This window comes from Ranitomeya imitator, chromosome 4, assembly GCF_032444005.1.
Source record: "Ranitomeya imitator isolate aRanImi1 chromosome 4, aRanImi1.pri, whole genome shotgun sequence".
In the NCBI taxonomy this organism is placed as follows: Eukaryota; Metazoa; Chordata; class Amphibia; order Anura; family Dendrobatidae; genus Ranitomeya; species Ranitomeya imitator.
Window position 1 is genome coordinate 454887144 of NC_091285.1, and position 121896 is coordinate 455009039.

The 121896-nt window shown below is 43.8% G+C and overlaps 1 protein-coding gene across 1 annotated transcript; it reads right to left on the minus strand.

Annotated features, from left to right (window-relative positions):
- Positions 1 to 74191: 74191 nt before the first annotated feature.
- Positions 74192 to 115468, minus strand: MRPL18 (mitochondrial ribosomal protein L18). The gene is made up of 4 exons (XM_069765788.1): positions 115298 to 115468; positions 101073 to 101259; positions 93274 to 93505; positions 74192 to 74622 (listed from the first exon to the last, which is right to left on the minus strand). Exons 1-4 carry the CDS (start codon positions 115332 to 115334, stop codon positions 74551 to 74553), a joined length of 528 nt encoding a protein of 175 aa, XP_069621889.1. The 5' UTR covers positions 115335 to 115468; the 3' UTR covers positions 74192 to 74550.
- Positions 115469 to 121896: the final 6428 nt, after the last annotated feature.

Consider the following 121896-nt stretch of genomic DNA (forward strand, 5'->3'; position numbering starts at 1 on the left):
GATCATTTTTATAAATTATCTATATAAGGGAAATGAAGGTAAACTGATCAAATTTGCAGATAATGCAAATCTAGGAGGGATAGCTAACACTAGAAAAGACAAATAAAATATTCAGAAGGAAGTAGATACGCTTGAACAATGGGCAGTGACTAATAAATTGTTATTTAACAGGGAAAAATGCAAGATTCTACATCTGGGCAAGAAAAAAATGAAAATTACATCTACAGATTGGGAGGAATAGAACTAAGCAACAGCACGTGTGAAAAAGACTTGGGTATACCAATAGATCACAGACAGCACATGAGTCAACAATGTAATTAAGCAGCAAAATAGGCAAACACAGTTCTAGGATATATTAAGAGAAGCATAGAGTCTACATCACGTGAAATAATTATCCCCCTCTACGCATGTTGGTCAGGCCACATATGCAATACTATGTCCAGTTCTGGGCACCACATTTTAAAAAAGACATTGAAAATATGGACTACATACAGAGAAGAGCTACCAGGATGGTGAGCGGACTGCAAAGTATGTCCTACGAGGAAAGGTTAAAAGATCTGGGAATGTTTAGCTTGCAAAAAAGAAGGTTAAGAGACTTAAAAGCTGTCTAAAAATATCTGAAGTGATGTCAAAGTGTAGATGGATCATTCTTATTCTTATTTGCACATGGACATACAAGAAGCAATGGAATGAAACTGAAAAGGAGAAGATGCAGATTAGATATTAGAAATCCCTTTTTGACAGTAAAGGGTGATCAACGAGCGGAACAGGCTGCCACAAGAAGTGGTGAGTTCTCCTTCAATGGAAGTCTTCAAACAGAGGCTGGACAGACATCTGTCTGAGATGGTTTAGAGAATCCTGCATTGAGCAGGGGGTTGGACATGATGACCCAGGAGGACCCTTCCACCATTCTATGATTCTATGATTAATCGGCAAGCATTAACGATCCAATCATTGAACAAACAAGCATTTTGATAATTCATCAGCTGATCAGCAGCCTGCTTAGACCAATGATCAGTAGTGAGGTCACCAATTATTGGCCTTTGTCAAAAAGTTTTTATCCTTCATCCTTAAGAACAACTACAGATTAAATGGAACCCCCTGAACCATCTAAATGAGCATATAGGTCATTTGAAATTGAATAAAATGATAACTTGATATCTGCAGTCTGATGTCTTATTCCAGAGAAATCCACGTTTTTCCTATATGTAAATGACCTCTTGCAAGCTATGGGGAAGACACTGTCTGGAGAATGACATCATAGGCATATGTGCAATTGTTGAGTTCAAGTCAGGAAAGCTTGTCCAGAAATCACAGCCTGTATACTGATGTATGAAACCAACTTTAAAACGAATTAACTGTAGTATCAACAACATACAGCACCAATACTGCAGAGCTAACTCACTTAAGGTACCGTCACACTAAGCGACGCTGCAGCGATACCGACAACGATGTCGATCGCTGCAGCGTCGCTGTTTGGTCGCTGGAGAGCTGTCACACAGACAGCTCTCCAGCGACCAACGATCCCGAGGTCCCCGGTAACCAGGGTAAACATCGGGTTACTAAGCGCAGGGCCGCGCTTAGTAACACGATGTTTATCCTGGTTACCAGCGTAAATGTTAAAAAAACAAACATTACATACTTACCTTCAGCTGTCTGTCCTCCGGCGCTCTACTTTCCTCTGCACTGTCAGCGCCGGTCAGCCGGAAAGCAGAGCGGTGACGTCATCGCTCTGCTTTCCGGCTGGCCGGCGCTGACACAGGATGCAGGAGGAGTGCAGAGAAGCACAGCGCCGGGGACAGACAGCTGAAGGTAAGTATGTAGTGTTTGTTTTTTTAACGTTTACGCTGGTAACCAGGGTAAACATCGGGTTACTAAGCGCGGCCCTGCGCTTAGTAACCCGATGTTTACCCTGGTTACCAGTGAAGACATCGCTGGATCGGCGTCACACACGCCGATCCAGCGATGTCAGCAGGAAGTCCAGCGACGAAATAAAGTGCTGGACTTTCCTCAGTGACCAACGATCTCCCAGCAGGGGCCTGATTGTTAATCGCTGTCACACATAACTTAATGATATCGTTGCTACGTCACAAAAAGCAACGATATCGTTATGTGTGAAGGTACCTTTAGAAGGGGAATGAAAGATAACAAGCGTCAAAGGCTTATCAATTACAAGGCTTTATCACCTTAGTGTACCGAGAGATGACAGCTGAGCCTGGTGCTGAAGCGATATTTACCATCTTGACACACAAATGCACCTCTTCTTGTGTTAAGCCCGTCATATTGATTTAGGAGCATTGGTCATAAGTCTCTTAAGTCGCCTAGCACTGCTAACTCTGTTATTTGTACAGATGAAAAATATCTGTCTATGCGTCTCTTCTTTTTCTTTAATTTCTAGAATAATTTCTCTATTATTTAGTGGGCTTAAATGATCAGTACTTATATTTGAGCAAAAAGTATGTAATCCAATATTAACACCTTCCTAATGGCAAATTTCAGTTTTTTTCCCTTTCCTTTCTTGTAACTTTTTTTTTGTTTTTCAGCTCATTATATAGTAAGATTGTTGGCATTAAAATTCAAACTTGTCCCTCATACACCGTGTTACAACTTAGTATGCAAATCTCTGATTTTCCTAAAAGGTTGATGCAAATGATTCTGTGTAATATTCAAATAAACACAGTCAAAATGCGCTGTTCCAAATTATCATGCACAACAGTCTCCAAATATTTTATAGGTTGTAAAGAACTGAAAATGGTAATTTGCTGAATTTGCAGAATTAAGAGCTCACATTTGCTGAAATCAAAATCGTTTTCAATCATAAACATTTTCACAGGCCCAAGTTATATGTTAACATAGAATTCCTTCCTTGATATCACATTTACTATTCTTGCATCCATTAACCTTGTGAGTTTTTGGATAGTTTTAGCTTGAATTTCTTTGCAGGATGTCAGATTAGCCTCCCAGAGCTGCTGTTTTGACGTGAACGACCTCCCACTTTGATTTGAGGATACTCCAAAATTTCTCAATAAGGTTGAGGGAAGGGGAAGATGGTGGCCACCTGATGAGTTTCTATCCTTTTATGCCCACAGCAGCCAATAACTCAGACGTATTATTTGCAGCATGAGATGGTGCGATTGTCATATATAGAGGTCATTTTGCTGCAGATGGCATGTTTTTTTTTTTGTGCTGAGGAAGAAAGTGGTCAGTCCGAAATTATATACTTTGTCAAGGTCATTTTCACACCTTCAGGTACCCTAAAGGGGCCTACGTGCTCAAAACCCATGATTTCAGCCCAAAACAAGATGACTTCACCATCTCCTTGCTGATGTACAGCCTTGCTGGGTCATGGTGGCCATCTACCAATCATCCATTACTTAATCCGTCTGGACCATTAAGGGTTGCACTCATCAGTAAGCAAGACTGTTTTAAAATTAGTCTTCATTTATGTCTGGGCCCACTGCAACCGTTTCTGCTTGTGAGCATTGTTTAGGTGTGGCCGAATAGTAGGTTTATTCACAAATGCAACCCTCCAGAGAATTCTATACTTTGAGGTACGTGGGACTCTAGATGCACCAGCAGCTTCAAATACCTGTTTTCTAATTTGTAATTGTATTTTAGCAGCTGCTCTATTAATCAAATGAATTTGTCTGGCAGAAACCTTCCTTATAATGCCTTTATCTGCATGAATCCATCTGTGATCTGTATCAGCTGCAAATTTCTTCACAGTAGAATTATCATGCTTAAGTTTTTTCTTGAACTGTTTTCACACTTTGTCCAAGGCATTGCACTATTTGGAACTTTTCAGCAGCAGAAAGATCCATTTTCTTCCCTTATTACTTGAAACCTGTGGGTTGTTTAATAATGCGGGACTGTTAGGATTTGAACCTGCGACTCTTTGTTTGCTAGTCTGTTCCTTTGCTTGGTTAGCTATGTGGAACTTGCTTGACTTCTGCCTGAAACCATATGAACTTCGTCTGGGATAGAGATCATCACCTGCCCTGCTGATTTGTCCCCACCCTGATTGAGCTTGATTGGACCTGCTATATATACCTGGCCCTGTGCAGCTTCCTGTTGCTGAGTATTTTGTGTGCTCAGTCTAACTGAGTGAAGCAATCTCTGAACTCCTGCTGCTCATACGGACTTTGTGCACGTGTATGATCCAGGCCGGCCCTGGCTCGGGCTGGTCCTTGCATCTGCGGATATATTGCATCTCCCGAGGTCTTTCCACTGTCCGGTCACTTGTATACATGTGCTTCGGCCACTGACCTTCAGTCCTGTATCGCCAGTAACGTGACAGGATACTCAGCCCAAAAATGGAGGCCGCTGGGGCAGAAACTATGGAGACACGTGTCAGAAAACTGCAGGGTGCAATGTCCAATCTGCACGCTGAACAGATGAATGGAAAAGCACGGATGGACGCATTTATTATACAAAACGACCATAATGTCCAGAATCTCCAACAAACTATCCAAGATTTGCAGAATACGGTACAGGTGTTGACTGTCCGAATTACACAGCTAGAAGGACAAGCTTCCGTCTCAGGGTCTGACAGGCCCACTAAATTGCCACCGTTTCGTTTTGGAGGTGATTGAGATAAATTTCGTGGATTTTTGAACCAATGCTATCTGTTCTTCGATACACATCCTAATCAGTTCCCGACCGATAGGTCAAAGGTTTTATGCATCATTATGCTGTTAACCCACAAAGCGATCGCTTGGGCGAATCCTCTGATTGAGACTCGGGACGCACATTTAGACAATTTGAATGAGTTTATTCGAGCGATGCAGCAGATGTTTGATGACCCAAATCGTGCAGCTACAGCTGAATCAACATTGCTGGCATTACGACAAGGCAAACGTCCCGTCGCAGAATATGCTATGGAGTATAGGAGGTGGGCTGTCGACACTGAATGGAATAATGCAGCAAAAGTAACCTTCTTTAACCCCTTCGCACCACGCGCCGTACTAGTACTGCGCTGCCGGCACTGCATTTGTGCCAGCAGCAGTACTAGTACGGCGCACCGATCACCACGGTCTCGCGCTGAGCGCCGCGGTGATCGGGTGCGGGTGTCAGCTGTATATCACAGCTGACACCACGCAGCAATGCCCACGATCGGCGCTATCGCCGATCGCGGGCATTTAACCCCTCTGATGCCGTAGTGACAGCGGCATAGAGGGGGATCGCGCAGGGACGGGGGCTCCCTGCGCTCTCCCACCGGAGCAACGCAATGAGATCGCATTGCTCCGGTGACCCAGAAGGAGTCCCCGGATCCAAGATGGCCGCCGGACTCCTTCCGGGTCATGAAATGACCTGGCTAGCCGGCGCCTGCTGAGAGCAGGCGCTGGAAAGCCAGCTAAACTGCCTGTCAGATCGTTGATCTGACAGAGTGCTATGCACACTGTCAGATCAACGATCTGATCTAATACAGTGATGTCCCACCCTGGGACAATGGTAGAAAGTAAAAAAAAAAAATAGAATGTGTAAAAAAAAAAATCCCAAATAAAAAAAAAAAACATTTCCCAATAAATCCATTTATTTATGTAAATTAAAAAAAAACAATAAATGTACACATATTTGGTATCGCCGCGTCCGTAACGACCCGCTCTATAAAATTATTCCACTAGTTAACCCCTTCAATGAACACCGCAAAAAAAATAAATTAAAAAACAAGGCAAAAAACATTGCTTTATTATCATACAGGCGAACAAAAAGTGGAATAACACGCGATCAAAACGACGGATATAAATAACCATGGTACCGCTGAAAACGTCATCTTGTCCCGCAAAAAAAAAGCCACCATACAGCATCATCAGCAGAAAAATAAAAAAGTTATAGCTCTCAGAATAATGCGATGCAAAAACAATTATTTTTTTATATAAAAGAGTTTTTATTGTGTAAAAGGGCCAAAACATAAAAAAAATTACATAAATGAGGTATCGCTGTAATCGTACTGACCTGAAGAATAAAACTGCTCTATCCATTTTACCACACGTGGAACGGTATAAACGCCCCCCCTAAAAGAAATTCAGGAATTGCTGGTTTTTGTTCATTCCGCCTCCCAAAAATCGGAATAAAAAGCAAACAAAAAATGTCATCTGCCCGAAAATGTTACCAATAAAAACGACAACTCGTCCCGCAAAAAACAAGATCTCACATGACTCTGTGGGCCAAAATATGGATAAATTATAGCTCTCAAAATGTGGTGATGCAAAAACTATTTTTTGCAATAAAAAGCGTCTTTTAGTGTGTGACAGCTGCCAACCCTAAAAATCCGCCAAAAAAACGCTATAAAAGTAAATCAAACCCCCCTTCATCACCCCCTTAGTTAGGGAAAAATAATAAAATGTAAAAAAATGTATTTATTTCCATTTTCCCATTAGGGTTAGGGTTAGGGCTAGGGTTAGGGCTAGGGTTAGGGCTAGGGTTAGGGCTAGGGTTAGGGTTTCAGTTATAATTGGGGGCTTCCACTGTTTAGGCACATCAGGGGCTCTCCAAACGCGACATGGCGTCCGATCTCAATTCCAGCCAATTCTGCTTTGAAAAAGTAAAACAGTGCTCCTTCCCTTCCGAGTTCTCCTGTGTGCCCAAACAGTGGTTCCCCCCAACATATGGGGTATCAGCGTTCTCAGGACAAGTTGGACAACAACTTTTGGGGTCCAATTTGTCCTGTTACCCTTGAGAAAATAAAAACATAGGGGATAAAATATCATTTTCGTGGAAAAAAAAATATTTTTTATTTTCACGGCTCTGCGTTATAAACTGTAGAGAAACACTTGTTGGTTCAAAGCTCTCACAACACATCTAGATGAGTTCCCTGGGGGGTCTAGTTTCCAATATGGGGTCACTTGTGGGGGGTTTCTACTGTTTAGGTACATCAGGGGCTCTGCAAATGCAACATGACGCCTGCAGACCAATCCTCAAATGGCGCTCCTTCCCTTCCGAGCTCTGCCGTGCACCCAAACAGTGGTTCCCCCCAACATATGGGGTATCAGCGTTCTCAGGACAAGTTGGACAACAACTTTTGGGGTCTAATTTGTCCTGTTACCCTTGGGAAAATAAAAACGTGGGGGCTAAAATATCATTTTCGTGGAAAAAAATATTTTTTATTTTCACGGCTCTGCGTTATAAACTGTAGTGAAACACTTGTTGGTTCAAAGCTCTCACAACACATCTAGATAAGTTCCTTGGGGGGTTTAGTTTCCAATATGGGGTCACTTGTGGTGGGTTTCTACTGTTTAGGTACATCAGGGGCTCTGCAAATGCAACATGACACCTGCAGTCCATTCCATCTAAGTCTGCATTTCAAACGGTGCTCCTTCCCTTCCGAGCTCTGTCATGCACTCAAACGGTGGTTCCCCCCCACATGTGGGGTATCAGCGTACTCAGGACAAATTGGACAATAACATTTGTGGTCCAATTTCTCCTGTTACCCTTGGGAAAAAAAAAATTGCGGGCTAAAACATCATTTTGTGGAAAGAAAAAATGATTTTTTAATTTTCACAATGCTACATTCTAAACTTTAGTGAAACAATTGGGGGTTAAAAGTGCTCACCACACATCTAGATAAGTTCCTGAGGGGGTCTTCTTTCCAAAATGGGGTCACTTGTGGGGGGTGTCCACTGTTAAGGCACGTCAGGGGCTCTCCAAATGCGACATGGCGTCCGATCTCAATTCCAGCCAATTTTGCATTGAAAAGTCAAATGGCACTCCTTCCCTTCCGAGCTCTGCCATGCGCTCAAACAGTGGTTTATCCCCATATATGAAGTATCAGCGTACTCAGGACAAATTGCACAACAACTTTTGGGGTCCAATTTATCCTGTTACCCTTGGGAAAAAAAAAATTGGGGCAAAAAGATCATTTTTTGTGAAAATTAATATAAATTTTTTTTTACGGCTCTACATTATAAACTTCTGTGAAGCACTTGGAGGTTCAAAGTGCTCACCACACATCTAGATTAGTTCCTTAGGGGGTCTACTTTCCAAAATGGTGTCACTTGTGGGGGTTTCCACTGTTTAGGCACATCAGGGGCTCTCCAATCGTGACATGGGCTCCGATCTCAATTCCAGCAAATCTTGCATTGAAAAGTCAAACGGCACTCCTTCCCTTCCGAGCTCTGCCATGTGCCCAAACAGTGGTGTACCCCCACATATGGGGTATCGGCGTACTCAGGACAAATTGTACAACGACTTTTGTGGTCCAATTTCTCCTGTTACCCTTGGTAAAAGGAAACAAATTGGACCTGAAGTAAACATTTTGTGAAAAAAAGTTAAATGTTCAATTTTTTTAAACATTCAAAAAATTCCTGTGAAGCACCTGAAGGGTTAATAAACTTTTTGAATGTGGTTTTGAGTACCTTGAGGGGTGCAGTTTTTAGAATGGTGTCACTTTTGGGCATTTTCTGTCATATAGACCCCTCAAAGTCACTTCAAGTGTGAGGTGGTCCGTAAAAAAATGGTTTTGCAAATTTTGTTGCAAAAATGAGAAATCGCTGGTCAACTTTTAACCCTTATAACGTCCTAACAAAAAAACATTATGTTTCCAAAATTGTGCTGATGTAAAGCAGACATGTGGGAAATGTTGTTTATTAACTATATTATGTGATATAACTCTAATTTAAGGGCATAAAAACTAAGAGTTTGAAAATTGCTAAATTTTCATAATTTCCGACAAATTTTTGTTTTTTTCACAAATAAATGCAAGTCATATTGAAGAAATTTTACCACTATCATGAAGTACAATATGTCCCGAGAAAACAATGTCAGAATCACCAGGATCCGTTGAAGCGTTTCAGAGTTATGACCTCATAAAGTGACAGTGGTCAGAATTGTAAAAATTGACCCTGTCACTTAGGTGAAAACAGGCTTTGGGGTGAAGGGGTTAAAAGAGGACTTTCTAGTGCAGTAAAGGATGAACTTGGCCGTGGAGAGACCCCTTCAGATTTGGATGATTTCATCAAACATTGCGTCCGGATTGATACCCGTCTGTTTGAACGACAACAAGAGAAGTGGAATTTCAACAAACTCATATAACCCTTCCCTGCCATCAGTCATCAAAGAAGTGCCTAGCCGGAATCCCCGGGATACAGAATCAGAGCCGATGCAAGTAGACGTGATCCAGAGACGAGCACGTGCAGAACGAAGAGAACAAAGATTTAAAGAGAATCTATGTCTGTACTGCGGGGAAGCAGGACATTTTCTGATTAACTGTCCAAGTCGTCCCAGAAGCCGTTCACGAAAAATGGTGGCGGCCATAATGGACCCTGACTCCTCCGACGAGGAGTCTTACATTTCAGAGACTGATTATGCTAAGGATGAGATCCAGTCTATATCATCCATAGCTCCACACGTTAGGAAAGAGAACTGAGAATCCCATTATTTTGTAACTATTAAACTGAAGGTCAACTCCATGTGGATCACCGCATCAGCCATGATCGATTCTGGGGCCAGCGGGACTTTAATGGATTCTGCGTTTGCTCAAAAACATGGCATAGAGGTGCAGAAAAGACGTTCACCTATTGTGATGGAGACAGTAGATGGATCTCCACTGAATTCGGGGCCAGTGGACCATGAGACAGGACTTTTGGAGATCTATATTGATCCACAGCACTGTGAGATGTTGACATTCCTAATTATTTCTTCCCCACATTTTCCCATTATTTTAGGTCTGCCCTGGTTACAGAAGCAAAATCCTTGCATCGACTGGGAGATGAAAAAGATCAGTTTCCCCGTAATGGACGTTCGGGCGGAAGTTCCAAATGAGTCAACATTAGAAACAGCCCAGAATTCAGAATTACCTCAGCTACCAGTGGTGTATGAAGATTTTCTAGATGTCTGTGACAAGAGGGGGGCGGATACACTTCCCCCGCATCGACCATACGACTGCCCAATAGAGCTACTCCCGGGGGCGGCTATACCGTTTGGAACTATCTACCCTCTAGCAGGTCCTGAACTAAAGGCTCTCAAAGAATTTATTGAAGAAAATCTAAACAAAAAATTCATTCGTCCATCATCCTCGCCCGCTGGAGCTCCAATATTCTTCGTTAAAAAGAAGGATGGAACACTTCGGCCAGTAGTGGACTACAGGGAGCTTAATAAAGTGACGATTAAAAATCGTTATCCCTTACCGTTGATCCCGGAACTCCTAGAAAAGGTGCGATGTGCGAAGATCTTCACTAAGTTAGATTTACGTGGGGCATATAACTTAGTACGTATAAGACCTGGGGATGAGTGGAAGACAGCTTTCCGTACCCGATATGGACACTTTGAGAGTCTAGTGATGCCCTTCGGACTTTGCAATGCTCCAGCTACTTTCCAGCACTTGGTGAATGATATTTTCCGAGACCTGTTGGACCAGTTCATGGTCGTTTATCTAGACGACATCCTGATTTTTTCTAACTCTGTGGAAGAACATCAGACGCACGTAAGACGAGTGCTAGAACGTTTAAGAGAGAAATCATTGTATATTAAATTAGAAAAATGTGAATTCCATCGAGAAGAGATCCGGTTCCTCGGATACATCATTTCACCTCAAGGATTATGGATGGATGCTAAGAAAACGCAAGCTATCACCGAGTGGCCTATCCCTAAAAATGTGATAGAGGTCCAGCGTTTTGTGGGGTTCGCCAACTTTTACAGACGTTTTATTAAACATTTTTCAGAAATTGTGGCACCCATCACGCAACTGACAAAAAAAGGAGCAAATTTCATCTGGACTCCCCAGGCGCAAGAAGCATTCTCTCGTTTAAAAATGAAATTCACGACAGCTCCCATATTACGCCATCCTGACCCAGAATTGGCATTCATCATCGAGGTGGATGCCTCAGATTGTGCGGTCGGTGCTATCCTCTCTCAGAGGACAGGGGAAAAGAAGTTGCTGCATCCATGTGCATTTTTCTCACAACGTATGTCCTTAGCCGAAAAGAACTATGACGTGGGTAATAAAGAATTGCTCGCCATTATATCAGCATTCAAAGAGTGGAGACATCATCTTCAAGGGGCTGCACAGCAAATTTTGGTGTTGACCGATCATCGCAATCTAGAGTTTATCAGGTCTGCAAAATGCCTCTCTCCTCGGCAGACCCGTTGGAGTCTGGTTCTGAATCAGTTTAATTTTGTAATTTCATATCGACCAGGCTCCCGCAACAAGAAGGCAGACGCATTATCCCGAATGTTTTCAAGTGATGTTAACCTCGAAACAAAACCCAAGCCTATTGTGGCCGATACTAAAATCGTGGGAGTAATACATGATGGAGATGTGCTGGAAGATCTGAAAGCAGCATACGAAACAGACTCTTTTCTATCACGTCCATCAGGGGACGTACACCTATTTTTCAAAAATCAAGTATGGACTGATGGTCGACGACTATATGTGCCAGAAGCAGCTCGGTTAAAAGTTCTACAACTAGTGCACGACTCTAAAGTTGCAGGCCATAAAGGGGTACAGAAAACGCAGGAGTTTTTGTCACGTTTCTTTTGGTGGCCGAACTTTCAAGAAGACTTGAAGAAGTACGTTAAGTCTTGTGACATCTGTGCCAGACATAAGACCCCACGTGTATCTCCTATGGGACTACTGCAGCCTCTTGCCATTCCAACACGGCCATGCGGATCGATTTCAATGGACTTCATAGTGGATCTACCTGATTCCAAGGGAAAGACATCCATTCTGGTAGTAGTGGATCGACTTACGAAAGCAGCGCATTTTATCCCGTGTACAGGTCTGCCTTCAGCAAAAGATACAGCTGATCTGATAATTTGCAATGTTTTTCATCTCCACGGAGTGCCGGATGAAGTCGTCTCAGATCGAGGTGTGCAATTTACATCTAAATTTTGGCGCAGTCTGTGCTCAGCACTAGACATCAAGGTACGATTGTCAACCGCTTATCATCCACAATCTAACGGTCAAACAGAACGTACAAACCAAACGCTGGAGCAGTATCTTCGTTGCTATATTTGCCATCTGCAAGATGACTGGGTAGATTTGTTGCCATTTGCGGAGTTTTCATACAACAATTCACAGAATGCCTCTACGAAACAGACGCCATTTTTTGCAAATCTTGGATATCATCCAAACATCCTTCCCAAGAATCCTGTGGCGCCATTAATACCAGCAGTCGCAGAAAGAATCTCTCTCCTACAGAAAAATCTGAACGTCCCAAAAGACACATTAAGGGAAGCTCAGGAGAAATATACAAAAGCTGCTGACAGGTATCATAGACCCACTCCCACGTTTAGGATTGGAGATCGAGTGTGGTTATCCACTAAGAATTTGAAATTGAAGATTCCTTCTCCTAAATTAGGACAGAAGTTTGTGGGACCATACAAAATCAATAAGATTGTGAGTCCATTGGCTGTACGTTTACAGCTACCAAAATCAATGAAGATTCATCCCGTATTCCACGTGTCTTTGTTGAAAGCTGCCACAGCCAATCCATTCCCAGAGCGATCCCCTCCGCCTCCCGATTCAATTGAAGTGGACGGACAGGAGCAGTTTGTGGTGGAGAAGATCTTGGATTCTCGAATTCATAGAAATGGTTTACAATATTTGATCAAATGGCAGAGCTATGACACGGAAGAAAATTCATGGGAACCGGTAGGCAATGTCAATGCTCCCCGTTTGATTAGACAATTTCATCAGCGGTATCCTGCAAAGCCTGGGCAAGTTGCGTCCAGAGGTCGCCGTTAAGAGGGGAGTATTGTTAGGATTTGAACCTGCGACTCTTTGTTTGCTAGTCTGTTCCTTTGCTTGGTGAGCTATGTGGAACTTGCTTGACTTCTGCCTGAAACCATATGAACTTCGTCTGGGATAGAGATCATCACCTGCCCTGCTGATTTGTCCCCACCCTGATTGAGCTTGATTGGACCTGCTATATATACCTGGCCCTGTGCAGCTTCCTGTTGCTGAGTATTTTGTGTGCTCAGTCTAACTGAGTGAAGCAATCTCTGAACTCCTGCTGCTCATACGGACTTTGTGCACGTGTGTGATCCAGGCCGGCCCTGGCTCGGGCTGGTCCTTGCATCTGCGGATATATTGCATCTCCCGAGGTCTTTCCACAGTCCGGTCACTTGTACACATCTGCTTCGGCCACTGACTTTCAGTCCTGTATCGCCAGTAACGTGACAGGGACATACAGTACAGACCAAAAGTTTGGACACACCTTCTCATTTAAAGATTTTTCTGTATTTTCATGACTATGAAAATTCATGACTATGAAAATTGTACATTCACACTGAAGGCATCAAAACTATGAATTAACGCATGTGGAATTATATACTTAACAAAAAAGTGTGAAACAACTGAAAATATGTCTTATGTTCTAGGTTCTTCAAAGTAGCCACCTTTTGCTTTGATGACTGCTTTGCACACTCTTGGCATTCTCTTGATGAGCTTCAAGAGGTAGTCACCGGGAATGGTTTTAACTTCACAGGTGTGCCCTGTCAGGTTTAATAATTGGGATTTCTTGCCTTATAAATGGGGTTGGGACCATCAGTTGTGTTGTGCAGAAGTCTGGTAGATACACAGCTGACAGTCCTACTGAATAGACTATTAGAATTTGAATTAGGGCAAGAAGAAAGCAGCTAAGTAAAGAAAAACGAGTGGCCATCATTACTTTAAGAAATAAAGGTTAGTTAGTCTGAAAAATTGGGAAAACTTTGAAAGTGTCCCCAAGTGCAGTGGCAAAAACCATCAAGCGCTACAAAGAAACTGGCTCACATGAGGACCGCCCCAAGAAAGGAAGACCAAGAGTCACCTCTGCTTCTGAGGATAAGTTTATCCGAGTCCAGCCTCAGAAATCGCAGGTTAAAAGCAGCTCAGATTAGAGAATAGGTCAATGCCACACAGAGTTCTAGCAGCAAACACATCTCTACAACAACTGTTAATAGGAGACTTTGTGCAGCAGGCCTTCATGGCAAAATAGCTGCTAGGAAACCACTGCTAAGGACAGGCAACAAGCAGAAGAGATTTGTTTGGGCTAAAGAACACAAGGAATGGACATTAGACCAGTGGAAATCTGTGCTTTGGTATGATGAGTCCAAATTTGAGATCTTTGGTTCCAACCACCGTGTCTTTGTGCGACGCAGAAAACGTGAACGGATGGACTCTACATGCCTGGTTCCCACCGTGAAGCCTGGAGGAGGAGGTGTGATGGTGTGGGGGTGCTTTGCTGGTGACACTGTTGGGGATTTAATCAAAATTGAAGGCATACTGAACCAGCATGGCTACCATAGCATCTTGCAGTGGCATGCTATTCCATCCGGTTTGCTTTTAGTTGGACCATCGTTTATTTTTCAAAAGGACAATGACCCCAAATACAGCTGCAGGCTGTGTAAGGGCTATTTGACCAAGAAGGAGAGTGATGGGGTTCTACGCCAGATGACCTGGCCTCTACACTCACCAGACCTTAACCTAAACGAGATGGTTTGGGGTGAGCTGGACCGCAGAGTGAAGGCAAAAGGGCCAACAATTGCTAAGCATCTCTGGAAACTCCTTCAAGATTGTTGGAAGACCATTCCCGGTGACTACCTCATCAAAGCAAAAGGTGGTTACTTTGAATAACCTAGAATATAAGACATATTTTCAGTTGTTTCACACTTTTTTGTTAAGTATATAATTCCACATGGGTTAATTCATAGTTTTGATGCCTTCAGTGTGAATGTACAATTTTCATAGTCATAAAAATACAGAAAAATCTTTAAATGAGAAGGTGTGTCCAAACTTTTGGTCTGTACTGTACATCTTAACCCGTTAATGACCACTGACATGCCTTTTAATGGTGACACTTAAGGGTACATAAGCCACAGTGCCGCTGTGGTTATAGCGTCCCCTAGCATCGGAGAACATGATTCGGGTAAGTTTTTACCAACCCCGGCGTTGCGATCGCCATTATTATTATTATTATTATTTATTATTATAGCGCCATTTATTCCATGGCGCTTTACATGTGAGGAGGGGTATACATAATAAAACAAGTACAATAATCTTGAACAATACAAGTCACAACTGGTACAGGAGGAGAGAGGACCCTGCCCGCGAGGGCTCACAATCTACAAGGGATGGGTGAGGATACAGTAGGTGAGGGTAGAGCTGGCCGTGCAGCGGTTTTATTAACGGTATAACGGCAACTGCAAAAGAAAAGTCGGATTTTCCATTTAATTTCTCTCTGGTCTGATGTGATCACACATCAGAGGAGAGAGAAATAGGGTCCCCCGGTCACCCGATCAACCCCTGTACCTCTGTAGACCCTGCAGCCCCCTCGTGATGTCCTTCAGGCCACCGGAGTCTTCTTCTGGTAGAAAATGGAGGGCGCATGCACAGTGTGCCTGCCAAGATCTGCCGGCCAGCACCCGGCAATAATAGGACATTTTTCCTATTGGTTCATTTTGATCACTGTGATAGACCTTATCACAGTGATAAAAATAAAAAAATAGTAAATAAAACCTCCATTTATCAACCTCTTAGTTAGGGAAAATAATAAAATAAAAAATATATATTTATTTCTATTTTTCCATTAGGGTTAGAGTTGGGCTAAAGTTAGTTGGGCTAAAGTTAGGGTTAGCATTAAGGTTAGCATTAGGGTGTAGGGTTAGCGTTAAGGTTAGCTTTAGGGTTATCATTAAGGTCAGCACTAGGATTAGCGTTAAGGCTAGGGATAGGGTTGGAGCTAGGGTTACCAATAGAGTTAGGGCTAGGGTTAGAATTAAGATTAGGGTTAGGGGTGTGTTAGGGTTAGGTTTGTGGTTATGGTTAGGATTGGGATTAGGGGTGTGTTGGGGTTAGGGATTTGGTTAGGGTTATAGTTAGGTTTGGGATTAGGGTTAGGGGTGTGTTGGGTTTAGGGTTGTGGCTATGGTTGGGATTAGGGTTAGGGGTGTGTTGGGCTAAGGGTTGTGGTTAGGATTATGGTTAGGTTTGGGATTATGGTTAGTGGTGTGTTGGGGTAAAGGGTTGTGGTTAGGATTATGGTTAGGTTTGAGAATAGGGTTAGGGGTGTGTTGGGATTAGCATTGTGTTAGGGTTATGGTTAGGATTAGTGTTAGGGGCCTTTTGCGGTTAGGGTTGGAGTTAGAATTGGGGTGTTTGCAGTGTTTAGGTACATCAGGGCATCTCCAAACGTGACATAAAGGCACGGATGATTGACCTCGTGGAGACCAAAACATCCAACACCGCGGAGACACCATCACGTGTTTCTCAACGCAGTGATCCAGAACACTGCCCCCAAATATGCAAATGCGAGTAGAGGAGCTGCGGAGACACAATCACGTGTTTCTCAACGCAGGCAGTGAATAGCCAGGCCTTTCACCGGGAAGGAACAACCAAGGGAAGGGCAGCATCCAATAAAGGAAAACCACCTATGCCAAGCATGATATCCATCCACAGACAGCTGTTTCGGGGTTTTTGCCCCTCATCAGTGTGGAGTAGGAAACTGGCTATCAGGAGCAGTGCCTAGTAGAAAGTCTATAAAGGCACGGATGATTGACCTCGTGGAGACCAAAACATCCAACACCGCGGAGACACCATCACGTGTTTCTCAACGCAGTGATCCAGAACACTGCCCCCAAATATGCAAATGCAAGTAGAGGAGCTGCGGAGACACCATCACGTGTTTCTCAACGCAGGCAGTGAATAGCCAGGCCTTTCACCGGGAAGGAACAACCAAGGGAAGGGCAGCATCCAATAAAGGAAAACATCCAATAAAGGAAAACCACCTATGCCAAGCATGGTATCCATCCACAGACAGCTGTTTCGGGGTTTTTGCCCCTCATCAGTGTGGAGTAGGAAACTGGCTATCAGGAGCAGTGCCTAGTAGAAAGTCTATAAAGGCACGGATGATTGACCTCGTGGAGACCAAAACATCCAACACCGCGGAGACACCATCACGTGTTTCTCAACGCAGTGATCCAGAACACTGCCCCCAAATATGCAAATGCAAGTAGAGGAGCTGCGGAGACACCATCACGTGTTTCTCAACGCAGGCAGTGAATAGCCAGGCCTTTCACCGGGAAGGAACAACCAAGGGAAGGGCAGCATCCAATAAAGGAAAACATCCAATAAAGGAAAACCACCTATGCCAAGCATGGTATCCATCCACAGACAGCTGTTTCGGGGTTTTTGCCCCTCATCAGTGTGGAGTAGGAAACTGGCTATCAGGAGCAGTGCCTAGTAGAAAGTCTATAAAGGCACGGATGATTGACCTCGTGGAGACCAAAACATCCAACACCGCGGAGACACCATCACGTGTTTCTCAACGCAGTGATCCAGAACACTGCCCCCAAATATGCAAATGCATTTCTACTAGGCACTGCTCCTGTTAGCCAGTTTCCTACTCCACACTGATGAGGGGCAAAAACCCCGAAACAGCTGTCTGTGGATGGATACCATGCTTGGCATAGGTGGTTTTCCTTTATTGGATGTTTTCCTTTATTGGATGCTGCCCTTCCCTTGGTTGTTCCTTCCCGGTGAAAGGCCTGGCTATTCACTGCCTGCGTTGAGAAACACGTGATGGTGTCTCCGCAGCTCCTCTACTTGCATTTGCATATTTGGGGGCAGTGTTCTGGATCACTGCGTTGAGAAACACGTGATGGTGTCTCCGCGGTGTTGGATGTTTTGGTCTCCACGAGGTCAATCATCCGTGCCTTTATAGACTTTCTACTAGGCACTGCTCCTGATAGCCAGTTTCCTACTCCACACTGATGAGGGGCAAAAACCCCGAAACAGCTGTCTGTGGATGGATACCATGCTTGGCATAGGTGGTTTTCCTTTATTGGATGTTTTCCTTTATTGGATGCTGCCCTTCCCTTGGTTGTTCCTTCCCGGTGAAAGGCCTGGCTATTCACTGCCTGCGTTGAGAAACACGTGATGGTGTCTCCGCAGCTCCTCTACTTGCATTTGCATATTTGGGGGCAGTGTTCTGGATCACTGCGTTGAGAAACACGTGATGGTGTCTCCGCGGTGTTGGATGTTTTGGTCTCCACGAGGTCAATCATCCGTGCCTTTATAGACTTTCTACTAGGCACTGCTCCTGATAGCCAGTTTCCTACTCCACACTGATGAGGGGCAAAAACCCCGAAACAGCTGTCTGTGGATGGATACCATGCTTGGCATAGGTGGTTTTCCTTTATTGGATGTTTTCCTTTATTGGATGCTGCCCTTCCCTTGGTTGTTCCTTCCCGGTGAAAGGCCTGGCTATTCACGGCCTGCGTTGAGAAACACGTGATGGTGTCTCCGCAGCTCCTCTACTTGCATTTGCATATTTGGGGGCAGTGTTCTGGATCACTGCGTTGAGAAACACGTGATGGTGTCTCCGCGGTGTTGGATGTTTTGGTCTCCACGAGGTCAATCATCCGTGCCTTTATAGACTTTCTACTAGGCACTGCTCCTGATAGCCAGTTTCCTACTCCACACTGATGAGGGGCAAAAACCCCGAAACAGCTGTCTGTGGATGGATACCATGCTTGGCATAGGTGGTTTTCCTTTATTGGATGTTTTCCTTTATTGGATGCTGCCCTTCCCTTGGTTGTTCCTTCCCGGTGAAAGGCCTGGCTATTCACGGCCTGCGTTGAGAAACACGTGATGGTGTCTCCGCAGCTCCTCTACTTGCATTTGCATATTTGGGGGCAGTGTTCTGGATCACTGCGTTGAGAAACACGTGATGGTGTCTCCGCGGTGTTGAATGTTTTGGTCTCCACGAGGTCAATCATCCGTGCCTTTATAGACTTTCTACTAGGCACTGCTCCTGATAGCCAGTTTCCTACTCCACACTGATGAGGGGCAAAAACCCCGAAACAGCTGTCTGTGGATGGATACCATGCTTGGCATAGGTGGTTTTCCTTTATTGGATGTTTTCCTTTATTGGATGCTGCCCTTCCCTTGGTTGTTCCTTCCCGGTGAAAGGCCTGGCTATTCACTGCCTGCGTTGAGAAACACGTGATGGTGTCTCCGCAGCTCCTCTACTTGCATTTGCATATTTGGGGGCAGTGTTCTGGATCACTGCGTTGAGAAACACGTGATGGTGTCTCCGCGGTGTTGGATGTTTTGGTCTCCACGAGGTCAATCATCCGTGCCTTTATAGACTTTCTACTAGGCACTGCTCCTGATAGCCAGTTTCCTACTCCACACTGATGAGGGGCAAAAACCCCGAAACAGCTGTCTGTGGATGGATACCATGCTTGGCATAGGTGGTTTTCCTTTATTGGATGTTTTCCTTTATTGGATGCTGCCCTTCCCTTGGTTGTTCCTTCCCGGTGAAAGGCCTGGCTATTCACTGCCTGCGTTGAGAAACACGTGATGGTGTCTCCGCAGCTCCTCTACTTGCATTTGCATATTTGGGGGCAGTGTTCTGGATCACTGCGTTGAGAAACACGTGATGGTGTCTCCGCGGTGTTGGATGTTTTGGTCTCCACGAGGTCAATCATCCGTGCCTTTATAGACTTTCTACTAGGCACTGCTCCTGATAGCCAGTTTCCTACTCCACACTGATGAGGGGCAAAAACCCCGAAACAGCTGTCTGTGGATGGATACCATGCTTGGCATAGGTGGTTTTCCTTTATTGGATGTTTTCCTTTATTGGATGCTGCCCTTCCCTTGGTTGTTCCTTCCCGGTGAAAGGCCTGGCTATTCACTGCCTGCGTTGAGAAACACGTGATGGTGTCTCCGCAGCTCCTCTACTTGCATTTGCATATTTGGGGGCAGTGTTCTGGATCACTGCGTTGAGAAACACGTGATGGTGTCTCCGCGGTGTTGGATGTTTTGGTCTCCATGAGGTCAATCATCCGTGCCTTTATAGACTTTCTACTAGGCACTGCTCCTGATAGCCAGTTTCCTACTCCACACTGATGAGGGGCAAAAACCCCGAAACAGCTGTCTGTGGATGGATACCATGCTTGGCATAGGTGGTTTTCCTTTATTGGATGTTTTCCTTTATTGGATGCTGCCCTTCCCTTGGTTGTTCCTTCCCGGTGAAAGGCCTGGCTATTCACTGCCTGCGTTGAGAAACACGTGATGGTGTCTCCGCAGCTCCTCTACTTGCATTTGCATATTTGGGGGCAGTGTTCTGGATCACTGCGTTGAGAAACACGTGATGGTGTCTCCGCGGTGTTGGATGTTTTGGTCTCCATGAGGTCAATCATCCGTGCCTTTATAGACTTTCTACTAGGCACTGCTCCTGATAGCCAGTTTCCTACTCCACACTGATGAGGGGCAAAAACCCCGAAACAGCTGTCTGTGGATGGATACCATGCTTGGCATAGGTGGTTTTCCTTTATTGGATGTTTTCCTTTATTGGATGCTGCCCTTCCCTTGGTTGTTCCTTCCCGGTGAAAGGCCTGGCTATTCACTGCCTGCGTTGAGAAACACGTGATGGTGTCTCCGCAGCTCCTCTACTTGCATTTGCATATTTGGGGGCAGTGTTCTGGATCACTGCGTTGAGAAACACGTGATGGTGTCTCCGCGGTGTTGGATGTTTTGGTCTCCACGAGGTCAATCATCCGTGCCTTTATAGACTTTCTACTAGGCACTGCTCCTGATAGCCAGTTTCCTACTCCACACTGATGAGGGGCAAAAACCCCGAAACAGCTGTCTGTGGATGGATACCATGCTTGGCATAGGTGGTTTTCCTTTATTGGATGTTTTCCTTTATTGGATGCTGCCCTTCCCTTGGTTTTTCCTTCCCGGTGAAAGGCCTGGCTATTCACTGCCTGCGTTGAGAAACACGTGATGGTGTCTCCGCAGCTCCTCTACTTGCATTTGCATATTTGGGGCAGTGTTCTGGATCACTGCGTTGAGAAACACGTGATGGTGTCTCCGCGGTGTTGGATGTTTTGGTCTCCACGAGGTCAATCATCCGTGCCTTTATAGACTTTCTACTAGGCACTGCTCCTGATAGCCAGTTTCCTACTCCACACTGATGAGGGGCAAAAACCCCGAAACAGCTGTCTGGAGTGAGGTTTTCTGGAGCAATCCAGACCCTTTTGCAGAGAATTCTGTTTTTTTCTGTGGTCGTTTGTACCGACAGCTTTGAAGATGAGTTATGTGAAGAACACCATCTGAGTGACGTTGGAGCCATCTATCCGGGCAAGGAACAGCGTGGTCTTTATTGTACGTGACCTTATTGAGGAAAAGGCTGGAGGAAAGCGGGAGAACATCTATAGCATCAATGAGTTCCCTAATCAAGGTAACTACGATGTTACTTTTATGTCGGAGCATTATTGCCTGAATGTCTATGAGTGGTTTCGGAATCATGCCGGAGATCCCTGTTTGAAGGGAGTCAAATGTGAACCACTCTTTGGTCTTCAGGAAAGGCAGGTGACTATCACTGTCTATAACCCCTTTACTGAACCTGCATTGTTGGAGAGCTTCCTCTCACAGTATTGTGACTTTGTTTCAAAGGGAGAGAAGCAAGTGAACTGTTTAGGAATCTTCAATTGTCGATACAAATATCGTGTAACGTTCAGAAGAGATCCTGGCAGTGTGGGTGGGTTCAGACACCCTCCGGCGAACTTCTCTGTGGCAGGGCATAGGGGTTTCCTCACGTACCCTGGGCAGCCTCTGTTTTGCAGGAGATGTTTCTCTTTTGGACATGTCCAGGCAGACTGCCAGAAGGGGCAGTGTTGCCGAAACTGCAAGAAGGAGGGGCATATGGCTGGTGATTGCCCGATGGCTAAGACCTGTGACGTGTGTGGTAGTAGTGACCACATGTATAAGGATTGTCCGTGGAGGGCGCCTAGATGCTCAGAGAGTGAATGGAGAGAGGAGGAGGAGAGAAGGAGGAGGTTGGCGACTATCAGGAAGGAAACTGAAAGAATGGAGAGAGAGGAAAGGAGGGAGAGGGAGAGGGAAAGACGCTCTGTGACTCCAGATGACATTGTGCTAGCACCCCGTGGTACTATGAGTGATGCACAGAAGGAAGATAAGGAGTTTTGGTTGGCGGCAAAAAAAGTAGAGAAGGGGTTTAAGAAGAAGGAAGAAGATCAGGAAGAAGATGAGGAAGAAGATGATGACTCTACTGTGCCTGAAATGTTTTCTCTTGAGGAAGCAATGGATGCAACGGAGGAAGACGTGCGTATTTCTGAAGCTGAGAGCCCTGTGCACCCCTCAGATCCTCAGAATATTAGAGGGCTTTCTTCAGATCAGGACAGGGGTGCGAATAAGTGTCAGAGGGAGGAGGATGGGGAAAGTGATGAGGCATGCAGTAGTATGCCTAAGAGGAAAATTGGGCCAGCTAAAAAAAAATGGAGTGAGCACGAAGGGGCTAGTGGTTCAGAGACTTGCTGTTCAGTCCGAATGGCAGAGGAGGACAATGGTGATACTGGGTAAAATGAAAGCTCAGTGGATCTGTTGTTTTTTTTTTCTCTCCTTTCTGTGAGTCTTGACCTTTGTCAAGGGCTTTTTGTGTAATGTGTGTAGTTTTGTGGTAATTTTTGCATTGTTTTTTGTTTTTATAGTATGGGTTTTTCTATAGTTTCTCAAAATGTGAGAGTTTTTAAGAAAGCGAGGAGGAGAGCAGCAATTTTGGATTTTTTAGCTATGCAGAGTGCATCTATTTTTTGTTTGCAAGAATGTGGGATTGTGGATGGTGTGAAAGGGGATGAGTGGTCTTATGGTGCGTCTGTGTGGTCTGGTAGTGCAAATAATAGAAATGATGGTGTGGGTATTTTAGTTAAGGGGCAGGAGGTGGTTTTGAATAATTATTTGGTGGTGGAGGTGGGGAGGTGTATCTTAGCAAATTTTGAATATAAAAATGCTAAGTTTTGTGTTATCAATATTTATGCGCCAGTAGAAAAAAATGAGTGTAAGTTATTATTTGAAAAAGTGAAGCTTTTTGTTCCAGGAAGAGTGCCTGTGGTGATTGTGGGTGATACGAATTGTGATGTGGGGGGAGTGAATGTGGATGTGTCTGGAAAAGTTTTGCTGGAGTTAGTTACTGACTTTGATTTGAGTGATATGCAGCGTGTGTGTAAGGTTAACCCTTTGTTAGATACCTTTTTTTCTGATAGTGGAAGAGCACAGTCCAGGTTGGATTATTGTTTTATTTCTAAAAATATTATTCCTGTTGGATATAAGCAGGATAGGGTCGTTTTTTCGGACCATGTTTGTGTGTTGTGCGAGTTAGATATTAATGTTAGTGGTGTGTTTGGAAAGGGTTTGTGGAAATTAAATGTGAAATTGTTGGAAAATGAAGCTGTGAGGAAGGAGTATGTGAGAAAGTATGAACAGTGGTGTAAAAGTAAGGAAAGTTTTGGGAATGTTTGTGAGTGGTGGGATTGGGTTAAGAGGCAGACAAAAAAGTTTTTTAAAAGTGTGGGGTATGAATTTGCGGCAATTAAGAGGGAAAAGTTTGTTAAGTTGAATGCCCGTTTATGTTTATTGTATAAATTGAGGGAAGGAGGAGTGGAGGTGGAGGAGTGGATAAAAAAGGTTAAAAAAGAAATTAAAGAGTTTTTGGAAGAGAAAGGGAAGAGTATTATTTTTAGGGCAAAAATTGATAGAATGGAGCAAGATGAAAGGTGTTCGAGGTTTTTCTTTAAAAAGGTTTTTGGAAAAAAGCAGAGTATGGGTGTTTTGAATGCAGAGGATGGAAGAGAGGTAAGTGGGGAGGATATGTGTGAACATGTGGCTAAGTTTTATGAGGAGCTGTATGCAGTGAAGTGGAGGGATGAGGCTTTGGAGGAGGATGTACTAAGTGTATTAGAAAATAAATTGAGCGAATAGGATGCGTGATGTGATAGAGAGTGTGATTGGGGATGAACAGTGTTGTGCGGTGCCTGGGAGACGTATACATGAGTGTGTGTGTATGTTGAGAGATTGTTTGTGGGACTGTATGAGTCGGAAGAAGAGTGTATTTGTTTTGAGTTTGGACTTTGAAAAGGCGTATGATCGGTTATCACATAGTTTTTTGTTATGGGTATTATTGAGAATGGGGTTTCCGCCTGATTTTGTTTGGAGGGTGAGGAGCTTATATAAAGACATTTATAGTTGTGTTTTGATGAATGGTTCTGTGGGTAGAAGAGTGAATGTTTTTTCAGGTGTGCGACAAGGTTGTCCTTTGTCTCCTGTGGTTTTTATTTGTGCGATTGAACCGTTGCTTTGTATGTTGAGGAAAGATAAAGTGATTAGAGGAGTACAAGTGCCAGGAGGTGGAGGGAGGGAATGGAAGGTTAGTGCTTATATGGATGACGTGTGTGTGTTGTGTGATTCAGAGTATTCTGTGAGGCGGGTGAAGTTATTAGCATCTATTTTTTGTGGTGCGTCAGCATTTAAGGTGAATTGGGAGAAGAGTGAGTGTAAGGTTTTTGGGGGAGGGGTTTTAAGTAAGGATGTAGGAGTGAATGAGGTGACTGGGTCTATTAAGGTTTTGGGGGTGAAATTTTCAGAGAGTTTGGATGGGAAAGAAAGTTGGGATGATGCAAAAGGAAAGGTTGAGCGGAAGTTATGTTTTTGGAAGATGAGAAGTCTTTCATTTTTTGGAAAAATCTTAGTTATTAAAAGTGTGATTTTGCCTATTTTCTTATATATTGCAGTGGTCTTTCCGCCGGGGTATATGTGTATGAGAGGGTTAAATAGGATTCTGTTTGTGTTTTTGTGGAATTCTAGAATGGAGAGGGCTAGGAGGGAGGTTTTGGTGAAACGTTTAGAAAAAGGTGGGTTGGGTTTTCCAAACCTTGAGGTGTTTCTTGGTGTAAATATTGTGGTTTTTGTGTTGAGGGTGATTAGGATGGATGGCAAGTTTTCTTGTCTGTGTAGGTTTTTGTTTGGGGCGTATTTATTTTGTTTGAAGTGGCGAGAGAGGGATCTGAGGTATCCGGTTGCTTTTGACGTGCCTAGATGGTATGTGTGGGTTTATAAATTTTTGGTGAAGTATGAGTTATGTGATGTGGATGTTAGGTTGTTGAGTAATAAGAAGGCTGTATATAGGATGATTGAATGTAGAGAGACAGAGTGTGGAATAAACATGGTAAGAGGGAATGATATAGAAAAAGTATGGAAGAAAGTGCGGTTAGACGGTATGACGAATAGGCAGAGTGAGATTGTGTGGCAGTCTTTGCATGGAGTGTTACCAGTTAGAGAATTTCAGAAGAATCGTGGGTTGGGGAGAAATGATATGTGTCCGAGAGGTGGGTGTGGTGGAAGGGAAAGTGTAATACATGTGTTTTGGAATTGTCATTATGCTAGGGAGGTGATTGGAAGAATGGGACCGTTGTGTAAAGAATTGTGTGGTGTGAGCTTGTTATCATTCGAGTTGTTCATGTTTGGCTTGGGAATGTGTGATGGAGTGAAGGAGAGAGTGTTGTGGTTAATAGTTGCATGTATAAAAGAAGTATTATGGGATGTGAGGAATGTGTATGTTTTTAAGAGAAAGGAAATTGTAGTAAAGAATAGTCTAAAAGTGATTTTGGGGAAGATGTATGTGTGTTTTCTATGGGATAAAAGAATAAGGGGGGAGGTGGATGCCGAAGGGATTTGGAAGGTGAAGAAGTGGAGATACCTTATAAATATGTCTTGACTTGCTTTTTCTGATGTTGTATTAAACTGAAATTTTCCGATGATGATGGGAACAGCTTTTGTGTTTTGGATTTGACGCAGCTGTTTGGGATTTTTCTTTGGTCTTGGATTTCTGGACCGTGGATTTTCCCATCTGAGGGAAAAAAAGAAAAAAAAAAAAAAGAAACAGCTGTCTGTGGATGGATACCATGCTTGGCATAGGTGGTTTTCCTTTATTGGATGTTTTCCTTTATTGGATGCTGCCCTTCCCTTGGTTGTTCCTTCCCGGTGAAAGGCCTGGCTATTCACTGCCTGCGTTGAGAAACACGTGATGGTGTCTCCGCAGCTCCTCTACTTGCATTTGCATATTTGGGGGCAGTGTTCTGGATCACTGCGTTGAGAAACACGTGATGGTGTCTCCGCAGTGTTGGATGTTTTGGTCTCCACGAGGTCAATCATCCGTGCCTTTATAGACTTTCTACTAGGCACTGCTCCTGATAGCCAGTTTCCTACTCCACACTGATGAGGGGCAAAAACCCCGAAACAGTTGTCTGTGGATGGATACCATGCTTGGCATAGGTGGTTTTCCTTTATTGGATGTTTTCCTTTATTGGATGCTGCCCTTCCCTTGGTTGTTCCTTCCCGGTGAAAGGCCTGGCTATTCACTGCCTGCGTTGAGAAACACGTGATGGTGTCTCCGCAGCTCCTCTACTTGCATTTGCATATTTGGGGGCAGTGTTCTGGATCACTGCGTTGAGAAACACGTGATGGTGTCTCCGCGGTGTTGGATGTTTTGGTCTCCACGAGGTCAATCATCCGTGCCTTTATAGACTTTCTACTAGGCACTGCTCCTGATAGCCAGTTTCCTACTCCACACTGATGAGGGGCAAACACCCCGAAACAGCTGTCTGGAGTGAGGTTTTCTGGAGCAATCCAGACCCTTTTGCAGAGAAGTCTGTTTTTTTCTGTGGTCGTTTGTACCGACAGCTTTGAAGATGAGTTATGTGAGGAACACCATCCGAGTGACGTTGGAGCCATCTATCCGGGCAAGGAACAGCGTGGTCTTTATTGTTCGTGACCTTATTGAGGAAAAGGCTGGAGGAAAGAGAGAAAACATCTTTAGTATCAATGAGTTCCCTAATCAAGGTAACTACGACATTACTTTTATGTCAGAGCATTATTGCCTGAACATCTATGAGTGGTTCCGGAATCATGCCAGAGATCCCTGTTTGAAGGGAGTGAAATGTGAACCACTGTTTGGTCTTCAGGAAAGGCAGGTGACTATCACTGTCTATAACCCCTTTACTGAACCTGCATTGTTGGAGAGCTTCCTCTCACAGTATTGTGACTTTGTTTCAAGGGGAGAGAAGCAAGTGAACTGCTTAGGAATCTTTAATTGTCGATACAAGTATCGTGTAAGGTTCAGAAGAGATCCTGGCAGTGTGGGTGGGTTCAGACACCCTCCGGCGAACTTCTCTGTGGCAGGGCATAGGGGTTTCCTGACGTACCCTGGGCAGCCTCTGTTTTGCAGGAGATGTTTCTCTTTTGGACATGTCCAGGCAGACTGCCAGAAGGGGCAGTGTTGCCGAAACTGCAAGAAGGAGGGGCATATGGCTGGTGATTGCCCGATGGCTAAGACCTGTGATGTGTGTAGTAGTAGTGACCACATATATAAGGATTGTCCGCAGAGAGCGCCTAGACGCTCAGAGAGTGAATGGAGAGAGGAGGAGGAGAGAAGGAGGAGGTTGGCGATTATCAGAAAGGAATCTGAAAGAATGGAGAGAGAGGAAAGGAGGGAGAGGGAGAGGGAGAGGGAAAGACGCTCTGTGACTCCAGATGACATTGTGCTAGCACCCCGTGGTGCTATGAGTGATGTACAGAAGGAAGATAAGGAGTTTTGGTTGGCGGCAAAAAAAGTAGAGAAGGGGTTTAAGAAGAAGGAAGAAGATCAGGAAGAAGATGAGGAAGAAGATGATGACTCTACTGTGCCTGAAATGTTTTCTCTTGAGGAAGCAATGGATGCAACGGAGGAAGACGTGCGCATTTCTGAAGCTGAGAGCCCTGTGCACCCCTCAGATCCTCAGAATATTGGAGGGCTTTCTTCAGATGAGGACAGGGGTGGGAATAAGTGTCAGAGGGAGGAGGATGGGGAAAGTGATGAGGCATGCACTAGTATGCCTAAGAGAAAAATTGGGCCGGCTATAAAAAAATGGAGTGAGCACGAAGGGGCTAGTGGTTCAGAGACTTGCTGTTCAGTCCGAATGGCAGAGGAGGACAATGGTGATACTGGGTAAAATGAAAGCTCAGTGGATCTGTTGTTTTTTTTTCTCTCCTTTCTGTGAGTCTTGACCTTTGTCAAGGGCTTTTTGTGTAATGTGTGTAGTTTTGTGGTAATTTTTGCATAGTTTTTTGTTTTTATAGTATGGGTTTTTCTATAGTTTCTCAAAATGTGAGAGTTTTTAAGAAAGCAAGGAGGAGAGCAGCAATTTTTGATTTTTTAGCTATGCAGAGTGCATCTATTTTTTGTTTGCAAGAATGTGGGATTGTGGATGGTGTGAAAGGGGATGAGTGGTCTTATGGTGCGTCTGTATGGTCTGGTAGTGCAAATAATAGAAATGATGGTGTGGGTATTTTAGTTAAGGGGCAGGAGGTGGTTTTGAATAATTATTTGGTGGTGGAGGTGGGGAGGTGTATCTTAGCAAATTTTGAATATAAAAATGCTAAGTTTTGTGTTATCAATATTTATGCGCCAGTAGAAAAAAATGAGCGTAAGTTATTATTTGAAAAAGTGAAGCTTTTTGTTCCAGGAAGAGTGCCTGTGGTGATTGTGGGTGATATGAATTGTGATGTGGGGGGAGTGAATGTGGATGTGTCTGGAAAAGTTTTGCTGGAGTTAGTTACTGACTTTGATTTGAGTGATATGCAGCGTGTGTGTAAGGTTAACCCTTTGTTAGATACCTTTTTTTCTGATAGTGGAAGAGCACAGTCCAGGTTGGATTATTGTTTTATTTCTAAAAATATTATTCCTGTCGGATATAAGCAGGATAGGGTCGTTTTTTCGGACCATGTTTGTGTGTTGTGCGAGTTAGATATTAATGTTAGTGGTGTGTTTGGAAAGGGTTTGTGGAAATTAAATGTGAAATTGTTGGAAAATGAAGCTGTGAGGAAGGAGTATGTGAGAAAGTATGAACAGTGGTGTAAAAGTAAGGAAAGTTTTGGGAATGTTTGTGAGTGGTAGGATTGGGTTAAGAGGCAGACAAAAAAGTTTTTTAAAAGTGTGGGGTATGAATTTGCGGCAATTAAGAGGGAAAAGTTTGTTAAGTTGAATGCCCGCTTATGTTTATTGTATAAATTGAGGGAAGGAGGAATGGAGGTGGAGGAGGGGATAAAAAAGGTCAAAAAAGAAATTAATGAGTTTTTGGAGGAGAAAGGGAAGAGTATTATTTTTAGGGCAAAAATTGATAGAATGGAGCAAGATGAAAGGTGTTCAAGGTTTTTCTTCAAAAAGGTTTTTTTGAAAAAGCAGAGTATGAGTGTTTTGAATGCAGAGGATGGAAGAGAGGTAAGTGGGGAGGATATGTGTGAACATGTGGCTAAGTTTTATGAGGAGCTGTATGCAGTGAAGTGGAGGGATGAGGCTTTGGAGGAGGATGTACTAAGTGTATTAGAAAATAAATTGAGTGAGATGGAGAGAGAGAGAGTGATGGGTGAGGTGACAGGTGATGAGGTATGGAAGGTAATGAATAGCATGGCGTTAAATAAGACTCCAGGAGAGGATGGTCTTCCTATAGAGTTTTATAGGGTGATGTGGCATGTGATTGGTAAGGATTTTGTGGATGTGTGTAAGTATATGTGGTCTAGTATGGAGGTGGCTGAGAGTATGCGTGCAGGGATGGTTGTGTTAATACCTAAAAAAGGAGATTTGAAGAGTTTAAAAAATTGGAGACCGATAACGTTGTTGAATTGAGATTATAAGATCTATGCGAAAGTAATGGCGAATAGGATGCGTGACGTGATAGAGAGTGTGATTGGGGATGAACAGTGTTGTGCAGTGCCTGGGAGACGTATACATGAGTGTGTGTGTATGTTGAGAGATTGTTTGTGGGACTGTATGAGTCGGAAGAAGAGTGTATTTGTTTTGAGTTTGGACTTTGAAAAGGCGTATGATCGGTTATCACATAGTTTTTTGTTCCGGGTATTATTGAGAATGGGGTTTCCACCTGATTTTGTTTGGAGGGTGAGGAGCTTATATAAAGACATTTATAGTTGTGTTTTGATGAATGGTTCTGTGGGTAGAAGAGTGAATGTTTTTTCAGGTGTGAGACAAGGTTGTCCTTTGTCTCCTGTGGTTTTTATTTGTGCGATTGAACCGTTGCTTTGTATGTTGAGGAAAGATAAAGTGATTAGAGGAGTACAAGTGCCAGGAGGTGGAGGGAGGGAATGGAAGGTTAGTGCTTATATGGATGACGTGTGTGTGTTGTGTGATTCAGAGTATTCTGTGAGGCGAGTGAAGTTATTAGCGTCTATTTTTTGTGGTGCGTCAGCATTTAAGGTGAATTGGGAGAAGAGTGAGTGTAAGGTTTTTGGGGGAGGGGTTTTAAGTAAGGATGTAGGAATGAATGAGGTGACTGGGTCTATTAAGGTTTTGGGGGTGAAATTTTCAGAGAGTTTGGATGGGAAAGAAAGTTGGGATGATGCGAAAGGAAAGGTTGAGCGGAAGCTATGTTTTTGGAAGATGAGAAGTCTTTCGTTTTTTGGAAAAATCTTAGTTATTAAAAGTGTGATTTTGCCTATTTTCTTATATATTGCAGTGGTCTTTCCGCCGGGGTATATGTGTATGAGGGGGTTAAATAGGATTCTGTTTGTGTTTTTGTGGAATTCTAGAATGGAGAGGGCTAGGAGGGAGGTTTTGGTGAAACGTTTAGAAAAAGGTGGGTTGGGTTTTCCAAACCTTGAGGTGTTTTTTGGTGTAAATATTGTGGTTTTTGTGTTGAGGATGATTAGGATGGATGGCAAGTTTTCTTGTCTGTGTAGGTTTTTGTTTGGGGCGTATTTATTTCGTTTGAAGTGGCGAGAGAGGGATCTGAGGTATCCGGTTGCTTTTGACGTGCCTAGATGGTATGTGTGGGTTTATAAATTTTTGGTGAAGTATGAGTTGTGTGATGTGGATGTTAGGTTGTTGAGTAATAAGAAGGCTGTGTATAGGATGATTGAATGTAGAGAGACAGAGTGTGGAATAAACATGGTTAGAGGGAATGATATAGAAAAAGTATGGAAGAAAGTGCGGTTGGACGGTATGACGAATAGGCAGAGTGAGATTGTGTGGCAGTCTTTGCATGGAGTGTTACCAGTTAGAGAATTTCAGAAGAATCGTGGGTTGGGGAGAAGTGATATGTGTCCGAGAGGTGGGTGTGGTGGAAGGGAAAGTGTAATACATGTGTTTTGGAATTGTCATTATGCTAGGGAGGTGATTGGAAGAATGGGACCGTTGTGTAAAGAATTGTGTGGTGTGAGCTTGTTATCATTCGAGTTGTTCATGTTTGGCTTGGGAATGTGTGATGGAGTGAAGGAGAGAGTGTTGTGGTTAATAGTTGCATGTATAAAGGAAGTATTATGGGATGTGAGGAATGTGTATGTTTTTAAGAGAAAGGAAATTGTAGTAAAGAATAGTCTAAAAGTGATTTTGGGGAAGATGTATGTGTGTTTTCTATGGGATAAAAGAAGAAGGGGGGAGGTGGATGCCGAAGGGATTTGGAAGGTGAAGAAGTGGAGATACCTTGTAAATATGTCTTGATTTGTTTTTTCTGATGTTGTATTAAACTGAAATTTTCCGATGATGATGGGAACAGCTTTTGTGTTTTGGATTTGACGCAGCTGTTTGGGATTTTTCTTTGGTCTTGGATTTCTGGACCGTGGATTTTCCCATCTGAGGGAAAAAAGAAAAAAAGAAAAAAAAAAAAAAAAAAAAGAAACAGCTGTCTGTGGATGGATACCATGCTTGGCATAGGTGGTTTTCCTTTATTGGATGTTTTCCTTTATTGGATGCTGCCCTTCCCTTGGTTGTTCCTTCCCGGTGAAAGGCCTGGCTATTCACTGCCTGCGTTGAGAAACACGTGATGGTGTCTCCGCAGCTCCTCTACTTGCATTTCCAAACGTGACATGGCGTCACCATTGATACCATTGACACCATTAGTACTTGTTCTCACCCACAAAGCTCTACACAGTGCGGCACCCCTTACATCTCCTCCCTCATTTCTGTCTATCAGCCTAACAGACCACTGCGCTCTGCAAATGACTTTCGATTAACCTCTGCACTAATCCGTACCTCCCACTCCCGACTCCAAGACTTCTCCCGTGCTGCGCCAATCCTCTGGAATGCTCTACCCCAAGATATTAGGACCATCCATAATTTGCATAGTTTTAGGCGCTCGCTCAAAACACATTTGTTCAGAGCGGCCTATCACGTTCACTAATCAAAGTCATTTTATGTTTGTGTGTGTGTGTAGCCCATTCACTATCCCCATCTATTCCCCAACCCCTGAAGATGGCTGGACCATGATTGTAAATACATCATTGTAAATACGCACCTGTACTTTGCATCTCCCCCACTTCATTGTAGATAGTAAGCTCTCACGAGCAGGGTCGTCTTATTTTGCTTTAATTATTGTATTGTTAACGTTGTTACTTATGACTTTTGTGTTTGAAACTGTTAAACTGTAAAGCGCTGCGGAATATGTTGGCGCTATATAAATAAAGATTATTATTATTATTATTATTATACCAGCCAATTTTGCATTCAAAAAGTCAAACGATGCTCCCTCCCTTCTAAGCCGTGCCGTGCACCAAAACAGTGGTTTACCCCCACATATGGGGTATTAACATACTCAGGACAAATTGCACAACAACATTGGTGGTCTAATTTCTCCTGTTACCTTTGGTAAAATAACAATTTGGGGCCAAAGATATAATTTTTGTGAAAAAATATAATTTTTTTATTTTCACAGCACTATGTTATAAACTTCTGTGAAGCACTTGGGTGTTCAAAGTGCTCACCACCCACCTAGATAAGTTCCATTGGGGGTCTAGTTTCCAAAATGGTGTCTCTTGTGGGGGGTTTCCACTATTTAGGCACATCAGGGGCTCTCCAAACACAACATGGCATCCAATCTCAATTCCACCCAAATCTGCATTGAAAAAGTCAAAAGGCGCTCCTTCCCTTCCGAGCTCTGTGCACCCAAACAGTGGTTTACCCCCACATATTGGGTCTCAGCATATTCAGGAGAAATTGCACAACAACTTTTGTGGTTCATTTTCTCTTTTTACACTTGTGAAAGTAAAAGAAATGGTTCTGAAGTAAAATGTTTGTAGAAAAAAGTTAAATGTTATTTTTTTCCTTCCACGTTGCTTCAGTTCCTTTGAAGAGCATAATGGATAAATAAACCTTGAGCACAATGAGGGGTGCAATTTTTAGAATGGTGTCACATTTGGTTATTTTCTAAATGTCTAAATGTGACGTGGTCCCTAAAAAAATGGTGTTGTAAAAATGAGATATCGATAATCAAATTTTAACCCTTATAACTTCCTAACAAAAAAAAGTTTGCTTCCAAAATTGTGCTGTTGTAAAGTAGACATGTGGGAAATGTTATTTAATAAGTATTTTGTGTGACATATCTTTCTGATTTAAGGGCATAAAAATTAAAAGTTTGAAAATTGCAAAATGTTAAAAATTTTCACTATATTTCTATTTTTTTCATAAACGCAAGTCATATAGAAGAAATTTTACCACTAACATGAAGTACAATATGTCACAAAAAATATCAGAATCAGTAGGATACGTTGAAATGTTCCAGAGTTATAACCACATAAAGTGACAGTGGTCAAAATTGTAAAAATTGGCCGGGTCATTAATTACTAAATTGGCTCTGTCACTAAGGGGTTAAGTATTTTTTCCCTAATTGGACTCATCTGGAAAAGTAATTATCATATGTGTTTAAGATTGATTTCAGTGACCCAAAGATCCCTGATACAGAATATCATCCATGAGTTGATAAAAATAAAAAAAATACATCTTTAAGGCACTTTAACACAATTTATTATTATTATTATTATTTTTATACATTTTTATGGCGCCATTTATTCCATGGCGCTTTACATGTGAATACGGGCAAATATAGACAAATACATTAAACATGAGCAAATAACAAGGCACACGGGTACATAAGGAGGGAGGACCCTGCCCGCGAGGGCTCACAGTCTGCAGGGGATGGGTGATGAAACAATAGAAGAGGGTAGGGCAGGTTGTGCGGCGGTTCAGTAAGTTCAGGATCACTGCAAGCTGTAGGATTGTCGGAAGAGGTGAGTCTTCAGGTTCGTTTTGAAGGTTTCTATGGTAGGCGAGAGTCTGATGTGTTGGGGTAGAGAGTTCCAGAGTATGGGGGAAGCACGGGAGAAGTCTTGGATGCGGTTGTGGGAAGAAGAGATGAGAGGGGAGTAGAGAAGGAGGTCTTGAGAGGATCGGAGGTTGCGTGTAGGTAGGTACCGGCAGACCATGTCACAGATGTATCGAGGAGACAGGTTGTGGATGGCTTTGTATGTCATTGTGAGGGTTTTGAACTGGAGTCTCTGGGCGATAGGAAGCCAGTGAAGGGCTTGACATAGGGGAGAGGCTGGGGAATAGCGGGGAGACAGGTAGATTAGTCAGGCAGCAGAGTGTAGGAAGGATTGGAGTGGTATCAGAGTGCTAGAGGGGAGTCCAGAGAGTAGGAGGTTGCAGTAGTCGAGGCGGGAGATGATAAGGGCATGCACTAGCGTTTTTGTGGTGTCACGGTCAAGGAAAGTACGGATCCGAGAAATATTTTTGAGTTTGAGACAGCAGGAGGAGGCAAGGGCTTGGATATGTGGCTTGAAAGAGAGGGCAGAGTCGAGGATCACCCCGAGGCACCGGGCGTGTTGGACTGGGGAAAGTGAGCAGCCATTGACATTGATGGATAGGTCTGTTGGAGGGGTAGAGTGAGATGGGGAAAGATGATGAATTTTGTTTTGTCCATGTTCAGTTGTAGAAAGCGAGCAGAAAAGAAGGCCGAGATAGCAGACATACAGTGTGGGATTTTGGTAAGTAAGGAGGTGAGGTCAGGTCCGGATAGGTAGATCTGCGTGTCATGCGCGTAGAGGTGGTACTGCATACCTTGGGATTCTATGAGCTGTCCCAGGCCGAAAGTGTAGATGGAGAAGAGTAGGGGTCCTAGAACAGAGCCTTGAGGAACACCGACTGACAAGGGGCGAGGTGAGGAGGTGGTGTGGGGAAGGGAGACACTGGATGTTCGGTCTGTCAGAAATGACGAGATCCAGGAAAGGGCCAAGTCTGTGATGCCAAGAGATGAGAGGATTTGTAGCAGAAGTGAGTGGTCCACAGTGTCGAAGGCAGAAGACAGGTCCAGGAGAAGGAGGACTGAGTAGTGCTGCTTGCTCATGGCAGTTAGTAGGTCATTGGTGACTTTAGTTAGGGCAGTTTCAGTTGAGTGATGGGAACGGAAGCCAGATTGTAACCGATCAAAGAGGGAGCAGGAAGAGAGGTGGGAGGACAGTTCAAGATGGACGTGTTGCTCCAGCAAGTTGGAGGCATAAGGGAGAAGAGATATCGGGCGATAGCTAGACACAGAGGATGGGTTGAGGGAGGGCTTTTTGAGGATGGGTGTGATCTTGGCATGCTTGAAGGATGAGGGGAAGACACCTGTTGTGAGTGAGAGGTTGAAGAGGTGCGTTAGGGTTGGGATGAAGACCATGGAAAGGTTAGGGATGAGGTGGGACGGGAGCGGGTCGAGTGTGCAGGTGGTGAGGTATGATCTTGACAGGAGGGTGGAGAGCTGATCTTCTGTCATGGTGGAGAAGCTGGTTTTGGAGGAGCAGGGTTGAGCAGCTAAGAGGGGCAGTGGGCGCTGTGGGCCAAAGCTTTCTCTGATGGTATCGATCTTCTGTTTAAAGAAAGAGGCGAAGTCTTCAGCAGAAATGAGGGGGGAGGGAGGAGGTGCTGGGGGACGGAGTTTGCATAATAGTTTGCGAATTTGCATAATAATTTGGAACACGTGTAAAACAAGCCATCATATTACTATGCTGACAAAAAAATTAAAAGATTATGGCTCCTGAAAGATGGAAATAAAAAAATAGGAAGGCAAAAATGAAAAATCACTGTGACTCTGAGGCAATATTCACAGGCAAGCCGTGAGACAGGGTTGTCAGGAATTCTGAGGTCAGATACCAGGAGGGCTCGTACTACAGAGGGGTAAGTCAAAGGCATGGTCAGGAAACAGTCTGGGGACAAATGCCGGAAGGCTAGGTCAAAACTAGGGAGTGCAACAAATGTCAGAGGTCAAGATATCTGAAGTGAGAGAGAGTCAAAGGCAGAAGGGATAATCCATGATAATTGTCACCAGATACAAGGTCAAAAATAAGATCAGAAGTCAGACACAGGGCTAAGTACACACAATTATTAAAGCAAAGATACAACTGACAATGCTACTCACAGCAAGCCAGCTAAATACCTAGAAAATTATCTGAAGACGAATGGCACCTGGGGAAATGCCCGCAGACTAGACTATACTAGTTCCAAATGCAAAGAAAGGCAAGAAAAGGATGGCACTAGAGCAATGTGTACTCCTTTAGGACTAGAACTCACTGAGGGCGATCGTCACAAATAGCTTATGGGCAGACGGTGCTCTAGCAGCAAAAGCGTGAAGCTGAATACATATCCAAGAACAAAGAAAACTGCGGCACTCACCCCGTTGTTGCTGTGTGAACGTGTTCTTTATTGAAACATGGCTTTATGGAAGATCATACATCCAGTTAGGCAGCAGGTTTTACAGGAGGGTGCGGTGATGGAGCGTGGACAACGGCCATTTCGCACTGAATGTGCTTCAACGGGTCCAGGTGTCCACGTTCACACAGCAACAACGGGGTGAGTGCCGCACTAGACTACACTAGATTGAACAGTGGAGCTAATCAAAAATAATAAGTTAAACTGCACCTCATGTAGCCAGAGTCCTACAGGACACTATTTAAGACGCACGTCACAACCAGGGAGTTCATCCCTTTTTTTTCACCGTTTGAGGTGCTGTCTACTACTTGGTATTAGCAGAAGAGCTGTCAATCAAAATGCTGACATAAAAACAAGCCCCAGGTTCAGATTGGACAACTGGAATGTCACTCACAAAACCGACAGTCCAGCACATTCCATGTGACATGCGACATGGGAGGCTGTGTATATGGAGACTGTAATATGGCGTGCGTCGCCCAGGGAAACTGAACAAGGGAAGTCTGGCCTGTTTAGGGACCGCAATTTAAAGCCATATGATTTGTATTGCTATGAACTGGTGTAAACTGAATACTGATAATATACACTGAAGTTATATGCATTTATGTGAATTGGACTTTAATGCTGTGAAGAAAGACATTAAAAGAGACTTTTGTGTTTGAACTTTGTGGGTCACTGTCTCTTCACTGCGTATGATGCTACAACAATCTTACAAGATATACATTGTAATTGATACATACATGCAAAGAAATACAACTTATTTCTGCCCAAAAACTCAAATCTTAAAGAATATTTGGCATTTTAATTTTTATTTAATAAATCAATAGTGCACTTGAAAATAAGCAACTTTGCAATATATCTTATCAGAGATCTGATTCTTTCTCCACCAGGACAGATCATTCATTCTCAAAATTCTCAATTCACAGGTAAAATCTGCATTCAGTGAGATTTTTTTTTTTATTAGTGAAATAGAAAATGATAATTACAACTAGTAAGATTCTATGTAGATGAGGAGAAGAGATGAACTACAGGCAGAGCTCCTCCTTGCTCCTACACCTATGTCTACATACACCATAGCCATCCCAACCGCCCCTCATATTGCGGGACTGTCCCGATTTTGAAGCTGTGCCCTGAAATAATGCACAGGACTCTATTTCTTCCACACAGCCAGCAGGAGAGGCAGCTGACATGCCCCCTTGTATTAGACCCCCTCTATATCTTCTTATTCTAGTGGTTCAGAGATGGAGAGAGGACTTTCTGAGGTACGTGTGTGTGTGTGTGTACTGGACACATACATGCAGCTGGCCCTGCTCTGCTTACAGTGCAAGGCATTTTAACCAGGAGTATTGGCTGCAGCTAGAGCAATCCAGTGCAGCCTGTTAGTCATAGGCACAGTATATATATATATATATACATATCCTTTATTTACTACAGCAGTTATGGAGCGGAGCCAGTAGATAGTGGTGTTGTCTAAGTGCATAGAGAGATCGCAGAGCTGGGCTACATTGCAATGTGCAGGATCTGTGAGGCAGCAGTGTGGACAGCATCAGGTGGTGAAATATTTGCCTGCATGGTAAGCAGAGCTGCTGAGACACAGCCCTGACTATACACTGGCACCGTCATGTGTGGCCATTTTACAGTACGCAGGACCATGTGTAGCTATTATACAGTATGGAGCACTGTGTGGCCATTATACAGTATTGAGCATAATGTGTGGCCATTATACAGTATGGAGCACTGTGTGGCCATTGTACAGTATTGAGCACCATGTGGGGCCATTATACAGTATGGAGCACTGTGTGGCATTATACAGTATGGAGCATCATGTGGAGCCATTATACAGTATGGAGCATCATGTGTGGCCATTATACTGTATGCAGCATCATGTTGGGCCATTTTACAGTATGGAGCACTGTGTAGCCATTATACAGTATTGAGCATCATGTGTGGCCATTATACAGTATGGAGCACTGTGTGGCCATATTTTTTTCTGTTTATAATTATTGTTTATGAAACAGTTTGATCAGCAGTGCTAAATGGGTGTGGTTGGGGCGTTGATATGGGTGTGTCTAGTTGTGAAATGGGTATGGTCAGGGGTGTGGCCTAAAATTTGCTGCAATGCACTGAGCTACTTTTGTCCCTCTTTGCCTTCTTGGCAAACGTTGGGAGGTATGCATACATACATGGTCAAAATTGTTGGTACTCCTCGTTTAATGACAGAAAAATCCACAATGGTCACAGAAATAGCTTGTGTCTGACAAAAGTAATAATAAATAAAAGAGCTATGAAAATGAACAAATGAAAGTCAGACATTGCTGTTCAATCATGCTTTCAAAGAATTAAAAAAAATAAAACTCATGAAATAGGCTTGTACCCCTGAAAATAATGTGACAAAAGGGACATGTTAAATCAAGGTGTGTCCACTAACTAGCAGCACAGGTGTCTGCAATCTTGGAAGCAGTGAGTGGCCTGTATATAGGGCTACACATACTAACTGTGCTGTTTGGTGACATGGTGTGTATCACACTCAACATGGACCAGAGGAAGCAAAGGAAAGAGTTGTCTTGGGAGATTAGAAAGAAAATTATAGACAAATATGTTAAAGGTAAAAGTTATAAGACCATCTCCAAGCAGCTTGATGTTCCTGTGACTACAGTTGCACCTGTTATTCAGAAATTTAAGATCCATGGGACAGTAGCCAACCTCCCTGGATGTGGCCGCAGGAGAAAAATTGATGACAAATCAAAGAGACGGATAATATGAATGGTAACAGAAGAGTCTCGAAAAACTTTGAAACATATGAAAGGTGAACTTCAAGCTCAAGGAGCATCAGTGTCAGATCATACCATCCGTCATTGTATGAGCCAAAGTGGACTTCATGGAAGACGACCAAGGAGGACAGCATTGTTGAAAAAAATCAAAAAAGAGCCAGACTGGAATTTGCCAGACTACATGTTGACAAGCCACAAAGCTTCTGGGAGAGTATCGTATGGACAGATGAAACAGAAATGGAACTTTTTGGCAAGGCACATCAGCTCTATGTTCACAGACAGAACAATGAAGCATATCAAGAAAAGAACACAGTCCCTACTGTGGAGCATGGAGGAGGCTCTGATATGTTCTGGGGCTGCTTTGCTGCATCTGGCACAGGGTGTCTAGAATCTGTACAGGGTACAATGAAATCAGAAGACTATGAAGGGATTCTAAAGAGAAATGTGCTGCCCAGTGTCAGAAAGCTTGGTCTCAGTCGCAGGTCATGGGTCTTGCAACAGGATAATCCAAAACACACAGCTAAAAACACCCAAGAATGGCTAAGAGGAAAACACTGGACTATTCTGAAGTGGCCATCTATTAGCCCTGACCTAAATTCTATTGAGTATCTTTGGAAAGAGCTGAAACATGCCATATGGAAAAGGCAACCTTCAAACACGAGACAACTGGAGCAGTTTGCTCTTGAGGAGTGGACCAAAATACCTGTCAAGAGGTGCAGAAGTCTCTTTGATAGTTATTGGAATCGTTTGATTGCAGTGATTGCCTCAAAAGGTCGTGCAACAAAATATTAAGTTAAGGGTACCATCATTTCTGTCCAGGCCTATTTCTTGAGTTTTATTAAAAAAAAAATCTGTGGAAGCATGGTTGAAAAGCAATGTCTGTCATTTCATCGATATTTTATTTACTGTTACTTTTGTCAGAATCATGTTATTTCTGTGACCATTGTGTTTTTTTCTGTCATTAAATGAGGGGTACCAACAATGTTGACCACGTGTGTATAATCTTATCAGTAGCAGCCACCATCTCTGACCTCAGTATTAAAAAATTTCTCTTCACTGACTATAGATTTTACCATGAATTGATAAATTTGTAAATGAATAATCAATCCTGGCAGAGATAGATGCAGATTTATCTGGCAAGATATATTAAAAAGTTGCTTATTTTCGCATGTACTATTGATTTATGAAATAAAAATTGGAACAAATTTTACTCTTTAAAGCGAACCTGTCAACAGGATTGTGTACTGTAAGCTACAGACACTGTCAGGTTGGCGCTGTTATACTGATTAAAATGATACCTTGGTTGATGGAATCCGTCCTATGGTTATTTAATCTTAATTTGCAGTTTTCAGTTAATAATAATAATAATAATAATAATTTTTATTTATATAGCGCCAACATATTCCTCAGCACTTTACACTTAAGTGGGGACATGTACTGACAATAAATTCAATGCAAGTTAAGACAATTTAAACAGTGACATTAGGGGTGAGGTCCCTGCTCGCAAGTTACAATCTACAAGGAAATGGGGGGGACACAATAGGTGAAAAGTGCTTGTTATTTCAGGTCTGGCAATTATAGTAAACTAGATGGTGGCCCGATTCTAACACATCGGGTATTCTAGAATATGCATGTCCACGTAGTATATTGCCTAACCATGTAGTATATTGCCCAGCCACGTAGTATATTGCCTAGCCACGTAGTGTATTGCCCAGCCACGTAGTATATTGCCCAGCCACGTAAGATATTGCCCAGCCATGTAGTATATTGCCCAGCCACGTAGTATATAGCGCAGACACGTAGTATATTGCCCAGCCACGTAGTATATTGCCCAGCCACATAGTATATTGCCCAGCCACGTAGTATATTGCCTAGCCACATAATATATTGCCTAGTGATGTAGTATACAGCACAGAGCCACATAGTGTATTGCCCAGTCACATAGTATAGTGCCCAGCCACGTAGTATATTGCCTAGCCACAAAGTACATTGCCCAGTAACATAGTATACAGCACAGAGCCACGTAGTATACAGCACAGACGCGTAGTATATTGCCAAGTCATGTAGTATATTGCTCAGTCACATAGTATATTGCCCAGCCACATAGTATATTGCCCAGCCACATAGTATATTGCCCAGCCACATAGTATATTGCCCAGTCACGTAGTATACAGCAGAGCCACGTAGTATACAGCACAGACATGTAGTCATGTAGTATACTGACCAGCCACATATTATATTGCCCAGCCACATAGTATATTGCCCAGCCACATAGTATACTGCCAAGTCATGTAGTATATTGCCCAGTCACGTAGTATACAGCACAGAGGCACGTAGTATACAGCACAGACACGTAGTATACTGCCCAGTCACGTAGTATATTTGCTAGTCACGTAGTATGCACCATATCCCTGTTAAAAAAAAGAATTAAAATAAAAAATAGTTACATACTCACCTTCCGGATCGAAGCGGCCGGTTACCGATGCTCGTCGCACGCTCCGGTCTGAAGAGTGTATTGCGGTCTCGTGAGTTGATGACGAAGCGGTCTCGCACGTCATCATCTCGAGAGACCGCAATGCATGGAGTGGTCACCGGGGCATTGCGAGGAGCATCGGTAACCGGTCGCTTTGATCGGGGGGCCAAGCGAGGGTGAGTATGTAACTATTTTTTATTTTTTTATTATTTTTAACATTAGATATTTTTACTATTCATGCTGCATAGGCAGCATGAATAGTAAAAAGTTGGTCACACAGGGTTAATAGCAGTGTTAACCGAGTGTGTTACACCGTGGTCAACGCTGCCATTAACCCTGTGTGACCGCTGACCGGAGGGGAGTATACGGGTGCCGGGCACTGACTGCGGGGAGGAATTAGCGGCCATTTTCTTCCGGACTTTGCCCGTCGCTGATTGGTCGTGGCTGTTTTGCCGCGACCCATCAGCGACGTGGATTTCCATGACAGACAGAGGCCGCGACCAATGAATATCCGTGACAGACAGAAGGACAGACAGAAAGACGGAAGTGACCCTTAGACAATTATGTAGTAGATAGGGATTTTCATATAAAGCTGCATGATCCGGTCATCAGCCCGTGTGTTTAAGTGCAATAGTCAAGTATCAAGTGCAGTTATCGTGTGCATGGAGGGTGTGGAGACAGATGAAAAGTAGGGTGCAGATTCAGAATAATATTTCGAAGGAGGGAACAGGGCAAAGTTTGCTTACTGAGTAGTTGATGTGGTAGGCTTGTTTGAAGAGATGGGTTTTCAAAGCGCGCTTGAATAGTTCGGGGCTAGGTATCAGCCTGATGGTCTGGGGAAGTGCATTCCAGAGGGCTGGCGCAGCATGAGAGAAGTCTTGGGGATGGAGGTGCGATGTTTAGATTACGGGGTATGCTAGTCTTAGGTCATTTGTAGAATGGAGGGCACGTGTAGAACAATAGACAGAGATGAGAGAGGAGATATAAGGCGGTGCAGAACTGTGGAGAGATTTGTGGGCGAGAGAGATGAGTTTATACTGGACCCTGTAGCGAATGGGTAGCCAGTGTAATGACTGGCACAAGATGGAGGCATTGGTGAAGTGGCTGGATAGAAATATGACCCTGGCTGCCGCATTCAAGATGGATTGGAGAGGAGAAAGTTTGGTAAGAGGGAGACCGATCAGAAGAGAGTTGCAGTAGTCCAGACGGGAATGAATAAGAGCGACAGTAAGAGTCTTAGCAGTTTCAAAGCTGAGTAAAGGTTGGATTCTGGAGATGTTTTTAAGATGCAGGTGACAAGAGCGAGTGAGTGATCGGATTTAGGGAGGAAAGGAAAGTTTGAAGTCGATTATGACCCCAAGACAGCGGGCATGCTGCTTGGGAATTATGGTTGAACCCTCCAGGGTAATTTCGATGTTGGGTAGAGTGAGGTTAGTAGAAGGGAGAAACACAAGAAGTTCCATTTTGGAGAGATTTAGTTTCAGATAGAGGGAGGACATGATGTTAGAGACAGCAGACAGACAATCCCGGTGATCAGAGAGGTAGGAGGAGAACCAGCAGAGGGCTGTGAACTTTAGGCCTATAGAGTAGAGCATAGTGAAGTGGAGCTGGTAATCCACAGTGTCAAATGCGGCAGAGAGATCCAGGAGAATCAGCAGGGAGCAATGACCTTTGGATTTAGCTGTTATTAGATCATTAGAGACTTTAGTGAGGGCAGTTTCAGTGGAGTGTAAAGAGCGGAAACCAGATTGTAAGGGGTCGAGAAGAGAGTTATCTGAAAGATAGCGGATTAGACGGGAGTGGACCAAGCGTTCCAGGAGTTTAGGGATGAAGGAAAGGTTAGAGACAGGTCTGTAGTTAGCAGTGCAGATCTGGTCCAGGGATGGCTTTTTAAGTAAAGGGGTTATGATGGCATTTTAAAATGAGGAGGGAAAGATACCTGAAGAGAGAGAGAGGTTAAATATTTTAGTCAGGTGAGTGGTGACCACTGGTGAGAGAGACTGCAGGAGATGTGAAGGAATGGGGTCACTGTTGCAGGTTGTAGGCCTAGCAGAAGCGAGGAGCATGGAAACTTCTTCTTCTGAAACAGGCTGAAGGATGTCTAGTGAGCTTGAGGTGTGGCAGGGAAGAGGATACAGGGACTGAGGAGATTGGGCTGAGCTATCCTGATGGATGTGGTTGATTTTTTTCTAGGAAATAAGTGGCCAGATCCTCACCGCTGAGGATGGCGATGGGGGCCTGTACTTTAGGTTTCAGGAGGGAGTTTAAGGTTTCAAAAAGTTGTTTTGGGTTGTTGGATAGTGAGGTGACGAGGGTGGTGAAGTAGGATTGTTTGGCCAGATGAAGGGCAGAGTTATAGATTTGGAGCATGAACTTATAGTGGATGAAGTCTTCTGCTAAGAGAGATTTTCTCCACTGCTGCTCTGCACACCTTGAGCAGCGCTGAAGAAAGCGAGTTTGCATTGTGTGTCAGGGCTTCCGTTGTCTGTGTCGGGTCTTTCTGCGTGTAGAAGGTGCTGCTTCATCTAGGGCATTCTTCAGTGCATTATTAAAGTGTGACAGTGCCAAGTCTGGACAGGAGAGGGAGGAGATGGGGGCTAGAGATGTGTGGAGATTGTCCATAAGCTGCTGGGTATTAATAGTACGTGTATTCCGATAAGTGTGGTAAGTGGTGGTGTCCCGGGTGAGGAGACAGTTCTTGACAGAGGAGAAATGGCTGTTGTCTGAAAGCGGGAGAGGGGAGTTAATAAAGTAGTGCAGCGAGCCGGGACGGGAGATAACCAGGTCCAGAGTATTCCCATCCTCATGCGTAGGAGAATTAGTAAACTGTTAGAGGCCGAATGAAGAAGTTAGAGAAAGAAGTTGAGAGGCAGATTAGGAGAGGGGTCATTGATGGGGATGTTAAGGTCTCCCATGATGAGGGTGGGGATGTCACAGGATAGAAAGTGAGTAAGCCAGGTGGCAAAGTGGTCTAGAAACTGGCGGGAGGAGCCTGGAGGGTGATAAACAACAGCCACTCGCAAGGAGAAGAGCTTAAAGAGTCTGACGGCGTGGACTAAGGAAATGTAAGTGAGGGAACCAGGGCGATTGTGATGAAAGGAGCAAACCAACACCGCCACCCTGTCTGTTATCAGGTCTGGCGGTATGTGAAAATTTCAGCCCACCAAAAGAGAGAGCGGCAGCGGCGGTGGTGTCTGAATGCTGGATCCAGATTTCTGTAATAGCCAGAAGTTTAAGGGAATTAGAGAGGAAAGAATTGTGAATGTAAGTTAGTTTGTTACTCACAGAGCGTGCATTCCAGAGAGCATAGTGGAAAACGATAGGAGAAGGCATGCACTGAATGTTAATAAGATTAGCAGGGTTTCTATATGCAGTTGGAGGAGAGTAATGTATGCTGGTGGAGAGAGGCCCAGGGTTGGGGAAGATGAGTTAATGAGATTCTCGTGCTCTGGGGCAGCCTGTGGAGAGGTGGGCTTTATGTGGCGCTCTGCTTACATATTCATCCTTATGGCTTATGACAGGTCATTGATTCTTCACTGCCCTGCCCCTATTTTACATACTGCATATCATATTGTGTTGAAAAAGAAAATAATTATCATTCTGCATGCAAACAATGGCGCCATTTGGAGATAGATTCTACTGCACAGGTGCTTCTTGCGCCATTTTTATCCATCAGATTTTTTTCTTCTCCAGCAAAATGACCCGGCGTAGTAGCATCTATCAGAACACAATAGATGCTACCTGCGCATACGCCGCTGTTGCCACCATTTTGATAAGGATAATTTTTTTTCTTCCCACATAATATATGACTAAATCATAAATGAGTATATACATATTATCCATTGTATCATTCTACAGTACAGTCACTTGCATGATGAATGTTAATTTTTTTCCACACAATATTCTATGTAGTATGTAAAATAAGGGGTAAGTCACTGAAGGATCAGTGACTTGTCATAAGCCATAAAGATGAATATGTAAGTAAGCACCACCTAAAGCCCTTACCCAGGATGCACAGGAGCATGAGAATCTCGTTAACTGAAAACGCCAAATAAAGATTAAAACAACCACAAGACGGAATTCATCAATCAAGGTATTATTTTAATGAGTATAATGACGTCGACCTGACTCTGTCTGTAGGTTACTGTGCACAATCCTACTGACAGGTTCTTTTTAAGTCTTAAAATCTAATTCTGCTTGTGAAACATAAAACATAAAAACACATGTCCTTGTGCCATGTCTAGACATCTTTGATTGCAACAGGTCACTCATTTCAGTCCAGAGATGAGACTATTCCAGTGTGGCCACCAGCCCAACTTCCAACTCCTCTCTAGGAGATTTACAGATCTCTCCCATGTGTTTACATAAGATGAGACTTGTCAATCAAATGGAGTGAGGAAGAAGAAGCCATATCTATAAATGCAAATAAAATGTTAAAAAAACAGACAATGTGATTTTCTGGATTTTTTTTTCTCAGTTTGTCTCCCATAGTTGAGGTCTACCTATGATGTAAATTACAGACGCCTCTCATCTTTTTAAGTGGTGGAACTTGCACTATTGCTGACTGACTAAATACTTTTTTGCCCCACTGTAGAATGCCAGACATAGCCTATGGAGAAGAGAGGCACTGTTTCCAGATAAAAAGCTTATTTTTTTTAATTTCACACAAACCCATTCACTGAACTCATACTTTCTCAGATCTGACACAGACTTAATGATAAACAAGGCTATTTGGGGACATAGACATGTTGGCATCATTTGAGCATTAATGTAATATCAAAGGTTGGCAGATTTCCATCATTTTTGTCGCAGCATTTATATTTTACTTGTTAGTTCATTCAACTGCCACTTATCACTTCTTCAAAGACTCCCTATCATTAGGAAAACTTACAGTAGGTTAATAAGTTAAATTAGAACACAAATTATCTTGTGAATTCCTGTAATATTTTTAGAAATAAAACGTTGTTTCTATTTGCAAATATCCAAGAATATTGTAGTGCCAATTTTTTTTGTACATTACATACCGCCTTTATTCAATGAACAAAATTAACCAGTCAGTCTCCTACTACTTATTTAAAGATTTTAAACACTATTGTACTTTTAAGGTCTTTAAGAGGTTTTTTCTTACATAATAATAATGCAGAGGAACCTAAAGGAACGCCTCCAGGGAATCCTGTGAGCCACAGCCTCTTTGTAAAGATTACAGAAATTTGCAATTAATAAAAAGGCCTATATCTCTGGAACCAAATTCAAAGATTACAAAAAAAGAAGGCTTCTTAGGGGAGCAGCAGGAATAAAATACAAACAAAAACTATCCACTTTTGACCTCGTGACAAGTCCCCTTTATGTGCACAATTCCAATTTATCACAATTTTCTGTTTCTGTTTGCCCAGTTTTTGAGAGCATTAAACACAGATTCCCAATAGGAGATGTGTGGACTTTCCTTACCATAGGTCCAAAAATTCAATGCTTTGTTTTGTTCACTGAGTCACTTAGCTATCACTTTTACCTTTTGACATAGTGTTTCATAATGGAATAAGAATAAAATAAGACCAAAAGCTGATCACTTGTGCCTAACAACAGGTCACCTTTAAAAACTGAATTATATTTTTATATGCATTTTTTTCAGACCCTTCAGAGAAATGTATAGGAAGCAAACACACCAGAAAATTCAAAGCAGGCATGTCCTCATGAAATTAGATCCACTTTGTTTGAACTGTGAAAATTATTCTATGTGGGAACATGGAATAAATCTTTTCTTTTTAAGGAAACTCTTCCGCCTAAACTAAATGTTTGCAAACTTTTTTTGTGCAACTGCGACTAGTGCAACATTTTTCTAAGTCTTCCAGCTGCACTCACTTTTCAAAAATTGAGAGGAGCTTAACAGCGAAGAAGAGTGGCTAAGTGCAGTAGACAAACACATTCCAATTCACATCACAAAATATCATGAAATTGTACTCCAGTCCCGGAATAAAATACATTTCTTATGCTGGAATATATGGCGGCTGAAAGATGTGCCAAAATCACTGATCCCACACCGGTCTTGATGGATCATGTGTAAAAATGGCTGCCACAGAATCCTGTACCGAATACCGATCACTGAAAATTTAGCAAAAATTACAGTTCAAAAACTTAAAAAATTAGTTCTGGTCAGATAGAACTAAAAAAATGTTTCATTTAAATTTTCCATGTAAGAGTTGTACAGTAACACAATGAAAATCTCTAAATTCTATCCCGTTAGACCTGAAGCAGGGAAAATGAGATCCATTATCTTAGGTTTGGACTAGAATTCATAGAACTATTTGAGATCCCTAAAAATGTCGGTACTGCAAAGGCTCTAAGTGCCATGCAAATTGATGTAAAGCACTTAGAAATCTCTTAACAGTGCATTGAACCCCTTTGAGCTCATTAATACAAACACAGCCTTTTTAATGTCCAATTAACTTCACCTCAAGCTATCAGACTAATGGAATATGAATGGTAACGGGTGATAAATAGCAAGATATCTAACAGCACACGGCATTATCACACCTGTTCAGCTAAATTATAGAAACAGTCCAAAAATTAAGACTTCTTCTTTGCTGGTTTTTATATAGAGGCTTTGCAAACAGAAGACGCAGTAGCTTTTCCAAACTGGGTTTTACTAAAACCTGGGTTTTTACTATAAACTTGTTTGGGGAGTTTCAAAAGCTTTTATCTTTATTAAATGAAGAAGCAAAATCTTTTTCACAAGGAGCCCTAACAGCATCACTTCAGCCAGAGCTCACCACAGAACAAGCAGATTTTGCCCCAGAGGATGTTTTAGATGAATATCATCTGCCTTGTGTATTACCAAGGCACATCTCTTCTAATAAATCAACCAGAAGAAGTTGCTCCAGTGTAGTACCTTTTTTAGCGCCAGTGTGCTGTGAGTTAGGGGACTATCGGGCAGAAAACAAAACAGGTGCCATTGACAGAATGGAAATTCCACTCTATACAACATTAACCCCTTCACGACATGCACAGTACACGTACAGCTCATGTCATGTCCCTGCCTTTGATGTGGGCTCTAGCGCTGAGCCCCCATCTTTCACAGCACGTCAGCTGTGTCAATCTCTGACAGCGGCATTTAATGTGAACGCGCCGGAAGCGTGTCACTAGTCCTGCCCATCGTAGCCCATGTCACATGACTGTGGGTTGCCAATGGGTTGGCATGACAACCCAGAGTTTGCAGGGGGCTCCTATGGTTATCATTGCCGGATTGCTATTAGCGCCGCCCAGCGGTCAGTGCTCATAGCAAGTGAGCATTTCTGCTACACACAGGTGATCTGATCATCACCTGTGTGTAGCAGAGGCGATCGGATTATCACAGCTCCTAGCCTCCCATGGATCCACTATTAAAGCAAGTGAAAAGTTAAAAAAAAGTTTTTAAAAAGTTTAAAAACATAAAAAATATATAAAAGTTCAAATCACTCCCATTCAAAATTAAACAAGTTTTAAAAAATAAAAATTATTTATTTAAATGATTGAAAAAAACAGTGTAGGGACCCCTCTATTCTTGTTAACCAGCCTTGTTGAAGTTGACAGTTGAGGGTTGCAGCCCCAGATATGAGTTTTGACTGGCTGGCTATCAAAAAAACAGGGGAACCCATGCTGTTTTCCTTTTTTTATTATTTATTTACAGTGTAGGAGCGGCTGATGAATACCCCCATCCGTTGCTCCTGCTCTCGCTGTTATTAGCGGCAGCAGGTGTCAGATGATAGTAACTGTAGTCCCATCAGCTGACACCAATGAATGGAGGTAAACTTTATACCTCCGATCACAGCTGAACGCTCATGCTGTCTTTTGGCAGTGTGGGAACCGCAGCTCTCTGACCGGCGGGGATGATTTTAATGCCAATCAGAAGCAGTGCTTGCTGCACTGTCATGCACATGACAGCGTGGCAAACACTGGATGTTCGGGCCCTCCATTCAAGTGAATGGGGTCTGGGTTCAGGTCTGGGTTCAGGTCTGGGTACTGTTCTGGTACCCAAACCTGAACCCGCCGGACCCAAACATCCAGGTGTCCACCCATCTCTACCTATGACTCCAGACTGCGCAGCCCCACCAGCACAAATTCACAGCAGCAATGGCCACCACACAGCACCCACACCAAATGCTCCTTTCAATTGGTATGGTGCTGTGTGGTGGCCATTGTTGCTGTAGTTTTGTGTTGGTGGGGCAGCGAGGTCTGGAGTCAAGGGGACTCAGTCTTGCAGCATGGGAACTGTGAGGCACTAGGCCATTCATACCGTCGATGCATTGTCGTGACGGCAGTGGCCGACACACAGCTCTGCTCTATTAGGGCACTAGAGACCCACTAAGAGGTTATCCGTGAAGTGGCAGTGGGCTTCATACAGTCTCATCAGAATGTTAAACTAAGAACCTCATGTTCAGTCACATATATTTTTGCCTAGCAGCATTAGATCAATGTATGACTTTTGGAGGTGTGGTCCATGCTCTTTTTGGCACAGGTGATTTTAAATTAGCAGGAGACTGCAAAGAAAAGGATCTAGCTTATTTTTGCTTTCACTGGAGAACTGGAGGAAGGTGAGTTTCAATATTAATTTTATTTGGTGTAGTGCTGTGTGGTGGCCATTGTGGCTGTGGTTTTGTGCTGGTGCTGGTGGGGTGGTGCAGTCTGGACACCTGGCCATCCGCTCTGCCAGTTCATTGTCACGGCAGCAGTGGTTGACGCACGGCTTCCCTCGGTTAGGGCGATAGGGACCCACTAAGAGGTTCGTTGCGAAATGGCTTGATTTTCGGAGGTAACATAGTAACATAGTAACATAGTTAGTAAGGCCGAAAAAAGACATTTGTCCATCCAGTTCAGCCTATATTCCATCATAATAAATCCCCAGATCTACGTCCTTCTACAGAACCTAATTGTATGATACAATATTGTTCTGCTCCAGGAAGACATCCAGGCCTCTCTTGAACCCCTCGACTGAGTTCGCCATCACCACCTCCTCAGGCAAGCAATTCCAGATTCTCACTGCCCTAACAGTAAAGAATCCTCTTCTATGTTGGTGGAAAAACCTTCTCTCCTCCAGACGCAAAGAATGCCCCCTTGTGCCCGTCACCTTCCTTGGTATAAACAGATCCTCAGCGAGATATTTGTATTGTCCCCTTATATACTTATACATGGTTATTAGATCGCCCCTCAGTCGTCTTTTTTCTAGACTAAATAATCCTAATTTTGCTAATCTATCTGGGTATTGTAGTTCTCCCATCCCCTTTATTAATTTTGTTGCCCTCCTTTGTACTCTCTCTAGTTCCATTATATCCTTCCTGAGCACCGGTGCCCAAAACTGGACACAGTACTCCATGTGTGGTCTAACTAGGGATTTGTACAGAGGCAGTATAATGCTCTCATCATGTGTATCCAGACCTCTTTTAATGCACCCCATGATCCTGTTTGCCTTGGCAGCTGCTGCCTGGCACTGGCTGCTCCAGGTAAGTTTATCATTAACTAGGATCCCCAAGTCCTTCTCCCTGTCAGATTTACCCAGTGGTTTCCCATTCAGTGTGTAATGGTGACATTGATTCCTTCTTCCCATGTGTATAACCTTACATTTATCATTGTTAAACCTCATCTGCCACCTTTCAGCCCAAGTTTCCAACTTATCCAGATCCATCTGTAGCAGAATACTATCTTCTCTTGTATTAACTGCTTTACATAGTTTTGTATCATCTGCAAATATCGATATTTTACTGTGTAAACCTTCTACCAGATCATTAATGAATATGTTGAAGAGAACAGGTCCCAATACTGACCCCTGCGGTACCCCACTGGTCACAGCGACCCAGTTAGAGACTATACCATTTATAACCACCCTCTGCTTTGTCACTAAGCCAGTTACTAACCCATTTACACACAATTTCCCCCAGACCAAGCATTCTCATTTTGTGTACCAACCTCTTGTGCGGCACGGTATCAAACGCTTTGGAAAAATCGAGATATACCACGTCCAATGACTCACCGTGCGGTACTTGTTTTTTTTTCGTTTTAGAGATATAGAGGGCAAGTTTCACCATTGCACAATGTGCAAAGGATTAAAAAATTACAAAACAATGCCCACGTTGGCCATACATAGATGAACACTGAGTACTTGTTGCAGAAGCAGGAGGAGGAGGTAATTTCATAAACAAAATGGTTTTGGATGGTAAGGGATGGACATTAAGACAACTTCCCAAATAAAACATTTGTCCTGCATTTGCATAACATTGCTGTAATTCATAGGGCTTACAAAGACGAAGGAAATCCAGGCCTTGTTCAATTTTAGAAGAGTCAGCCTGTCTGCATTTCAAATTGACAGGCGTGAGCGCCCATCCGTTATGATTGCATTTGCCAAACTAAAAACCCACTCAGACAACACACTCGCGGCAGGGCATGGCAGCACATCCACGGTGTACAAGGAGAGGTCATGCCAAGGGTGCAGCTTGGACAACCAATAGCTAAAGGGCACTGAAGTATCAGGAAAGACGCTGGTATGGTCACTTAAGTACTCCTTCACCATCTTGGTTAACATCTCCCTCCTCGTCATAGTTACACCCACAGATAGCCTTTGCTGATGGGACAGTGTCATTTTAAATGGCCCAGCTGGTGGACATTTCCCCCCCTGAATTTCACCTGATGTTTGTGTCCCTCCCCTGTAATCTTTATGGGTGAAAAGAGCCGTTACCTCTGCCACAAGCGTTGTCTGAGAGTAATCTTTTGAGCAAGTCTTCCACTACGGCCCTCTGGCATGCATGCACTGAAAATGGCATATCTGCCTCCAACATTAGAGAAGCAAACTTCTCCTTGTACCATGGGTCAAGAAAGGTACACAACCAGTATTTCATGGCGGACAAAGTGTCTTTCATGCAAGGGTCTTGAAAGGCATGTGGACATGAACTCTGCCATGTGTGGCAGACTACAGAGAGTCAAACGTTCAGTGTCCTCACCAAGAACAACACTATCATCCTCTCCTCCTCATGACACATAGCCTCCTCCTCCTCTTCAGGCTATCCATGCTGGACAGGCATGAAGCTGGAATTGGGCAGAGCAAAAAATCCTGTTCCTCCTCCTCCTGTTCCTCATCATCATCCAATGTGGTCTGAGAATACTGTGTGATGCTGGGCTGCGTGGTATCATCCACTGTACAATCTTGCTCCATAGCCACCTGCTTCGCATTTCAAGCTTCCTCTTTCAGATTCTGCAGCAAACATTTTAATAGACAGAGCAGTGGGATAGTTACGCTCCTTATAGCGTCATCAGCGCTCACCATCTTGGTGCAGTACTTGGTAAGTTTTGAAGAACCTCACATAGGTCAGCGATCCACACCCACTTGACAGTTGTTATGAGCAGAAGCTGAGTGTTACCCTGACGAACTTTGAAAAGCTGGAATTCAGAGACTGCCCCCTACTGCTCACTAAGCTTTGCCAACATATAGAAAGTCAAATTCCTGCATGTGGACATGTCACAAATCAGTTGGTGACGAGGCAAATTAAAGCACTGCTGCAGCAAAGTTAGACCGGCGAAAGCCTGAGATGACTTTCGCAAATGTGCGCTGATACAGCGTACCTTGGCAAGTAGATCAGGCAAGTCAGAGTATGTTTCTAAAAACTGCTGTACAACCAAGTTCAGCATGTGGGCGATGCATGGTACTTATACCAGCTTGCCAAACTTTAAAGCCACCATCAAGTTATGCTCATTATCGCATGCACCAGACCTGGTTATTGGTTCAGCGGGGAGAGCCACTGATCGGTCTATTGCCTTATCCCTTTCAACAGCTCAGCTGCATTGTGAGCTTTATCACTTAAACCAGGGGTGGGGAACCTCAGGACCCAGGGCCATTTACACCCCTCGATGACCTTTTATCAGGCCCCAAGCAGATTCTCAGGGACCGCATTCTTGGGCAGGAAGGTGTATTTTGATTACAACCAGCTCATTAATTTCTTCTTGCTCTGTTAGCACACACATGCAGTGTTCACTACTGAACACTGAAGGGCATGCAATGAAAAATTACGTCCTGAAACTAGTGTCACAGTCATGATGCACTTTTTGGGTGGAGTTTGTACGTCCCCTGAAAGATGGTATAAATATCCAAATGGCCCTTGGCAAAAAAAAGATTCCCCACCCCTGACCTAACCAGATGAGCTTCAGCAGAGCATGCTGCCACTTCGCCAAGGCAGGACTGCAGATTTCCCAGCTGGGGAGGTTAGTTCTGCTGAGAATGAGAAGAGACAGGAAGTAGAATACGAGGAGTCTGAAACCCTGATGGAAGTTGGGAACGCTATTCTTGGTGTTGGTAAGTTGTCTGATGTCCCAGCTTCTGACTCTGTCCCAGACTGCATCAGGTTAATCCAGTGTGCCGTCAGGGAAATGCATTGTCTCTGTCCACAATAACTTGTCCATGTGTCTGTGGTTAGCTGGACCTTCCCTATGATGGCGTTGGCCAGAGCACAGCTGATATGGTGTAACACTTGCTTATGTAACGCAGGGACGGCACAACAGGAAAAATGTGTTGGCTGGGAATTGAGTACCGTAGGGCTGCCACTGCCAAGAGGTTGGGGAAAGACTCAGGTCCCCCAAGTCAAAACGGCAACATTTCCAGGGCTGGCAATCTGGGTGTGCAGCATTTGGACCTGTGGGTGGGTAGTTGGATATTTCTGCTTTCTAGTAAATGTCTGGGGCAGGGACAACTGAACGCTGCGCTGAGACAACAAAGTGTATGTGGCTGCTGACTGTTGTGCATATGCAGCTGCTGGTTGTGGGCAGGAGGCATCAGTGCCTGCTTCATGTTCAGCAGATTGGGAAGGCCGTAATACAGGGGAAGGGGCAGTGATTTTACCTTCAGACACAGATTTGTTACCCAGGTGATCCACTCACCTACAGGGGTGTTTGACTGCCATGTGCTTTTGCATGCTGGTGGTGCTTTGGTTGGCAGTGCTTTGGTTGGTGCTTTGGTTTGGCTGGTGGTGCTTGCCTCTTTTTAGCTTAGTTTGGCAGATGCTTCCAATTACAGTTCTTGTATCTGAAGGTCTTTTAGAAAAAAACTGCCATACAGGGAAAAAAAGCACCCTTGGCTTGTTATCTAGCTGAGTAGGGGGGGAATCTGTGGAACAGTTGACCGAGTTCTACCTCTAGGAAAACCACTACCTCTTCTTGCCTGTTTTCTTGCTACGGATCCATTCCGCTCTGCACCGCTGTGCTCGCAAGGCATGCCACCATGCCAGGTTGGATCAGTGGCCTCATCTTCAACCTCATTGGTTTCCAATTCTTCAATCTGATCCTTCTTCAGAGATTTGAGGCTGACCTGATGGCAACTGTGCCTCATGATTATCCTCCACTTCTTCAGACATCAATTGAAATTCCTCAAAGTGGCTTTCTCCTTTCCTGTGGATGCTCAAATGTTTGGGCATCACTGCACTCCACCTCCTCATGACCCTCTTTAATGGTGCACGTTGAGAGGCCTGACAAATTATAAGGGAATGTAAACAGTTCCTCAGAGTGGCCAGCATTGGTTTCATATATCTCTTGGGACTCTTGATAGTGAGAGGAAGAAGGACCAGGTTGAGGATTCAGAGGCCCAGCGTCTTGGCTACTGAGACTGGACCGTGTGGAAGACTTCGTGGTGATGATTGTCAACGTAAAGTGGAATTAATGTGGTGTTGCTTCCAACACATTTACGAGGCCGTAATGGCACAGCGAATATAAAAATCATAGAGTAGGACTGCCCATTATGAGAATGCCTTGGCATGGCGGGGTGGATCAAAGAATTGATCAATTGTTTGATAAATGTCTCATTTTGATATACAGTTAGAAATTAATATGTGCATGTGCTCTTTTGTATTGCGTTCTGACCACAAGCAGCGCTGGCTTCTCCCCTTTTATTTGACACTGGAGCCTTTGTCTGCCATCCAATCCACAACTTCCTTGCACTTGTCGGGGTTTGTTTGTGGTGTAGTGTGCTGACCAAATATTGACAGGAAGCTAGAATGAGATACAGTAACCTTCGGATCTGTCACACGGCCTTGGCGGGCACCACCACATCCATGGCCCTTAATGTCACCCTTTCGCATCTTGAATGTGTAATGCTTATGAAACCAAAAAATACTGACTTTATTTTTCACAAGTAGACTTACAAAGGTCTTATGTACAAATTCACTGTATCTAGCAATGTGTGGCTATTTTTTTTTTAGATTGTCTTGATAACATTCCAAATGCGGAGTAATGAAGATTATTGCCCGTGCTAAACTGTCACGTACGATTATCTCTACCCTTATTGTGCCAGTCACACAATTTATAGATAAAGATATGCTATTTTTTAGAATAGAAAACAAAGATTTTTTTCAATAGGCTCGCTATAATACTGCAAATGCGGAGTAATGAAGATTATTGCTCCAGCTAAATTGTCATGTACGGTTATCTCTACCTGCATTGCAGCACGGTGGCGCAGTGGTTAGCACAGCAGCCTTGCAGCGCTGGAGTCCTGGGTTCAAACCCCACCAACGACAACATCCGCAAAGAGTTTGTATGTTCTCTTCGTGTTTGCGTGGGTTTCTTCCCACATTCAAAAAAACATACTGATAAGGAATTTAGATAAAGATTATTATTTATTATTGCGCCAGTCGCACAACTGCTAGACAAATATTAGGTTTTTTAAGTGGAAAATAGCAGAGAGCTGCAGCATGTAATTGCAATGATCAGAACACTTGGGTGCCTACCGGCCTTTCACCCACCCTCCCTGCTATTAAATCTTTCACTACTAAATCCCCACCTAACAAACAGAAAAAGTTATATTGACAGTCTTTAGCTCTTAAAATAGCTTTTTGGAATGAATAAACACCTAGTATATACTCCTATCACTCTCACTACACTACTTTCACTTTCCCTACGCTCAAACTATGCTCTCCCTATGCTATTCCTGGCTGCAATGTGCATATGATGGTGCCGACTGATTAGCAAGCTAGCCCAGCATGTTCATTGGCTGCAAATAAAGCGCCAAACATGCTGGGAGGATCACTCGAATATACCAAGGTGAAAACCAAATTACTCAAGTAACGAATAGCCCCAATACCGTACTATTCGTGTGATTAACAAATAGTGCCGAATGTATCACTAATAAAAACCGAATATAAATCTGGCATCGCTGTAATCACACCTACCCGAAGAATAAAGTCACCTAATCACTTATACCACACGAGGAATGACGTAAAATTAAATAAAGCAAATTCTTGACCTGCTATTGATTTTTCATTCTGTCTCCAAGAGATTGCAGTAAGGCTCAGCGCACATTTATCTTGCACATTGCGCTGAGCGCTAACACTGGGATTCCCATATATATCTCTGAAATGCGTGATTCAGATGGAGCCTCTAGCAGAATATTCCCTATAATGAGGTAGATGGAGGCACTGTAGATGCCGTCTGACCTGTGATCTGGCGGTGATAGTCCTTGTAGGATTGCATAATAGTGCCGTCGGCCACAGTTTTGTGCACTTCTGAAAAGAACGACACCGCTGAACAGAGGCCAGACGGAGTTCAAAGTAACTCTGCTGCGTCATTATAGTAAAATGACCCTTTGGGGGTTTCATCTGAATCACATCACACAGAGATCTAAATGGAAACCCCCAAAGAAAGTGGTCAGCATAGAACGACGGATATCCGTGGTCCAACATGTTATGTAAAATTTTCATAATGAAAGCTTCAACTCAATTCACACAAAAAAAGCAAGTCCCCTCTCAGGTCTTCATCTGTTAACAGAAATATAGGGAGCTTCCATGTTACTGGTAATACAAAGGCTCTGGAAAAGCAAAATGGCTCCTCACCCGCCAAAAGAAATTCAGCAAATTCTCCATCTCTAATACAAATGCCCCATCCCTTCTGAGCGCCACAGTGTACCTAAACCACATATTGCATCCACATTTGGCATTTCTGAAGCAATGAGAATCTAACTTACGGGTGCCTCCAGAAGAACAGGCTTGTCCTAATGTACTAGTGACTACGTCGTACTGGTCACTACAGCGTACTGGTAACTCCAAATGAATGCAGTTTGCAATTTTCACTCGGCAATATTCATTGCTGCTTGTTTCCGGTAAATACCCATGGAGTCAAAATCGTCACTACACATGTAGATACAGTGGGGCAAAAAAGTATTTAGTCAGTCAGCAATAGTGCAAGTTCCACCACTTAAAAAGATGAGAGGCGTCTGTAATTTACATCATAGGTAGACCTTAACTATGGGAGACAAACTGAGAAAAAAAAAATCCAGAAAATCACATTGTCTGTTTTTTTAACATTTTATTTGCATATTGTGGTGGAAAATAAGTATTTGGTCAGAAACAAAATTTCATCTCAATACTTTGTAATATATCCTTTGTTGGCAATGACAGAGGTCAAACATTTTCTGTAAGTCTTCACAAGGTTGCCACACACTGTTGTTGGTATGTTGGCCCATTCCTCCATGCAGATCTCCTCTAGAGCAGTGATGTTTTTGGCTTTTCGCTTGGCAACACAGACTTTCAACTCCCTCCAAAGGTTTTCTATAGGGTTGAGATCTGGAGACTGGCTAGGCCACTCCAGGACCTTGAAATGCTTCTTACGAAGCCACTCCTTCGTTGCCCTGGCGGTGTGCTTTGGATCATTGTCATGTTGAAAGACCCAGCCACGTTTCATCTTCAATGCCCTTGTTGATGGAAGGAGGTTTGCACTCAAAATCTCACGATACATGGCCCCATTCATTCTTTCATGTACCCGGATCAGTCGTCCTGGCCCCTTTGCAGAGAAACAACCCCAAAGCATGATGTTTCCACCACCATGCTTTTCAGTAGGTATGGTGTTTGATGGATGCAACTCAGTATTCTTTTTCCTCCAAACACGACAAGTTGTGTTTCTACCAAACAGTTCCAGTTTGGTTTCATCAGACCATAGGACATTCTCCCAAAACTCCTCTGGATCATCCAAATGCTCTCTAGCAAACTTCAGACGGGCCCAGACATGTACTGGCTTAAGCAGTGGGAGACGTCTGGCACTGCAGGATCTGAGTCCATGGTGGCGTAGTGTGTTACTTATGGTAGGCCTTGTTACATTGGTCCCAGCTCTCTGCAGTTCATTCACTAGGTCCCCCCGCGTGGTTCTGGAATTTTTGCTCACCGTTCTTGTGATCATTCTGACCCCACGGGGTGGGATTTTGCGTGGAGCCCCAGATCGAGGGAGATTATCAGTGGTCTTGTATGTCTTCCATTTTCTAATTATTGCTCCCACTGTTGATTTCTTCACTCCAAGCTGGTTGGCTATTGCAAATTCAGTCTTCCCAGCCTGGTGCAGGGCTACAATTTTGTTTCTGGTGTCCTTTGACAGCTCTTTGGTCTTCACCATAGTGGAGTTTGGAGTCAGACTGTTTGAGGGTGTGCACAGGTGTCTTTTTATACTGATAACAAGTTTAAACAGGTGCCATTACTACAGGTAATGAGTGGAGGAAAGAGGAGACTCTTAAAGAAGAAGTTACAGGTCTGTGAGAGCCAGAAATCTTGATTGTTTGTTTCTGACCAAATACTTATTTTCCACCATAATATGCAAAAAAAATGTTAAAAAAACAGACAATGTGATTTTCTGGATTTTTTTTTCTCAGTTTGTCTCCCATAGTTGAGGTCTACCTATGATGTAAATTACAGATGCCTCTCATCTTTTTAAGTGGTGGAACTTGCACTATTGCTGACTGACTAAATACTTTTTTGCCCCACTGTAAATTCACCAAGGGGTATAGTTTATAAAATAGGGTCACTTGAGGGGGGGATTCCGTTATTTTAGCAATTAGGGGCTCTGTATATGGAGTCTGCAAACTGTTCTAGGAAAATATGTGCTCCAGGAGGCAAGTAGCGCTCCATTCCTCCTAAGTCTCTCCATAAGTAGTACTATACAGCAACATATGGGTTGTTGCCACATTCAGTAGAAATCATGAGACAAATTTTGTGCCATTTTTACACACTTCTTGTGTGAAAATGTAAAATCTGGGGCTAAAACAAAATTTTGTTGGTAAAAATGTAGTTATTTTTTCTTCACTGCCCAATGGTGTACAATTCTGTGACACACCCATGATGTCAATACAATCACTGCACCCCTAAATGAATTCATTGAGAGCTGTGATTTGTAAAATGGGGTCACTTATGGGGAGTTCTTCTGTTGTGGCTCCTTATGGGCTCTCTCAGTCGGCCATGGCACGTGCAAACCATAACAGTAAAATCTGGTGCTCCTTGCCTTCTGAGCTTTCCTGAATGCCTGAAAAATATTTCCCGATTACACCAAACTGTATGGTGCAATTTATGAAAATATAAAATTTGGGGCCAAAACAACATTTTTGTAGGGAAAATGATTTTTTTTATTTTCACGGTTCAACATTATAAACCTCTGTGAAGCACTTGGGGGGTTCAAAGTGCTCACCACGCATCAAAATACATTCCTTGAGGGGTCTAATTTCCAAAACGGGGACACTAGTGGGGGGTTTCCACTGTTTAGGCACATAAGGAGCTCTCCAAATGGGACATGATGTACGCTAACATTTCCAGGAAATTTTACATTCAAAAAGTTAAATGACGCTCTTTCCCTTCTGAGCCCCGACGTGTGCCCAAACAGTAGTTTTCTCCCTCATATTGGGTATCAGCGCACTCAGGAGATATTGCACTACAAATTGTATGGTACAATTTCTCCTGTTACCCTTATTAAAATGCAATATTTTGCGCTAAAACAATATTTGTGGGGAAATTTGTTTATTTTTTATTTTTACGGTTCAACGTTATAAATTTCTGTTAAGTACCTGAGGGTTCAAGGTGCTCACCACACATCCAGATCAGTTTCCTGAGTGGTCTAGATTCCAAAATGGTGTCGCTTGCGGGGGATTTTCACTGTTTAGACACATCAGAGGCTCTCCAAACGCGATATGGCGTCTGCCAATTGTTCCAGTAAAATTTGCATTCAAAAAGTCAAATGGCGCCCCTTCCATTCCGAGCTCTGCCGTGGGCCCAAATAGTGGTTTTCTCCCTCACATGGTGTATCAGCATGCTCAAAAGAAATTCTGAGGTCTATTTTTTCAGGTTACCCTTGTCAAAATAAAAAGAAATGGATCTGAAGTAAATTTGTTGTGAAAAAAAAGTTGAATGTTCATTTTGTTTTTCACCTTCAAAAAATTCCTGTGAAGCACCTGAAGTGTTAACTTCTTGAATGTGGTTTTGAGCACCTTGAGTGGTGCAGTTTTTAGAATGGTGTCACTTTGGGTATCTTCAAATGTGATGTGGTCTCTAAAAAATGGTTTTGGAAATTTTGTTGTAAAAATGAGAAATCGCTGGTCAACTTAACATTTTTTTCACAAATAAACGCAAGTCGCAGCAAAGAAATTTTACCACTATCAGGAATCACACTATGTCACCAAATAACCTCTAAATCACCTGTATCCATAGAAGCATTCCAGATTTATTACCTCATAAAGTGACAGTGGTCAGAATTGTAAAAATTGGCCCAGTCATTAATGTGCAAACCACATTCAGGAGTAAAGGATTTAAATGCTAAAAAGGTGCTACGTGCTTGAAAAAGTAGGAATTAGTCCTACCGGTAATGGTGTTTCCAGGAGTCCATCATGACAGCACCACCAGGAGGTTGTGCTTCTTAACTTGATAGCGAAAGGAACATAGAAGAGGTTAAATAGTCCTTCACCACCACCACCCTTCAGTGATTTTCCAAAGTACCACACCAGGATGGATGCAACACTATTTTTATTGAACTTCCTCTCTACGCATGTTCATATCACATATCAGACAGGAAATCCAAGGGAGGGTATATAAGGGGTGCTGCCATGATTGACTTCTGGAAACACCATTACCTGTAGGACTAATTCCTACTTTTTAGGACGTCCCACCTGACAGCACCACTAGGAGAAATACCACATAAATCCTACTAGGGGGGAGATTATTGCTTGGAGGACTTTCCTCCCAAAGGCTGTCTGTTGATTTGACAGAGTGCCCAACTTATAATGTCTGCAAAAGGTTTTTAAATTAGACCAAGTCGCAGCCCTGCATATCTGGTCCATGGATACCCCAGAACTCTCTGCCCACGAAGCCGTGATTGCTCTCAGCGAGTGAGCCTTGAGGTTTTCCCGTGGAGTCTTTCCTGCCAAGACATATGCTGCTCTAATGGTTGACTTTATCCATCTGGCTAGAGTAGCTTTTGAAGCTCTCTTTCCCTTGTTCTTCCCGGCCGTCTGGACAAAGAGATTGGGGTCCACTCTCCAGCCCTCTGTGAGCTTTAAGTATTGCATAACTGTCCTTTTTACATCCATGGAGTGAAGAGAGTTCTTTCTCATTGTTGTAGTTTTGACAAAGTGGGTATCACGATCTCTTGATTTTTTTGAAAGTCAGTAACTACCTTGGGAAGAAATGCAGGATCCAATTTTAAGATGATAGTCCTCCTGGATCTTTAAATATGGGTCTCTTATGGAAAGGCCTATACGCCTTGCCAAAGTTATTGCAACTAGGAAGACTGCTATGAATGTTACTGACCTTAGGTCTGACTGGTCTAGAGGCTCGTATGGATTCTTCCATAGTTCGTTTAGAACTAAGATGAGATCCCAGGGGGGCACTGAACTATGTATTGTGGGCCTAATATGCTGAGTAGCTTTAATGAATCTTACCACCCAGGGATGACTGGCCAGTGGATAGTCAGAAAAGAAACCCAGGGCTGAAACCTTTAACATACTAGGCCTCAGACCCCTATCGAAGCCTGTCTGAAGGAAATCTAAGATCTGAGGAATATTTGGACTCTGAGTGATGGATACTGGACTTGTGCTTTGTGAGCAGAATTTCTTCCAGACCTTCAGATATATGGCGGAGTTCACCAGCTTCCTGTGTTTTTGCATGGTAGAGATAACTGGTTCTGACAAACCCTTTGACCTCAGGGTCTCCTTTTCAGGATCCAAGCTGACAGCTGCAAGATCTCTAGATTTTGTTGAACCAGAGGCCCCTGCATAAGAAGATTCAGTCTTGATGGTAGGAAAATTGGGTCTTCCAATGCCATCCACTTTAATAGAGAGAACTAGCTCCTTTTGGGTCAGTATGGGACTATCAGGTTTACCGATGCGTGCCTCTCCTGGATCTCCCTCAGAACTCTCGGTATTAGAGCGAGTGGTGGAAAAGTGTAAGCGAGCTCCATATCCCAGGTCTGTGCCAAGGCGTCTACCCCAGTTGGATTGTCTCCCGGATTTAACGAGAATTCTTTTTTCTTTGTATTCCTCCTTGAAGCGAATAAGTCTACATTATTTCTGGTGTGCCACAGTGCTGGGTTAGCTGAAAAAGAGTTCATCGTTTAGAGACCATTCCGAGGGTTTCACCTTTTCCATGCAGAGAAAGTCTGCTACCTGATTTTTTGAGCCTTTCAGATGTACTGCTGTGATGGATCAGACAAAAATAGATATCTTTTCCATTCTTCCAGAAGTAAAACCGAGGAATCTTCGCCTTCACCAGAGTCCGGATCAGAATACCTCGATACTTCTCCTTCCTCTGAACTTGGATCCATGTCCCATCTGGGTCTTTCAGTACAGGGAGATTGGGATGGCACTAACGCAGAGACAGTAGCCTGATCCTCATCTCTGATCATGGTCCTTTTATTCGTCAGGAAGGTCTGCTCGCCCTTAATTTAGCAATGAATGCTTCAGATAGCTTTTTCTCGTGTCCCTCTGGGAGTCTGGCGGTAGATAACGGACATCTGCTAGCCTTCTTTTTGGCATCTGACATGGACCGCTTAAGCATCTCCTTGTCCTAAAAGACAATATAGAAAGAAGGTCCTGTAGCTATTGGATCTAAAGCCCAGCCAAGAGACCCTTACTACACTTTACTCACATGGTGCAGGGATGGCTCTAAGGAATGGACGTCAGGATGGCTAGCACTCTATATCTTACCAAGCCAGATGTGCTGTCAGTTGTCCATTATTAAGGAGTCTGCCTTACCCAGCTTCAAGACATCTGATTCATCCTCCTCCCGAGCCCAGCTGCTGTCAGTCTTGGTGCTGCAGGTACTCAGCCGAACTGCGCATGCCCCGTGTGGAACGCACGGCGACAGCATAGAAGCACCTGCACTCGGCACCATGTTCTTGTGACGCCCAGGAGACCGGGATACCCAGCACCGGACCAATGGAGTCTGTCTCTTGAGGGGGATGTCACGGGTGGCTTGACCCGGTGCTGTGGCCTCAGGCAATGCACAGTGTAAGGGGTATCATGAGGGGACAGGCACTTACTTGATCAGCAGCAGGTTCTCCCAGCGGTGACGATCCCGATCCTGGATAGATGGCTATTGTCCAAATGAAAGACTGAGGCACTGAAACGTTTAACCAGTTTACTTTAACATAAAAGGATTTACAACCAGTCCTGTCACCGGAGTCTGTATGGGAACTCTGAGTTACTTTGACCCTGCCGGGGTCTTCGCCTCTTATTGTGCGCAATTTCTGTGTGGCCCTGCTGCTGTATGTGAACTGGCTGCCGGCCCAATCTGTCCCCTCCGGGTCCTGGTTCGACGGGCAACCCGAGTCCTTTTATCGGTTTACCCCCTCTGGGAGTACCGCTGAACTCTGTGTCTGTTGCTGCGTCCGGCCCTAGTGAAGCTGATATCACCTCACGTTTTTCCGGTTGCTGTATTATATATAATGAATACAGCCACGGATCCGGTATCCGTCTTTGCGCCTGTTCTGGGTAGTGATTAATGCTACCCGGTTCTCACAATGTCCTTTTTCTCTATCCCTCTTCTCCTCAGGCCGGTGATTTGGGCCTGGAAACCGTCATAGGGCTGTTAGAAATTCAGCTGTATGACCTCTCACTTTCAGCTCCTTAGCCCAACTGCCAGTTCTTCTCTCAGACCAGAATGGATCAAGGGGAGTCTCTGGAGCTCCCCCTTCTGGCCGGAGGTGGTAGTGCAGTCTTGCTATTTTAGTATTTGTATTTACTGTCAGTAACTATTTTTGTGGCAAATACCCCTAGGGGTGCCACATTCCCCCTTAGTTAAGAACAGTACTCCGGGACTGTGGGACGATAACATTTTGAAATAACAATTAATATGTACAGAGTCTTAAAAATGAAAAGTTACAAAAACCACTCAAGGAAACAAAAATAGAGTTCTGTAAAAAGTCACTTCAAATAGCGTCCATTAATACAGTTCTATCCTTGAAGGTACTAGGAAAGGCACTGCACTTTGTGTCCAAGAATTTAGTTCCATTTTTCCAACGGAGTTATCAATATAACGTCTAAAGAAAGTTCAAAAAGAGCAAAAAGCAAAGTTCAAAAAGCAGTCTTTCCGGAGCTTTGATTTAGTGCCTCCGGGCTGATAAAAAGTTCAAGAATATGCAAGAAGTTCATACAGACAAGTCTCTGTAGGTACTGGGCTTAAACGTTGCAGACTGATAACAATGACTATACTACATTTTCTGTTTAACTATATACGGCATAACATATATACAATTCACATTATGAGCTTTATAGTTGGTAATCTGCATACCTGGCCGGTAATTGACCCTGGGTACTACGCTGTGATCTACGTAATAGCGGTGTCTCTTCATGTGGTGTACTACTGTCTACTGCTGATGTAGTATCTGCCCGCTCTGCTAAAGATAATTCCACGACTATGGAGTTGGCAAGTCCACCGTGAATGGGATTACTCTGACCAGGAATCTGTTCTTCCTGGCCTGGAACCTCCTGTAGTACGGGGTCAGCCTCTTCCTGTCTTGGGACTTCTGGTATTGGGTTCGGTGTTGGGTAAAAGGCCACCATGGGAACCACTACTGCACCATGGTATGTTAGTAGGGTTTTGGGAAAGTCTCCTATACAGGTGTGATACACTTCCTCTTCTTTTTCCTTTACTGGTTGAACCTGTATGGGTTGAATAACTTCTGGTTCTGGCTGGACAACGTCTGGCTCTTTCAATGCTTCCGGACATAATTTAAGATTGTCTCTTGACACTAGTACAGATGTTAAGCCTCCGTTTTTGCTAATGAGACACATTTTAGGATTATCCACTCTTGTTGGTAAAACTGTGTAGGGTACGGCTTCCCACTGATTGTCCAGTTTATTGGTTCGACGATTTCTCTTGAGCACTTGGTCACCCGGCCTTAATGGGGTCGCTAGAGCATTCTGGTTGAAAGTTCGCTCTTGTCTTTCTCTAGTTTGCTGAAGGCTTCTTTCCACACTCTCTTGCACTTGACGATACTGCTTTTGCCGTATGATATCCCAATTGGAGTCTTGAACTTCTGCGTCTGGTTTCAGAATTCCCATTTCTAGATCGATTGGTAATTGGCCGGGTCTTGCACGCATAAGGTAAGCTGGGGTGCAGTTGGTGGAGCTCACCGGGACATGATTATACAGATCCACCAAGTCAGGCAATTTCTCTGGCCATTGATTCCTTTCTGTCTCAGGTAAAGTCTTTAGTAGGTCTATTACAATATGGTTCATCTTCTCGCATAAGCCGTTTGTTTGTGGATGATAGGCCGTCGTCCGGATCTTTTTGCAACCATACATATTACAGAATTCTCTGAAGATCTCTGATTCAAAGGCTGTACCTTGGTCGGTGAGAACCTGTTCCGGATATCCATGGGGTCTACAAAAGTACGTTTGGAACGCTTTGGCTGCTGTTTTTGCTGTCAGATCTTTTACGGGTACTACTACCAAGAAACGTGAATAATGGTCCACGATGGTCAAGGCATAGACATAGCCGGACCGGCTTGGTGTCAACTTCACGTGGTCCATGGCTACAAGTTCAAGTGGTTGTTTGGTGATTATGGGCTGCAGTGGTGCTCTTTGGTTCTTTTGATCGTTTCTTCTGAGGTTGCACGGGCCACAATTTCTGCACCACTGTTCGATTGATTTTCTCATCCCGACCCAATAAAATCTTTCTCTTAGAAGTACTTCTAACTTTTTCCAACCGAAGTGACCAGCACCATTATGGTAAGCTTCGAGGACCATCTTCACATCTTGTTTAGGCACAATAATCTGCCAAACCAATTCATGTGTTTTCGGATTGGTGTATCTTCTACAGAGCTTCCCTTGATACAGGAACATTTTGCCTCTCTCTTTCCAGAGTTGATGCGTCTCTTCTGGGGCATCCTCATCGGGATATGCACTTTGCTCAGTCAACAGTTCCTTCACCAACTTCACAGCCGGATTGCTGTCTTGGGTGTCAGCCCATCTATGGTGTGCTAACGGATTAAAATTCACCTCTTGTTGTTTCTGATAGGTACTTGACTGATGATGTTTTGCCTTGGGACGATGGAAGGCTGGTAGTTCAATTTCTTCAAGCTCCCCCGTTTCCTCTTCTACATCTCTCAAGTGTGGCATCCGGGATAGGGCATCGGCATTTCCATTCTTGCGACCTGCTCGATACTTGATTATGAAGTTGTAATTAGATAACCGGGCTATCCATCGCTGTTCTAACGCACCTAATTTGGCTGTGTCCAGGTGGGTCAACGGATTGTTGTCAGTATAGACAATAAATTCTGCAGCGGCCAGATAGTGTTTGAAACGCTCCGTCACAGCCCAAACTACTGCCAGTAGTTCCAATTTGAAGGAGCTGTAATTTTCTGAATTTCTTTCAGTAGGCCGGAGCTTTCTACTTGCAAAGGCGATGACTTTCTCCCGACCTTCTTGCTTTTGTGACAGCACCGCTCCTATTCCCACATTACTGGCATCGGTGTAGAGGATGAAAGGTTGATGGTAATCTGGGTATGCCAGAACCTCTTCTCCGGTTAGTGCCTTCTTTAGTTGTTCAAAGGAGTCTTCCCTTTCGTCGTTCCACTGAAAAGGAGGGTTTCGGTTTGAAGGTTTCTTCGTCTGCCCTACCAAGGTGTCTTGCAAGGGTGCTGCCAACTTGGTAAATCCTTTTATAAATCTGCGATAGTAACCCACCAATCCCAGGAATTGTCTCACTTCTTTTGTGCTGGTAGGTCTTGGCCAATCCCTTATGGCGCTTATTTTCTCGGGATCTGGTGCTACTCCCTCCGAACTCACGATGTGTCCCAGGTACTGTACCTTTGGCTTGAGAAGGTGACATTTGGATGGCTTGACTTTCATGCCATACCTGGATAAAGCTTCGAACACTTCTGCCAGGTCTATTAAGTGTTGTTCGTAAGTCTTTGAGTAGACGATCACATCATCTAGGTACAGGAGGACGGTCTCAAAGTTCTTGTGTCCGAGGCAGCATTCCATCAGCCGCTGGAAGGTACCGGATGCGTTGCAGAGTCCGAACGGCATGCGATTAAATTCACATAGACCCATTGGTGTGGTGAATGCCGTCTTTTCCTTATCTCTCTCAGCCACAGGGACTTGCCAATACCCGCTTGTTAAGTCTAAGGTGGAAAAATAATTAGCAGATTTCAAAGCAGTTAAGGACTCTTCTATCCTAGGCAAGGGGTAGGCGTCTTTATGGGTGATGTTATTAATCTTCCGGTAGTCTACGCACATTCTCATGGTTCCGTCCTTTTTTTTGACAATCACTAGAGGGGCCGCCCAGGGGCTACAGCTGTCTCTTATTACCCCGGCCTGTTTCATTTCCCTCAGCATATCTTTTGCACATTGATAGTGAGCGGGCGGTATGGGTCTATATCTTTCTTTTATTGGGGGATGGTCACCTGTGGGGATTGTGTGTTCTACCCCTTCTATCCGTCCGAAGTCCAATGGGTGTTTACTGAAGACTTGTTCATATTCCGTCACTAGCCTATACACCCCTTGTTTTTGATGGGTAGGTGTTGAATTTATGCCCACGTGTAGCTGTTGGCACCAATCCTCCCTTTCTCCATCTGAGCCATTGCCTTCCACCTGACAGGTTGGTTCTAAGGGCTCAATGGTTGTGATGGCATTGTTGTCAACAGTATATAGCTTTGCCATTGTAGCATACCTTGGCAAAGTGACCTCTTCCTCTCCACAGTTCAAAAGTCGTACCGGCACTCGTCCCCGGTGTACCTTGACTATCCCTCGTGCTGTGAGTATAGTGGGCCTGCTGTCGGTGTACACTGGTTCTATTAAGGCTTGATAATCTCGTCCCTTAGTACCAATGGCTGCTCTACACCATACCAGCATTTCTGTTTTTGGTGGGATTACAATAGACGTTGGATCACTTACCCTCACACTGCCGATTTCTCCACCTGCAACTTCTACCTGTTGCCTTAACATCAATACTTTTATTTCCCTCCGGAGAACTCTCTGCTGGCAGGATTGGGCAGTTTCAGCAATTTGCTGTAAGACAGAAATGACTTCGGAAAAGCAGTTCTCTAACACATTCATTCCTATCAATACAGTTGGTTCACAGTTCCGCCGGTCAACATCAACAACAATTATACCCTGTTTCTTCAGTTCTACTTTACCAATCTTTATGGTCATCTCCCTGAATCCTAGTTTCGGTACCAACTTACCATTACTGGCCCATATATCTAGTTCAACATCAGAGGGCCCTTTATCAATATCTGCATCAGCCCAGTACCTCTTATAAAGGTTATACGGTATAGATGAAATCTGGGAACCTGTGTCCAGTAAAGCGTTGAGGGGAATTCCGTCCAGCACGATAGGGATAATGGGTCGTCCTCTGATGTACCTGTCATGCCAGGGTGTTGGACCTTGAAAGTTCATTCCTGCGAAGCGGCCCGCATTCCCAGGGGATTCCCGTTTAAATCACAATCTCGTGCAAAGTGGCCCGGCTGCTGGCAACGGCGGCAAATGGGCTGTCCATCCGGTTGGTAGCGGTCGCGGGGTCGTCCTCTCCATGTCGGGTATCTCCGGGGTCTCATCCATGGAACATCCTCTCTACAGTTTGCCAACTCCATCTTGTGTCCTCTCATCTCCTGCATGGTTTTAGCCATTGAAGCAACAACATCAGCTAAAGAGTCAAGCTTTTGTTGAAGAGCCTCATTAGTACTGGGCCCCAGGGGCTTAGCAATGGCCCCAGACATAGCTGATGTCACTGGCACTCCCTGTTGTTGAGGTGCCTCTGCCATGGGTTGCGCAGGATCCTGATCCCGAGGTGCCTCTGCCAGCTGGAGACGTATAGCGCTCTCCTTTAATTGGGCAAATGTCAATTCAGGGTTCTTAAAAACAAGCATGCTCACATGCCCCCGGTGAGAAGGGGTGTAGAGTCCCTCAATAAATTGATCTCTTAGCAGTTTATCCGCTCCGGTGTTAAAAATGGGTTCAGCCAGTGTAAGTGATTTAAGGGCTTCCTGCAGGTTTAAGGCAAAGTCTCTCACGCCCTCATTAGCTTTTTGTTTGCAATTAAAGAATCGTATTTTAGCTTTGCTGCTGGCCGTGGTTTCAAATGTAGCTTTTAATCCAGCAAATATGCGTTCAACAGTGCCTTTTAGATCAGCTGCCCATGCTGTGACTTCTCGCTTAGCATGGCCACTTAACTGCATCATCAGGAGACTAACACGCTGAACTTCACCCACAGGGAACATGTCAAAATGGGCCAGCATCTTTTCTCTGAAATCATCAAGGGTATTAGGCTCACCTTCATACATTGGAAGCCATGGGCCACCCGGGGTATATGGCATCAGCACCGGCATGATGGGCGCCACTCCTTGCACCGCTGCGCTGCCGGACTCTCTATTGACACTCTGTCTTTCAGCTGCATTAGCGTTGCCGGGTGCTGCGGCGTCTCCGTGCTGCAACATACTGTGCCCCCTTAGTTAATCCGGACCCTTCCGATCCTCCGCTTCCGTCGGGATAGTGTAGATTCGTTCCGCTGTGCAGCAGGATCGATTTTCCCCTTGCTCTGATGTCAGAGCGCTCAGCTTGGTGCCGCCCACAATGACACGCCCCCTGCTGCTCCCACCCACCGCGCTCTGTAATGGCGGATTCTGAAGTTTTTCAGTTAGACTGGTGCTCAGGTAATGGCGTAGCTCAATTAACAGTCTCGTGCCTAACGGTTATGAAGTGATTACCTCAGGGGATGGCGGCCATCTTTACTCCATTATAACCAATGGGGAAAAGTCACTTTCAATAGTTTTCAATGGGGAATGGATTTTTCTTTAATAAAGTCAATTTTCAAGATTTTTCATCCCAGTTTTCACAGTTTTGGGCTCCAATCACGGCACACAATACCCGGTATACGGGCTGGCTAGATCCTGTTCGTGACGCCAATTGTGACGCCCAGGAGACCAGGATACCCAGCACCGGACCAATGGAGTCTGTCTCTTGAGGGGGATGTCACGGGTGGCTTGACCCGGTGCTGTGGCCTCAGGCAATGCACAGTGTAAGGGGTATCATGAGGGGACAGGCACTTACTTGATCAGCAGCAGGTTCTCCCAGCGGTGACGATCCCGATCCTGGATAGATGGCTATTGTCCAAATGAAAGACTGAGGCACTGAAACGTTTAACCAGTTTACTTTAACATAAAAGGATTTACAACCAGTCCTGTCACCGGAGTCTGTATGGGAACTCTGAGTTACTTTGACCCTGCCGGGGTCTTCGCCTCTTATTGTGCACAATTTCTGTGTGGCCCTGCTGCTGTATGTGAACTGGCTGCCGGCCCAATCTGTCCCCTCCGGGTCCTGGTTCGACGGGCAACCCGAGTCCTTTTATCGGTTTACCCCCTCTGGGAGTACCGCTGAACTCTGTGTCTGTTGCTGCGTCCGGCCCTAGTGAAGCTGATATCACCTCACGTTTTTCCGGTTGCTGCATTATATATAATGAATACAGCCACGGATCCGGTATCCGTCTTTTCGCCTGTTCTGGGTAGTGATTAATGCTACCCGGTTCTCACAATGTCCTTTTTCTCTATCCCTCTTCTCCTCAGGCCGGTGATTTGGGCCTGGAAACCGTCATAGGGCTGTTAGAAATTCAGCTGTATGACCTCTCACTTTCAGCTCCTTAGCCCAACTGCCAGTTCTTCTCTCAGACCAGAATGGATCAAGGGGAGTCTCTGGAGCTCCCCCTTCTGGCCGGAGGTGGTAGTGCAGTCTTGCTATTTTAGTATTTGTATTTACTGTCAGTAACTATTTTTGTGGCAAATACCCCTAGCGGTGCCACATTCTCCTCTGGATCCCAAAGACACGCCCCCAGGTCCTGACCCAGCACGCCCCTGCCAATACGGAGCGCCAGAAGTCGTGCTCCCTGACTACATTTCAAAAACCTGACCTGCACATCCAAACATAGACTAAGTGTGAACAGGTGCTGAACCTAGAGTCGCCAACTCGTATATAGTTAAGTAAATAAGGCAGCACACTGCAGCGCTAAAACATGCAAACTTGAAAACACGAAATTTGAACTGCATTACTGCACTAGAAATATGAAAAATGAGAGCGTTTAGCGCATAAAAATGGCCAATTTTATGTGTACCTGGTAGCCCCTTTACGGCATCTCTCTTATACCAGGTCCTACGCTTGCCTTACCTCGCTGAGAATAAACGTCTCCATCTGAATGGGTGCATGTGAAACCTCTTCTTAGACTAAAATTCTCTCTCTCTGTGGAGGGATATTGCCGCCTCCTAGCTTCAGGTGTTTTAATTACAGCAGGTCCAATACCCCTCCATAGAGAGAGAGAATTTTAGTCTAGGAAGAGGTTTCACATGTACCCATTCAGATGGAGACGTTTATTCTCAGCGAGGTAAGGCAAGCGTAGGACCTGGTATAAGAGAGATGCCGTAAAGAGGCTACCAGGTACACATAAAATTGGGCATTTTTATGCGCTAAAAGCTCTCATTTTTCATATTTCTAGTGTAGTAATGCAGTTCAAATTTCGTGTTTTCAAGTTTGCATGTTTTAGCGCTGCAGTGTGCCGCCTTATTTACTTAACTATATACGAGTTGGCGACTCTAGGTTCAGCACCTGTTCACACCGAGTCTATTTTTGGATGTGCAGGTCAGGTTTTTGAAATGTATTCTCTAGCCTTCTGATCGTGCACTCCGCCTCCTAGCTTCAGTGCTCCCTGACTAGACCCGGGATTCAGGTCACGGCCCTGGATGTCATCGACGCATCGGAATTGCTGGAGACGCCAGCCGGTAATCCTGTTTCTCCGGCCCCGACCAGGTATCCTAAGGCAACGCCCCCAGAACTCATCACAGGCATGCCTCTTGACCCGGAAGTCCCAGCTTGAGAAGCCAGCAGCCTGGGACACCGCAACAGCAGCTGCTGCCCAGAGCCCTCTGGGGAGGAATGTGGCAGATACCAGCACACAGCTCAACCGGACGCTGACCGAGACTCCACCAGCCTAGAGCCCCCTAGGGAGGGGGATATGGCTGCTACCGGGAGCCTCCCGCTTGACCGGACCCGATACCCATCGGCACCAGGTACTTTAGGTCTTCACATCTTGCACTCCTCTCCTGGGTCTGTCCCTGATAGGGAGAAGAAAAACACTTAAGGGTGGTGGTGGGGAGGGGCTATTTAACCTCTTCTGTGTTCCTGTCCCTATCAAGGATTAAGTGGATAACCTCCTGGTGGTGCTGTCAGGAGGGACGTCCTGGAAACAAAAATTGGCAATTTACCACGTATTAAAAGCATATCCATTTTAGTGCTCCTGTGCTACGCCGAAGTTGCAGAGGCAAATCTACCTCTGCTACCAGCATCAAAAAGTGCACTGTTCAGACCAGCCGCACAACCACGTCATTGTTGAGAAATGTTGCTTTTGTGCCTCCAAGTTTCCTGTTTATCAGGGGGTGGTGAGAGCCTATCCATTTTGGGATAAATATAATTTTAGCATTTTGGTTTAATTACACATTTTGCTCACTCTTGCTTTTACAGGCTCTTTGTTCCCCTGCACGTTTAGTTTCAAAGTAGTCTGTGGTTATAAATCAGCTGACATAAGCTCAGAAAAAGACAAACAGTTACAAACTTTCCTGTTAGGCCATGTGGACACGTTCAGTATTTGGTGAGTTTTTTTACCTCAGTATATGTATGCCGAAATCAGGAGAGAGTGAATAATGCAGAAATGGTGACGTGTTTCTATTATACTTTTCCTCTGACTGCTCTACTTATTTGGCTGACAAATACGGATGTAAGAAATTCACCAAATACTGAAGGTGTGCATGAGGCCTTAGACTGTCAGAGTGAGCTCACTGAAACTCTCAGGCACGGAGGTCGGCCACTTTCTCGTTAGTGCAGCTTTCCTCACACACTTACCAGCACTTCTGTCCATAAAATGGCTGCTGGTGGAGGATTATGTGACCAAGCCTGTCCATTAGTCTCCTCCAATAGAAAAGCAGCTTTCCCATTTCCCTCTACAACTGAAGGACGACAAAGGACAGGTCTGGTCACTGCTCCTCCATCAGCAGCCGTTGTATGAGCAGAAGTGATGGTCAGCTTGAGAAGAAAGCTGCACTGACAAGAGACAAGTGGTTAATCTTCTTTAAAGGGAATCTGTCACCAGGTGTCTGTTGCTTCATCTGAGAGAAGCATGATGTAGGGACAGAGGCCCTGATTCCACAGTTGTATCACTAACTTTGCAAGCTTTCTGCAATTTTGATAAAATCGGTTTTATCTCCTGAAGCTCTACTAGTTCTCTGAACGCTGTAACACTACAGATTGACAGCTTTCTGTGTACACTGTGCATAGGCAGGAAACAATGTGCATAGGCAGAAAGCAAATGAACAAAGGATCAGCAGTTGTACAAACAACAGTGCAAATGGTTGGAAAGTGAATAAATCACTCTCAGACACTTCACTGCAATCAATTTCATAGCTAACCAAGCTTTATTGAAATTGAAATTTTAATAGGAATATTTCATTGAAAAATAAATCAGTAATGACAGATAAAATACTTGCAACAATGGAAAGAAAAGGTAATTTTTTACGCCATGACCCTTGTAAAAATTAAACTTGACTGAAGCAAATGCGGTACAATAGAGTGGAGGTGTATTAGAAAAGTACACAATGTATATGAAGCCGTAGAAATGGCGTTCAGCTTTGTAAAGACGCGAGGTTTTTCCAGGGCGAGCCGGCTCCAGCTGTGCTGAGATATCCTAGAGGCAGGAACATACAGTAGATCTTGGTACTTGACAGCAACTACACCTCTTATGTCTTACTATTCATAAATTCGCCTTGGTTCACCTAACACAATTCCACCCTCAGTCATAGCATTTCGAAATCTCTGCACCTATAAAACGAAAAAGTGAAAAAAAATTTTTTTTTTACAAAACAAATAGATAAATTATGTCTTGATTAGGTACATAAAATCATGGTGTTTGTCTTTATATTTTATACACATATCACCGGAAATACAATGTGTTTATCTGTACACCTGAGGTTACATGCACACATCCGTGTGTTACACGTCCTACTGCTGTTTTTTATCAGACATCACACTGATCTATAGAGTTTCATTGAGACATACATACATCTATTTTAAAAATGGATGTGTGTCTGGCTCGGGAGACTCAGAGCATGTCCTATTCTGATCAGATCTTGCAGATTAGACTTGGCCATTAAAGTCTATGGAGATCCATGAGACATAGGTGAAGCTAAGAAGACATGCATTGCACAGTGGGTACAGAAAGTATTCAGACCCTTTAAATTTTTCACTCTTTGTTTCATGGCAGCCATTTGGTAAATTCAAAAAAGTTCATTTTTTTTTTCTCATTAATGTATACTCTGCACCCCATATTGACTGAAAAAAAACTGAAATGTAGACACTTTTTCATATTTATTAAAAAAGAAAAACTGAGTGGCATGCCACATGCACAGCTTGTTATTGTTGTTTAAAAAAATTGTTTTGTTTTTTCTTTCTTTTTGGAAAAATAAATAAAAATCTATTGTAAAAAAAAAAGAAAAAAAAATGAAATGTCACATGGTCATAAGTATTCAGACCCTTTGCTCAGACACTCATATTTTAAGTCACATGCTGTGCATTTCCTGGCGTAATGCCAGACGATCTAGAGGACGTACGTCTCCTCGCAGACTTGGCGGAGGAGGGAGCCAGGGGTCCAGGAGAGGGGCCACCTCTGGGCGATCAGGGGATTATTGATGCCTTTCAAAAGCTAGTTGTGGCGGACATAAAAAAGATTAACCCAAAGAACAATACTGTTGTGTCCAACAGGGAGAAAAGACTGCCTAAGAGAATCTACAATCTGATACATCATTAATAATAAAAAAAACCCTCTGATAAGGGGAGGAATACTGTGTTAATTAATAGATTGGATTATGTGAAAATGTGTAATGACATTTTATCTGATATGACCACATATGAGATTTTATGTCAAGACCCCTCCTTGTCATATATAAAGAAATTGAGTGAGATTCTAGTGAGTGCCAAGACAGCCCACCTAATCTCGAATGATGAATTTTACTTTCTACTACCCTAGTGCCCTGTTACTGCAACATTCTATGCAATCCCAAAAGTTCACAAGGGCTACCCACCCCTCAAGGGGAGACAGAGTGTCGGGAATTGACGGGCTGGCCCAAGAACAGTAGCGTCTATCTCGACCAAATCTTGAGACCGTTTGTTGTGGCCCTGCCCTCGAATGTAAGGGATACCACTGACCTTTTAACTAAGCTAGATGGTATTGTAGTGGAACTGGGTACGACACTTTTTTCGATTGATGTGGAGGCCTTATACTCCAGTATACACCATGAAGCAGGCATAAAAGGGGTGGAATATTTCCTGAACACCAGAGGAAACCACCATTTTTCACATAATGGTTTTGTATTAGAACTATTGGAATACATCCTATGCCACAACTTCTTTATGTGGGAAGTACTACCACCAGCTCAGGGGCACCGCAATGGGCAGCCCCTATGAGCCTACATAGGCCAACTTGCTCCTGGGCTGGTGGGAGGATACAGTGGTTTTTGGGGACGGGGATGCGGTCTGGAGCCCCTATATCCAATTCTGTGGCGGTTATATAGACGACATCCTCGTCCTCTGGACTGGGGATGTGCCTTCTTTCTGTGCATTCATGGAATCCCTAAACAATAATTAATTGGGATTAAGATTCACACATGAAGTAGGGGACAATACTATAGCTTTCCTGGATGTTAGAATCTCAATTGAAGAGAGTGGCGAAATAAAAATCTACCCTACACCGAAAACCCACAGCAGCCAATAGCCTATTAAGGTGGGAGAGTTACTACCCCACTCCCCTTAAACTTGGTATTCCCAAGGGGCAGTTCTTAAGATTAAGGGAAACTGCTCCCAGGACACCAATTTTAACCATAAGGCCAGGGACCTCAAGAAAAGGTTCTCCGACAGGGGTTACCCTAGAGCACTATTGGATGAGGCCTGTATAAATGCCCGATGTTCGAACAGAGCTACATTACTTAATCCCCGTATGAGGAGTAATGAAGAGTCTAAAACAAGACTAATAGGTACTTTTGATGACCAGCAAGCCAAAATTATGGAGATTCTTAGGAAACATTGGGGAATTCTGAGAAAAGATCCAGACGTGGCCAAATGGATTTCCCCTTATCCTTCTGTAACTTACAGAAAGGGGAGGTCCATAATGGACCAAGTAGTGAGTAGCCCTTATAATCCCCCTAAGAGAGCAGAGACATGGCTAACTAATAGGTCCTTTGGCACATTTAAATGTGGTCATTGTAGCTCCTGTAAGTACATTTTACCATCCAATACATTTCAGAGTGCAGCAACAAAGAGCATCTATAAGAACAGATGCTTTGCGAACTGCAAAACGGAGGGTGTAGTCTACTTGTGTACTTATTCCTGCCCCATTGATTATGGGGGAAAACAAAAAGGCAATTACGTGTGAGAGTAGGGGAACACTTGGGACTGGGAGACATCAGAAATAAAAGAGACACCCCTCTAGCAAGACACGTAAATGCAGTATATGGAGGCAATTTGGAGAGCATCGCCTTTAAGGTAACTGAGGTGATTAATCCCTCAATCAGACAGGGAGATTGGGATAACAAAATTCTTCAGCGAGAAACCAGGTGGATCTTCTGGATGGAAAGTATGAGCCCTGGAGGCATCAATGAACAAATTACGTATACCTGTCTCATTAAAAGCCCGTTCGAGTTATACTTGTTGATAGAATCCTTTTTGGTCCAAATATATCCAATTTTTGGTACTGTAGCTGCAGTTTAATAATACTCTGACAGCATTACCTACACCTTAGAGTTGAGAGGGTGTTTATTGTTCTCGGCTGATACCTTCTTTTCCCCAGAGCAAGATATTCAATATCACTTATTTGTGAGAACTTATGTGGTTGTATATGCTTCAATAATGGATATACAAAACAGACAAAATAGAGAAAAAGTGGAGGCTGCGCTGTTAAATATAGTGCAGGAAAGTATATGTGGCTAGTATCTATCCTGCCTAAGCCAAATGACACGTCTATGCGCATGTCCTTGATTGGGGACTAAAGGTACGTCACACTCAGCGACGCTGCAGCGATATAGACAACGAGCCGATCGCTGGAGCGTCGCTGTTTAGGTCGCTGTAGAGACGTCAAACACAGCAGCTCCAGAACGATGCAGGAGCGATCCAGTGACGTAATGGCGACTCACTTATCGTTCTCGCTGGTTGTTAGCTCCATGTAAAACGTTGCTGGCGTCGTTGCTTTTGATGTCAAACATGACGATACACGCTGACCTGACGACGAAATAAAGTTCTGGACTTCTAGCTCCGACCAGCGATGGCACAGCGGGATCCAGATCGCTGCTGCGTGTCAAACATGACGAGATCACTATCCAGGACGCTGCAACGTCACGGATTGTTGTCGTTCTCGTTGCAAAGTTGCTGAGTGTGACGGTACCTTTAGAGCACAATGCGGCTGTGCATCTCTTTGGCTATGTGATTCATCAAGCTAGAGAACACAACTCTTATGTGCATGTCCACGGCTCTGGGATGCATTTGCGTTCCACAAACAGGAAGCACTAAACTTAATAGCGGAAGGACTTGTTCTGCTATATAGACGAAGGCTTGGAAGTGAAGTCGGCGTGTGTGCCATGTGATACCATTCATGCCACTACGGAGTGCTCCTATTCATTTTCCCCTGATGAGCCCGTATGGGAGAGGGCGAAACGTGTAGGCACAGATACACTGGGACAAATAACTACATATGATCCAGATAAGTGATCCATCATGGTGTTCCTAGTATGTTAATTTGCTGCAGTATTTTATATTCTGGCATGGGGCTATCTTTTGCATGATATGAAGATACTGGGATATAAATTTTGTTTTATTTGACTGACTATCGCTTACCCAGTATATTACTGTATTTATTATAAGAACATGGCATTAGGTCATTCCTTGTCCATACTATGAGGAGGTTGAGAGAAATGATCTTTTTGACCCATTATGGTGTAGGTAGCAGGTTATTCAAGTGCAAAAAACAGCTGATTTTGGTACTTTAACGGCGCCGGACTATATTGTGGCCACTAGGAATAATGTAATGCAGAAAGTTTTTTGTAGCAGTAATACTTTAGCAGCAGGTCTTCTTCGTGTTATGAAGATTTTGAGATGAACCACTGTTAGTCATTTTGACCTATTATGGTACATTCAATAGGGCATAAAACTGTTAAAATAATATCTTACGTCATCCTAATAGCACTGGGCTTTTTTGGTGGTTACTAGGCATAATTTAATGCAGCATTATCTACTCAGCATGCTACAAAAAATTTCCTTGATCGCTGAGAACTTTTTTTCTGATTTTTTCTGAATTTTTCAGAACAGCCCCTAATATAGAGGCTGTGGTTCTATATATATACACTTTTACTTATTTTTTTGTTAGTATTCAGCTAGATCAAGTGTTCTGTGTGTATGGTGGTGGGTTTGGGCGTGGGTAGCTGATAGGGACATATAAGGGTCAGGAGGGACAGCCGACACGGAGTGGGGGCGCCATATCGATTTTAGGGTGCCAACCTCCACTGCCAGGAAGGTTCAGCCTAATAGGAACCCAATAGGGTTATACCAGGAATTGATACCTTCTATGTATTTATCCCTTTCAGCCCTGGTGTTGGTAATTGGTATTTTTAGGCAAAATGTATTGACTTTTAGTGTATACATAATAAAGATATCTTTTTATGGGGGTTTTCCTTTTTGGTTTTTAAGCTTTATACCCTTACAATATTTATATTGGTTTTGGTCTCATTAACCCCTTCATGACCCAGCTTATTTTGACCTTAAAGACCTTGCCGTTTTTTGCAATTCTGACCAGTGTCCCTTTATGAGGTAATAACTCAGGAACGCTTCAACGGATCCTAGCGGTTCTGAGATTGTTTTTTCGTGACATATTGGGCTTCATGTTAGTGGTAAATTTAGGTCAATAAATTCTGCGTTTATTTGTGATAAAAACGGAAATTTGGCGAAAATTTTGAAAATTTCGCAATTTTCACATTTTGATTTTTTATTCTGTTAAACCAGAGAGATATGTGACACAAAATAGTTAATAAATAACATTTCCCACATGTTTACTTTACATCAGCACAATTTTGGAAACAAAATTTTTTTTTGTTAGGAAGTTATAAGGGTTAAAATTTGACCAGCGATTTGTCATTTTTACAACGAAATTTACAAAACCATTTTTTTTAGGGACCACCTCACATTTGAAGTCAGTTTCAGGGGTCTATATGGCTGAAAATACCCAAAAGTGACACCATTCTAAAAACTGCACCCCTCAAGGTACTCAAAACCACATTCAAGAAGTTTATTAACCCTTCAGGTGCTTCACAGCAGCAGAAGCAACATGGAAGGAAAAAATGAACATTTAACTTTTTAGTCACAAAAATTATCTTTTAGCAACAATTTTTTTATTTTCCCACTGGTAAAAGGAGAAAGTGAACCACGAAAGTTGTTGTCCAATTTGTCCTGAGTACGCTGATACCTCATATGTGGGGGTAAACCACTGTTTGGGAGCACGGCAGGGCTTGGAAGGGAAGGAGCGCCATTTGACTTTTTGAATCAAAAATTGGCTCCACTCTTTAGCGGACACCATGTCACGTTTGGAGAGCACCCGTGTGCCTAAAAATTGGAGCTCCCCCACAAGTGACCCCATTTTGGAAACTAGACGCCCCAAGGAACTTATCTAGATGCATAGTGAGCACTTTGAACCCCCAGGTGCTTCACAAATTGATCCGTAAAAATGAAAAAGTACTTTTTTTTTTTCACAAAAAAATTCTTTTAGCCTCAATTTTTTCATTTTCACATGGGCAACAGGATAAAATGGATCCTAAAATGTGTTGGGCAATTTCTCCTGAGTACACCAATACCTCACATGTGGGGGTAAACCACTGTTTGGGCACATGGTAAGGCTCGGAAGGGAAGGAGCGCCATTTGACTTTTTGAATGAAAAATTATTTCCATCGTTAGCGGACACCATGTCGCGTTTGGATAGCTCCTGTGTGCCTAAACATTGGCGCTCCCCCACAAGTGACCCCATTTTGGAAACTAGACCCCCCAAGGAACATATTTAGATGCCTAGTGAGCACTTTAAACCCCCAGTTGCTTCACAGAAGTTTATAACGCAGAGCCATGAAAATAAAAAATAATTTTTCTTTCCTCAAAAATGATTTTTTAGCCTGGAATTTCCTATTTTGCCAAGGATAATAGGAGAAATTGGACCCCAAATATTGTTGTCCAGTTTGTCCTGAGTACGCTGATACCCCATATGTGGGGGTAAACCACTGTTTGGGCGCACGGCAGGGCTCGGAAGGGATGGCACGCCATTTGGCTTTTTAAATGGAAAATTAGCTCCAATCATTAGCGGACACCATGTCACGTTTGGAGAGCCCCTGTGTGCCTAAACATTGGAGATCCCCCAGAAATGACCCCATTTTGGAAACTAGACCCCCAAAGGAACTAATCTAGATGTGTGGTGAGGACTTTGAACCCCCAAGTGCTTCACAGAAGTTTATAACGCAGAGCCATGAAAATAAAATAAAAAAATTATTTTCTCAAAAATGATCTTTTAGCCTGCAATTTTTTATTTTCCCAAGGGTTACAGGAGAAATTTGACCCCAAAAGTTGTTGTCCAGTTTTTCCTGAGTACGCTGATACCCCATATGTGGGGGTAAACCACTGTTTGGGCACATGCCGAGGCTCGGAAGTGAAGTAGTGACGTTTTGAAATGCAGACTTTGATGGAATGCTCTGTGGGCGTCACGCTGCGTTTGCAGAGCCCCTGATGTGGCTTAACAGTAGAAACCCCACACAAGTGACCCAATTTTGGAAACTAGACCCCCAAAGGAACTTATCTAGATGTGTGGTGAGCACTTTGAACCCCCAAGTGCTTCATAGAAGTTTATAATGCAGAGCCGTGAAAATAATAAATACGTTTTCTTTCCTCAAAAATAATTATTTAGCCCAGAATTTTTTAATTTTCCCAAGGGTAACAGGAGAAATTTGACCCCAATATTTGTTGTCCAGTTTCTCCGGAGTACGGTGATACCCCATATGTGGGGGTAAACCACTGTTTGGGCACACGTTGGGGCTCGGAAGTGAAGTAGTGACGTTTTGAAATGCAGACTTTGATGGAATGCTCTGCGGGCGTCACGTTGCGTTTGCAGAGCCCCTGATGTGCCTAAACAGTAGAAACCCCCCACAAGTGACCCCATTTTGGAAACTAGACCCCGAAAGGAACTTATCTAGATGTGTGGTGAGCACTTTGAACCCCCAAGTGCTTCACAGACGTTTACAACGCAGAGCCGTGAAAATAAAAAATCATTTTTCTTTCCTCAAAAATGATGTTTTAGCAAGCATTTTTTTAGATTCACAAGGGTAACAGGAGAAATTGGACCCCAGTAATTGTTGCGCAGTTTATCCTGAGTACACTGATACCCCATATGTGGGGGTAAACCACTGTTTGGGCACACGTCAGGGCTCGGAAGTGAGGGAGCACCATTTGACTTTTTGAATACGAGATTGACTGGAATCAATGGTGGCGCCATGTTGCGTTTGGAGACCCCTGATGTGCCTAAACAGTGGTAACCCCTCAATTCTACCTCCAACATTAACCCCAACACACCCCTAACCCTAATCCCAACTGTAGCCATAACCCTAATCACAACCCTAACCACAACCCTAATTCCAACCCTAAGGCTATGTGCCCACGTTGCGGATTCGTGTGAGATATTTCCGCACCATTTTTGAAAAATCCGCGGGTAAAAGGCACTGCGTTTTACCTGCGGATTTTCCGCGGATTTCCAGTGTTTTTTGTGCGGATTTCACCTGCGGATTCCTATTGAGGAACAGGTGTAAAACGCCGCGGAATCCGCACAAAGAATTGACATGCTGCGGAAAATACAACGCAGCGTTTCCGCGCGGTATTTTCTGCACCATGGGCACAGCGGATTTGGTTTTTCATATGTTTACATGGTACTGTAAACCTGATGGAATACTGCTGCGAATCCGCAGCGGCCAATCCGCAGCCAAATCCGCACCGTGTGCACATAGCCTAATTCTAAAGGTATGTGCACACTGAGGAAAACGCTGCAGATCCGCAGCAGTTTCCCATGAGTTTACAGTTCAATGTAGACCTATGGGAAACAAAAATCGCTGTACACATGCTGCGGAAAAACTGCACGGAAAAGCAGCGGTTTACATTCCGCAGCATGTCACTTCTTTGTGCGGATTCCGCAGCGGTTTTACAACTGCTCAAATAGAAAATCGCAATTGTAAAACCGCAGTGAAATGCGCAGAAAAAAAACGCGGTAAATCCGCCATAAATCCGCAGCGGTTTAGCACTGCGGATTTATCAAATCCGCAGCGGAAAAATCCGCAGAGGACCAGAATACGTGTGCACATACCGAAACCCTAACCCTAGCCCTAACCCTAGCCCTAACATTAGGGGAAAAAAAAAATTTCTTTATTTTTTTATTGTCCCTACCTATGGGGGTGACAAAGGGGGGGGGGGGGGGGTCATTTATTATTTTTTTTATTTTGATCACTGAGATATAATCTATCTCAGTGATCAAAATGCACTTTGGAACGAATCTGCCGGCCGGCAGATTCGGCGGGCGCACTGCGCATGCGCCCGCCATTTTGGAAGATGGCGGAGCCCAGGGAGAAGACGGACGGGACCCCGGCAGGATCGGTAAGTATGATGGGGTGGGGGGGGGACCACGGGGGGGGGGGGGGGGATCGGAGCACGGGGGGGGCGGGGGGAATCGGAGCGCGGCAGGCGTGGAACGGAGCACGGGGGGCGTGGAACGGAGCACGGGGGGCTGGAACGGAGCACGGGGGGGTGATTGGAGCACGGGGGGAGCGGACAGGAGCACGGGGGGGAGCGGAGCACTGGATGGAGGGGAGCCGGAGCAGTGTACCGGCCAGATCGGGGGGCTGGGGGGGGGGGGGTCGATCGGTGGGGTGGGGGCACATTAGTATTTCCAGCCATGGCCGATGATATTGCAGCATCGGCCATGGCTGGATTGTAATATTTCACCCGTTATAATAGGTGAAATATTACAAATCGCTCTGATTGGCAGTTTCACTTTCAACAGCCAATCAGAGCGATCGTAGCCACGAGGGGGTGAAGCCACCCCCCCTGGGCTAAACTACCACTCCCCCTGTCCCTGCAGATCGGGTGAAATGGGAGTTAACCCTTTCACCGGATCTGCAGGGACGCGATCTTTCCATGACGCCACATAGGCGTCATGGGTCGGATTGGCACCGACTTTCATGACGCCTACGTGGCGTCATGGGTCGGGAAGGGGTTAATGTACACTCTGCACTCCATTTTGACTGACAAAAAAAGAGAAATATAGACATTTTTGCACATTTATTAAAAAAGAAAAACTGAGTGTTATGCCACATGCACAGCTTGTTATTGTTGTTAAAAAAATTGTTTTGTTTTTTGTTTCTTTTTGGAAAAATATATAAAAATCTAATGTAAAAAAAAATAAAATGGTCATAAGTTTTCTGACCCTTTGCTCACACCCTTATATTTAAGTCACATGCTGTCCATTTCCTCGTGATCTTCCTTGAGATGGTTCTACTCCTTCATTGAAGTCCAGCTGTGTTAATTAAACTGATAGGACTTGATTGGGAAAGGCACACACCTGTCTATAAAAACCTCACAGCTCACAGTGCATGTCAGACCAAATGGCAATCATGAGGTCAAAGGATCTGGCCAAGGAGCTCAGAGACAGAATTTTGTTAAGGCACAGATCTGGCCAGGGTTACAACAGAACTTCTGCAGTACTCAAGGTTCCTAAGAGCACAGTGGCCTCCATAATCCTTAAATAAAAGAAGTTTGGGACCACCAAAAGTCTGCCTAGACCTGGCCATCCAGCCAAACTGAGCAAACGTGGGAGAAGAGCCTTGGTGAGAGAAGCAAAGAAGAACCCCAAGATCACTGTGGCTGAGCTGCAGAGATGCAGTAGAGAGATGGGAGAAAGTTTCACAAAGTCGACTATCACTGCAGCCCTCCACCTGTCGGGTTTTTATGGCAGAGTGGCCCGACAGAAGCCTCTCCTCAGTGCAAGATATGAAAGCCCCCATAGAGTTTGCTAAAAAAAAAAACACATGAAGGACGCCCAGGCTATGAAAAATAAGATTCTCTGGTCTGTTGAGACGAAGATAGACCTTTTTGGTGATAATTCTTAGCAGTATGTCTGCAGAAAACCAGGCACTGCTCATCACCTGCCCAATACAATCCCAACAGAGAAACATGGTGGTGGCAGCATCATGCTATGGGGGTGTTTTTCAACTGCAGGGATAGGATGACTTGTTGCCATTGAAGGAAACATGAATGAGGCTAAATACAGAGATATACAGGATGAAAACCTCTTCCAGAGTGCTCTGGACCACAGACTTGGCCAAAGGTTCACTTTCCAACAAAACAATGACCCTAAGCACACAAATAAAATAACAAAGGAGTGGCTTCAGAACAAGTTTGTGACCATTCTTGAGCTCTGACCTAAACCCAATTGAGCATCTCTGGAGAGACCTGAAAATGGATGTCCACCAACATTCACCATCCAACCTGACGGAACTGGAGAGGATCTGCAAGGAAGAATGGCAGAGGATCCCCAAATCCAGGTGTGAAAAACTTGTTGGATCATTCCCAAGAAGACTCATGGCTGTACTAGCTCAAAAGGTGCTTCTACTCAATACTGAGCAAAGGGTCTGAATATTTATGACCATGTGATATTTCAGCTTTTCTTTTTTAATAAATTTGCAAAAATTTCTACACTTCTGCCTTTTTTCAGTCAAGATGGGGTGCAGAGTGTACATTAATGAGAAAAAAAATTAACTTTTTTGAATTTACCAAATGGCTGCAATGAAACAAAGAGTGAAAAATTTAAAGGGGTCTGAATACTTTCCGTACCCACTGTACGTCTAAGATTTCAGAAATCTCTCACACACAGCTTGTTTTTTTTCCTCATCAGTATTTTGAGCTTTGCGGTGTTTTTTGGACATAGAGCATGTCACTTCTTTCAGTGTTTTTCACCCATTGAATGGAAAAAAAATGCTTGAGATTAAAAAAAAAAAAAAAAAAAAAAAAAAAAAGCACCAAGACCGCACCAAAAGTGCTGCAAAAAAACTCAGCAAAACCTGCGTGATAGCAATAGGAAAAGATAGGGATATCCAAAAAAGACGGCTGGATATCCCCATGTATGAATGACATTCAGTCTGAAACATGTAGGAAAAGCCCTCACATTTATTTTTTGTGTAGTACTGGGAATGTTCTGTCTTTATTCATTTCAATTAAAAAAGTTTAACTTTTTTTTTTTTTTTATGAAAAAAGGCCAATCTAAACAGCAGGACCCATAAATGTAATAGAAAAGAAGTGTAAAGAAAACTGATGGAGTAATGCAAAACGCGTAGTGTGTTGATGTTTTCATGGCACGTATTGAAGAGATCTGTAGATTTTAAATGGACATAATAAAGAAAAGTTTTATCATTGGATAACTGTTGCTAGATCTTTTTTTTGCACAAAAAAAAGTTAGGACCATTCTCTGCATAGAGCAATTATTAGACAACTCTCTAAACAGTATAATATTTTTCCATTATAGTTTTATGTCGCTATTGCAAAATGAATTGATACATGTATTCCATCTCAAATTGTGGATGCTTTTTAGTGAAAGCTGAGAGCTGCTATTCATATCCAGCCCTCAATTACCTAATCAGAAGATAGGAACAAACACAGACCACGCCAGAGCCAAATGCACAGATGAGCTCTGAAAATGACCACACTATTTAGATATCCTTCATCACAAGCTAAGCCTGAGCGACTGATGAATACATTTATGAACTGCTCCTCTACTTCCAAGATAAATAAGGATGCTTTTAAGCTCAAAAAGAGCAAATAAAAGGGACAGAGAAATCAAGGAGAACCTGATAAAACAACGTGGGCACTCCTGTGTATATATTGACATGGTAATGTCCTTTACTTGTTTGTGCATCCAAAATAAATGTGAATCCAGACAGCCACGGGGTTTGCATGCAAATAACCAGGAGATTACATAGATTAATCAACCACACTAAATACACAAGGAACACGGCTGCTTGACCTGTGCAACTAATTCAGGCGATTTTAGGTTATTCCTGAAGACATAAACGTAGTCAACACTTTCAAGAGGTTTCCATCTCCACATTAATTAGAAAGCTTATTAGCACAAATCAGCATTGGCCAGGACACGCTGTAAAATACACTTGTCTGTAGGCACATATTAAATAAAGAGGTTGACGAGCAGGTCTATTGGCAAAATGTACTTAGTCCGGTTTCTATTTGATATATCTATTAACAACTGTTCAACACGCAGCGCAATAATGAGGCGCCTCGTAAAAATGTTATCAGAAAACTGTTGTAAAACTCTTTGAAAATTCTCTATTGTTTGTGCAGTAGGAAGTGGTGCACAAATGTTGCGACTTTGGCATTCTAGCGCCAGTTCAAGCAGATCTGCTACAATGGGTTGAGCAGGGGAAGGCCTGAAGCGGTACGGAGTGTGGCTATGTCAGCCTGTCAAATTCCACAAAAATGTTGGCTTTTCATTATCCAGAAAGGCTGCTCCAGTCCTTGACTGAACTCAGTGTAAGGCCGGGGTCACACTTGCGAGTGTGATGCGAGAAACTCGCACGAGTCTCTCGCATCGATACCCAGCACTGCCGCTGGCACTCGGGACCGGAGTGTACGGCTGTATAGAAATACATGCAGCCGCACGCTCCGGTCCCGAGTACCGGTGGCAGTGCTGGGTATTGATGCGAGAGACTCGTGCGAGTTTCTCGTATCACACTCACAAGCGTGACCCCAGCGTAATAGGAATAATACCATTAAAATCCCCATTGCCACTATATTTGGTTCTCACAATGCCAATGACGCAATGCAAGGACTTGTTTCCACCAGTTCTCAAAATTGAAGGTCCAACTTAAAGGAGTTCTACTATCATATCTGACACAGCCTCTCCCACTGCACTTTCATATGGTGGATTCCACCTTTCCCACACACCCTGCCCCAGCAGCAAGCATGGTGGAGGAGTTGGTTTTCTCCTGTCAGATAACTGCTCCTTCACCCCAATCCAACTACCACCCTCTATTACCCTCCCTTCCTTTGAGTTGCATTCTGTGCGCATCTACTCCCCCTCCAACTGGCTGTCATTTACAGCCCCCCAAGGCCAGCCACCACCTTCTTTGACCACTTCACCACCTGGCTACTTCATTTCCTCTCCGCTGACATCCCCACTATCATCTTGGGTGACTTCAACTTCAACATCCCCATTGACACTTCCCTCTAAGCTGCCACTAAGCTTCTATCTCTCAATTCCTCCTTCAGCCTTACTCAATGGTCTTCTACAGCCACTCACAAAGATGGCCACACACTGGACCTCATCTTCACCCGCTTCTCCCTGTCTAATCTCTCTAACTCACCTCTTCCTCTTTGTGACCACAACCTACTCACATTCTCTTTTCTCTCTCCACTCCTTGTCTACAACCCCAAACCCAGAAACTTGCACACCCTCGCAGAAATCTTAAACACCTCGATCTACACTCACTCTCTGAATCCCTTCTCCCTCTTACAGAAATAAGTTCCCTACACAATGCGGATGCCGCTGTCGCTCTATATAACACCACTATAGCTGTAGCTTAGGAATCTGTTGCATCTCTCAGACATACCAAAGCTTGCAAAATCAACAGACAGCCCTGGCACACCAGCCTGACCAAAGAACTGAGGCGAGCTTCCAAGGCTGCTGAGCGGAGATGGAAAAGATTCCACTCCAACGAGCACTTCATCGCATTCAAACAGTCCCTCACTACTTTCAAGGCCACACTCACCACAGATAAACAAACCTACTTCTCATCTCTCATATCCTCCCTGTCTCACAACCCTAAACAGTTATTAACACTTTCAATTCTCTCCTTCGTCCCCCAGCACCTCCCCCCTCCCCCCACTCATCTCAGCTGAAGACTTTGACTCATTTTTCAAAAAGATTGATAACATCGGAGACAGTTTTGGTCGGCAACCCCCAGAGCCCTTCACCTCCAAAACCAACTTCTCCACCAATACGGAAGATCGACTGTCCACTCTACTCAAGATCGCATTTCACCACCTGTGCACTTGACCCGATCCCATCCCACTTCATTCCAAACCTCACCACAGTCTTCATCCCAACCCTAACCTATCTCTTCAACCTATCACTAACAAATGAGGTTTTCCACTCAAGCTTTAAACATGCCTCAATCACACCTATCCTCAAAAAGCCCTCTCTTGACCCATCCTCTGTATCTAGCTATCGCCCTATATCACTTCTCCCCTATGCCTCAAAACTACTGGAATAACACGTCCATCTTGAACTGTCATCCCATCTCTCTTTATGCTCCCTCTTTGACAGCTTACAATCTGGCTTCCCGTCACACCATTCCACTGAAACTGCCCTAACTAAGGTCACTAATGACCTACTAACCGCCAAGAGTAAGCGACACTACTCTGTCCTCCTCCTCCTTTACCTGTCCTCTGCCTTTGACACAGTGGACCATTCCCTATTACTACAGACCCTCTCATCCCTTGGCATCACAGACTTGGCCTATCCTGGATCTCATCATACCTAACAGACCGGACATTCAGCGTCTCCCAGTCACACACCACTTCCTCATCTCGCCCCCTATCTGTCGGAGTCCCGCAAGGTTCAGTCCTAGGGCCCCTCCTCTCCATTTACACCTTTGGCCTGGGAGAGCTCATAGAATCTCACACACAAATCTACATCTCCGGACCAGATATCACCAGCCTACTAAACAGAATCCCTCAAAGTCTGACCGCTATTTCATCCTTCTTTTCCGCTAGATTTCTGAAACTTAACATAATTCATCATCTTTCCCCCATCTCACGTGACCCCCCCAACAAACCTTTCCATTACAGTAAACAGCTGCCCACTCTCCCCAGTCCCACAAGCTCGCTGCCTCGGGGTAATCCTTGACACTGATCTCTCCTTCAAATCACATATTCAAGCCCTTTTCACTTCCTGCCACCTTCAACTCAAAATTATTTCACGGATCCATACATTCCTAAACTAAGAATCTTGACTACCGCAACCTCCTGCTCTGTGGCATCCCCTCGAACACCCTGGCACCCCTCCAATCTATTCTAAACTCTGCTGCCCAACTAATCCACCTGTCCCCCTGCTATTCCCCGGCCTCTCCCCTCTGTCAATCCCTTCACTGGCTCCCCATTGCCCAGAGACTCCAGTGCAAAACCGTAACCATGACGTACAAAGCCATCCACAACCTGTCTCTTCCATACATCTGTGACCTCGTCTCTTGGTACTTACCTACACGCAACCTGCGATCCTCACAAGATCTCCTTCTCTACTCCCCTCTTATCTCCTCTTCCCACAGTCGCATACAAGATTTCTCTCGCGTATCACCCCTACTCTGGAACTTTCTACCACAACATATCAGACTCTCGCCTACCATCAAAACCTTCAAAAAGAACCTGAAGACCTACCTCTTCCGACAAGCCTACAAAGTGCAGTAACAACCGATCGACCAAACCGCTGCACGACCAGCTCTACCCTCACCTATTGTATAGAATCATATAGAGACTGAAGCGTATTTGAACAACGTATAACAATCTTTATTAGAATAAAAACAGACAAACACATATCTAAAAGTAGTACCCACGGGTTGATGAGCCAAAAAACATAAGTGGCACCACCACTGAGCAGCTAATCTGGCAAGACTTAGTAAACCATAGTAGTGTGTTATATTGCTGTATGAGACGGGACTCCTGCAAGGGGGGTCACAGCAACCTACAAAATATACACAGCTAAAAGTCACAGTATATAGCCATAATGGCGTATCAAAGTTATCATGCACAAAAAAATAATATAGTAGGCAGCAGGAAAACACACGTCTGTACCTACAGCAACCATTATGTAACTCAATAACAGAGTCTTACCAGAGCTCAGGAGATGGTGCCACGACCCCTACGCGCGTTTCGGCGCCGTGCCTTCGTCAGGGGGAGTCACGGCGCTGAAACGCGCGTAGGGGTCGTGGCACCATCTCCTGAGCTCTGGTAAGACTCTGTTATTGAGTTACATAATGGTTGATGTAGGTACAGACGTGTGTTTTCCTGCTGCCTACTATATTATTTTTTTGTGCATGATAACTTTGATACGCCATCATGGCTATATACTGTAACTTTTAGCTGTGTATATTTTGTGGGTTGCTGTGACCCCCCTTGCAGGAGTCCCGTCTCATACAGCAATATAAAACACTACTATGGTTTACTAAGTCTTGCCAGATTAGCTGCTCAGTGGTGGTGCCACTTATGTTTTTTGGCTCATCAACCCGTGGGTACTACTTTTAGATATGTGTTTGTCTGTTTTTATCCTAATAAAGATTGTTATACGTTGTTCAAATACGCTTCAGTCTCTATATGATTCTATCCAATATTGCGTAGAACCGGTGCGTACTAATGATTGGTATGGATGTCATATGACAGTATAACTAGTTGCTATATAACCATTTTTCCAATCGTGGGATTATTGTTTGATTTCCTCACCTATTGTATCCTCACCCATCCCTTGTAGATTGTGAGCCCTTGCGGGCAGGGTCCTCACTCCTCCTGTACCAGTTGTGACTTGTATTGTATTAAGATTATTGTACTTGTTTTTATTATGAAGACACAAAAGAGAATAGTAAAACCAAAAACACTCAGTTTGAAAAAATGTTGCAGTAATCCGCAAGTGCTAGTAAAAGATGTAAAAAACAGGGTATTTGGTTGATACGTTTTTTGCAAAAAATGTATACTAAGCTGCTCTACCAATCTGAGTGTTTTTGGTTTTACTATTCTCTTTTGTGTCTTCAGGTTTCTTGGTGGTGTGTGAACATGATCATACAGACTTGTTCACTGTGCAAGTAGCCCATGTGTTCCTGTTTCCATAATTGTTCTCTTGTGTCTACAAGACTGGGGAGTTCCACCACTCCTCTTGGGCTATCTGCACAAAAGCTGTTCTACCCTGTATGCACACATGGATTTTTCCTCTCTGAACCCTGTTCACACAGGTTATATACAGATGATCAGGTTTTTAAATACATCAGATAGGGATTGCATACATTAGTTAGGACTGCTCTGATAAGGGTATACCGTGAAGATTGGTAGAGCAGCTTAGTATACATTTTTTGCAAAAAACGTATCAACCAAATACCCTGTTTTTTACATCTTTTACTAGCACTTGCGGATTACTGCAACATTTTTTCAAACTGAGTGTTTTTGGTTTTACTATTCTCTTTTGTGTCTTCAGGTTTCTTGGTGGTGTGTGAACATGATCATACAGACTTGTTTTTATTATGTATACCCCTCCTCACATGTAAAACGCCATGGAATAAATGGCGCTATAATATTATTATTATTTATTAATAATGTATCACTAGGAGAAATACAAAAACATAGGTTATCAGGCTCTTGTGCCTGTCTGAAAAAACCATAGCTGGAGAAGAAAAAAAAAAAAAAGCACAAAAACATTGGAGCTTCATTTGTATCACCGCACTCTACAGCTCCGTCAGAGGTCTCATCTGAGTCACTGAAAACGTATGGCAGAGATGCAGATGTGCTACATAAACATGTGAACAGAGTCTCATCTGTAAATGAATTAGTCAGGAACCAGCGCAATTACAATAGGTTTTCCCAAGATAATAAAAAAAAAAAAAATAGTGGGCTAGGGTAAAGATGCTAAATAAAAGAGGCATTGCTTACTTGTCGAATCGCTGTGTCCTTCAGGCAGTGCCCCTCATAAGTTGCCCACCAGTGTTTTCTTACTTGTTTCCTGTAGCAATGATGTGACCGCTGCAGCCAATCTCTGTCCTTAGTGATATAAGGTACATGATTGTTGAGGTTGGATGCAGCGGTCAAGGGTGGTATATGGCTCATTATCATTGCAGCCAACCACACAAAGACAAAGACACAGGAGGGGCTGTACTGAGAGGTCTGGGATTTAATAGGCAAGTAAGGCTTGCTTTTTTTACAAAACTTGGTAAAACCCAATTATCCCACATATAATCATGATGATCACGCTGTTATAGCAGTTCCTCATAACCAAATCCATTCACAGAAAAAAATACACCTGTACAACAGAACAAAAAGGGGGAAATGTATCAATACTGAGGTTTTATATAACAGTTTAAAAAATAGCACCAAATGGAAAACTCTAGCCATGATCAAGAAAATTCCAACTGTTCTGGTAAAGAAGCTTGTAGTAAAGTGCAGAATTCTATTTTCCTCATATTCAGGTTCTTTCCTACTTTAAGTCACATATTTAAATCAAAAGTTTGGCCATTAACACTTTGAATGAACATTACAACTCACTGCACAGCATCGTTACTCCAAACTAATAATTGATAAAAGATCAACTTTTCTTCTTACCGATTCACTACGGAACACCCATGGAATCTCTCGAAAAAACGTGAAATGTATTCCAGCCTCTAAACAGCGCTGGGACAAAATGCGACCAATATTCTCACATGCCATGGCATCTTTTGTACTGTAAAGATGTTTCTTCACGGCCCATTCTCGGGTGGAGGCGGAGACTACGACATTGCCGCTACAATGCTCCACACTTGCGGTCACGTGATGCGCAGTGCGTTCTAGACGTACCCTTGAAAAGAAAATAACTTGTGCTACTTAGATATAACTTTAACTCTTGGAATAACTTTCTCATAGTGGCCAAAATATGTTGGCTCAATTAACAAAATTTGTTTTAGCAAAAATATGGTTAACAAAACAGTTAAGGTCCTCTTAAAGACACTGTGGGATGTAGGTGCAACCAGATTATTAGGAAACTGTTTGACAAAGCAACAGGCTCCAAACCATTTGATCGTCAGCAACAATACATGGCGAAACGGTGGCAGTTTGTAACCTTGTATGGCCGAAAAGCCGCCATTCTATGCATTTGGAACATTAGTTGGAAATGAAACTTTGATACTGCAATTAGAAGAGTGAAGTTCAGGGCCATGTCTATTCTTTGACAATTGGTTAATAATAATAAATAATAATAATAATCTTTATTTTTATATAGCGCTAACATATTCCGCAGCGCTTTACAGTTTTGCACACATTATCATTGCTGTCCCCGATGGGGCTCACAATCTAGAATCCCTATCAGTATGTCTTTGGAATGTGGGAGGAAACCGGAGAACCCGGAGGAAACCCACGCAAACACGGAGAGAACATACAAACTCTTTGCAGATTCAAAAATAAGAGATATTGGGACTGATATGTCAAATACTGATATAAAATACTGACCAAATATTGAATGTGTGAATGTGATGTTTATGTAACTCTATGAGATCCTAGTTCGGAGTGTGTCGTAGACTTACATTGAGAAGTGACATCTGTTCCGCCCAACAATGAAGCGATTAAAATTAGCATTGGGGACCGCAGAAGACTGAAGCTACTAAGTACTTTACTACATAAAGGGAACATCAACGTGCGATACCGCTCTGATGGTGAAATAAAAAAAAAATACTCTTAAGTGGTACTTAGCAAACATTTTGAGCCCGATTCATAATGTTCATTTCGAAAGCGTACATACACATTACTAGATGGTGGCTGGCGGCCCAACTCATCGGGTATTCTAGAATACGTATTTATGTATGTATATAGCAGCCACATAGTATATAGCACAGGACACGTAGTATATAGGAGCCATGTAGTATATAGCAGACAAATACTACGTGGCCTGTGCTATACAGTCATGGTCAAAAGTATTGACACCCCTGCAATTCTGTCAGATAATTCTCAGTTTTTTCCTGAAAATGATTGCAAGCACAAATTATTTGGTATTATTATCTTCATTTAATTTGTCTTAAATGAAAAAACGCAAAAGAGAATGCAGCAAAAAGCAAAACATTGATCATTTCACACAAAACTCCAAAAATGGGCCAGACAAAAGTATTGGCACCCTCACCCTAATACTTGGTTGCACAACCTTTAGCCAAAATAACTGCGACCAACCGCTTCCGGTAACATCAATGAGTTTCTTACAATGCTCTGCTGGAATTTTAGACCATTCGTCTTTGGCAAACTGCTCCAGGTCCCTGATATTTGAAGGGTGCCTTCTCCAAACTGCCATTTTTAGATCTCTCCACATGTGTTCTATGGGATTCAGGTCTGGACTCATTGCTGGCCACCTTAGAAGTCTCCAGTGCTTTCTCTCAAACCATTTTCTAGTGCTTTTTGAAGTGTGTTTTAGGTCATTATCCTGCTGGAAGACCCATGACCTCTGAGGGAGACCCAGCTTTTTCACACTGGGCCCTACATTATGCTGCAAAATTTGTTGGTAGTCTTCAGACTTCATAAAGCCATGAACACGGTCAAGCAGTCCAGTGCCAGAGGCAGCAAAGCAACCCCAAAACTTCAGGGAACCTCCGCCATGTTTGGCTGTAGGGACCGTGTTCTTTTCTTTGAATGCCTCTTTTTTTCTCCTGTAAAATCTATGTTGATGCCTTTGCCCAAAAAGCTACTTTTGTCTCATCTGACCAGAGAACATTCTTCCAAAACGTTTTAGGCTTTTTCAGGTAAGTTTTGGCAAACTCCAGCCTGGTTTTTTTATGTCTCGGGGTCTTCCTGGGTCTCCTACCATACAGCCCCTTTTCATTCAGATGCCGACGGATAGTACGGGTTGACACTGTTGTACCCTCGGACTGCAGGGCAGCTTGAATTTGTTTGGATGTTAGTCGAGGTTCTTTATCCAACATCCGCAAAATCTTGCGTTGAAATCTCTTGTCAATTTTTCTTTTCTCCGTCCACATCTAGGGATGTTAGCCACAGTGCCATGGGCTTTAAACATCTTGATGACACTGCGCACGGTAGACACAGGAACATTCAGGTCTTTGGAGATGGACTTGTAGCCTTGAGATTGCTCATGCTTCCTCACAATTTGGTTTCTCAAGTCCTCAGACAGTTCTTTGGTCTTCTTTCTTTTCTCCATGCCCAATGTGGTACACACAAGGACACAGGACAGAGGTTGAGTCAACTTTATTCCATGTCAACTGGCTGCAAGTGTGATTTAGTTATTGCCCACACCTGTTACGTGCCACAGGTAAGTTACAGGTGCTGGTAATTACACAAATTGGAGAAGCATCACATGATTTTTCAAACAGTGCCAATACTTTTGTCCACCCCCTTTTTTATGTTTGGTGTGGAATTATATCCAATTTGGCTTTAGGACAATTCTTTTTGTGTTTTTTCATTTAAGACAAATTAAATGAAGATAATAATACCAAATAATTTGTGTTTGCAATCATTTTCAGATAGAAAATGAGTATTATCTGACAGAATTGTAGGGGTGTCAATACTTTTGACCATGACTGTATACTATGAGGCTACTATATACATACATATTGTAGAATACCCAATGCGTTAATACAGGCCACGCAATATATAACAGTGGCCACGCAGTATATAACACGGCCACGTACTATATAACACAGCCCACGCAGTATATAGCAGCCAAGTAGTATATAACACAGGCGACGTAGTATATAACACAGGCCAAGCAGTATATAACACTGGCCACGTAATATATAGCACAGCCCACGCAGTATATAGTAGCCACGTAGTATATAACACTGCCCACGCAGCATATAACACAGGCGACGTAGTATATAACACAGGCCACACAGTATATAACTCTGGCCACGTAATATATAGCACAGCTCACGCACTATATAGCAGCCACGAGACCGCTAAGTCTTCTGGGTAATTTCGCAATGCATCGCCGGGAACGGAAGATGACGGCCGGCGCGAGCGGCTTGGCAGACTACAGAGGGTGAGAATAGCAGGTTTTTTGTTTTTTTTATTATTTTTAACATTACATTTTTTTACTATTGATGCTGCATAGGCAGCATCACTAGTAAAAAGTTGGGGACACACAGGGTTAATAGCAGCGGTTACAGAGTGCGTTACCGCGGCATAACGCGGTCCGTTACTGCCGGCATTAACCCTGTGTGAGCTGTGACTGGAGGGGAGTATGCGGGCGCCGGGCACTGACTGCGGTGAGTAAGGAGCGGCCATTTTCTTCCGGACTGTGCCCGTCGCTGATTGGTCGTGGCTGTTTTGCCGCTACCAATCAGCGACTTGGATTTCCATGACAGATAGTGGCCGCGACCAATGAATATCCGTGACAGAAAGAAGGACAGACAGAAAGACGGAAGTGACGCTTAGACAATTATATAGTATATATTATATTTCCACACCCAACTTTCCACACAGACTTTCCTCTGCTCCTAGCATTCTCATGGTATGTTTATCCAGCCTGCTCCCCTGCTTTGTCTGTCTATGAAGTGCACATAATACATCACCCAACTTTCCACACAGACTTTCCTCTGCTCCTAGCATTCTCATGGTATGTTTATCCAGCCTGCTCCCCTGCTTTGTCTGTCTATGAAGTGCACATAATACATCACCCAACTTTCCACACAGACTTTCCTCTGCTCCTAGCATTCTCATGGTATGCTTTTCAGCTAACCCCAGCGTTATTTATGACCTTGTTTACTCAGGCCTGATTGTATGCATCTGGTCCACCCTTAATTCTCTGACCAAGATGAGCAGAGACCACTCCTCTCTGCTTCACACCTGAACGCACTTAGTTGTACATATATTGCATAGCAAAAGTCTGCAAGGACTTCAGTCTGAAGTGTGATCCCTTAGAAGTGTGGATTACAGTAGAATTAAAACCTGAATTGAACCTGAAGAGAACTGAAGGTAACTGGCCAGTCACTATAAACAATGTTTCTGTTTGTTTTCACATTCACCCCTATAATCCTTCACTTTCTGCTACCTCCCCTAACCCCTACTCCTAGTAAGGAACTGTTCATCTCCTCTTCAATCCTCCCCATCCACCTCACCTCCTCCACAGAACTGTTCCTTAACATACAATCTTCTGTATCCAAGCACAGACAGCCCCCTCATGCCCTCTCCTGCTCCCACTTGCTAACACTTTCTCTGCTCCTTCTAACTGCTGGTGATATCTCTCCAAATCCTGGTCCTCCTCACCATATTCCCACAATCATTTCTACCTCCCATCCACGCTCTATCACAAACTTCCGTAACCTCTCTAACCTTATACCCATTTGCCCAGCCCCCGCCTCCCCAGTCCCACTAACAGGAGCTCTGTGGAACGCTCGATCTGTCTGCAACAAGCTCTCCTACATCCATGATCTCTTTGTTACTACCAAACTTTCCTTCCTCGCCATCACCGAAACCTGGCTCACCCCTTCTGACACAGTCTCCCCTGCTGCACTCTCTTACGGTGGCTTCCACCTTTCCCACACACCCCGCCCCAGCAGCAAGCATGGCGGAGGAGTTGGTTTTCTCCTGTCAGATAACTGCTCCTTCACCCCAATCCCACTGCCACCCTCTGTTACCCTCCCTTCCTTTGAGGTGCACTCTATGCGCATCTACTCCCCCACCAACCTTCAACTGGCTGTCATTTACCGACCCCCAGGGCCAGCCACCACCTTCTTTGACCACTTTACCACCTGGCTACTTCATTTCCTTTCTGCGGACATCCTCACTATCATCATGGGCGACTTCAACATCCCCATTGACACTTCACTCTCAGCTGCCACTAAGCTTCTAACTTTCACTTCCTCCTTCGGCCTCACTCAATGGTCCTCTGCAGCCACTCACAAAGACGGTCACACACTGGACCTCATCTTCACCCGCCTCTGCTCTCTATCTAACCTCTCTAACTCACCTCTTCCACTCTCTGACCACAACTTTCTCACATTCTCATCTCTCTCCACTCCATGTCTACAATCCCCACCCCACAAACTTTTACACCCTCGCAGAAATCTTAAACATCTTGACCTACATTCATTCTCTGAATCCCTCCTCCCCCTCACAGGCATAAGTTCCTTACACAATGCGGATGACGCTGCTGCTCTATATAACACCACAATAGCTGTAGCTTTGGAATCTGCTGCCCCACTTACACATACCAAAGCTCGCAAAATCAACAGACAGCCCTGGCACACCAGCCTGACCAAAGAACTGAGGCGAGCTTCCAGGGCTGCTGAGCGCAGATGGAAAAGATCCCACTCCAACGAGCACTTCATCGCATTCAAACAGTCCCTCACTACTTTCAAGGCCACACTCACCACAACTAAACAAACGTACTTCTCATCTCTCATATCCTCTCTCTCTCACAACCCTAAACAGTTATTCAACACCTTCAATTCTCTCCTCCGTCCCCCAGCACCTCCTCCCTCCCCACTTATCTCCGCTGAAGACTTTGCCTCATTTTTCAAGCAGAAGATTGATAGCATTAGAGACAGTTTCGGTCAACAACCCCCAGAGCCCTTCCTCCCGATTTCCCAGCCCTCCACCTCCAAAACCAACTTCTCCACCATTACAGAAGATCGACTCTCCACTCTACTCTCAAGATCGCATCTCACCACCTGTGCACTTGACCCACTCCCATCCCACCTCATCCCAAACCTCACCACAGTCTTCATCCCAACCCTAACCCATCTCTTCAACCTATCACTAACAACTGGTGTTTTCCCCTCAAGCTTTAAACATGCCTCCATCATACCTATCCTCAAAAAGCCCTCTCTTGACCCATCCTCTGTATCTAGCTATCGCCCTATATCACTTCTCCCCTATGCCTCCAAACTACTGGAACAACACATTTACCTTGAACTGTCCTCCCATCTCTCTTCTTGCTCCCTCTTTGACCGCCTACAATCTGGCTTCCGGTCACACCATTCCACCGAAACTGCCCTAACTAAAGTCACCAATGACCTCTTAACTGCCAAGAGCAAGCGACACTACTCTATCCTCCTCGACCTGTCGGCTGCCTTTGACACAGTGGACCATTCCCTATTATTACAAACCCTCTCATCCCTTGGCATCGCAGACTTGGCCCTATCCTGGATCTCATCATACCTAACAGACAGGACATTCAGCGTCTCCCACTCACACACCACCTCCTCACCTCGCCCCTTATCTGTCGGAGTCCCACAAGGTTCAGTTCTTGGGCCCTTGCTCTTCTCCATTTACACCTTTGGCCTGGGACAGCTCATAGAATCTCATGGCTTTCAGTATCACCTCTACGCTGACGACACACAGATCTACATCTCTGGACCAGATATCACCTCCCTTCTAACCAGAATCCCTCAATGTCTGTCTGCTATTTCATCCTTCTTCTCCATTAGATTTCTAAAACTTAACATGGACAAAACAGAATTCATCATCTTTCCCCCATCTCACGCGACCCCCCCAACGAACCTATCCATTACAGTAAATGGCTGCCCACTCTCCACAGTCCCACAAGCTCGCTGCCTCGGGGTAATCCTTGATGCTGATCTCTCCTTCAAACCACATATCCAAGCCCTTTCCACTTCCTGCCGCTTTCAACTCAAAAATATTTCACGAATCCGTTCATTCCTCAACCATGAATCTGCAAAAACCCTAGTCCATGCCCTCATCATCTCTCGCCTTGACTACTGCAACCTCCTGCTCTGTGGCCTCCCCTCGAACACTCTCGCACCCCTCCAATCTATTCTAAACTCTGCTGCCCGACTAATCCACCTGTCCCCCCGCTATTCCCCGGCCTCTCCCCTCTGTCAATCCCTTCACTGGCTCCCCATTGCCCAGAGACTCCACTACAAAACCCTTACCATGACGTACAAAGCCATCCACAACCTGTGTCCTCCATACATCTGTGACCTCGTCTCCCGATACTTACCTACCCGCAACCTCCGATCCTCACAAGATCTCCTTCTCTACTCCCCTCTTATCTCCTCTTCTCACAATCGTATACAAGATTTCTCTCGCGTATCACCCCTACTCTGGAACCCTCTACCACCACACATCAGACTGTCGCCTACCATCGAAACCTTCAAAAAGAACCTGAAGACCCACCTCTTCAGACAAGCCTACAACCTGCAGTAACCACCGATCGACCAAACCGCTGCATGACCAGCTCTACCCTCACCTACTGTATTCTCACCCATCCCTTGTAGATTGTGAGCCTTCGCGGGCAGGGTCCTCATTCCTCCTGTACCAGTTATGACTTGTATTGTTTAAGATTATTGTACTTGTTTTTATTATGTATACCCCTCCTCACATGTAAAGCGCCATGGAATAAATGGCGCTATAACAATAAATAATAATAATAATAATATATTACCACATTCTCTCCTGCCATTTCTCACCTATGCCAGTACTGACGGGTTGGCCACACTGTGCCCCATCCTCGATCTTTAACGGCCAGTGCAAGTCGTTCCAGGTTTCGAGGATTCCTATTGGAGAAATCTGGGTTTACGATCTCATTCTCGTTGGTGTCCACTTCCCCCACCTCTGAGGTTTGGACTCTAGAAGATGTACTAGCTGGACGGATTGCTTATAAAAGAGAAAGAAATTTATCAGTTAGGCATAAGATAATGACAAGAATATCGTGATAAACGTACTAAAATGTGAAGAAGTAGCAAAAGATTTTACCGATCTATTCAAAGCTTAATTCTGTAAAGCGACATGAAAGTCAAAGGTATCCGAGTGGCCATCACTGTAGTTGGTGGATGGCATGAAAAGGTTTTATAATTGCTTGCACCTAATGTAATTAATCTATTTCACACAGAAGTCAGACCTGGAAGTAGCTACAATGAATAAACTGTAGATTAACCTTTGGAGGGCATACATAACTCTTGGTTAAGTGTAAATGGTGACTTAAAAACACCACTTCAGCAGTTGTTGTTTTTTAGCGCTGGGGTGGCGCTTTAAATGTAAGCCCCCTGCCCCCCGTTCTTATACTCACCTTCTGGCGACTTCATCTTCTACCGACGCCGCTCCGGTCCAGTGGCACCATCTTGTGCCGGTAAGTCCTGACTGGCCTGAAATCATAAGTTACGTCACAAAAGCTCAATGCACGTCTATGAGACGAGGACGAGGCCAGAATGAGGCACTCATACACTTGTATGGAAAAGTGACCTCTGGCGCACTCCATGAAACACTGGAGACCCATGGAAGCAACCCTGGAAAAGTATGAAGGCAGACATGTGAATTACATGTAAAGCACCACTCCAGCGGTGCAATAAAAAAAAAAAACACTGGAGTGGTGCTTTAACGTTGTGTATGAGAATCGTATACACAAAACAACTCCAATAGTCTCAACAGGCCTTACTACTATTACAACATACCCAATCATGACTGGTGTCGCTCATTTACCCACTGATCTAAGAAACGGGCATCATGTAGTGAATGTGGACATCGGCAGAGACAAGCGAATTCATACAGTACATAGAAGAGAGGTAAGGATAGCCTGAAGCAAACAGCTCCTTCTCTTGGGCAGTACAGTATTTGCATGAAATGGTTCATGTGCACATTTCAGAATCCGCAACATAGTACAGCAAAGTATATGTGGATAAAGTGATACAAAGCCCAATTACATCATGGCAGGAGAAAAATTGCATTGATACTCTTGGATTATAAAACTCCGGGAAGAGACGGGCTGGAGTAGAGTCCTAAACCAAACAGATAAATGTATAAAGAGTCCCCATACAATTTATACAACTGCAAAAAAACGTCAAGGTTTTAGTTGGCACCCATTCAATCCACAACATTCCTCACCTATCCACTGGTCAAGTGATACATGTACAATCTCTTGGGGTTCCACTGCTAAGACCCTCTTCAATTCCAAGAACCGGGGTCCCGTGAAGCCCATGTGAATGTAGTAGAACAGTTTCCATGCGTGAACTTGTCTCCATTCACTGTCCATGGGAATGGTGGAACTCTACAGGTTCATTCACATGGGGGTACAGGAGCCCTGTTCTGGGGATCAGTGGAAGTAGTAGTCATGTCCCCACAGATCATACATTATCCAGTGGATAGGAAATAAATGTTGCTTATGGGATAACCCCTTTATATATTAGGTCACGTTTTACAGGCCTTTATCACAGAAAAAAATTCCAAGTTCTGTCAATCTTTCCCTCCCATTCTTTTACGAGCCAAAAGTTTTCTATTCTTCTATCAATATAACTTTAAGACATGTTGTTTTCCTGCAGGAAGAGCTGTAATGTGGAATGCCACCATTCATTTCACCATATAATGTACTGAAGTATTGGAAAATAATTCAAAGTGGGACGAAATGGTGGAGAAAAATAAACAATACAAAACACATTTCCGCCATTATCTTTTCAGGTTCTGTTTTTACTGTGTTCAATGTGCAGTAAAAATTATCTGACAATAGTATTCTCCGGGTCAGTGGGTTTATGGCAATACCAAACTTAGAATATATTTTTATATTGTAGTGATTAAAAAAAAAAAATGAACTTAGCAGAAAAAAAAATTGTTTGTGTCACCATTTTCTCAGACCTGCAACTTATTTTTTTTTCTGTTGATAAAGCTACATACGGACTTGTTTTCTTGCACACCAAGATGTAGTTTTCACAGATACCATTTTGGGGTACATATGGTGCTTTTTTTTAATTTCATTATTTTGAAGAATTTGCAACTAAAACACAGCAACTCGGGGTTTCAAGCTTTTTGTTTCTTTTCAGTGTTTACCATACTGATTAAATAATTTTCGTTTTTTGTAGATCAAACTCTCAAAGGGGGAAAAGTGGGTGTTTTAGATTTTTTTCTTGTTTTTGTTTTAAATATATTGTTGTTACAGTTTTTTATTTAATGTGACCCAGTAGTTGTTTGACTGCTCATAACATATTCTCCAATACCACAATGTAATAGCCCAACGACTTCCCATGGTTGTATCACAGGGGGACAGATGGGAGCTGGTGCACTTACACCAGCTAATAGGCCATGTAAATGGTTCCGGCAGTGATTATCAGTTGCATTCAAATAGTTAAAAGCAGTAACAGAAGGAAGCCTTGGTTTCTGCAGTTAGGGTGTGTAATGCCGAGGTAGCACACTTAGGCAGTGAGGAAGCTGTGACCTAGCAAAGTTCCAAAACAAAGTCTCTTTAATGCGGTTACTTCACAGCATTAATATCCAATTCACAGCACTATATAGTACCTGGTATCCTCCTGATCGCTGCTGGGAACCATATCCTCCGGATTACAGTCACTAAACACGCCAGTCCTCCTTCAGGCACAGGACAGTCTACCTCCGGTTCACCGCCGGGCACAAGACAGTCCATCTCCGAGACCAGTTACCGTGGGCGACTGCACCACCGAGTTAATGTGTCTTTACCCACAGCTTTCCACACTACACGATATCCTTCAGTTTACAATCATTAAACACGCCAATCCTCCTCTGACTAGTTACCGTGGGCGACTGCACCACCGTGTGTGTTGTGGGTGCCAGGCGTCTCAGCTCCCCTGGCTGTTAGCTTCCGCTTGCCTGTGTTGCCTCACACAGGAGCTCTGCTGAGTCGAGGGCAGACCTCTAGCATACACCAGACTGATACTGACTGACCCTGACACATCCAACCCTTTACTGCAGGGTTTTTTACAAGAATGAAATGGACTGCATAACTACCATCCTGCAGTCTGTTTCAAAATACAAAAAAACCTAGAGCAGGTTTTCCCAACTCTGCCTTGGACACTTACATGCCCAAGACTAAAACTTATTTTAGTCTGCATTGCAATCACAGCTATGCCTGTGACTGCAATGCACTCTCATGGCCTCAATACGCCTTCGTGCACATCCTGGGGAGAACACACAGCGAACCCTACCTGTGACAACGGTTACTGCCTCACAATTGCAATCACAGCTACACCTGTGACTGCAATGCACCCATATGGCCTCAACACGCCTCCGTGCACATCCTGGGGAGAACATACAGCGACCCCTACCTGTGACACCGGTCACTGCCTCACAGGTGCTTTCAAACTGCGTTCTGGCACCCATTCAGTGGAACCGTCGGGGCTTATGTCCAAATCCCACCCCTGCAAAACAAAATTCGGATGTATGCGCCGACAGAGCCATAGTCTATAATGGTGTCAACAGAGTAAATGTGCGCTCTGACATGCATCAATTTTGGGTGTATACGAGAGTCTGCCTCCAATAGGTATACATGGCCGCAAACAATGAACAACCGACCACATAGTCACTTTGTCGGCACCATTATAGTATATGGTCTCGTTGGCGCATATGTCCGAATCCCGTTTTTTCAGGTGTTCAGACCTAAGCCCCGCAAGTGCCACTGAACGAGTGCAAAGTGCAATGCGAAAGCACCTTAATAGGCTGATACTGACTGTGTAACACAGCCGACATTTGCCAAGACCAGAGTAGGCTGAAATCCTCAACCCACTTCATAAATCCTGCACATGACCTGTGACGAAAATGTATGTCATAGGTCGTTAAGAGGTTAAAGGTAACCGAACAGATGATTTATGCTGCCTGAACCACATTCAGCATGAATTAGGCACTGGCTATAATATTGCAGTATCCATTTATGTTTGAGGGTATGTGAAAAACACTTCACTACATCTCAGAGGTCGTGTCCTGTAGCGTCTTTTTTACATCCTTTTTTTAATCATTTTTTGAGCACTTGGATCTTCATTTTTTATTGCCAAGCATTTTTCGTTCATCTTTTTCACTGGTAATTTCCAATGCTTTTTTTCCCATTCAACAATGAAGAAATAATTAGTGGTTTCTTAGGTGAAAACACTCAAAAAAACGGTAAGGTACAGTCACTTCTTAGCAACTTAGCGTCATTTGAAACATAAAATGGCTAAAAAATGTTCAAAAGCCTGAACATGTGAACAGCAAGTTTTTGTTTTTTAAAATATGCAGATGTTCATTATTTTTAACATTTTCTAAGCACTTTTTCAGGTGGGTTTCAGGACGAACCCTGAAACAGATGTGCACATACCCCTTCTGTGAAACCCCGCAGTGTTTCAGAGAAAAAAATAACTTTTAAAAAAACTGACCAGGCACTAGGCGTCCTAAATGACTGGGGCTACCCCAATCTCTACGACTGACCCGTCTATCCCTGTGTGTGTATAAAGGTACCTTCACACTAAGCGACGCTGCAGCGATACCGACAACGATGTTGATCGCTGCAGCGTCGCTGTTTGGTCGCTGGAGAGCTGTCACACAGACAGCTCTCCAGCGACTAACTATGCCGAGGTCCCCGGTAACCAGGGTAAACATCGGGTTACTAAGCGCAGGGCCGCGCTTAGTAACCCGATGTTTACCCTGGTTACCATCGTAAAAGTAAAAAAAAACAAACACTACATACTTATCTTCTGCTGTCTGTCCCCAGCGCTCTGCTTCCCGCACTGACTGTGAGCACAGCGGCCGGAAAGCAGAGCGGTGACGTCACCGCTCTGCTTTCCGGCTGACCGGCGCTGACACAGGATGCAGGAGGAGTGCAGAGAAGCAGAGCGCCGGGGACAGACAGCAGAAGGTAAGTATGTAGTGTTTGTTTTTTTACTTTTACGCTGGTAACCAGGGTAAACATCGGGTTACTAAGAACGGCCCTGCGCTTAGTAACCCGATGTTTACCCTGGTTATCAGTGAAGACATCGCTGAATCGGCGTCACACACGCCGATTCAGCGATGTCTGCAGGGAGTCCAGCGACGAAATAAAGTTCTGGACTTCTAGCTCCGACCAACGACATCACAGCAAGATCCTGATCGCTGCTGCGTGTCAAACACAACGATATCGCTATCCAAAACTGTAAAGCGCTGCGGAATATGTTAGCGCTATATAAAAATAAAGATTATTATTATTATCCAGGACGTTGCAACGTCACGGATCGCTATCGTTGTGAAGTTGTTTAGTGTGAAGGTACCTTTAGAAAAAAACAAAAAACTTGTCAATCAAGGGGGTCAGGGCAAGGAGAAGCCGCTAGGGAACTCATACAGATTTGAAATTTAGTGTAGTCTCCGGCTGGCATTTTCAAAGTACCGTATGTACTCGAGTATAAGACAACCTGAGTATAAGCCGAGGCACCTAATTTTACCACAAAAAAACTGAGAAAACTTATTGGCTCGAGCATAATCTGGGTATGCATTGTCCCCTCATTTCCATAATTTCCCACGGGATCAATAAAGTGTATCGTATCGTATCCCCATCCTGGTCTTCATGGCCCTCTCATCCCCATCCTGGTATGCATGGCCCCCTCATCCCCATCCTGGTCTGCATGGCCCCCTCATCCCCATCCTGGTCTGCATGGCTCCCTCATCCCCATCCTGGTCTGCATGGCTCCCTCATCCCCATCCGGGTCTGCATGGTCCCCTCATCACAGAAAAAAAAGTATATTTCAGCTCACTCTTAGTTCATCTGTCCGATGTGGTAAGTATCCATCCGAGCACGGAAACAAAGTGTTGCCGCCACAACACTGGTCGATGTTTAGAGAAAGGAAATATGGATCCAGCTCCAGGAATAAAATGTAAAAACTTTATTAGTTCACATTAAAATGCTGCTGAGACATGACCGGCATAGTGGGTAAAGGAGAGCAACCAGCACCCGACTGGACGCATTTCGAGCAACAAATGTGCCCTTAGTCCTCAGTAAACTACCTGGAGAACACACAGGACTACTACTGAGGACTAAGGGCACATTTGTTGCACGAAACGCGTCCAGTCGGGTGCTGGTTGCTCTCCTTTACCCACTATGCCAGTCATGTCTCAGCAGCAATTTAATGTGAACTAATAAAGTTTTTACATTTTATTCCTGGAGCTGGATTCATATTTCCTTTCTCTACTTGGTCCCCTCATCCCCATCCGGGTCTGCATGGCCCCCTCATCCCCATCCGGGTCTGCATGGCCCCCTCATCCCTATCCTGGTCTGCATAGCCCCCTCATCCCTATCCTGGTCTGCATGGCCCCCTCATCCCTATCCTGGTCTGCATGGCCCCCTCATCCCTATCCTGGTCTGCATGGCCCCCTCATCCCCATCCTGGTATGCATGGCCCCCTCATCCCCATCGTGGTCTGCATGGCCCCCCTCATCCCCATCGTGGTCTGCATGGCCCCCTCATCCCTATCCTTGTCTGAATGGCTCTTCATGCCCATCCTGTTTGCATGACTCCTTATCCCTAGCCTTGTTTGCATGGCCCCCCCATCAAAAAACATAAAAAAAAAAATATTAACCATTATATTTACGTTCCTGCGCTCCCTCGCAGCGTCTTGATCCGATGCAAACAGCTGATTTGTGCTTGTAAGCAGTGCATGACAGGGACATCATGAGCTGCTTATAAGCAGCGTACAGCTGCCGTAATACTCACTGCTCTGACATGTGACCACAATAGCGGCGGGTGAAATCGCGATTCACCCGCCGCTATTAACTAGGTAAATGCCGCTGTCAAACGCAGACAGCGGCATTTAATCAGCGCTTCCGGCCATCAGAAATGCAAAATAATGGGCGATCAAAAGCATGCATCTGCACAAAAACACCAGCTCGGCATGCAAAAAATAAGCCCTCACCTGACCCCAGATCACGAAAAATGGAGACGCTACGGGTATCGGAAAATGGCGCAATTTTTTTTTTTTTTTAGCAAAGTTTGGAATTATTTTTCACCACTTAGATAAAAGAGACCCTAGACATGTTAGGTGTCTATGAACTCGTAATGACCTGGAGAATCATAATGGCAGGTCAGTTTTAGCACTTACTGAACTTAGCAAAAAAGTAAAAAAAAAAAACAAGTGTGGGATTGCACTATTTTAGCAATTTCACCGCCCTTGGAATTTTTTTCCTGTTTTCTAGTACAAGACATGGTAAAACCAATGATGTCGTTCAAAAGTACAACTCGTCCCGCAAAAAATAAGCCCTCACATGGCCAAATTGACGGAAAAATAAAAAAGTTATGGCTCTGGGAAGGAGGGGAGCGGAAAAACGGAAAATCCCAAGGTCATGAAGGGGTTAACCCATTATCAACATACTGGTACATCATATGCCAGCTCCCTGACTTTGACGCAGGCTCAAATCAACCATCACGTGCCTCTCTGACAGCAATATTTAACAAGAGAACTCAGAGGGGCGCGTTGTTCCACGCTTCCATTGGTGTGCCCGTGAATAACACAGGGTACCGATGGGTTGTCATGACTGACAAAAAAAATCTTCTGAAGATCCCCTTGCCAGTCATTACGATCCTTTTATTTATCACACAAGAGATCAGACGATTGCAGCTTCAAGTCTCCTATGGGAACTATAAAATACAGTAAGAAATTAAAAAAAAAAAAAAAGTAAAATCACCCCCCTAAAACAATTTGAAAAAAAACTAAAAAAGTTAAAAAAAAATGCACAGACTTGGTATTGCTACGTTCGGAATATCAAAATATAAAATAAATTAATGCGATAGGTAAACGGCATAACAAGAAGAATAAGTTGAAAAGTAAGTGACATTTTTGGGGCAGCCGCAACACTGCAATAAAAGCGGTCAAAACAACATAACAAGGTATCGGTAAAACCATCAACCCTCACACAGCCCCATAATCACAAAAAAATGAGAACGTTATGGGTCTCAGAATATGGCTGGTGACACAAGAAAAGTTTTTTTTCAAAATTTCCAAATTATTTTTTCACCATTACTCGTACAGACCTAGAGAATGATATTGCCCGGTCAGTGTTACAGTAAAGTGAACACGGTAGATAAAAAACCTAAAAACTATTGTCGCATTGCACTTTCTTTGGCAACTTCAACACACTGGGAATGTTGTTCCCACTTTTCAGTGCATCGCATGATAAAATCAATAAAGTTATTGAAAAGTTACAACTGATCCCGCAAAAAACAAGCCTTTATATTCACAGAAAAATTTAAAAAAACAAACAAACAAACAAAAAAAAAACAACTTATGGCTTTTGGAAGAACGGGAGGGAGAAAAAAAAAACAAAAAGGAAATAATGGAAATGGCCATGGACCTGTCATATCCCTAAACTTTAACCTGGCAGGCGTGTTACTGAATGTACAGCTGGCAGGAAGAAACTAACTTTATTCCTCCATCACAGAAATAGATAATTGACGCCTCTCCATTATTAATTTGGCTTAATGTCACCTTACAATAGCAAGGTGGCATTAACCCTTCATTACCCCATATCCCACCGCTACACGGGAATGGGAAGAGAGTGGCCAAGTGCCAGAATAGGTGCATCTTCCAGATGTGCCTTTTCTGGGGCGGCTGGGGGCAGGTGTTTTTAGCCAGGGGGGGGCCAATAACCGTGGACCCTCTCCAGGCTATTAATATCTGCCCTCAGTCACTGGCTTTACTACTCTGGCGGAGAAAATTGCGCGGGAGCCCACACCAATTTTTTCCACCATTTAACCCTTTAATTTAATAACTAGAACGGCCACATTTTGCACATACACACTATAATAATAATAATAATAATTTTATTTATATAGCGCCAACATATTCCGCAGCGCTTTACAAATTATAGAGGGGACTTGTACAGACAATAAACATTACAGCATAACAGAAATACAGTTCAAAACAGATACCAGGAGGAGTGAGGGCCCTGCTCGCAAGCTTACAAACTATGGGGAAAAGGGGAGACACGAGAGGTGGATGGTAACAATTGCTTTAGTTATTCGGACCAGCTATAGTGTAAGGCTCAGGTGTTCATGTAAAGCTGCATGAGCCAGTATGTAGCAGTAAAGACACAGAGGGCTAATACTGCATAAAGTGTATGAGAACATGATGCGAGGAACCTTTTTTTTTTTTTTTTTATTATAAATAGGCCACACAGGGATAGTTAGGTTAATGCATTGAGGCGGTAGGCCAGTCTGAACAAATGAGTTTTTAGGGCACGCTTAAAACTGTGGGGATTGGGGATTAATCGTATTAACCTAGGTAGTGCATTCCAAAGAATCGGCGCAGCACGTGTAAAGTCTTGGAGACGGGAGTGGGAGGTTCTGATTATTGAGGATGCTAACCTGAGGTCATTAGCGGAGCGGAGGGCACGGGTAGGGTGGTAGACTGATACCAGGGAGGAGATGTAGGGTGGTGCTGAGCCATGGAGTGCTTTGTGGATGAGGGTAGTAGTTTTGTACTGGATTCTGGAGTGGATGGGTAGCCAGTGTAATGACTGGCACAGGGTAGAGGCATCGGTGTAACGGTTGGTGAGGAATATGATCCTGGCTGCAGCATTCAGGACAGATTGGAGCGGGGGGAGTTTGGTAAGAGGGAGGCCGATTAGTAGAGAGTTACAATAGTCCAGACGAGAATGAATAAGTGAAACAGTCAGAGTTTTTGCAGAGTCGAAATTAAGAAAAGGGCGAATTCTAGAAATGTTTTTGAGATGCAGGTAAGAAGAGCGAGCCAGTGATCGGATGTGGGGGGTGAATGAAAGGTCAGAATCAAGGATGACCCCAAGGCAGCGGGCATGTTGCTTTGGAGTAATGGTGGAACCGCACACGGAGATGGCAATGTCAGGCAAAGGTAGGTTAGTAGAGGGAGAGAACACGAGGAGTTCAGTTTTTGACAGGTTTAGTTTCAGATAGAGGGAGGACATGATGTTAGAGACAGCGGTAAGACAATCACTGGTGTTTTCTAAAAAGGTCGGTGTGATATCAGGAGCAGAAGTGTATAATTGGGTGTCGTCAGCATAGAGATGGTACTGGAAACCAAATCTACTGATTGTTTGTCCAATAGGGGCAGTATACAACGAGAAGAGTAGGGGGCCTAGGACTGATCCTTGAGGAACCCCAACAGTAAGGGGAAGGTGAGAGGAGGAGGAACCAGCAAAACATACAGTGAAGGATCGATCAGAGAGATAGGAGGAGAACCAGGAGAGAACGGTGTCCTTGAGGCCGATGGAGCGGAGCATAGTGAGGAGGAGCTGATGATCCACAGTATCGAATGCTGCAGAGAGATCCAAGAGAATTAGCATGGAGTAGTGACCATTAGATTTAGCTGTTAGTAGGTCATTAGAGACTTTAATGAGGGCAGTTTCAGTAGAGTGTAAAGAGCGGAAGCCAGATTGAAGAGGGTCTACTAACATTAGTAGTGTGAAATATGCAAAAAAAATGTGGATATGATATGGTTTACTGTATGTAATCATGTCTCATATCATGTCGGGTTTAGGAAGGAGAAGGCAAAAGCCGGTAATTGAATTACCGGCTTTAAAGCTATCTCGCGCTGTATGAAGTAATAATATATATATACTTATGTGTCTCAATGACATATCTACTATTTAAAGCTGAATGTGTGTGTATGTGTGTATGTCCGGGATTGGCATCTGCACCGTCGCAGCTACAGCCACAAAATTTTGCACAGTCACACGTCTGGACCCTGAGAGCGTCATAGGCTATGTTGTGAGGTGAAATTTTAACTCCGCGCTTTCCAATTCACCAAACTATTTTTCCCCTATCTACAGAATGGGGAAAAGTGAAAGGAAAAGTGTTGGAGGCAAATTGACAGCTGCCAGATGTGAACAAGGGGGACTTAAAGAGTGAGATCGATGGCGCCAAAGAGTATATACCGTACAGTTGCTATGGTGGGGCCCCGATATGGGATACTCACCAAACACGGGGATATGAACACACACACAAAATGCGCCACACACTACCACGTGCTTGAACACATATACCACCCTCAGCACACATTTCACCACACATACACCAACCTCGCCACATAAAAGTCAAAACACAAAAGTCGCCGCTCAAAACTCACCACGTGCAAAACTCGCAACATGCAAAAACTAGGCTCACGCAAAACTCGCCACAAGTGCAAAACTCACCTCATGGAAAACTCGCCACACGCAAAACTTGCACACGCGGAAAAATTGCCACATGCACAAAAGTTGCAACACATGCAAAAGTTGCCTCACACAAAACTTGCACATACTCAAAAGGCACCACACATAAAACTCGCCACGCGCAAAACTCGCCATGCGCAAAACTTGCTGCACACAACTTGCTACACTAACCTGTCACATGCAACTCGACACACAAAAAGTTGCTACACGCATGTCGCCACACAAAACTCATCTCACAAAAGTCGCTACATGCATGTCGCCACACACAACTCAACACACACAACTTGACAAACGAAACTCGCCCTAAAACACACACAAGTCTGGTATTATCCTTCAAAAATAAAAATCTGATTAATAAGCAGACAAACTACAAGAGCAACAAATGTACCATATAGGAAAGACAGCAGCTATCAGTCACATGACATGTCTATTATGTGTATGTGTGAGCTAATATATACTGCCAGGGGGAGGGCTTCCTGTTGGCTGGGGATTTATCAGGCTGCCAATTTAGCTTACAAATACTGAGGTAAAAATACTGAGCAAATAATGTGTGAACGAGGTCTAATACAGGAGATCACACAGGTATATACTATATACAGGGGAGATGACACACAGGTATATACTATATACAGGAGAGATGACACACAGGTATATACTATATAAAGGAGGAGATGACATACAGGTACATACTATATACAGGAGGAGATGACATACAGGTATATACTATATACAGGAGGAGATGACACACAGGTATATACTATATACAGGAGGAGATGACATACAGGTATATACTATATACAGGAGGAGATGACATACAGGTATATGCTATATATAGAAGATGACATACAGGTATATACTATATACAGGAGGAGATGACACACAGATATATATTATATACAGGGGAGATGACACACAGGTATATACAGGAGGAGATGACATACAGGTATATACTATATATAGGAGATGACATACAGGTATATACTATATATAGGAGATGACATACAGGTATATACTATATATAGGAGATGACATACAGGTATATACTATATATAGGAGGAGATGACCTACAGGTATATACTATATATAGGAGATGACCTACAGGTATATACTATATATAGGAGATGACCTACAGGCATATACTATATATAGGAGATGACCTACAGGCATATACTATATACAGGGGAGATGACACACAGCAGGTATATACTATATACAGGGGAGATGACATACAGGTATATACTATATACAGGAGGAGATGACATACAGGTATATGCTATATATAGAAGATGACATACAGGTATATACTATATACAGGAGGAGATGACACACAGATATATATTATATACAGGGGAGATGACACACAGGTATATACAGGAGGAGATGACATACAGGTATATACTATATATAGGAGATGACATACAGGTATATACTATATATAGGAGATGACATACAGGTATATACTATATATAGGAGGAGATGACATACAGGTATATACTATATATAGGAGATGACCTACAGGCATATACTATATACAGGAGGAGATGACACACAGCAGGTATATACTATATACAGGGGAGATGACATACAGGTATATACTATATACAGGAGATGACATACAGGTGTATACTATATATAAGGGAGATGACAAACATGTATATACTGAGGTGAAAATGAGAGGTGTGAGTGCAAAATGAGAGGAGTGAGGGAAAATAGTGGAGTGATCGGAAAATGACAGATGTGAGGTCGAAATGACAAGTGTTAGGGGGGAATGAGAGGAGTGAGGGGTTAAATTAGAGGAGTGAGGGAGAAAATTAAAGATGTGATTGGGAAAATGAGAGAAGTGAGGTGCTATAACTAACCACAGATATTTACTATGCCCAGGCAACGCCGGGCTCTTCAGCTAGTATATATACCTATTCTATGTGTACACATTTATTCTACCTATTCTACTGTAAGCTGTCAGTGTGATTTTACTGTACACCGCACTGAATTGCCGGCTTTTCTCTCTAACAGCGCTGCGTATTTCTCGCAAGTGACCCTGCTGGTCCATGTGTAATCCGTATTTTTCTGGCTTCCATAGACTTTCATTGGTGTTTTTTTGCGCAATACGGTGACAAACGCAGCATGCTGCGATTTTCTACGGCCGTAGAAAGCCGTATAATACGGATCAGTAAAATATGGCAGATAGGAGCAGGGGCATGGAGAAGCATTGGGCCGTGTGTAATGCGTGTTTTACGGACGTATTTTATGTGCTCATACGTCCGTAAAACTCGCTAGTGTGACGCCGGCCTTATACTGCACCATCAGAATGAGCTCGCTGATCAACTCTCAGTTACCTCATTCTGCGGCCACCAATGCACAGTGCAACACAAAGGTGATAAAGGGCAAAAAAATAAAACAATTGCAAAAATGACTTATCCAAAAAAAAAATTACATTCAAGAAAAGAAAAAAAAACTGTCTTGAAAACTGACGATGCTGAAGTTGGTTTCTTATTTGGCAAATTTCTATATATATATATTTTTTTTTTTTTTTTTTTATGTTTAATGACAAAAATAAATTTATTTTTGTTGCGAAACCTGTAAAAAAAAACCTGAAAAATAAAAATTGGCGAATAAGTAACCAACTTCAGCATTGTTGAAAGCTGGACAACCCCTTTAAGCCCCACACATTCCATCTGCCACGATCGGATCTGTGAGAAATGGGGGCGAGCACCTGAACCCAGACTATAGACCTATAGTATATACAGATCACTGCTGCACAGGGCACGGGCGGCCTCACCTTGTAGGAGACCTCTGCTCCCCCTCAGCACGGACATGACAGCGGGAAGCTCAGGGTGACATGTGCGCAGCAGGCACTGGATGCCTACAGTGTAAGCTCCGGGTCACAGGGACAGGGCAGAAGGTGCCAGATACTAGTGGCCTGAAGGACCTTCAATGACGTCACGACAAGGAGGAGCCAGGCTCTGCGACTGGAGGAAGTGTGTAAGCAGAAAGTAGAGACAGGCTGACTCCAGCACGTGACTGGTCACATGGCCGTGACATCATTAAAGGTCCTGAAGCCACCCACCAAGTGTCCTGGCCAGTGTGCATGCGTGTATAACAGGATGAGCTGCACTGAGAATGGGAGTCTAGCTGCTGCAGAACCTCTTTCTGAAGAGGAAATGAGACATGACGGATAATATCGATGAGTGATATGCGGGGTGTGAAGTAGTTTAGTCCAGGTTACAGGGTCTCTAGTAGGGATGAGCGAACCCGAACTAGAACGTTTGGGGTTCGTACCGAACTTCTGGTATCTGAACCCGACCAGAGCGCGGACTGGTTACTGTAGGTCTGGTTCCCTGTTCGGGTTCGTCATCCTATTAAAGCTTGTTGTGCTGTGCGACCGTCTACCCTGACTGTAAAATAACTAATAATAAAAAAAGCGATGTGCGGTCTCAGTCTTTCTTAAATCCAAGGAAAAACAGACAGCAGTGAGCTGGTGTTATTAAAGGGAGCCTGTCACCCCCCAGGCGTTTGTAACTAAAAGAGCCATCTTGTGCAGCACTAATGCTGCATTTGGACAAGGTGGCTCTTTTAGTTATTCTCCTTGCACATGCTGAAATAAACACTTATAAAATGTGCCTCCTCATACCGTGAAATCGTCCCGGGGCGAGTCTTTCCTTCCTAATCAGACGCAGCACAGCCATCATTCCTCCCCCCTTGGTGCCGTGCGCTGCCTCCTCAGCGTTGTTTGAATCTGTCCCGGAGCCCGCGCTGTAATGTTATCCCTTGGCCATGCACAGTTAGCGCTGCCCATCTTCTGACATCATTTAGGTGTCAGGCTGACTACGCCTGTGCGGACGCGCTGCCCGAGTTCCCGCCCCGTAGTGTCTTCTGATTTATTCACACTGCGGGGCTGGGATTCATGGGCATGCACAGTGCATATCTTGGCCTCTCACTCATCTCCCTCCGCCTTCTTCAGACTGTGCCGCGTCAGCTGATCCCTAAGCACATGCCGTGGCGATTAGGGATCAGCTGACGCGGCACAGTTTGAAGAAGGCGGAAGGAGATGAGTGAGAGGCGAAGATATGCACAGCGCATGCCCATGAATCCCAGCCCCGTAGTGTGAATAAATCAGAAGACACTGTGGAGCATGATCTCGGGCAGCGCGTCCGCACAGGCACAGTCAGCCTAACACCAAATCATGTCAGGAGATGGGCAGCGCTAACTGCGCATGCCCAAGGTTTAACATAACAGCGCAGGCTCCGGGACAGATTCAAACAATGCTGAGGAGGCGGCGCCCGGCACCAAGGGGGTGTGAATGCCGGCCGTGCTGCGTCTGATTAGGAAGGAAAGTCCCGCCTCCCTGGCGATTTCACGGTATGAGGGAACACATTTTATAAGTGTTTATTTCAGCATGTGCAGGGAGCATAACTAAAAGACCACCTTGTCCAAATGCAGCATTAGTGCTGCACAAGATGGCTCTTTTAGTTACAAACGCCTGGGGGGTGACAGGTTCCCTTTAATCTTGGAAATGGCCCACCATTTTACGGGGCGCGTGTCTCCAGAAGCATGAGCTGGCAGATTTTGCAATTTTCACTCCACAACATCCAGTGCTGCTTTTTATCTGGAAAACACACATGGAGTCAAAATCTTCACTACACCTGTAGATAAATTCCTAAAGGGGTATAATTTCCAAAATAAGGTCACTAAAGGGGATTCTGCAATTCTGCCACTTAGGGGCTCTGTATATGGAGTTTGCAAACTATTCTATGAAATTTGTTTTCCAAGAGACAGATGTCACTCTGTCTTCCAAGCCCTGCTGTGCAGCCAAACTGTAGTTTCCCCCCCCCCCCCCCCACATATTGGGTATCGTGTACTTATGAGAAATTGCACAACAGTTTGTATGGTCCATTTTCTCCTGTTAGCCTTGTAAACATGAAAAAGATGAAGCTAAAACAACATTTTTGTGGGAAAAATTGTATTTTCTATTTTCACAGCTTATTGTTATACAATTCTGTGAAGCATCTGGGAGTTCAAGGGGCTCAATACTCATCTACATAAATTCCTCAATGGGAATGAAGTCACTTCTGAGGGGTTTCCACTGTTTCGGCACATCAGGGGCTCTCCAAACGCGATATGGCATTAGCTATCGATTCCAGCCAATTTTGCATACCATAAGTCAAATGGCGCTCCTTCCCTTCCGAGCTCTGCCATGCACCCAAATAGCTGTTTTCCACCACGTTTGGGGTATCAGTGTACTCAGGAAAAATTGCACAACAAATTTTGGGGTCCATTTTTTCTTGCTACCCTTGTGAAAATGAAAAATTTGTGGCTAAAATATCATTTTTGTGGGAAAAAGTAAACCTTTCATTTTTTCCTTCCACATTACTTTAGTTTCCTGTGAAGGACCTGAAGGGTTAATATACTTTTTGAATGTGGTTTTGATCTGTTTGAGGGGTGCAGTTTTTACCATGGTGTCGCTTTTGAGTATTTTCTGTCATGTAGGCCTGTCAAAATCACTTCAAATGTGATGAGCTCTAGAGATGAGCGAGCAAACTCAGATGAAGTATTATCTGCACATGCTCTAGTATTAATTGAGTATTTTCGGTGTGCTCAAATATTATGCTCGAGTCACAGTAGCTGCACATCACACGGCTGTTTGACAGCCGCTACATATGCAGGGATTCCCTAACAGCCGAGGCGACTCGATCATAATATTCAAGCACGCCGAGAATCCTCGATAAAACACTAATGAGCTCCCTAAAAAAATTGGTTTTCTAAATTTTGTAAAAAGAATGAGAAATTGCTTATCAACTTTCACCCTTCTAACAAAAAAATTTTTTTTCTAAATTTGTGCTCATGTAAAGTAGACATACGGAAGGAAATTTTATTTACTAACTCTGGTTTAAGGGCATATAAATGAAGAGTTAGGAAATTGCTAAATTCTTACCAAATTTTCAACATTTTCAGCAATAAATGCAAGTTGTATCGAACAAATTTTACCACTAACATGAAGCACAATATGTCATGAAAAAAAACAATCTCATAATCAGTGGGATCCATTGAAGTGTTCCTGCTTTATTACTTCATAAAGTGACAGTGGTCAGAATTGTATAAATTGACCTGGTCAGAAACGTAAAAATGGGCTCTGGCGCGAAAGGTTAAAAAAATTCTCCAGACTGGGGGCTGAGAACTTGACACCTGTGGGTGCTCTGGGGAACAGTTGCCTTCCTTCTCACTCTGGCCACCCCACTGCCTTTTTCTAGCGGTTTTGATGCTGCGGATCCCTTCCTCTGTGCTCTGCTGGCACCTTCCCAAGTTGGATCAGTAACTTCTTTGTCCAACATTTTGACTTCCACTTTTGCACTCTGTTCCTCCTGACTTGTTGACTTAACAACATCACTTTTTGGCAACTGTGGCTGTCATCATTTACCTCTTGAGACAGTAATTGCTGTTCTCCACTGTCATCTTCTGACTATGGCTGCTCAAAGGTTTGGGCATCAGTGCCCATGAGCTCTTCATGTCCCTCTTGAAATGTGCTTGTGAGAGGCCAGAAACAATAAAAATGGAAATGTAAAGAGCTCCTCTCAACATCCGAGTGTGGGATCACTCGTCTCCTAGGACTGACCATGGTGGGAACAAGGAGGACCAGGGTGAGGATTATGTTGTCCTGAATCTTGCCTAGTGAGATCGGACCATGTGGAAGACAGGGTGCTGCTGGGAAACATACTGGAAGCACCATCTGCTGTCCAAATTACCACCTGCTCGCACTGTTCTCGCTTCAAGAGTGGTGTCTCATGCCCCCCTGCAAAGTGGAATAGGAAGATCATGATGAGAACCTCATTCAATATGTCATCGTCCTCTCATCTTTGGAGAATCCAACACTACAAAGAGCTGCTGTTCATCCTGCTCTCCAGGGGATAGCCTATGTAAATTTGGCCAATACTGTCCAATAGATGTGTAGCCACCAGATTGATAAGTAACATACAATATGCTAAACATACGATCATTATCTTATGATGTTGCTTCCACTGCATTTAAGTGGAACTCTGCACCAGTGTGTTTTATTGACTAAACTGACTTACTTGGCCTGCTCATCATATTGAGAAATCAATTAGTACTATAAGTACGGCTACTAGTACTAAAGCCACGGCTTCTGGTACATGTTCTTATCCCCCTGTCTAATTGTGGAAGTGGACCATAGCGCAAACAAGCACATTAACCCTTTATGTTATAATTGAGACTACTGTGGTTGTGGTCCTATTTTGCAGCTGGTCCTTCCTCTCTATACCAGCGCCACTGTTTGAAAAAAGTTTGTACTACTTAACAACTTCCTTAAAATAGGCAGTGTTATAAGCTTGACATCTATGGGGGATCAGATAGATAGGAAAGACCTCATACATAACATTCATAAATATTTTAATTTGGCTCATAAACAAGCTCCTACCCATTCTAATACCGAAAATGTCAGCATGGTTAAAGAATCGTTGAGGACACTAGAACAACTATTGCTGAAGGAAATGCGAGACCTTTGGGAAGTTGCCACCGTAGAATGCTATTTAGCGTACGAGTGTATCCCAAAAGGTCTAACTGTATGCAAACCCCTATCAGGGGACATAGGAGATCAAACCACTTTATCTGAATGGGACTCTATATTTAAGACCTTCTCAAAACAGGCTGTATCTTTTATTATTGACAAAAGATATAAAACAACTATTGGAAAGTAAAACGATACCCCTTAGACCCCAGTCCAGAGCCTCTCACCTAGCCAAATTAGTTCTCATGCTTCGCACTGACGAGGGCCAACAGCCCGAAACACCGTGTCTGCGAATTGAGATACTGATTTGGCTTTTATCCTAAGTCATATTGCACGACTCGTTTAAAGGGTTGATTGTGACTTGTAGGATCGCTACTTCGAACAGGTGGCGCTATAGAGTTTAAGGCCTCTTTTTCTCAGAAGAGGCAATTTGAATACACATACACCCAGGAATTCAGACATCAGCCTAAGGCTGCCGTCACGCTAGCAGTATTTGGTCAGTATTTTACATCAGTATTTGTAAGCCAAAACCAGGAGTGGGTGATAAATGCAGAAGTGGTGCATATGTTTCTATTATACTTTTCCTCTAGTTGTTCCACTCCTGGTTTTGGCTTACACATACAGATGTAAAATACCTAAGAGAGTTATTCATACATCAGGTTTTTGAGACCACCTTGATGTTGGTTGATGGGCAGTCAGGATTTGTCCAAATTGTGTGCATAGCATCTTATTTTTTCCTAATATACAGAAGCCATATTGCTATTCATATTCATATATTTCACTTTGACATGCTTTAGTACAATAGAGTGCAACCTTTTTTGTATACTGCCTGCTGTATGTAACTTGACTAATACGCTTTGGGTGGTCACTGCAAGGTCTCACTTGATTCACAGGCCACAACATCCCAGACCAGACCCAGACAGAGACACCCTCTGATTTTTGGTTCATGCCCATCCTCCTAAACCCATTGTTGCATCCCAGTTTTATCAATCATTTTACCCCTATGCATCATTGCCATAACCCAACAGGAGTGGTCCTCTTCTTTTCATACATTCTCATCTTTCCTTTAATTCTCCACCCTGCTATATAAATCTTTAGTTTGTGCTGTGTACTTTATTTTTGCCTTTCTGTGTGCAAATTATTGTAAAATATAGTGTTTGTTTTGGAAATTTGACATGTTACTATTTGCTTTTATGTATATATTTTTGAAAGTCATTTTTATTTATATAAAATGTTTTTTTTTTTTTTTTTTAGTAAAGAAATGCAACAGTATATTTTTTTATTATATTTTTATTTCCAAAATCAGTCCCTAAAGGTACCTTCACACATAACGATATCGTTAACGATATCGTTGCTTTTTGTGACGTAGCAACGATATCGTTAAGGAAATCTTTATGTGTGACAGCGACCAACGATCAGGCCCCTGCTGGGAGATCGTTGGTCGCTGAACAAAGTCCAGAACTTTATTTCGTCGCTGGACTCCCTGCAGACATCGCTGGATCGGCGTGTGTGACACCGATCCAGCGATGTCTTCACTGGTAACCAGGGTAAACATCGGGTAACTAAGCGCAGGGCCGCGCTTCGTAACCCGATGTTTACCCTGGTTACCAGCGTAAAAGTAAAAAAAAACAAACACTACATACTTACCTACCGCTGTCTGTCCCCGGCGCTGTGCTCTGCACTCCTCCTGTACTGGCTGTGAGCGTCGGTCAGCCGGAAAGCAGAGCGGTGACGTCACCGCTCTGCTTTCCGGCCGCTGTGCTCACAGCCAGTACAGGAGGAGTGCAGAGAAGCAGAACGCCGGGGACAGACAGCGGTAGGTAAGTATGTAGTGTTTGTTTTTTTTTACTTTTACGCTG

Excerpts from the sequence above, each read along its gene's own strand:
- MRPL18 (XM_069765788.1), bottom strand. The coding sequence starts at position 115,334 with ATGTCCGTGCTGAGGGGGAGCAGAGGTCTCCTACAAG. Across the intron at positions 101,260-115,297 it reads GAGCAGAGGTCTCCTACAAG|CAATCCGTCCAGCTAGTACA; the intron begins GTGAGGCCGCCC and ends CTCTTTTATAAG. Across the intron at positions 93,506-101,072 it reads ACCCGTCAGTACTGGCATAG|GGTACGTCTAGAACGCACTG; the intron begins GTGAGAAATGGC and ends TTTCTTTTCAAG.